General features: G+C 42.1%; 1 protein-coding gene across 2 annotated transcripts; it reads left to right on the top strand.

The window, feature by feature from the left end:
- The first annotated feature begins 54,563 nt into the window (after nt 1-54,563).
- LOC124721755 (tumor suppressor candidate 2-like) lies at nt 54,564-123,111 on the top strand. Of its 2 annotated transcripts, none has more exons than XM_047246858.1 (3): nt 54,564-55,120; nt 65,109-65,226; nt 122,332-123,111. In XM_047246858.1, exons 1-3 carry the CDS (start codon nt 54,990-54,992, stop codon nt 122,518-122,520), a joined length of 438 nt encoding a protein of 145 aa, XP_047102814.1. In that variant the 5' UTR covers nt 54,564-54,989; the 3' UTR covers nt 122,521-123,111. The 2 variants fall into 2 exon arrangements, with proteins under 2 accessions (XP_047102814.1, XP_047102815.1); XM_047246859.1 differs by lacking the exon at nt 122,332-123,111 and adding an exon at nt 65,335-66,287 and having other exon boundaries at nt 54,587-55,120.
- The last annotated feature ends 21,068 nt before the right edge of the window (nt 123,112-144,179 follow it).

The following is a 144,179-nucleotide window of genomic DNA, read 5'->3' as shown; positions in this document are numbered from 1 at the left end:
AAACAGGGCCAGTAGAGCCAGTCACCAGGAGCTTTAGTGTAAAGGATAATCTACTTTGGTCGATCCGAGGGACTGGGCCTTGCTAAAAAGGAGGGCAATGTAGCTTATCAACCGTATTCAGTCAAAAAATACGCCAGATCGGATGTGAGTTGCAACAGAGCCAGCCGCGGGGCGACGTGCATGTTATGCACTGCAAACAAAACACGGCTGACTGGCATTGCGAAGCAGAGCCAGATGGGCATGGTACAGCAACAGAATACGTTGCAATATGCTCGCTGAAGAACGGGAGCCTTTTCTCACTTGCCACCATGGAAGTATTTGGAGTACAACCCTTAACCCCTAAATGAAAATAGTCTGCAGCGTACAAGTACTCAGCCATTCGTGTAATAAATGATTCTCACCTCAGTATCACAGCCTATACCATGAGCCTCTGACACCTGGAGTGATATCACAGAATGAAGTGTGGAGTGCGCTCGCTGTTCGACGTCTCATTTCATTCAACCACTACACAGGACAGCCTGCCCTGAGTCACGTGGGAGTCACCTGCTCACTGGAGGAAGTTCACAGCCATCGTCACCTGCGCCGTGAATAATAACGTGACGACTGTGACATGATTCTGGGATTAAATTTCTCATATCGCTGGGCGAAGTTCACGCTGCTGCAGCGCTGTCATCACAGCCGCAACCAGAGATGTCGCTGACAATGGCATTCGAGTGATGCCACGCTCGGCCCCACTCTTTGCACTGTCAGCAAAGCCGGACGTCTATTGTTTCGCGTGAGAGGCAACTGAATACCTCCACCAATCTGTTCCTGATGTACTACGGCCAAGCGTCGGAGTAAAGAAATTAAATGAACAAATCTATTGTCATCCTGACGTCTCATTTCACTCTCCATGGGTGACAATCCGAGTGTCTTTTAATACTATGAAGATAAATGAAGGCGGAAATATTTAATAAAATTTTATGTCACCCTTATATGAGCAAAAATGAAAAAAAAATACAAAAACTATTGTCTTAAGCTGTTTTGATACATAAAAAATACCAAATTATTGCAAAAATGTGTTTTATTTTAGACAAAAAATTTAAATTTCATGAAATGTGTAGCATTCAAAATCTTTTTCCGAGTAACTTCTTTTGTGTAATTGTCAACACACAGCAACAAGCTCATAAGCCTTTTGTTAACGTTATAAGTACATTAAAAGAAAATAATCTGAAATTAGAATAAAATACTTTTAATATTCTAGTTCTTAATCTGTTGACAGCTATGTTTTTGCGAGTGTAGTTCATAAATAGATATATACTTATATTTTGAAAATCAAAACTGTAAAGAGTGCTGTTGTGACAGATCAGGAGGCTCTGCTAATATTTGGCGCCAACAATTCGAACAGGAGGGGGAGCACAAGTCACTGGTGCAGGTAGTACATTCCTTCGGGCACAGAAAGTACGATGGCTTGGGGAATATTCAGTTAAATGGCCGAATCCACTGGCCAAGAGTCTAAATTCGCGTGCTTAACTTTGGCTCAGATTACAAAAATTACCATTTCGTGTTAATTTAGTTCCAACTCACAGAGGTGGCGCTCGCCCCTTCCACCTCCCACCCTTTTTAATCCTCCCTTGTTGACTGGTACATTGCATCCTTCTTTGTAAAGTGATATATACTGCAAAACTCAGATGTATCTGAAACGTCCTTTTCACAGTTGTAATCCCACACAGGAGATTGTCAGCTAACAGGCGAAGTGTTTTGATGGGTGTGAGCAATATGATCAGAATGTCTACCATCAGATTCTTTGATGACAGTATTCCATACCAGTAGCAGAAAGCTCTTGGAATGTGGAGCTGATGCCTACCACAGTTGCCACTGCACCGCAAATAAACATGTTTCCCAGTCATCGTCAAATGGCTAGATATCAAGGAACCAACGCAGCAAGTTGGTTGTCTGCGATTTCCACATAGTTCACCATCCCATCAAAAACAAATAGTCGTTAAATAATATAATAAATCTACTGTTAAAAATTTTTGGCAAAGAAACAAAAGAGTGATTGTCAGTAAACCCATATATTAACTCTAGCATCCTAGATTTTTCCCGTTGCAAGGTGTATAGGGATTAAATAATATTTTGCCACTGTGTAGACATTTTGCTTGTGGCTATGCTTCGTACTTGGACTGTATAGCACGGTTAAATCTGCAGTTAACAAACCCTTAACCGAACTTTCTCCATCAGCACTGAAATAATCCACATTAACAACAAACACGCTATAACTGTATATGTACTGTATGCATACAATATCTCTATGTACAAAAGGCTGTGATGCATCCAACACCTAGTTCTCCTCCCATATTTCTAATAGACACAACATGTCAGCTGGTAGTGGTGCCCCACGTCTGCCTAAAGTAATTTATAGGCACCTTTTGGTACTTACCCACACGATACAAGCCTAAGTGACTTCACATACTATCGTCCTTCATGACGAACAAACCCTTGATATAAATTTCACAGTACTGCATAATATCTACCTCGTCTTTGTTAACAATCTCATCCTCCTAGATTATGGGTATAAATTTAAAAAACTATACACAGACAGAGAATTCCTCCCAGAAGGCAAAACTTCAAAACAACAGTAGTGTCACATATGTATCTTACTGAAGTGTTGGCAGAAGAGCCAACACCGTGTTGCTAGAGGAGGCCGAAATGCACGCTTTTAAGCTCACACAGATTAGCGTGAGGTCTGGAACAGGTCAGAGAAATAAAACTAGCAAAACAGGTGTACATCTCTCTTGACTGTACATAATTTCCATTTCAATATACACTGGTAATGGCACCTTGCTAGGTCGTAGCAAATGACGTAACTGAAGGCTATGCTAACTATCGTCTCGGCAAATGAGAGCGTAATTGTCAGTGATCCATCTCTGGCAAACTCTGCTGTACAACTGGGGCGAGTGCTAGTAAGTCTCTCTAGACCTGCCGTGTGGTGGCGCTCGGTCTGCAATCACTGACAGTGGCGACACGCGGGTCCGACGTATACTAACGGACCGCGGCCGATTTAAAGGCTACCACCTAGCAAGTGTGGTGTCTGGCGGTGACACCACACGTACACTCTAAATACCCAAGATGTCAGCACTTCTGATCACGTGATCTTCTGGTCGTACCTTTTAATTTTGATTGTACACACATCGAAAAAGTTTTACATCACCTCGGTTCCGAGAGTTCCGGAACCTGTACAGAATGTCTGAATAGAGATCAACATAAACATCATTTCCGCCCTTTTTATTGCTCATGAAAACCACACATTGAGTGTTGTACCATCATACAGCGAGACCTTCAGAGGTGGTGGTCCAGTTTGCTGTACACACCGGTACCTCTACTACCCAGTAACACGTCCTCTTGCATTGATGCATTCCTGTATTCGTCGTGGAATACTGTCCACAAGTTCATCAAGGCACTATTGATCCAGATTGTTCTACTCCTCAACGGTGATTCAGCGTAGATCCCACAGAGTGGTTGGTGGGTCACGTCGTCCTTGAACAGCCCGTTTCAATCTATCCCTGGCATGTTCGATAGGGTTCGTGTCTGGAGAACCACTCTAGTCGAGCGATGTCGTTATCCTGAAGGAAATCACTCATAAGATGTGCAGACGAATGCCTCGCCAATATGCTGCCGATATGGTTGCACTATCGGTCGGAGGATGGTATTCACGTATCGTACATGGTTGCAAAAATGGACCACGCCGTGGACGTCGGGAGTGAAGTTGTGGATAATGCAGCCTATTGCGCACAGTTTGAGTCGTAACACGACGTCCTGTGGCTGCACGAAACGCATTATTCAACATGGTTGCGTTGCTGTCAGGGTTCCTCCGAGCCATAAGCCGTAGGTAGTGGTCATCCACTGCAGTACTAGCCCTTGGGCGGCCTGAGCGAGGCCTGTCATCGACAGTTCCTGTCTCTGTGTATCTCCTCCATGTCCGAACAACATCGCTTTGGTTCACTCCGAGACGCCTGGACACTTCCCTTGTTGAGAGCCCTTCCTGGTACAAAGTAACAATGCGTACGCGATCGAACCGCGGTATTGCTCATGCACGGTTGTTTACACCTTTGGGCAGGTTTAGTGACATCTCTGAACAGTCAAAGGGACTGTGTCTGTGATACAATATCCACAATCAACGTCTATCTTCAGGATTTCTGGGAACCGGGGTGATACAAAACATTTTTTGTTGCGTGTATATCTGCAAAATCATAAGCAAACAAAAAATGTTTGTATATTTATTTCTCCATACACAGCGTAAGCGTACTGTGCAAATATATACAGGGTGAGGCATTTAAAACTGTTTGTAAGAATATTTGGCGAAATACACATCGGATTAAAAAAAGTGGTAATAAATGTTGTTCACCAGGAAGAGGGACATCCAATAACATAACGCTCGACCCCCCAGCACCACCCCCGAGTGCTGGTGGGTAGGTGACTTTGAAATCTTAAATAGAAACCCCTATTATTTATTGCAGATTTGGATTCTCCATGAAAAAGTATGTGACTTTTGTATGAAATATTTCTTTTGTTTCATAATAGAAGGCGCTGTAATCGGTAATCATGGAAATGAGGTGACAATTTTTGGAAAACGGAACTATCTCTAACAAATATGCATCCGATTAAGACAATCGAAGTACTTTTCTGATATTTTTGATACTGCTATCATGTGACACCTACCACAATCGAATGAAGTAAAGACCATGATCATGCGCTCAGTCTGCTGTTAGACTGTGCATGTTACTTCAATGATTTGGACTTGAATTGTTCCACGATGTTAACGATTGCAGGGAGGATCGATATTATTGACACGTACTTCGAGGCTCATAGAACTGTTGACATGCTACTCTGTTCCCCAGTAGGAACGTTCCGTCTGCAACGACCTTTCGCAGTATTATCCACCTGTTTAATGAAATGGGGAGTGTTAAGCGCAAAGAAAGAGTCCGACCGCGGCCTGTGACAAACGAAAATAACACAGTGAATGTTTAGGTGCGATTGTTGCAAATCCTCACATTAGTTCTCGGCAAACTGCTCAAGATTCAAGAATTTCCCAAAGAAGTGTTCTACGCATACTGCAACCACACAAATTACATCCATTTCATTTATCGGTGCATCAAGAACTGCATGGTGACGATTTTCACAATCGCCTGAATTTCTGCAACTAGATATAGGAATAACTGGCAGTCAATGACAATTTCAGTTCCCAGATACTTTTCTCCAATGAATCAAATTTTACGAACTGTGGTCAAGTGAATCGACATAATTTGCACTATTGATCAGTGGAGAATCCCCATTGGCTAAGACACGTTTAACATCAACGCCCATGGAGTGTCAACGTTTGGTGCGGTATTTTAGGTACGCAGGTAATTGGCCCATACTTGATAGAAGGTAATCTGACGGGTCAAATGTACAACGACATTGTGGATAATGTTTTACCTATTTTTACCAAGATGTCCCACTTCAAACGAGACTGGATATGTGGTTTCAACTCGATGGATGCCCTGAGCTTTATTCACGACTAGCTGGAGAAGTTTTGAATCGAAACAATCTGGGTCGATGGATTAGACGAGGAGGTCCTCAAATGTGGCACGTACGTTCCCCTGCTTCGACTTCCGCCGATTTTTTACTCTGGGAACGGCTAAAAGAGAGAGTTTGCATGGATGTACCAACAACCCCCGAAGATACGCTGCAGCGAATTCGCAATGAATGTGCAAACATAAGCGCAGAGACACTAATACATGTCGGATTGTCATTCAGATACAGTTGCAATGTGCATTAGAAACAAGGTACAACACTTCGAATATCTGCTGCACCGAAACACTTGTGAGAGGCAAGGGGATTCACAGTAATCAAACACCCAGAGATAGTGAGAGACAAGGGGACTCACAGCAATCAAGCACCCAAAGACAATGAGAGGCAAGGGGAGTCACAGTAACCAAGCAACCCGAGATAGTGAGAGGCAAGGTGTTCACAAAAATCAAGCACCCCGAAGGGAACTTATTACTACTATGTCCATGTTGTTGTCCCTGGGTAACGCTAAATGTAGTCTAAGAAAGCATCACGGCAGCGTAGGTGGTGTAGCATAATACCATTTTCCCAAATATCAAATAGTGTCCTTTGATTTTCCTAATCGAATGTGTATTTTTGTGAGATATTGCCGTTTTGCAACAATTATCACCCCATATTCATCTGCGCTGATTACAGCGCCATGTATCATGAAAGGAAGGAAATGTTTCAATCAAAAGTTACATATTGTTCATGAAGAACCAAATCTGCAATAAAAAATAGGGGTTCCTGTTTAAAATTTCAAAGTCATCTCCCCTCCCATCTCCGGGGGTGGTGCAGGGGGTCGAGCGTTATGTTAATGGATGTCCCTCTCCGAAGTGAACAACATTTATTGCCACTATTTTTGATCCGATGTGTATTTCGCCAAATATTCTGACAAAAAGTTTTAAATGCCTCACTCTGTATATCTATGCACCATGTACGTCATTAGTTTTTAAGTTTCACTTGCCGCTAGCTGTCCAAGACTGAGTTGCTTTGAAGCTTATATAGCTCACAGTCCATCAGAAACCTATTAGGACTGTGAAATTTAGTTGTAGTAAATAAATGATCTCCACATTAGTTTTTAGTGTGGATTAATAAAAAGTACTGTAGAAATTTTCTCATCCAGTGCTACTGGGAAAATTTATAAAAAAATATTCTCAACCTGTTTTACTCCTGTAGCACGTAAGTTAAAAGAATCTCTGCATTGAAATATCAGAATCAAATTGTAACTCAAGAACTGAACTGTACCTCAAGAACTGAACTGGTTCTCAAGAACTGAACTGTATCTCAAAAATGAAATTGTATCTGTGAGAATTGAACAACCGAAAAAGATTCGTTACCATATGTCTATATTGTTGTTATTTCAGATATCTCTACCCTCACAAATGTATACAAATGACGTGCATCACACAAATGGCATTACTTTTTCTAAAGATCAGTGCTATTAAGGAGGTGAAGTTAAAGATGAAAGAAAACAAAATATGTAGAATGATTGAATGGGATTACGGCTATAGTGCAGCACAATGAGTTAAAATTTCATAGAGTGGCTGAGATACTAGTTACAGCGCTCCTAGCGGCAACCAACGCTAACTCGGCCGCCATGTTCTCCTTAGTCAAAACATTAGGAAAGCGTTACTGTTGTTTGTGTTGGAAGTGTGTCAGCTGTTGTGATATTACTGCAATATTTAACTTTTCTAGTTGCCTTTTTTGTTACAAAATATAAAGTCAACATGCCTGCAGTGTGTTCAGCGTTCAACTGCACAAATCGCAGCGATAAAACAACAAATATTTCATATTATAAGTAAGTATATTAGTACCGAAATACGACACACGTTTTTTAATGTTTATTAAAGAGTCATTTGCATTGGAACTGTAATTATGCTTAAGACAAATGCAGGAAAGTAATTTATTTATTGTTGATTACAGATTTCCTTTAAAAGATAAGGAATTTACAAAAAGATGGGTTATAAATATGAAGCGAGAAAACTGGTTTCCTACTACAGCCAGTTACCTCTGTTCAGCTCATTTTGAAGAGAAATAATTGTACCACACAAATGTCCAGAGGCGCCTTTTGTCAAAAGCAGTACCTGCTCTCTTTAACTTTCCACCACATTTACAAAAGCAAGATAAAGTATTACGACCACAACCCAGAAAGCGATCTTTCGACAATTTGCAAGATAGTTCTGTTACAGTGACATCATTAGCACAAAGTAAGTCAATAATTTAATTTTACTCCGTGTTCTTATTACTTTGAATTACATACTTTCTATTATAATCTTATGGTGCAACTCTGTTATAAACTTATGATGTAACTGCATTCTTTCAGTGCCTGTCGGACCCACATCTATTTCTGCTGACCACAATTACTGTCTACCAAGCCCTAAGAAGTTGAAAACACAATATAACAGAGTACAAGCAGAGAATGTGAGACTAAAGAAGCGGATAAAGCAAATGAAGCAACTCAGTGTACGACACAAAAGAAGAATAGTGCAGTTACAGACTTTAGTTGCTGGTTTGAGAAGAAGGCTATAATCCTGAAATGTCAGAAAAACGTTTTGTTGAGGTTCCAGACAGAAGTGTTGCAATTGGTGAGAGGCTCCTTATTTATAAACAATGAACATCTTTTTACAGAAACTGAATTTGGTGAAGAAACCCATTATGTTAAACTGATAAAACTGCTGCTCAAACATTATTTTGTATGTCGAATAAATAACTTATGCAAATCAAAATCATCTGAGCAGAGAGGAAAAGTTGTGAGACAACTATACACGAAGCTTATTTTATTTAAAGGTCAGTGAAAAGACTGGAAAAATACGAATGTTAGTTAAAAAATTGTAAAAATTAAATGTAAATAAATTATTTTACTTTTCTTGTAGATTACTATTGAATCACTATGCTTGTGTTAACTACTTGTAACATATATTTCAAATAAATTCTCGTTCACAGTGTACTGGTTTTTGAGGCTTTGACTGTTTACTTTGAAATAGCGACAAAAATATCGCATTTCTGCGCCCGTTACTGTTTCTGATAGTTAACCACAGCATGTTTAGAAGTTTCACCGTAATATTCTGGTGGTACCTGCTCTAATTGCATTAATTTATGGGCAACAAGTAACGTTATAGTGGATGGACAGGCTTATTTGAGTTGTCTTGTAGTGTTATCTACATCGAAAAGTTTAGCCATATTTCGACAAAAACATCCCTTTTTGCTGTCAGTGTACACTAAAATCACTGCTGTCTATTGCTTGTTTTAGAAAAAATGAAGCTAGTATGGGCTATTTCAAGTAAGTCAAACGCAGTTACAAGGGGGCGGGACACAGCAGACGAATGCCTTGACTAAAGAAAACATGGCGGCCAGAACTTCAATTTGCTTCAAATATGGCGGACCTATAGCCACTCTATGAAATTTTAACTCGTTGGTGCAGCACGAATTGGCTTATGGGAGCAGGAGGCACGTGACCGTGTTCACTTTCAAAGACATATAGCAAACATGTCTAAAATTATACCTCCTATGCCTGAAGAAAACCGCAGATGTCGTATGTGAGCAACGCTGTATACTATCAAAGGGGGAAATGGCTGAAATCAGTAAAAAAATACACATATTCTGAGGTAAAAATTCATTTATTTCTCATCCAACCTAAGATTAATTTTACATTTTCATAAGCAGACACAGCAACATTATTTTCATACATCTCCTTCTTCTTCTTCAGTCGATGGAGAGTAGGACACCTGTAGAATTCTCGGTCTTGAATGGCAGCAAACTTGAAGATTCGACGGAACCATGTGATCTTCTCCTTCCCCTTCACTTAGAAAATGGTATCTGTGTGATCCAACGATCTAATCGACGTCATTATACCTTTATAGGGGATGCCATTATCACATGGAATGTTCTGTGTATGGCGCAGCACATGTTCGTTTATACAGCTCGTTACACGACACTAGTGAGCAGGCAGTAGTTAATAACACATCAGTAGCAGATATAGAAAAAACTCAACGAGGAGGCGCTAAAGATATCTTGAGCTACCTTTACTTCTACCATAATAAAAAATAATCAAGTCACATGCAAAGTTTAGGAAAGTTTTATTTAAACTGATTACGCATATATACAAGATAATGCCATTTTATGATATGAAAAGTTACAATCATGGTTCTCTTCCTTAAATGATGAATTACATGCTCCTGTTCTTCCTGGCAAATTGGTTAATTACATCGTCAATAGGGCAATCAATGTCAGGGTAAGTGTGCACTTGCTACAATTAGGACTTTTTATTTATTCATTCTTCAGTCTTAATATTTCTGCTTCTGAATGTAAACTAGCTTCCTAGCGTATTTATAACGCTACGTATCGAAGGTTCTCTGTACAACAGAACAGTAGCATATTCACGACTTTTCTAGAACAAATGCCAGACAGTGTAACGTATCGAGACCACTACAATGGCCGCAATTTTTCTCGTAGGTATGTGTTAGCCATCTATGTGTCAGACAGAAACGTGTAAAATACGATGACGGGGACGCGCGTGCTACATAGAAAAGTACATCAATTCGACAACGCAATTCAGTCGAGTCGACTGACGAAAGAGACGAACGAATAACGTGCTGGTTGGCTGGCGCGGGTGGCAATGCGGCACAGTCATGAAGAACTAGAGCATACGCTGCCGTGTGTTCTTGGAAATTTGCCGAAGATTCAAATTCAGTTCGAACATCTGTAGGTCCATATTTAATTATCACGTTCTGTTTTAAGCAGTCTATTACGACGACTGGCGTCAGAACCTTGAATTTCTGTGGACTGAGTAGACATCCCTCCTCTTCGTAGCAGGAAGCTCAGAACCTCGCACGCACGTCATACGCTAAACTGCATACATTTTATCCCATTGCAGTGTAAATTATCATATGAGTATAATTCAGAATTCAGTTAGACTCTGGCATTAGTTAACTTACAGTTATCAGGTTTGGTGGAATCGTTTGCTATATTCCCTCCTCTATTAGTCTGAAACGCAAGTACGATGAACTTGGGCGTCCTCAGCTGAGAGGAGGTTTTAATAGACCACGTTTGTCAGCATGCAGTAGATAGAAATACACCGGCATTCAGAACTTTTTAAAACTTCAAACCTTGCTCATGCGATACTGTGATGTGTCACATTTTCCGTATTATTTTATTGATGGTGATCTCGTTCTTCTCTTGAGTTCCTTGAATGTATGAGTTGTTATTCATTGTACTCTGTACCAGAATAAGTTCCTGTTCAGCATTCAGAGCAATTCGCCACATGTCCTCAAAGTACACCATAACCAATTTCAAAGGTATACATTCAGTAAATCTCTTGTACTCTTCCACTGTTGTGTATACTGGCTCGTCAGTGAACCATCCAGCATTTTCTAAATCGTTCAAATCTGTGGGAGAAGCGGAGACATACGTTTCAAGAGCTGATGTTATGCCTACATTGCATGTACAGCCAATCTCGACCCCATTAAGTTCATATCGTTTCGCATGAAACAGGAATTATAAAGCATTATATGTAAGATTCAGTGCTACTGTAGCAGTACCATCCGTTTTCATACATGATCCATCAAGATATATGGAACTCTTGGATGGGAGGGTTAAAGCGCCCTGGTGTTGGATGACAGTCCTAATTTAATCGTTCTTGTACAAGGCGGCTGATGCATAAAGTTTATGCAAGAAGTATTCCTGGCATATAATACTCTCGTTATTCTCCACCACGCTAGTTATATCGAACGAAGTCACTGCGACGTCTTCAGATCCACTGATTTAAGAAACTCATAGTTTGCACCTTGCTGTTCTGTTGAGAAGTGCCGTGCTGTGCATTGTGCACTTTGATTTAACACTTAGCACCCATCCTGTCTTTGCTGACAATACAGGGCTGCTGCAATCTCTGACTGGTTGAAGCTCGCCGCCATCACCTCTGGTCCTGAAAATTAAAGGTCATCGATTCTGCCTCCAACAGGTCCCGGCTTGTTGAAGGCTGCCACTGTTTCTGGGTCTCTGCACATTCGAGGTCACTGCTGGTTCCGCCTTAGAAGTAGCCATACAATGATTTCCTCGCCACGAAGATCGACAAGTTGATTATCTTGGTCCACAATATGCAGATCCAGATAGTCCAAAGCCTGAACTGTTACTGGAAGGTAAATAGCGTTGGTAGGGGTATCAACGATCTTATACCGTGTCCCCACTGATGGGAAGAATCCGTAAACTATATGAAACAATCTGTTGTTGACATAACAGTTTGTTGCGATGTTACACTCTACACGGATTGTACTGACAGGGAGTATACCCGCTGGATGGTCGCATCTGTAGAACTTATTAGGACCCTTCTTCAAAACACAGTAGCCGTCCTACTGATGCTTTCTGGTTAAAGTCAATCGTTGCACTCGTTGTCTTTATTTCGGATTTGAGTGTATTGATGTCTGCACATAGCGCAATCCCTTTTCCAGACCATTTTAAAACTTTGTTTAAATTGTCACTATCGTACTCACCAGTGCTTAAATCAATCAGTGGGAGGTAATTCGCGCGTTATACTGATGATCGATCTTTTAATGTCAGTGTATACGACATTGCATCTGAACCTCGACTGACGGGTGGATGCTTCATGCATCACTCAATATAGGTGCTTCTTCGTAAACATTAGGAGGAACGTGATCCACAGATGCCTGCATCAGTAGGCATCAAAGTCTTGGTAGCGATGAAAATTGTAGAACACACGTCTTCGGTCGGTGAAGCATCGTTGTAACTCTTCTGGCCACTGAAAGTCTCCACATGAATCGAAATAGTAGACGTTATTTGTATTTTTCTTAACATACAGTGACCAGTGGGTTCCTGGTGCCCCAGCAACATCTAAATTCACAATTCCACATTCTCCGGATTCCATATATTCTTCAGTAATGTATCCTGCATAAACAACCATAGAATCTTGGAATGCTGAATATTTTCCTTGAGTAGATCTCTATTGGTAAGCTATCTATGCGGTAGACTTGCTAATGGGCTATTTATAAAGAGACCTAGTCCTTTCTGGTATGGTTTCAGGTATAGTCCTTTCCAATGTCAGCTGCTTTTACCATGCAGTTATGTCTTCTTACTTCCTCTAGCTGCTCCTGGGAGTTCTATGAACTCTTCACTGTTCTGGCGATAGCCGCAGCACCACCAGCCAGTGAACCCATCGCTGAGAGTCCTGCGAGGGCTGGAATGAGGAAGGGGATAATTCCACCTGATGTGTTTGTTATTGGGAGAATCTTGGGTGCTTTAACAAGTCCTTTATGCTTCAGGGCACTTTGAGCTGCATACATCGCTGTCAGGATACGAGAAGCACATGTGATTCTGAGCTCTTCTGCTGTTCCTCAGTGGAAAAGCACCTCGAAATTTCAGTGCCACTGCTCTCTTTTAACACGTAAGTTCTGCGATCTGTTCTCTGCTCGTTGGATACTGTGAATGTCTCACTCGACCAGTTTGGGAGGTATGACTTCTGAAATGCTGTCTTCTGTTTTGAGACACATATCAAATCACCCACATTAAATTTCTGTTTGTGTGGATCCAACATTTTAATACGATGGTACACGGAGCCATGAGTATATTATCATGAACACTGATTTTTCTCGCTTTTGTTGTGCTGTGTTTGATTCGATTCTAGTGCGCCATTATTTCTGGGAGGACATATGTTCATCTGTATGAGGCACGAAGATTAAAATGCAGCCACATTTGACCTTTTATTTTTCTGTTCAGATGTTCCACGATACTCGCCTTCAGGTAGGTGAACGTTGAGTAGTGATGTATTCCACACTGCTGCATCATGGTCTTGAAATACCTATTGTAAAACTCTCCACCATTATCGGTGTGGTGGTTGTTTAGGCATCGAATCCTCCCTATTTGCAACAAAGACTCAGACACATCCACAACATTCCCCTCCCCCCTTTTTTTAACAGGTAATACCCACGCAAATTTGGAGCATCTATCAAAAACCATTAAAATATACTTGAATCCATTCTTCACATGCCAATATTCCCTCATGTCTACAAGATAGCCTGCCATAAGACATCCAAACTACAAGGGTATGTTTTGTGTGCTGATTTTGTGCAATTCTCTAACCACTGTCTCCGTAGTCATTCGATTATACATCTCTCTCTAAGCTCTGAAATTGTTGAGACAACCTCATTCGAATAAGCGGTATTTTCCACAGCAGCTGGTGCCATGATAAGTCTTAGTCGGTCTATTCGCTTAATGGGATCGACGTAGTATATATACTGAGGATACTGTCTGCTGACTCTTATACACCGAATGTCAATACCATCACCACTGCTATACCAACCATCTCATAACAATGGTTTCATAATGTCACTGTATTTCGCACTGAGTTGGTCTCCTGCTTTCCTATACGCACTGGTAAATTGTAGTATTTCACCATGCATCTCCAGATCTTTGGGTGAAAATTTTACTGTTTTGTGGGTTTTAGGAAGATAAGGTTCAGTAGACTTGGTGTTCTTTGAAATTCCCTGTCCACTATATGTGTTGTTTTTTCATTTAAAGTTATAGGCTGCGTGCCCATAATGTACAGATTTTCACCACTGACACCGAATGTTTTGTCTCTACTAGGGTCGCTGTGATGATTAATGAAACCAGGAATATCATAATCGTCACCATTGTGCAGTTTTGTCGAGAGTTCATTGAGAGATTCAGTAACTGGTTTCAACGTTTCTCGCAGTTTCTGCTCTCAATCCAAATGTCCTAACCTCAACATCTCTCGAACGGTCTTCCGTCTAGCGATTTCATTATGCTTAGTCGGCATCTTGCTATATACCAAGCGGGCTGCTTCGCAGACTGGACCTTATATACATTTCGCTCAACCTTTGCATTTACGTCATGTGCTTTCTTTTCAATTCCATTAACTTTTACAGTTAACTCATTTACTTTCTCTCTCAGAATGATGTGGGTGTACATCTCTAGTTCCTGAAACCTAGCATCCAATTCGTCGATCAGTCTCAGAAGGGTTCGAGAGACTGAAATTTTCCGTCTATGTACAGACACATTCTCTGTCTATGTACACATACCCTCTCGGGTTGAGTGCCTGACATATGTGCCAACTCATCCATGGTGTGATATATACTACCACATGTATTACTTTTTTTATAGCTGTATGTATAGAAACTCCTCGAAGATCCATCTATACCTACTGTCATTCAGTTTTCTTGATTTATCAGTAACAAGAAACCCATACTGTGTGTGTCCCAACAGTCGGCACATATCTTTACAAAATCATTGAGTGACATTTTGGTTCCTACATGCGCCTGGTAAATGTGTCTTAGATTCAAATTGTCTTGTCTGAAAGCTGTAATAAGATTTGCACTTTCCGTCACCAACTGTTTTAGGATTCTGTAATTCGTCTGATTCAAATAAAATACGTCAATATCCATATGACAACCAAACCAGAAATATCGTAGAATTTGCTCTTGGTTTTCCACAGAAACATTGTCTGGCTTTACATTTTCTGGTGGGGGAATTGGACTGCTTTGACCAAATATTGTGTGTGTTACACCATCAACACTCTGCAGTATCTTTTACATTAGATGGTACTTGGGTGAAACAGCGTTTTTGAAAATACTCATACAAGCTCAAAGTGGACTCCGTCCGGGTGTGTTAATAGTGACATGAGAAAATTTTTCTTGCCACAGTTGGATGACCCTACAATTATCGCTGTTATTTTGTAAGGTAGGAGTAGCCCATTCTTCTTCTTGTTCTTCCAGTCATCTTCCACACCATCACAGGACTAATCATTTACACCATAGTCCTGATGATTTACCTACCTGACCATGATACCGACTCTGTCAGGTTTTGGTATGCAATGGTCTTTTATAGAAAAATGAACGCTTGTTCTTATAATAATGATAATATATGTAGCCACTACAGTGCAATCATCTTACCAACTGAGCTACAATGGCTACACCTTACATTGTACAATGGTGGGATGGTTAAATAACAAAAACAACAAAGATTTGCAGTTACATATCTTTTTTGTTTATTTCAGCAATGACACATCAGCTGCATTACATCAACAACAAAATCAGATGATTCATTTTTACAGTATTTCCCGAATAACTATTTCTTGTATGCAGAAAATTCAACATGTATTTCTCTCAAACTGATGGGTGTTACTTTAGCTTCTTTTTTGATACTGTATTAAACCACTGTTCTAAACCATATACATGCACACTATAAGTACAGAGATAGTTCATGATGTCTTTATACACAGTTTAAACATATGGCAGCCCACTTTTCAGTCTTTGCAGCATGAGTGATAGCACTGTCTATAGCCTGAACAAGTTTGTAATGGTGGAGTGTTGCAGATAAATAGATCGACCTCCAGATCTGACCATGAGGATTACACCATTGTACAATGATGTTATAGATAGCGTAAGGCCAGCACAATAAATGTCCGGAGATGGAGAATACTTGGAGGTCATCTGCTGGTTGACGTAGTGTGCTGCATGACACAGTTCATTCCGTTCCAACTCTGTAAACCTCACTTTAACACATCATGAAGCATTTTCAATTTCTAACACAACATGCCAGTCACTGTCCACTGATGCTTCTAAACCGATATTTAAGTGCTTTGAACCACAAGCTGCTAAATTGTAAACTGAAGTGAAAAGCAGTAGAGCATTGGGAGAAACTGGCATCTTCTCATCCACTACATCAATATTCTGTCCTTGCAGTAACATCAGAATTTTCTGGGCTGGTGCATATGAAGGAGACCAGTACTGACCTGCACTGTGGTGCAGGGTCCCCAGAGAGTTGGGGGACTTGCTGGGTGTCTAAACCAATGAGCAGGAGGGATAATAGCAGCTCGTTGTCCTGCTCCAACATGCTAGTTAGGTGCGCTGTAGTATCCCATGGTGCTGCTACCGCTGCTGGTTCCAACAAGCCAGAGTTCGCTGCAGGTCCCAATGAGCCAATACTGGCCACTGCTTGTCCAAACATGCTGGATGTCGCTGCCAGTCCAGACACACCAAAAGCCACTGAACAAAGAAGAAGAAGAAGAAGAAACAATAAGCAGTCACAGACAATGACATGGAGTATAGAAATCAACAAAGAACATCTGGGTATTGTAAGAGTAGTAGAGTACTTACCCTCACGCTTCTTCTGCTATGGAGAAGCAGATGAGGATCTTGACTGTTACTGGCGATGCTTCATGGGTCTTCTTCTTCCAGAGACTGACAGCAACTGGGGCCGGTGAGGCATTTCGTCCTCCTTATATTCCCTACAACACATTCATGTGACCAGAAATTAATTAGTCAATCAATTTATTGACTTCAGCAGTATTTCTAAATTGATTCTCAGTCAGGCATTGGTTTTGAAAGTAGTTCTCATGTGCGCCGGTATCCCGCAGGGGAAGGTTGGGGTATTTTTTGCATGACAGGAAGTGCTTAGCCCAGCCCTGCGTTTGCTGTGTCTCGGACCCTGGCTGGTGCCATGAGCCCAGTGCATGGCTCCTTCCAGTGAACATGACGCCAGTTGATGGAGCATGTGTGATAAACTTTTTCAGATATGTTTAGTGTGATCTGTGACAGTGTATTTATGTGGTTCCTTTTGCCACTGGAATAAAAGAAAGTGATCGATTTAATTACATCTTTTCGAAGTATTTTACAAAATCTGCATCTCTCCAAACAGCAGAAAGTTATGATCAAGAGAGACCCAACCCCTGAAAATTGAATTTTATAAATAAGCGTTATATTCTTTGCTGTGTAACTGAATTTCCTGACATGAGCTCCCTCATCTCCAGCACAGACCCATCAATTTCCAGGTGATGGAGATGAGGGGGAGGATGTGGGGATTTCCCAAAGGGGGAGGAGGTTAATTGATTGATCAATTTTATTAATTAGTCAATCAAATTGATGGGGTGGGAGGGAACTATTCGACTAACTCAGACCTGAAAGTTTACTCATATCAGTGAGGGGGTCAGGGGAGTGGTGGAGGTTTCCAGAGCCAGTGCAGAGGTAGAAGGAGGGGAGGGGTGGGGATTTCTCAGAAGGACAGGTTATCCTCAGAGGGTCATAAATCAACCCCCAGGGGTCATAATCCACTTACAATAACAATAAGTTTGCCCCCAATGTATGCAACCTGCACTAACAAAACGCGCCGGAACATACATTGCCCCACTGCTCACATATGTTAGTTGAATTATTATAGGACTTTTGCGACCTCATTATGGAAATTTGTTACCAGTAGGTTCGAACAACATGTAGGTGTTGCAGAGATGCTTTCGGAACTGAAATGGGAGTCTCTGGAGGAAAGCAACGTGGTTTTCAAGAAACACTATTGAGAAAGTTTAGAGAACCGGAATCTGGAGCTGACTGCAGAACGATTTTACTACCGTCAACATACATTGCGCGTTAGGACCACGAAGAAAAGAAACGAGAAATTAGGGCTCATTCGGAGGTATACAGACAGTCATTTTTCCCCCTCTGTTTACAAGAGGAATAGGGAAGGAAATAACAAGTAGCGGTACAGGGTACACTCCGCCACGTACCATACTGTGGCTTTCGGAGTATCTGTGTAGATGTAGATGTAGACTTGTAAACTCTTCCTGAGGAAAGCAATGCAGATGCACTGGACAGTTTTCAAGTTAAAGGGATCTCTCTTAAAAACCGGAATTACCATGCAGATCAAATACATCCTCACATGCACCGCAGCACTTCCAACTGAAACCAGAAATGCCATCTAAAACAGCTCGAAAACAAAGACTGCCAGTGACCTCAAAAATTTTAGGAAAGTATACATGTATTTCTTTTAAGGTCACAATGAATTCATCAAACCTCATGTTTTCTTTAACACCAGTGAGATTATAAAACTGGACTGCGTTTGCCAGAATATGTGACTTAAAATGCGATTTTCTATTTAAATTCATTCCCATCAAACCAGAAAAAAGTAGTTTCTCACATTGCAAAGTCTTATTTTGGGCACTGTGCAGTCAATTACACTTAAAATTCCAGGTCTGCAGTCCATTCTGGTTGTTCTAATTTTCGTTCTTGCACTTCTTTTTCCTTCCCAAATTCATCAACGGCGAATTTAAAATCGAAAAATCTTTCCAGGCATGCCACTTGGCTTCAACATACTTTGCTTGTCCATACTCTTCATTAAGTTCCATCGAAAAGTGTTGCAACCGACAGCGGAATAATTGTATTGTTCTTATCGCCAATTTCCTCATGTGCTCCATGTCTGCAAGTTTAGCACAATGTGCTATGCACGGAACAATGAATGTCATCTGTCGACCATTGTAATAATTTTCTCTTTCATTGTCAACTAAAACTTTAATCCTCTTGTTGGCTTGCCTGCTGTTGTCACACGAGCAGACGCGCGTTGTAAAATTTACAACATGGTCATTTGACAGTAAAAACAAACTTGTCTTAAGCAAACTAGTATATTTATTGAAGAAAGCAGTTCATATTCACTATCTTCAACATTTATCACAAAAGCTTTTGCTCTTTTAGTTCTTTAAATAACAATTTAGGCAGTTTTTCTGACATATGTTAACTTTCATAACACCTTTCACAGACAATTTGTTTACGAATTAATTCCGGCAATGTTCAGAAAAATGAAAAAGTAGCAATGACGATCATCTTGTAATTATTGAAATGAAGTATCATTCACACATTGTAGCTACAATGTCAACTCAACCTTTTGTCATGTTGTACTCAATTACGATTTCAGGTTTGTGTGTTTCTTCATCCAATGTCACCATGTCATGCACAGCAGACAAAAGTATGACAGCACAGTTTTTACAACGACCATATGAAACTAAGGTCTTATCTTACTGAAATCCAAACATTGCACTTCGAATTTCTTTGCTTTGTTTGGGAGAAATTCTGGAAAAATTTCACGTCTGTTCTTCATCATTTTACGAATGCAAGTGACAGTCTTCTGTATCAAATAGTCAGAAAGGAGTTAGCTTGTGTACCAATTGTCAGTTGTAAGGTTCCTGTTAGAATTTTCTATAGGCACCACATATCTTTTCACTATGTCCTCAGGAGCATTTGATACCAGACATTGTCCTTTTGTTGCATGCCGCAATAAACCTCCAGTTTACTGCGAGAAAATGTTTTTCCTCACACTGAGCAACCATTTTTGTCCTGTATTTAGCTCGTTTGCTGGGTATGTACTGAATCCATCTACAGCGGTCTCCGTAGGCATGAAGTATTTCATCTATCGTGGTGAATTCACCAAGCTGTAAGAACATTGACAGTAAAAGTATCCAATACTGTACAGATTGCAAGCAACTTATCAGATTTTCGTCTGTCGTTTCACGTTTCCATATCAACAAATCGCCTACAGCTTAGAAAAAATAGAAACCTATCGTAACTCACTGCAGTCCTAACAAGGGAACCTCCCCATCGCACCCCCCTCAGATTTAGTTATAAGTTGGCACAGTGGATAGGCGTTGAAAAACTGAACACAGATTAATCGAGAAAACAGGAAGAAGTTGTGTGGAACTATGAAAAAATAAGCAAAATATACCAACTGAGTAGTCCATGCGTATGATAGGCAACATCAAGGCACAAGTGACCTCAGGAGCGGCGTGGTCCCGTGGTTAGCGTGAGCAGTTGCGGAACGAGAGGTCCTTGATTCAAACCTACCCTCTCGTGAAAAGTTTAACTTTTTATTTTCAGTTTATGTAACACACGCTTATGTTTTCATCAATTTTTGGGAGTGATTATCACATCCACAAGAAAACCTAAATCGGGCAAGGTAGAAGAATCTTTTTACCCATTCGCCAAGTGTACAAGTTAGGTGGGTAGACAACATATTCCTGTCATGTGACGCACATGCCGTCACCTGTGTCGTATAGAATATATCAGACGTGTTTTCCTGTGGAGGAATCGGTTGACCTATAACCTTGCGATCAAATGTTTTCGGTTCCCATTGGAGAGGCACGTCCTTTCGTCTACTAATCGCACGGTTTTGCGGTACGGTCGCAAAACACAGACACTAAACTTATTACAGTGAACAGAGACGTCAATGAACGAACTGACAGATCATAACTTTGCGAAAATAAAGATACTAAAATTTACAGTCGAGGGAAGACTTGAACCTATGACCTCTCATTTCGCAACTACTCACGCTAACCACGGGACCACAGTCTCATAGCCCTTGATGTTCCATATCTTCGCATGGACTACTCAGTTTGTATATTTTACTATTTTTTTTCATAGTTCCACACAACTTCTTCCTGTTTTCTCGATTGATCTGTGTTTAGTTTTTCAAGGCCTATCCACTGTGCCAACTTATAACTAAATCTGAGGTGGGTGCGATGGGCAGGTTCCCTTGTAAGCAGCAGCATTCCTGTTCCGTCTGTTGCCCAAAATTCCAGTACATCAGCATGATGGAATTTTCTCCTTCTTCTTCTTCTTCTTCTTCTTCTTCTTCTTAAAAAAAAAAATTCCCGAATACAGCCATTAATTCGTCACTTTATTACCTCTTTTGTGCGAGAATCGATGCCTGTCTCGCTGTTTATTTATGTAGATATTTGTATAGTTTAGATTTCATCAATAAACACATGGACAATTACTTTCAAAAAAACACTAAACCCTCGTACATCTGCTGTATCTTCAGGATCATTACCATCCTCACTTTCAAGTTCACGTTCACTGCCATGATCCTATTTAGTGTTTTCATCGCTCCAATCTACTTTACTTTCCTCCAAAACTGAAAAGTCTGTATGGATTTTATCATCACCTTTTACGAGCAGTTTGCGAACTTCTTCATTTGATACACCCTTTGAATTGGAACAAAACATCAAAGAAATGAAGTGAACAAGTACATTCAGATGTCGTTGTGACCAAAGTAACGTTTAATGTGCATCTAGAAAAACTTAAAAACAACGGACAAGTATAGTTAACTTTTAAGTACACTTTCCTCTGGTCGCTGACTGCTGGAACAAAAAGCTTGCAACTGTCACACCAGGAGGCGCGCGTTGTACTTTTTACAATATTCGACACGCCGTTGCTTACAAGTCTGAAAACAAACTGAGAAAGGTAACCAAATGAACTGAAGCTACTTTAACATTGTCGAGAAAACTTCAAGAATGGAATACATAGCAGCAATGGCGCAATACCGCAAGATTAAGGCGTCGGTTAGGCATAAAAACAGCTGTTGTACTTTTTACAACAGTGCGCCTCCTCGAGGGTTAAATTCTTTTTGTGTGTTATTGTAATGTCCTTCCATAGCAAATTTGCAGTACTTGTCGTTTATGCGACTACATAACATAGATTTAAAATTCTCATCGCTCTTTTCTGCCATTCCCATTCTTTTTGAAAGGTTTGTGACGAAAGATTGATAGACTGCCTCTTTTTGTGCAAACAGACAGTGGACCTATGAACGTCCCTCATACCATGAGCAAACAGGAGGGTGTAAACAGCGCGCCTGCCGTTGAGGCCGAGCGGTTCTAGGCGCTTCAGTCCGGAACCGCGCTGCTGCTGCGGTCGCAGGTTCGAATCCTGCCTCGGGCATGGGTGTGTTATGTCCTTAGGTTAGTTAGGTTTAAGTAGTTCTAAGCGTATGGGACTGATAACCTCAGATGTTAAGTCTCATAATGCTTAGAACCATTTGATCCATTTGTAAACAGCGCTGACACCACGGTTGTGCCTCACTGAAGAGAGGTGTGCCGACCGAAAAATAACGCACAAATCTGCTCAATGAAATGACACACTGTCCTGAGTATTTCCGAGAAGGATTGAGCAAAGCCAAGACACAATTGGTCTTGGCCTACTCGCAGCCCACACACCGTGCATGCGTGAAGTTTGGCACATCATGGGTCGCCCTGGGCTATTTCCATTATGAACCATTTTATTTCTTGGATAATATGGTGGCATCCATGTTGTATATATCTATGTAATTCACATTACCTTCATTATAAGAGGTTAACTGTCTCATTAATTTAATATTCCAGACACCAGCTTTTCAGTCAGTGATGTGTTCTTGTCCTCCCCCACACCCTCCAGTAAGTTGTCCAAATCTGCCCAACTATTGGTGATCGTGAATATGTGGAAGTGGTGCGTAAGGATTATCTGTGACTGGAGATGCTGACAAACTTATGTTGGCACAGAGGGGTGCTGGTGTCATAAAGCCTTTGTTATGATCAATTAGGATATACACTATGTAATCAAAAGTATCTGGGCATCTGGCTGAAAATGACTTACAAGTTCGTGGAGCCCTCCTCGCTAATGCTGGAATTCAATATAGTGTTGGCCCACCCTTAGCCTTGGTGACAGCTTCCACTCTCGCAGGCATATGTTTAATCAGGTGTTGGACGGTTTCTTGGAAAATGGCAGCCTATTCTTCACAGAGAACTGCATGGAGGAGAGGTAGCAATGTCGGTGGGTGAGGCCTGGCACGAAGTAGGCGTTCTAAAACATCCCAAAGGTGTTCTATAAGATTCAGGTCAGGACTCTGTGCAAGCCCGTAGATTACAGGAATGTTTATGTCATGTAACCACTCCGCCACAGGCCGTGCATTATGAACAGGTGCTCGATCGTGTTGAAAGATGCAATCGCCAACCCCGAATTGCTCTTCAACAGTGGGAAGCAAGAAGGTGCTTAATACATCAATGTACGCCTGTGCTGTGATAGTTCCACGCAAAACAACAAGGGGTGCAAGCCCCCTTCATGAAAAGCACGACCACACCATAATACCATCGCCTCCGAATTTTATTGTTGGCTCTACACATTCTGTAAGATGACGTTCACCGGGCATTCGCCATACCCACACCATGCCATCTGATCGCCACATTGTGTACCTCGAGTAGTCACTCCACACAACGTTTTTCCACTGTTCAATCGTCCAATGTTTACTCTTCCTTACAATAAGCGAGGCGTCGTTTGGCATTTGATGTGTGGCTTATGAACAACCGCTCGACCATGAAATCCAGGTTTTCTCCTGCTGCAGTTTGGAATTCCTGTGTGATGGTCTGGATAGATGTCTGCCTATTACACATTTCGACCCTCTTCAACTGCCGGCGGTCTCTGTCAACAGACGAGGTCGACCTGTATGCTTTTGTCTCCTTCACGTTTCCACTTCACTATCACATCGGAAGCTGTACACGTAGGGATCTTTTGAGTGTGAAAATCTCGCGCACAGACGTATGAAACAAGTGACACCCAATCACTTGACCACGTTCGAAGTCCGTAAGTTCTGCGGAGCGCCCCATTCTGCTCTCTCACGATGTCTAGTGACAAGTGACGTCGCTGATATGGAATTATATTGTGTATCCGTATTGTGTATTTTATGGGAGTGGGAAATTCCTTTTCCCAATGCAATTCACTCTTCCTATTTTTTCCTGTCACTGCAGTATATTATCTACAATTTACATAGTTCTCAGCTTCTTTGAATGAAATATTTAGGGTAGCTGGTGTTTTACTAACTTCCTGTTGTTTAAGGTTCATTTTACAAGTTTTATCCCTGTATGAATGATTTCCTTTACAGTGCATGCAACAGGTTGTTTGACTTGTACACTGTATTGCTTTGTGAATACCTTCACATGTATAATAACAAACCTCTGACTGGCACTGATTATTTAGGCAACCACATTGTAGGCAGAGAAAGCACTGTCAGATTAGTAGAATATATGACTGAAATGTACACCGCACATATTGTAACATAGACTGGCTGGAACTGAGATGAGACTTGACAATACATGTTGATCGACAGACCTTGCACATTATACTAGAATGTTGTGCTGGTATTTTTTTGATAAAAAAAAGTGGTTCAAATGGCTCTGAGCACTATGGGACTTAACATCTGAGGTCATCAGTCCCCTAGAACTTAGAACTACTTAAACCTAAGTAACCTAAGGACATCACACACATCCATGCCCGAGGCAGGATTCAAACCTGCAACGCAGCGGTCGCGCGTTTCCAGACTGTAGCTCCTAGAACCGCTCGGCCACCCTGACCGGCTTGTTTGATCATCCTGACTATATGCATAACAGGGATTACAGATTGAATAACTTCGTTGATTTATGGAGTAGTGCCACCCCACATTGCATTGTTGCCAATTTTACTCAAGATAGCGGATCCAAGATGGTGACCATAGATGTGGCAAGATTGTAATGATGACATGGTGGGAAGTTCAAATTTTGATGGGAAAAAAGGCCACCATCCAACCACCACCTCTTCATTGGAATTAGCTGGAAAAAGACTGTGCTGGATTGCTGGATAGGATGGACGTAAGTCTTCATTTTGCAGGCATTGTTTATTTAAACAATTTGAGTTGTCATAGGCAGTAGCTCCATCGTGTGTGTTCACCATGACATCCAGAATCCAACTGTTCTAGTACACAGTACCGCCACCGGAAGGTGCTATCGTCCCTCCCCCTCACCCCTTCCCATGACATAATCCAAGATGGCGGTTCAGGGAAACACAGGAAAAGGACTCAATCTATGTCCAGCTGCTGGAGAGGAAGGAGAGTTCTTTATTTATTTTCAGCGGGAAATTGGAACAATTTATTTAGGGATGGATTTCACATAGTTCATTTATTACACTGATACAAAACACTAGCCCTGACGTGCTTGGGGTTACAATACATAGGCTATAGAACAGCAGACTGCTCGTAAATTACCCAATTAATGCAGTACACTGATGCACAGACACGCAAACAACTCATAAACTATAAAAATAATGCATGTAAAACGATCTACAAACATGTTCACTAATTTTAAACTGTGAAAATATTGCATTGCACAGCCTACACATATGTTCAGAAGGCAATGCAGTACCCTGATGCACAGACACGTTCACTACTCGTATAATTGTCTAAATATAATATATATGTGACTCTCTGGAAACACACTCACAACGCTTAAACAGCCAAAACAATGCAGTGCACAAACACCCATTGCGTGTAAAAATGCATTCAAACTATTATTAAGAAATTCGACCGTTCGCTATAGAGATCCAAGGCGCACATGCTGCAGCGGCGTGAGCGTGCTGCTCCGGCTTCTCCCACATGCAAGACGCCTCTGCCTGATGCACCATCTCCATACCTGCGAGTCCAGCGCTGGCCTAAGCGCCATGTGAGCGAGATGTTTACCCAGCGACTCACCCTCGAAAGGTGTAGCTAAAAGGCTGTCAGTGCTATACCAATGTCTCGTGTCTATGTAAACAACAGCCAAGTCTCTCTCTGGATGTACTATAGAAATCTTTTGCAATGCTTTACGAAAATATCTCAGAATAACACAGTAGGCATTCTTCCTAGCTATCCTAAGGAAACAGCCCATCCCTTACGTATCAGTCCCTTCCCAGAAATTGTAAAGTGTCGCAGAAATAGTTTACGGTCACTTTTGATGTTGTAGGAGCTTTCGTGATGTCTCAGTTTGTCTGCATGCAAAATCTTGTCCTAACAGGACATGTTTACGAAAATAGCCCAGAATAACACCGAAAGCATTCTTCCTGGTGGTCCTAACGAGGCACTCCATCTATCACGTGTTACCCTTCCCAGAAACCGTAAGGTCCAACTTTCAACATAGGTCTCAGAAACGGTATATGTTGTCACTACTAAAAGCCTTCATAATGTTCGTGCATGCTTGTGAAAACACCATTAATCATAAAAGCATTTTTGTTATTTGGATAGAGAGATGATGGTTGCATCAAGCACTTCCAGGAAATAGTGAGGTTTCATAAAGGCTTCCCATTGGCTGTCCATTCATTGGTCACCTTGGTCTATATATAAACTACAACCAACCTCCATTGTCCTCAGTCCGCTGCTGTCCGTCTTGTTGTGTATAGTATTCGTAGTACTAGCTTTATTCATCTTTACATCTCTTTTTACAAATAAAGTATTTACAAATTTAGATCAATTTGAAATAGACTAATTCGTATAAACATATATTTACAGACTTCTAGTTAGAGACAATCATTAGATTTACTCCTGGTATACAACACTTATTTTTACAAATAACTTATTAAATAATGCAATGCCACAATGTTCACTCATATCTCACTATCAGTCACTGTCCACACTATACACACATTGTTTCATAACACTTCACTCACCACACACACACACACACACACACACACACACACACTGGTGATCTCTGGGCCATTTTCTGTACCGCAACTTCCCATTTGCTATCCTGACAAAAGAGTCAGCATCCCTCCATAATGAGTAAGATGTTGAGCTCAGAAAGAGGAAGAGGTCTTAGTACTGTGCCATGCATAGCTTGGGGGTAAGTATTTCTAGAAAGAAAAAAAAGAAGTAAAAAAAAACATAACGTGAAGGCGTTATGTGGAATGTTGGATATTTTATAATCATTATTATTATTATTAATTTGTATAACATTTTTTGTCAAACCCCTACTCTGTTTTAGCTAAGTAATCCTTCAATGTATAAAATGTATTGCATAACAGGTACTTTTTACCTACCTTTTTAAATAAGTGTATTTTTCAATTTCTTTAATCACTTTTGATAATTTGTTGTACAATTTTATTCCTTGGTAGAAAATGCAGTTTTGAGTTTTATATTTATTTTTTGTTGGTAAATGTAAGTTGAGTCTGTCTCTTGTTGCATGGTCATGGACAGAGCTGTTTGTGCTTTAATTACCAATGTTATTTTTGATGTGTGCAACTGACTGGTAAATGTATTCACATGGAGCAGTTAAAATCCCCAGTGTTCTGAACAGATGTTTACACTGAGCTGGACTAGTATTTTTGGTTATCATTCTTATGGCTCTTTTCTGGAGTTTGAAAACTGTATTCATATTTTGTGCATTTGTTCCCCAAAAAAGAATGCCACAGCTAAGAACTGAATGTACTATAAGACACTGCGTGTTACACACGGATGAGAGGATTCTAAGGGGATAACATGCTGATGACATTCTGTTTGCAAATACCTTTGTGTGTTCACATCACTTCAACTGAGAATCAATATTCATTCCTGGAAATTTTGCATTTCTTACACAGTCTATAGAAGTGCCATCTACATTTAATTTAACATTGTCATTTTTCCTATTCAAACTGAAATTCATGGCATTACTTTCCTTTATGTTCAGTGTCACTTTATTACTTATTGAGCAATCATAAACTTCCTTGAGAGTTTCATTTGCTTTCTCAGCAAAAAGTTCTCTTGTTTTCTCAGTGACTATGATATTGCTGTCATCAGCAAAGAGGACTTTTTCACTATGAGTAACACTATTGGGAAAGTCATTGATGTATATCAGGAACAGTATTGGTCCTAATGTGCTACCTTGCAGAACCCCTATATTAAAGTATTTTGGTTCTGATAAGTGTTTTACTAAGTGTTTAGATCTATTTGAAGTATGTGTTATCTGTACTCTTTGTACCCTATCTATTAGGTACGATCGAAAACAGTCATTAGCTACCCCTCTTATTACTAATGCTTCTAATTAATTTAATAGAATCTTGTGGTCGACTGTATAAAACGCCTTAGAAAGATCCGAAAATATGCCTGTGACACAGTCATCTTTGTCAAGAGCATCAAGTACAACTTTTTTGAGTTCTACTGTAGCTCATTCCGTATTTTTGCCACTTTGGAAACCAAACTGTGATTCGCTTAAAAGATTGTATTTATTCAGGTAATTCATTAATCTGTCTTTCATAATTGCTTCTATTATTTTTGAGAATGCTGACAGCAGGGAAATGGGCTGGTAATATTACATGTCTTCTGCATTACCTTCCTTAAGCAAAGGTACAACTCTTGCATGTTTTAACTGCTGTGGAAATGTCCCTGGTGTGAAGGATTCATTTATTATATTTGTTAATGCGCCCTGTATAATCCCTATGCATTGTTTCAGTACACATATTGGTACTTCATCTAAGCCCAGTTTTTGAATTGTTTTACTGACTTCATTCTCTGTGGTTGGAAGTAACATCATTGTATTTAGTGCAACATTATTTGCAGGTGTTATATTTGTTTGGGGGAATTTTTGCTGTAACTTCTCTGCAATACTTGAAAAATGCTCGTTTACATAGTTTGCTAAGTGCTGTGGATCACTTATTACTTTATCCCCTTCCCTTAGCAATACATTATTCTGCATTTTTTGGCCTCTCCCCATTTCCTTTTTTGTAACATCCCAGAGGTGTTTAAGTGTTTGGGAGGACTTCTTAATACCTGCTGTTATCCATCTGTTTTTGTGGGATGTTGATACAGACATGCATTCTTTTGGAAATGCCTTTTCAGAGTTCAATTTAAACAATGTGGAGAATTTAGAGAATTTCATATTGACATTGTTTTCCTCATACACTTGATCCTGGCTTTGTTTTTCTAGTTTCTTTGAAAAATCTTTTATTTAGATTTCTGATAGATGTCGTTTGTAGGCTTGTAGTTTAGTGAATGATTCGATGCCTGACTTACTGTTGTTATTTGACTGAGATGGTCTGATAGTCCGAGATCTTTTACACTTACATCACATTTTTTCCTGTCCATATTTGTGGTCACATGGTCAATTACTGATGAAGTCACTGTGGTAACCTTTGTTGCACTATTGGCCAATAGGGACATGCCAAAACTTTGAAAGATGTTTATGAAGGTGCTGCTGGATTCATTTACGATGTTAATGTCCCCAAAAAGAATTATGTTGACATTTGTACTTGAGACTTTATCTAGAACTTCTGTTAAATTATTGAAAAAATGTCTGAGAGATCTATACACACTCAAAATGATTAATTTCTTGGTGATATCAAGCCCTGTTAATTCAGTAGCTGATATTTCAAAGTGTTTGTCTTCACTTACGGTGCTGAGGTCATGCCTTGATTTGAATTGTGTTCCTTTTCTGATATAAATGCATGATCCTCTACCCCTTGAAGTAGTTCTGAAGTAAGAGTTTGACTTTTCAAACAATGATAATACTACATGTTGGATTTCTGTGTCTCTACACCAGTGCTCAGTAATACAAATTACTGTGCAGTTCAAAGATTGGAGCTCAACTTCTAATAGTTATGTTTAGTTTTTTATTGATTGCATGTTTTGATGGAGGATTGTTAAGTCTGTGAAATGCCCCACGTTACTCTTTCCAATGGTTTTTTTTCTTTGTGACATCTGGTATATGTGATATTTAAGGTGTTAAAATCTGTCTTGTGAGTGATTGTTTCAGAATTTTTTGAAGTGCTGGAGATGCTCTTTAGGCAGGGGAATCTGTTGTCTGGATTTTTTACTAAAAAAGACCTACTTTTCCTACCTATGACAACAGTTATTTAACCATATGTGGCCGGCCGGAGAGGCCGTGCGGTTCTAGGCGCTACAGTCTGGACCCGAGTGACCGCTCCGGTCGCAGGTTTGAATCCTGCCTCGGGCATGGATGTGTGTGATGTCCTTAGGTTAGTTAGGTTTAATTAGTTCTAAGTTCTAAGCGACTGATGACCTCAAAAGTTAAGTCGCATAGTGTTCAGAGCCATTTGAACCATATGTGGCCCGACATCCACCCCCTATACTTTCATGCATCAGTTGTACCAATCTTCCCCTCCCAGTCCTGTTTAGGTGTAGACCATGCCTAGTGAAACCCCATCTGTTGATAGTCCTGAGGGGCACCAGAGAAACATGAGCATAGTTGGCTGTCCTCAGAGCCATCCCTAACCCCACGTTGATTCGCCTCACAGCTCCATCAACGTGTGATCGATCATGATACCGAAACAGCTCAACAAATTGTACGTTGGTGCCATGAGTCAGGGAAGCTATCTTGTCCGGGTCACCACCTATATCATATGCCCCATCCCAGTCCAAACTGTTTCCTGCCCCACCCACTATAACTACATGGTGCTCTTTTGTAAAGCCCTTACATAAAGACCCTAGGTCCTCTATCACATGACTTAGCCCTGCATTTGGCTTGAAGTTACTGGTGGACTGGTACGCTTCCCCTAAACTATCCTGTAGCTGAGGGTCTACAACTCGCCCATGGCTACTACCTAGCGGCAGCACTTTCTTCTTCCTAACCCTTTGTACATTCCTAGGCTTATTGGCCTCGGTTGAAGTGTCCTGCACATTTCCTACTCCTCGTTTCACCTGAACCTCTTCTCCACTTAACTCTGGCAGTGGTAGATACCTGTTTTTCGTGTTGATGATAAAACTGTCAGATCGCATTCTCTTTCTTCCTATCCTCCTACCAGCTGCCAGTTCCCAACCACCCTCCTCCCCCCTATCTCCCTTGATCCTTATGAGTTCCTTCGCTGCTTCCTCCAACTGTACCTGAAAGGCACAGGTTTGCGTTTCCTGTTCCCCAATCAAAATGTTCCTACTGCGTACTCTGCAGTTCCAGGAGAGAGCCTCTTCTGTTCTCCCAACATTCTCCCCACAGTGTGTGTGTGTGTGTGTGTGTGTGTGTGTGTGTGTGTGTGTGTGTGTGTTTCTCCCCAAGATGAAGAGAGATAGTAGCAGCACCGATTCAGAGTATAGCGGCAAGTGGCGTAGAGTTCTGGAGGAAGGATTACCAAATGAGTAAATAATTTGTATTTTGAGGGTAAATTTTCGTGTGTATGTTAAAGTCGCCTTATTAATTCTGTTTCCTTGTTACAGGAAAACTCCAGGATTTTATCTTGGACTGTAAGGAGAGATGGGAAGTGGCTGTACTGTGCTGTGATGGGTTCACAGCCAGGATTGCCTTATGAGTATTGTCACGCAGAAGAAGGAGTAATTAGATGAATGACGAACACTAACTTCACTTAACAAAGGTTTATTTAGCACTTGCACATACAAGAGCGTGGAGCGAACTGCCTCCGGCCGGAACACATACGGTATATATACAGCTACAGAACATTCCAGTACAATGATTCTCGACATTTGTGGATACTTCTAGAATGTACTCGAACCAAATAGAGAAATTAAAATTGTACAGGCGAGGTGAGTCTTGTACTCACGACCCTCCATGCAACAGTTTAGTATCATAACCACTACACAACGGAGCTACTCAGATTCTTCTGCGACATTGCTGCCTCCTTAAGAGAACAGCGTCTCGGTGTTACGTCGTCCTAGTCCGGGAACGAGTCATAGATCCTGCATACTCCGACTCCCGATGACTGATGTTCACCCTGGCGGTGATCTTCTTAGAACTTCCTTAGCCACTACTTTCTTCGTCACCTTTCCGCTTGTGGCCTGTTGCTGGAGCTTCGAATTTACCCTGGGTTGCAGGATCCCTGTAGGGCTTCATTCGAAGGACATTGACTGATCTTTCGTCGTCTTGTGTCGGGGTTGAAATCTTAAACTTCATAAGTAACATCAGACAACTGTCTTACAACCGTATAAAGTCCAAAGTAGTGCCTGAGGAGTTTCTCAGAGAGACCAATCTTGCGAACAGGACAAGGTCACCAGGCTGGTAGACAACAGGGCGGTGGCTTACGTCATACCTTCGGCGATCGTTTTCTTGAGCCTGCAGCGTGCGGAGTGGAGCTAACTGTCGAGCTTCCTCAGCTCTGGTTAACACCTGGCCAACGTAGTCGTCGTCCACGTCATCAGGATGTAACGGGAACACAATGTCCATCGTCGTAGTCGCCTCACGCCCACGCAGCGGGAAAAATGGCGTAAATCCTGTGGTGTATTGTTTGGCGGTGTTGTAGGCAAACGTCACGAAAGGTAGCACCTCATCCCAGTGTCCGCCCCCGGTAGCAGAGTGGTCAGCGAGACAGAATGTCAGTCCTGAGGGCCAGGGTTCGATTCCCGGCTGGGTCGGAGATTTTCTCCGCTCAGGGACTGGGTGTTGTGTTGTCCTAATCACCTTTCTCGACAATAGCGCACCACATGTCCCGGTCGTCTGCAGTGGAAACATACTGGTTGGTTATCCTGGGTCCTCTAGACGTCAATCTTCCTTGGTGTCCAAACAGGTTCCTCATGCGGCATTGTAGGAACGTAACTCCACCTGGGTCTCGAAGTTTTCACCGTTTTAAAGGGAAATGAAGGTCGAGAGATTGGGTTCAATGTCTGTTCCACTTCCTCCTTTATGACCTCTTGAAGCGTCTTGGTTTTTTGCTCACCTTGCAATCCAAGTGCCTTCTGAACTTCCTCTATCACTATCTGACAAAGAACACTTGTGAAATCCGTTGCATCCTCCATTACAGACATCGGTACGACGTTTGGAAGCCGTTCAAACTTCTTGTGTGTAATTCTCTTTTGATGCATTGTCTCGACATACTGGCACCATTTTATGAAGTCGTCTGCAGTCGGAACTTCCTTCAGGAGTAGGGCTTGATACATGTCCTCGGCAACACCCTTCATAAGATGTGAAACCTAGTTTTCCTCCTTCATTGTAGGATCCACTATTTTACACAGCTCCAAGACGTCTTGAATGTAGGATGCTGTAGTTTCACCTGGACGCTGTGCCCTGCACTTTAATTTATCTTCAGCCTTGCACTTCTGTCGTCGTGTATCGCCGAAATATTTGCGCAGTTCGGCCTGGAATACTTCTCCTCTCGTTCTCATACCATTGCTTGGCAGTGCCCTCCAAGTAGAAAAATACGTTAGCCAAACACACGGTGTCATCCCATTTGTTAAATTTGGCTACACGCTTATATACCTTCAGCCACTTGTTTGGATCTTGGCCATCGTCACCAGAGGACCCAGAAGGATGCCTCATATGGTGGCACACCGTTGCTGTCATCGTAAGTTCTTCTTCTTATGTCTCCGGTGATTGCGATCTATTGAATATGGCTCGAACTCGGGTTTCTCGCCACGTAAACGGCGGCTCTGTCGTGGCTGGATGGGAGCCACTGTGTCGTCGATAATGTGCGGTGTGGCAAGTTCCAATACCGAGCGCCTCCACCAGACTAATGACACGTAGTAGAAGGTGTAGTTAGATGAATGACGAACACCAGCTTCATTTAACGAAGGTTTATTCAGTACTTGCACATTCAAGAGCGTAGAGCGAACTGCCTCCAGTCAGAACACATACAGTATACATACAGCTACAGAACATTCCAGTACAATGATTCTTGACATTCATGGATACTTCTAGAATGCACTCGAACCGAATATAGAAATTAAAATTGTACAGTTCAGGTGAGTTTTGAACTCAAGACCCTCTATGCAACATTTTAGTATCACAACCACTACACCACGGTGCTAGAAAGCTTCTTTTGCGACGGTATAATTTTCATTGTAATTAGTTGTTGTACAGTAGCGATTCAAAATTTTCTTATTTCATACTTGTTTTTTCGGTTTATATATCATGTCTGTTGTTGTTCTAGGTGAGACAGAGCAATTGCCAGATGCCGATTTTGATGAGAACAATGACATGCCTGAATGGGTCAGACAAAGGGCCACTGAAGTAGAAGAGGAAAAGCGCCATGATCCGACCTTGTTAGATGACGATAATGATGATTTCTTTAAAGGCGTGGTGGAGTAGCCTGATGTAGTGTTAATGCCTTGGAGCCAGAGCGAAAAAAGTAATTACTCACTCTGCTTAACATTACGAATCACCTTCAATACGTAATCAGCATGGTTTCAGAAAACATCGTTCTTGTGCAACGCAGCTAGCTGTTTATTCGCACGAAGTAATGGCCGCTATCGACAGGGGATCTCAGGTTGATTCCGTATTTCTGGATTTCCGGAAAGCTTTTGACACCGTTGCTCACAAGCGACTTCTAATCAAGCTGCGGGCCTATGGGGTGTCGTCTCAGTTGTGCGACTGGATTCGTGATTTCCTGTCAGGAAGGTCGCAGTTCGTAGTAATAGACGGCAAATCATCGAGTAAAACTGAAGTGATATCAGGCGTTCCCCAGGGAAGCGTCCTGGGACCTCAGCTGTTCCTGATCTATATAAATGACCTGGGTGACAATCTGAGTAGTTCTCTTAGGTTATTCGCAGATGATGCTGTAATTTACCGTCTAGTAAGGTCATCCGAAGACCAGTATCAGTTGCAAAGCGATTTAGAAAAGTTTGCTGTATGGTGTGGCAGGTGGCAGTTGACGCTAAATAACGAAAAGTGTGAGATGATCCACATGAGTTCCAAAAGAAATCCGTTGGAATTCGATTACTCGATAAATAGTACAATTCTCAAGGCTGTCAATTCAACTAAGTACCTGGGTGTAAAAATTACGAACAACTTCAGTTGGAAAGACCACATAGATAATATTGTGGGGAAGGCGAGCCAAAGGTTGCGTTTCATTGGCAGGACACTTAGAAGATGCAACAAGTCCACTAAAGAGACAGCTTACACTACACTCGTTCGTCCTCTGTTAGAATATTGCTGCGCGGTGTGGGATCCTTACCAGGTGGGATTGACGGAGGACATCGAAAGGGTGCAAAAAAGGGCAGCTCGTTTTGTATTATCACGTAATAGGGGAGAGAGTGCGGCAGAAATGATACGCGAGTTGTGATGAAAGTCATTAAAGCAAAGACGTTTTTCGTCGCGGCGAGATCTTTTTACGAAATTTCAGTCACCAACTTTCTCTTCCGAACGCGAAAATATTTTGTTGAGCCCAACCTACATAGTTAGGAATGATCATCAAAATAAAATAAGAGAAATCAGAGCTCGAACAGAAAGGATTAGGTGTTCGTTTTTCCCGCGCGCTGTTCGGGAGTGGAATGGTAGAGAGATAGCATGATTGTGGTTCGATGAACCCTCTGCCAAGCACTTAAATGTGAATTGCAGAGTAGTCATGTAGCTGTAGATGTAGACGTAGATGTAGATGTGATTGTCAATATTCTTTCTTTCGCTGCGCCAGTAGCGGTATGCAATGTACTTAACTGTTATTTCTTTATCTCTTATTCTATAGCGGTCGCGTCTCCGCAGCCGCAACACAGTGCGGCGCACATATCAGGTGGCTAAACCTCCTCCCTCGTCAAAGCGGCACCCCCTTAAGGCACGCATCGCCTGTAAGGGCGCCGCTAGATGCCGCGCGGGAAGCCGCCACCGCAGCAGCCACCACCATTCCGGCACCGCCACTCTGGCGCCCGTGGGCCGAATAACAAGCTACCACTCCTCAGGTTACCAGTTTGGGTCTACAGCAGCAGCAACAACAGCATCGGGAACCATCATCGCGGCCTGGCTGTTCTCATTGGTCTGACCCAGTAGCACCGCTGCACTCTCCTCCATCATCACCATCATCATCATCATATCAGCCTTGTCAGAATCGGCGTAAACACAAGGCATGAGTGTCTCGGCACATACTAGTTTGCCCCTCCTCAGGAACTCATCAACCGGATGGACACAGAATAGCGTTAAGAGTAATAGAGAAGATCCTGTGGCTAGTGGTAATTCCCTCTCCCTTGCTTTTAGTGAAGGACATCACCGATACCATACCGCAGTTAGAATACTCGGTGATTGCAGACTCCTTTGAGAAGCAAATCTCGTTCACAAGGATCGAGAACCCGGCAGAAGGGTACCGCGATCCTGCTGGTTTTCTAAGGGCATGCCTTCCTGCTGTTGAAACGGAGCTTCTCAAAGTAGTCAATGATCCGTAGTATCCCGCCATGAAATGCAGTGCGGTGCTCTGCATCGAACTATCGCACCTCCCCAAAGTTGACTCTGGTGTGAAGAGACATCTCTTCATTATCTTTGGGGGGAAAATGGCGTGATAACTTGTAGCACATCAATCGACGAGTGGTTTCGTAAATCCACCTTGAGTGCTATATTGGCCTGGTTTCCCGAGATTGAGGTCAGTTAGCCGCATACTACACCTGGACATCCATGTGTATGTCAATGATCAGGCAAGTGGAGGGCCAAGCTATGTCAAGCTCTCTAAAGATATAGCTAATGAGCAGGCACCTATTAACGTCGAAAATAGAAAGGCTCAAGCTTGTTTTGCACGGTCAACCCCAGTTTGCGAGAGAAATTACAATTACAGAGATCATCTCGAGCATCCCAGTACATACCATGTAGGTGATAATATACGTGTGTATTATAACTTTGATAGTATCGAGTTTCCTGTCAAGATCCAGGACATACCTAAATTCGAGGTACGAATACCGGAATATCAGTTCATGTTCATGGCCTGGAGAGGAAAAGCAAGCCAGATGGGCAAGACAAGCATATTGCAGTCGGTCCCCTCCATTTCTCAAAATGGTGAGTGTGAGTAGCATGTAAACATGCTTCTCTTCTCTGAAGGTGATAATTATCACTACGTTTGGATCAAAGACATGTCCCAACTCCTTTCTGCACAACTGAATAGTCCTAATGGTAAACAGCATGTTTGCTTCAGGTGTCTCAGTGTCTTTTCCTCAGATAAGCTGTTAGTGGAGCATCTAGTAGGCTGTGCTTCCAAGGACATGGTACATGTTGTTATGCCTACTGAGGAAAACAAATTCATAAAGCTTAAGAAAGCTCACCACCAAGAGCGAATCCCGTTTGTAGTGTACGCCGACTTTGAATACCTCGTCATTCTTGTCACCTGCTATGAAGGTGACCCTACAGCCTCACATACCACCTTTAGAGAAAAACATTTACAATATGCGGCAGCGTACTAAATTGTATCATCCTATCATTCCTGTCTTAACCACTACAAATCTTATGTCAGGAATAATCCTGTGGTTTGGCTGCTCACTGAGCTCGAAAAACTTTCATGGGAGGTTGATAAACCTTACAACGACAACGTTCCCATGACCAAATCGAAGGAGAATGAAGATTTGTATAATAAAGTCCAGCTACCAAGACACATACCCGTTTTCTTCTATAATTTAAGTGAGTGTGACGCTCACGTTCTAACTGAGCACTTGGCTGATTTAGACATGGAGAAATATCAGGTCAGCGTCCTACCTGAGAGCATCGAGAAATACATTTCATTCTCCAAAAGAATGACGCCACAAATTACGCTTTGCTTCCTTGATAAGCTACATTTTATAACGGTGCCACTCCAGAAACTCGTTGAAACTCTACCTTGGGAGGATATGCATATCACTCAAGCTGCATTTCCCGATGAGGAAAAGTTTCAACTTGTGACTATGAAGGGGGTTTTCCTGTATGAGTATATGAATAATATGGCGAAACTCAACGGAACTGGGCTACCCGACATAATTGCATTCTCCAGCAACCTTACAAGCGATGCCATGATAGATGCAGAGTATGAGTATGTCGTGATTGTCTGGCAGGAATTCAGCATCAGAGCTTTAGGAGCGTACACACAGCTTTACATGGGCACAGAAGTGTACATGCTTGTTGACATTTTCGAGGAATTCCGGAGTCTCTGTATGGGGACTTATTCTCTGGATCCCGCCTTTTAGTACAAGGCACCTGGGTTGCCTTGGGACGCAATGCTCAAGAAAACGAAGTGCAGCATTGAATTATTGACTGATGGTAACATGCTTTTTTTATTTGAGTGTGGGGGTCTTTGCCAGTCAGTCCATAAGAACACGAAGGCAAATAACCGACAGATGAGTGACCGATTGAATGCATCCCTTGGTTCGAGTTACATAATGTACCTGGATGTAAATAACTTGTACAGGCACGCCATGCAGCAATAACTGTCAATTTGTGGGTCTCAATAGGTGCCCGAAGACAAATGCAAGGGATTTGGTGGAAAAATCATGGGGCTTGTGGAAGCTGATTCTGATGTAGGGTATGTGGGGGAGGCAAACCTCAGATACCCTACCAGTTTGCATGATGCGAACGCCGATTTGCAGCTGTGTCCAGAGCAACTAGTTCCATGTGGAGGCTCCACTCAAAAAATGATGACAACACTGGGGAATAAGTGGAGATACATTATTCAGTGTCTCAACTTGGTTATGGAGTTGGTTAGAATCACTAAGGCTATCTCCTTCAAGCAGTCCCCCCTGGTTGAAGGAGTAGAGCGTTATGGCGTCAGAAAATGCACTGCCAGACCAAATTTTAAGTGGGTCGCCATATTAAAAAAAAAATTGGTTGCTGTGGAGATGGCGAAAACTGCAGTATAGTTTATGAAACCTATTTATGTGGGGATGTGCATACTAGACCTATCCAAACTCCACATGTACTGCTATCATTATGAGTTTGAGAAAACTCATTTTGCAGATCCTAAATTACTTTATATGGATACAGATAGTGTCATCTATTGGGTGAAGAACTGTGATCCATATGAAGTAATGAGGTATACCACAGTGATGAATTCCACACGTCCTCATACAGGGTCGATAATCCTTATGGTATTGTTCCACAGAACAAGAATGTTATCAGTCTTATGAAGGACGAGGTGAAATGATTGCCGATTGTGGATTCTGTAGATCTATGCTCAAAAATGTATGTGTATCGCACATTGGAAGGTGGCACCCAGAGATGGGCTAAGGGTGTGCATCTTATGGCATCGGAAGACTTCTCTATCGAAGACTATTTGCAATGCCTGTACAGTGCTGTTCACAGTGCTGCACCACAGCTGCTGCATATGGTACGGCAAACCAGTATTCGATCGAGACGACACGAGGTGTACACTGAGCTGTAGTCTAAAATCGGGTGTCGCCTCTAGATGATAAAAAGGGTCAGTTGTGATGACAGGATTGAAACTCTCCTGTACCCACACTACTCACTTGTACTCATTTGCATCAAGAGAAGGTGTGGGGGACTCTGAGTTAGCATGAGAGAATGAGAGAGAGAGGGGGAGAGTGTGTCTGCAGAGTGATAGTATGAACCTTTTATCACAGCGTAAGTAATTTTGTGTGTGTGTGTGTGTGTGTGTGTGTGTGTGTGTGTGTGTGTGTCATGTAAATATTTATGTGTACTATGTATCCGTGTCTATACATACACACACATAGAGAATGTGTGGAAGAAGGATTTAAAAAAAAAGCAGACATATATGCACACCATGTCCATGAGAATGAAAAAGTTTTAAAAAAGCATAATAAAGAAATATTAAAAAAGCATAAACAGAAAAGAAATATATTTGTATATTTATTTATTTGTTCATACACAACGTAACTGTAGCCTCTAAATATATGCATATCTATGCACCACGTGTGTCTTGCAAATAGAATAGTTTTTAAGTTATTCACCTGCCACTAGCCAACCAAGTCAGAATAGTTTTTAGTGTATATATATCTGTATAGCTCACAGTCCATAAGAATTGTTATTGTAAAAACCTACACTATTGGGGCTGTGGAAATTAAATTTAGTCCATCAGAATTACTGTAAAACCTATGCTACTGGGATTGTGGAATTCAGTTGTAGTAAAGAACGTATCTCCACACTAGTTTTCAGCAAAGATGTATAAAATGGTTCAAATGGCTCTGAGCACTATGGGACTTAACTTCTATGGTCATCAGTCCCCTAGAACTTAGAACTACTTAAACCTAACTAACCTAAGGACATCACACAACACCCAGCCATCATGAGGCAGAGAATATCCCTGACCCCGCCGGGAATCGAACCCGGGAACCCGGGCGTGGGAAGCGAGAACGCTACCGCACGACCACGAGATGCGGGCAAACATGTATAAAAAAATTTCCAGTGCTACTAGGAAAAAATTGTAAGAAAGAAATATTCTCAACCAGTTTTGGCGCTGTGGCTTCTATGTTACAAATATCTCTGCATTGTAATATCAGAGTCAATTTGTACCTCAAGAATACTATATTGTACCTCAAGAATTAAACTGTAACTCAAAAACTATATTGTATTTGTGCGAACTCAATAAGCAAAGAAAAAAATTCGTCACCATACAACTTTGCAGTTTTTTTACAAAAAAAAACCTATCCTGTAGATACTTGTAGAACCTGTAGAACATGGTGAAGAATTATATATATATATATATATATATATATATACATATATATATATATATATATATATATATATATATATATATATATATGTTGTGTCTAGACAAGACAGCCTAGACACAATGAGAGGAAGCCGAAAGGCACGCACTTAAACTCACGCAGGCTGGCGTGAGGATACGTAATGAATGCTATAAAGAAAAGTACGTAGCTTCTGGAATACTTAACTTTAATCCATAATTGTATAACATCGCTCTTGATGATACATGCTTCATATAATAAATATCAATTGAATACGGCACCTTGCTAGGTCGTAGCAATTGACTTAGCTGAAGGCTATGCTAACTATCTTCTCGGCAAATGAGAGAGTCTTCGTCAGTGTAGCATCGCTAACAAAGTCGGCTGTACAACTGGGGCGAGTGCCAGTACGTCTCTCTAGACCTGCCGTGTGGTGGCGCTCGGTCTGCAATTACTGACAGTGGCGACACGCGGGTCCGATGTATACTACCGGACCGCGGCCGATTTAAAGGCTACCACCTAGCAAGTGTGGTGTCTGGCGGTGACACCACATTCCTCCCCAGCAAATTGGCGTACGGTTGTGTGATAAGGCTTCCGCCCGCCGTGGGGAGGACCCCATGTTGACGTATGCGACGAGGTGGGGAGCCTAACAACAGACGAGGCTGTGCCACCCGCACCCTGCCATTCGGTCAGAGGGGAGCTAGGAAACGCCTGAAAACCTAGTCCAGGGTGCACGCCAACATGCGGTGTATGCGCCCTAAGATAGTCAGGAGGGGCCGAATGGTCGACCTCCATCGAGTCGGAGCACCCGACTGGCGAAGACGACATCTGGTCCGGAGCGGGCCAGAGTGCCATGCCGGAGGACAGCTGGTCACGGGAAGCGATCGGCGGCGCGTGACCCAGGGAGGCGCCCGGCGGTTGCAGCGACGCGTCCACTGCGGGCGGCGCCGGCTGTGGCGGCGGCGGCGCGACGCCATGGGGCAAAATGGAAGGCATCGTCGGTAACACCTGGGGATGAGGCGAGCCAGTAGATGGGTCCCCAGGGTGCTGACCGGACGGCACCGTCGCTGAAAGCAGACGGGGAGCGGCGGAACCCGTGCGACGACAGAGGCGCAGCTGATTGAGATGCCGACGCACCTCACCAGAGGACCCCAAAACCAAATACATCGCGCGGCCGAGGCAGCGAAGAATGCGCCCTGCGAGCCAACGCTGTGAACCTCGATAGTTGCGATAGTATACAACGTCGCCTGGAGCAAAGGCAGGCGTCTGCCGCTGCACAGGAACCTGATGCGGCGGATGCAGCAAAGATATCAAGGTTCGATGAGGACGACCGTGGAGCAACTCAGTCGGCGAGCGACCATCTCGGGGCTGAGAGCGATACGAGGACAAAAAGAGCAACAACGCGTCCTCCCGAGAATGCGACTCTTTCAACTTCAACATCTGTGACTTGAAAGTCCGGACCAATCGTTCAGCGGCACCTTTTGACTGAGGCGGAAACGGCGCGGATGTCAGATGTTGAATACCATTGGCCTTGCAGAATGACTGAAATTCTGCGGACATGAATTGTAGGCCATTGTCGGAAACAATAGTCTGCGGAAGGCCTTCAATGCAAAAGATGGCGGATAATGGTTGGATGGTGGCAGATGACGTCGTGGAAGACATCCGGACAACAAAAGGAAAATTACTGAATGAATCCACCACAACCAACCATCGAGCATTCCAGAAAGGACCAGCAAAATCGATGTGTATGCGTTGCCAAGGGGAAGTGGCTTTCGGCCATACAAAGAATTTCCGCGGTGGTGCGGATTGTTGGTCGGCACACGCCATGCAAGAAGAGCACATATTCGTAATTGCAGCATCGATTCCGAACCAAGTACAGTGCTGACGAACAAGTTGTTTCGTTCGCACTATACCCCAATGTCCTTGGTGGAGAAGCTGTAAGACAGAGGACTGTAACGAACGTGGAACCACGACTCGGGACTGATCATTAGCAGAACGCAACAACAAAACACCACGTCGTACAAAAAGTCTCTCCTTGTGAGCAAAAAATCGGCGAGCCAACGGATCCTCGATCCGTGACTTTGACAAGGGCCATTGGGTAGCAACAAAACGCAAAACGGTAGCAAGGACAGGGTCAGCAGCTGTGGCTGTAGCTACACGACGAAAATCAATCGGAAACGATTCGACCACGTCATCGGTTTCCGCATCAATGAACATGTAAGCAAGTTCGGAAGAATCGAATGCTCTATCCTCAGCAACGGGCAAACGGGACAACGCATCGGCGTTTCCGTGCTTAGCAGTGGACCGATACAAGATATCGTAGCGGTACTGCGAGAGGAAAATAGACCAGCGAATGAATTTCTGCGCTGTACGTGGAGGTACAGGCTTGTTCGGATGAAAAAGCGATGTCAAAGGTTTGTGGTCTGTGATGATGGTAAAGTGACGACCATACAAGAAATCATGGAACTTAGTAACACCAAAGACGAGAGCCAAAGCTTCTTTCTCGATCTGTGAATAATTTCTTTGCGCAGACGAGAGCAATTTGGACGCAAAGGCAATAGGGCGATCATGCGATCCATCTTTGTGCGCAAGCACAGCACCGATCCCGAAATCCGATGCATCTACCATCAACAAAAGGGGTTTCTGGGGATCGAATGGCGTAAGGCAAGTATGTGAAAGCAACGCAGATTTCAACAGGCGAAAGGCGCGTTCGCATTCCGTCGTCCAGACAAACGGGACACCTTTACGGCGTAAGCGATTAAGCGGAGCTGAAATGGAAGAGGCATGTGGGATATATTTATTATAGTAATTTATTTGTCCCAAAACACTCTGTAGCTGCTTCAAATTCTGCGGCGAAGGCAAGTCCTGTATGACACGGAGGTGCTCGGGACTGGGATGTATGCCGTGGGCATTGATTACATGTCCCAAATATGGTAAGTCACGAGCAAAAAACACACATTTGTCCTTCCGCAAGCGAAGACCATTTTCTCGCAAGACCTGAAATAATGTTCTGAGATTGGCTAAATGTTCTTCTTCCGTCTTTCCGGAGATCACAATATCGTCCAGATAGTTTGCTGCAGTAGGGACCGACGCACAAACAGTCTGTAGATATTGCTGAAACAATGCAGGGGCGGATGCACACTCGAATGGCAGTCATTTGAACCGATACAAACCAAGATGCGTGTTAACCACCAAGACGCGCTGAGATTCGTCGTCCACAGGTATTTGGAAGTACGCATCTGCCAGGTCCAACTTCGAAAAATATTTACCCGGGCACAGTTTGTCAAAAAGATCTTCCGGGCGGGGTAAAGGATAAGTTGCAATCACTAGTTGTGGATTCACTGTTGCCTTGAAGTCCACACAAAGTCTCAGTTTTCCGGAAGGTTTTGGCAAAATTACTAAGGGTGAGGCCCAGAGAGAAGCCTGCACACGTTAAATCACACCTTGCGATTCCAAATCGTGTAATGTTCTTGCGACCTCATCACGCAATGCGTGGGGAACATTGCGCGCTCGGAAAAATTTCGGTTGCGCGTTTACGTTTAGTTCCAAATGTGCTTTATAGTTCTTAGCGCAACCAAGGCCCGGAGCAAAAATGTCTGCAAATTCTTCACATAGACGAGAAACACTGGCTGAAGGCACAGTCTGGTTCACTGATAGGACCTGATTGACTATAGACAAGTTAAACAACTGAAATAAATCTAAACCAAACAAGTTCACAGCAGAAGAAGAACGAAGGACGTAAAAAGACACAAGTTTTGTTTGTCCCTTGTATGTTGCAAGAAGGCTGCACTGTCCGAACACTGGGATATGCTGTCCTGAATAACTAGTTAGCTTAACATTTGCGGCACGCAAGGGAGGTGTGCCCAGTTGTTTGTACGTGTCTTTATTGATCAATGAAACTGCAGCTCCGGTATCGAGCTGGAATAGTATCACGTGGCCAAGAATGTCCAAGTCTACAAAAAGTTTATTGTCCTGCTGACGATAAGAGCGACTGTCTCGTGCAATTTGAACAGACACTGGTACAGAATCACTTGCTAATTGACGTGATTTCCGGCGACGTCGACGCACACTTTTTGTGGGACGCACACAGTCACTTTTAGAGAGAGTGGCACTGGGCGGAGTGGAATTAACTACATGAATTTCCATGGGCGAAGGTTCACGAGCCTGAGTATTCTTGGTTCGATTCCGGCGCGAAACAAAGGGCCTGGAATGGTTGTTAGTGTCCGATCTGAGCTTTCTCTGGCAAACACTCTGAACATGTCCTTTTTTAGTACAGAAAAAGCAAATAGCTTGGCGTGACGAGCAATTCTCACGCGAATGTCTGGTTGCACACCGCGGGCATGATTTTAGCACTGCATTTGCTTGCTGCCGCGGGACACGTGGTTGAGAGCTTGGCGACAGCTGCGCGGACGAGCGCGAGGGCTGTTTACTGTTCCGTGCAGCTCGCCCGGCGGGCTGGTTAACGTGACACACGGCTGGCGAAGGTTCAAACGATTCCTGAGCAAAGTCAAGTGTGTCTTGCCTATCCAATATGTCTATCACTTGTTGGAGGGAGGGATTGACTAGTTTCAAAATCTGTTCCCTGATACGAACATCAGAAACGTTCCATGCAATTGCATCACGCACCATAGTATCTGAATAAGGAAGTCCACATTCACACTCAAAAGCACAGTCCCTAGTAAGGCCTTGCAAAGTTGCAACCCACTCCCGATTAGTTTGACCGGCCGTACGTTTGGTACGAAAGAAAGTATACCTTTTTGCAACTACATTGACTGATTCCTTGAAATATGCATCCAATGCCGACAAAATTTCTTCATAGGACAGAGTAGCTACGTCATGTCGGGGAAACAATTTCACTATCACACGGTACGTGTGCACCCCGACACACGATAATAAGTGAGGCTGCCGCTCATTACCTTGAATTCTGTAGGCGGCGAGATAGAATCCAAATTGGCATGACCACTCCGTCCAGCTTTCCATTGTCGCATCAAATTGACGAAAAGGTGGTGCAACTGCGTGTTGTGGCTGCGGTAGCGGTGGAGCGGCGGCGGCCGCATCATTTTGCATTGCACGTTGACCCTGGACGAGCTGTCCAAGGGCATCCAATAATGCCTGCGTCTGCTGATTCTGCAAGCGATAAAAACCGGACAGTACATCTGGAGATTGTGAAGAAGCCATGACACAAGTAAATTAGGGCAATACGAACGCTAAATCCTCTTTTGAGACTCGTCGCCAAAAATTTTGTGTCTAGGCAAGACAGCCTAGACACAATGAGAGGAAGCTGAAAGGCACACGCTTAAACTCACGCAGGCTGGCATGAGGTCTGAAACAGGATACGTAATGAATGCTATAAAGAAAAGTACGTAGCTTCTGGAATACTTAACTTTAATCCATAATTGTATAACATCGCTCTTGATGATACATGCTTCATATAATAAATATCAATTGAATACGGCACCTTGCTAGGTCGTAGCAATTGACTTAGCTGAAGGCTATGCTAACTATCTTCTCGGCAAATGAGAGAGTCTTCGTCAGTGTAGCATCGCTAACAAAGTCGGCTGTACAACTGGGGCGAGTGCCAGTACGTCTCTCTAGACCTGCCGTGTGGTGGCGCTCGGTCTGCAATTACTGACAGTGGCGACACGCGGGTCCAATGTATACAACCGGACCGCGGCCGATTTAAAGGCTACCACCTAGCAAGTGTGGTGTCTGGCGGTGAGACCACTATATATATATATATATATATATATATATACCAGGCAATCAAAAAGTTAGTATAAATTTGAAAACTTAATAAACCACGGAATAATGTAGACAGAGAGGTAAAAATTGAAGCACATGCCTGGAATGACATGGAGTTTTATTAGAACCAAACAAAAAACAAAGTTCACAAAATGTCCGACAGATGGCGCTGGACAGCAAAACGTCAGTGACTGCGCATGACAATCGTGTATAAAAGGAGCTGTAGTGAGAGAGAGATTCAGATGTTCCAGCAGTCGCAGCATGTTGACGTTACCCGACAAGGCGCTTATAGTGAAGCTGTATAATCAAAATGGGGAATGTGCTAGTTCAGCGTTACGATCCTATCGCTATAGGAAGGGGACTCGAATGGGTAAAGGTCTGTTGACAAATGCCGCTGTGGCGAGAATGATTTCGAAGTTCGAAGCCACGGGTTGTTTAGACGATAGACCCCATAGTGACCGACCGAGCACAAGGTGTAATGCTGCTGAGACAGTTCACGAAGAAATGGAGACTGTAGCGGGTTCGTCTATGCAAGGGGAAATCAGCGCTCGAGCAGTCGCACGTCACACCAGCATTCCATACACTACTGTTTGGTTGGCACTGAGATGTACCCTCCGATGCTATCCATACAAAATCCATCATCATCATGAACTGTTACCTGGCGATTTAGTGAAGCGGAGGGCATTTGCGGTGTGGGCGTTTCAAAAGATGGCGGAAGATGACGATTGGTTGAGTAACGTGTTGTTGACTGACGAAGCTCATTTCACGCTCAGAGGTTCTGTCAACGCCCATAACTGCAGAAATTGGGCTACCGAAAATCCTAGAACTGTCGTGGAAACTCCATTGAACAAAGAGAAAGTCACAGTATGGGTTGGATTTACCACATCTACCGTTATCGGGCCTTTTTTCTTCGAGGAAATGCGTGATTCTGGTTTTGTAACTGCTACCGTGACAGGTGAGAGGTACGGCGATATGTTACAGAATCACATCATCCCCAGCCTGGCTGATAAACACCTTCTGAAACGTATGATGTTTATGCAGGATGGCACTCCACCCCATATTGCTAGACGTGTGAAAGATCTCTTGCGCGCGTCGTTTGGTGATGATCGTGTGCTCAGCCGCCACTTTCGTCATGCTTGGCCTCCCAGGTCCCCAGACAGTCCGTGCGATTATTGGCTTTGGGGTTACCTGAAGTCGCAAGTGTATCGTGATCGACCGACATCTCTAGGGATGCTGAAAGACAACATCCGACGCCAATGCCTCTCCATAACTCTGGACATGCTTTACAGTGCTGTTCACAACATTATTCCTCGACTACAGCTATTGTTGAGGAATGATGGTGGACATATTGAGCATTTCCTGTAAAGAACATCATCTTTGCTTTGTCTTACTTTGTTATGCTAATTATTGCTATTCTGATCAGATGAAGCGCCATCTGTCGGAAATTTTTGAACTTTAGTATTTTTTTGGTTCTAATAAAACCCCATGTCATTCCAAGCATGTGTACCAATTTGTACCTCTCTATCTACATTATTCAATGATTTATTCAGTTTTCAAATTTATACTGACTTTTTGATCACCCGGTATATATATAGGGTGGTCCATTGATCGTGACTGGGCCAAATATCTCACGAAATAAGCGTCAAACGAAAAAACTACAAAGAACGAAACTTGTCTAGCTTGAAGGGGGAAACCAGATGGCGCTATGTTTGCCCCACTAGATGGCGCTGCCATAGGTCAAACGGATATCAACTGCGTTTTTTTAAATTGGAACCCCCATTTTTTATTATATATTCGTGTAGTATGTAAGGAAATATGAATGTTTTAGTTGGACCACTTTTTTCGCTTTGTGATAGATGGCGCTGTAATAGTCACAAAGATATGGCTCACAATTTTATACGAACAGTTGGTAACAGGTAGGTACGTTTGAACATTTTATTTCGGTTGTTCCAATGTGATACATATACTTTTGGGAACTTATCATTTCTGAGAACGCATGTTGTTACAGCGTGATTACCCGTAAATGCCACATTAATGCCGTAAATGCTCAAAATGATGTCCGTTAACCTGAATGCATTTGTCAGTGCGTGTAACGACATTCCTCTTAACAGCGAGAAGTTCGCCTTCTGTAATGTTCGCACATGCATTGACAATGCGCTGACGCATGTTGTCAGGTGTTGTCGGTGGATCACGACAGCAAATATTCTTCAACTTTCCGCACAGAAAGAAATCCGGGGCATTAGATCAGATGAACGTGCGAGCCATGGTATGGTGCTTCAACGACCAATCCACCTGTCATGAAATATGCTATTCAATACCGCTTCAACCGCACGCGAGCTATGTGCCGGACATCCATCACGTTGGAAGTACATCGCCACTCTGTCATGCAGTTAAACATCTTGTAGTAACATCGGTAGAACATTACGTAGGAAATCAGCATACATTGCACCATTTAGATTGTCATCGATAAAATGGGGGCCAATTATCCTTCCTCCCATAATGCCGCACCATACATTAACCCACCAAGGTCGCTGATGTTCCACTTGTCACAGCCATCGTGGATTTTCCGTTGCCCAATAGTGCATATTATGCCTGTTTACGTTAGCGCTGTTGGTGAATGACGCTTCGTCGCTAAATAGAACGCGTGCAAAAAATCTGTCATCGTCCCGTAATTTCTCTTGTGCCCGGTAGCAGAACTGTACACAACGTTCAAAGTCGTCGCCATGCAATTCCTGGTGCATAGAAATATGGTACGTGTGCAATCGATGTTGATGTAGCATTCTCAACAGTGAGATTTTTGAGATCCCCGATTCTCGCCCAATTTGACTGCTACTGATGTCCGGATTAGCCGCGACAGCAGATAAAATACCTACTTGGGCATCATCATTTGTTGCAGGTCGTTGTTGACGTTTCACATGTGGCTGACAGTTGGATGATGTCGTCCAGCAGCATACATAGCACACATCCGTTGGGCATTTTGATCACAAAAGCCATACATAACACGATATCGACCTTTTCCGCAATTGGTAAACGGTCCATTTTAACACGGGTAGTGCATCACGAAGCGAATACCGTCTGCACTGGCGGAATGTTACGTGATACCACGTACTTATACGTTTGTGACTTTTACAGCGCCATGTATCACAAAGCGAAGAAAGTGGTCCAACTAAAACATTCATATTTCTTTATGTACTACACGAATATGTAATAAAAAATGTAGGTTCCTATTTTTAAAAACCCAGTTGATATCCGTTTGACCTATGGCAGCGCCATCTAGTGAGGCAACCATAGCGCCATCTGGTTTCCCTCTTCAATCTAGACAAGTTTCGTTCTTTGTAGTTTTTTCGTTTGACGCTCATTTCGTGAGATATTTGGCCCAGTCACGATCAATGGACCACCCTGTATACATATGAAGGCTGTGCAGGTCACAAATAACATTAGTTTCGTTGAAGATTAGTGGTGTGAAGGAGGTGAAGATTATCACATAGAATTACGCCTATCATGCAATTGGGTTATGGGAACAGGAGGCACCTAACCATGTTGACTTCCAAAGATATATAGCAGACACTAACTATATGTCCTGTGCTTGAAGAAAACCACAGACATAGCATCTGGTTAAAAGTGTACACTGTCAAACCGGGAATAGGGTTGGAAAAAAAAGAATACAGAGATTATGGGGTAAAAATTCATTGATTTCTCATTCAACTTAAAAGTAATTTTACGTTCTCGTAATCAGAGACAGCAACACTATTTTTACATATCTTCTTCTTCTTCTTGGGTCGATGAAGAGCAGGACACCTGTAAAATTCCAGGTCTTGAATAGCAGCAAACTTGAAGATTCGATGCATCCATGAGGTCTTCTCCCTCCCCTTCACGTAGATGATAGTACCTGTGTGGTCAAATAATTGAAGCCACGTCACCATATCTTTATAGGATATGCCAGGATCATCCCAGTGAATTCCATGGTAGAAATGTGTTAACCAGTTTGCAACTTCTATGTTCTAACACACTTCACATCGTTGAAAAACCTCGGTGATGGAATGTTTGCCAAAATGTCTCTATTATTCTTGTATCTTCTGTGTATGTTACGAATGCAAAATCTTTAAATATGAACTGTCTATGCACACCATCATAGAAACTCTGAGGGTCTACAATGACGTTAACACCTTGAGATGCCATTGTGGAATGCTCTAGCTATGGCACAGAACCTGTTCATTTATACAGCTCATTGCACAACACCGGTGAGTGGGCAGTAGTTGATCACATGATCATGTAGAACTAGAGAATACATTGCAGTGTGTTCTGGGAATTTGTCCAAGATTCAAATTCAATTCGCACATCTGTAGGCCCAGACTTAATTATCTCATTCTGTTTCAAGCAATCTATTACGATGATCAGCGATAACTCCTTGGACTTCCATGGACTGAGTAGACACTCTCCTCCTTCTTCTTCAGCACTCTCATATAAGTAAGAAAAGGGGTTCGCTATGCTTTCAGCTACCTAGTTTCAACTACTTTTCAAGGTCATACAGCCACCCACTTCCAGATTCGAAATACATGCACACAGATCGCTGTATATAGGAAATATCTTAGGATTTCTGGTAGTTTAGTGAATAAGACAGGTAAATATTCTTGTACAAAATATTTCTTTTTGCATATACATTTAAAGACAGAAAACAAATCTTTCCACATTTTTGTTAGGTGTAGTTTTAACAACTTCCAATTTAATTTTTAACTTATAACTTAAATCCATATCTGAAACATATAATTCTTTCTCCAACCAGTAATTTGACAAACACAAAGAAGGTATATTCTCGAAATCTATTACACATCTAATTTTCTTTCTGCGAAGTACCTGTTTTAAGGCTTTAACTATTAGTTCAATTCCTTCCTGCAGTTCTCCTAGGCGGCAGCATTTGGGGATTTTTAATTTTTCCTCGTATCTCATTCATGACACTATTGTTAAGGCGTTCCACATCTTCCTGTGTGTATGTCTGCAATCTTCTCCTCCATGTTCTTGAGGGATTTCTGCATAGAACTTAAAGATTACAACTTTTGCAAACGAGTGTCCATTAAATGTAGTTATTCCATCAGTTTTAAACTCGGTAAATGCCTGTTCTGTTGCTAAATGGTCAACTACCAGCTTGCCACACTTAGATATAATGTAATTATCATTTTTAAGCTGATCCAAACGGGAATAGAGCTTTATAAACAGATTTTTTGTGTATCTCCATCTTAATAAACAGATTTTTTGTGTATACCTTAATGCAGTAAACGTTTTCGATTCCATTGATTGCGGGCAGTACTCCAACATGTGACCAATTTCCATTGCTGTTTACTGTAAGTGTCAATACTTTGTATTCCCCCTTCATAATCAGATTTTTCCATACAGTGTGTACTTGCAAGGGGTGGTCGCCCTCACTCCCACGGACACCTTGCACACAAAATAGCGCAATTCATCTAAGAGTTTACAGTTGGATAGCACATATTTCAGAAGTGGAAGTGGGTGGTTGCGTGACATTGAAAAGTAGTTCAAACTAGGTAGTTGAAAGTGTAGCGATCCCCTTTTCTTACCTATATGAAGCGTAACATGTGATGGGATTCAGGGTTCCTATTGGTTTCCTCCATTTAATCCCTGACCGCCATCTTAGATTACATCATCGGAAGGGAAGTGCCGGAGGGATGACAGTGCCCTCTGGTGGCGGTACTGTGTACTAGGTCAGCTGGACTCCAGACTTAATGGTGAACACACTGGATGGAAATACTGCCTATAACAACTCAAATTGTTTAAATAAACAAGGTGTGTAAAATAAAGACTTACGTCCATACTATCCAGCAGGCCAGCACAGGATGAGTCCTTTTCCCGCCAATTCCAAGGAAGAGGTGATGGTTGGATGACTTAGGTTAGTGAATATAGCCCAAGTGACCTTTTTCCCCCATTTTTCCCGCTATTTTCTGGGGCGGCGGAGGGGTGAGGAGGGGAAGCGAAGGGGAGGGGTTAGCTTAGTGGAGGTAGCCTGATTGAACTATTTTCTTGCCAAAATTTTAACTTCCCGCCATTAAATCATTGCGATGTTGGCACATCTATGGCCGCCATCTTGAACAAATTTGGCAACAATGGAACGTCGTGTAGCGCTCTCTATGCCCCAATACTTTATATGTTTCCAACAGATGAATGTCTACATTTCTTATACCTCCTTGGTGGTGGGTCCTGTGGTTTGGTATATATGTTACCATCTGTTTGTGTGTTATGAGGATTTCCTCTGCAAATTTATTGGCTGCTTACCTCGTTGAAAGGTCAATTTGAACCCTATATCCTCCACCAACCTTGAGTCTGTGAATAACATTAAATTCGCAAAAGCCATAGCGTGGTTTTTACCAATGTTGCCATTAATTTTCTACAAAGCCAACTGCATCAATATGGCTATTATTGGTTTTATTTTGTTCTTAGGTTGAATTCACATTTGATTAGGTTTTAACTTGCCTATGTGTGGCTTGTAATCCTGGTAAATGTTGGTTGCTAGTCACAACAAATTCCAATGATGGTCCTGTATAATGAGTGGAAAGCATCAAGCCCGAGTCACACTATACATCCCCAAAGGAGGTTTAAGTCCTACGTCGGGCATGGGTCTGTGTGTGTGTGTGTGTGTGTGTGTGTTTGTGTGTGTGTGTGTGTGTGTGTGTGTGTGTGTGTGTGTGTGGGTGGGTGGGTGGGTGGGTGGGTGGGTGTGTGGGTGTGCGTGTGTTGGTCTTAGCATAAGTTAATTTAAGTAGTGTGTCAGTCTAGGGACCGATGACCTCAGCAGTTTGGTCCCTTAAGAATTTGTATGCATTTGAACATTTTCACACTATACATCAACAGACCATCACATTGCCTCACTATCACGTCAGGATGTATTCACACTAAGCTTCATGTAAATTCGCTTAAGCCCACTAATGAATGATGAAATACTATCCATGATACATAAAGTTGGAGTATAGTATCAGAATTAAGGGTGCAACAACGATAAAGTTTATTAATGGCCTAACCAAACTTTATAACGTATGTTTTTGATCAGTTTTGTGTGATAAATTGTTTAGAAGTAAAACAACATTTCAAAACATCAACATTTATTTACTGGTAAATATATGAGGGGTGCTCTGTAGCATCACAGCTATTCACAGACGTTTGTAGAACGTCTACAGAGACCAGGCAGTTAACAAAAGCCTGCTGAATCATTTGGGTGAGACGTCTGTCATAAGGTTGCACAAACCTGTCAAGTCTGACAAGTGCTGGCTGGCAGCACACAGCTGTGACTCTTGTAACGTTGGACTTTGGCGTATTTAATTCTTCATTTCTGTGGCCATATTGTCCGTAGCTGCTTTATAGTACCTGAGGATATTATCGTTCTGTCGATGCAACTACAAGAAAATGCGTGGTTTTTTCACCAGACGCGTTTCACATTATTGAGGTGAAGCGCCATCAGTGGTCTGTAATTAAAGATATTTATGATTTGATTTGTTTTTAAGATCGGACTGTTTTTTCTATCATAAAAACAAATCCAATTACAAATATCTCTAATAACAGAACACTGATGATGTTTTACCTCAATAAAGCGAAATGTGTCTGGTGAAAAAAAGCATGGGTTTCCTTGTAGTTGCAACGACAGAACGAAAATACCATCAAGAATTCTGTGTCTTTGTTGCCACAAAAATGTAAACGAACTTTTCCTTCTCCAAGACAATGCAAGGCCTCAGACAAGTCTGCACACCCAAGAGGATGTCACAAAACTTTATTAGACTGTTCTCCCTCATCCACCGTACAGCCCAGATATCGCACCCTCCAACTTGAATCTGTTTTGCCCAATGAAGGATGCACTCGAAAGGAAGCAGTACATGAATGATGGGAACGTTATAGATGCAGCAAGATGTTGGGTCTGATACCAACCAATAAGTGGAACCATGCAGGCATATACGCCTTCTGCAGTAAGATGGTGTAAGGCCGTCGCATTGAACAGAGATTATATTGAGAAATATGGTTTTGTAGCCAAAAGAGTGAGGAATAATATAGTGTACTGGAATCCTGATTAAAACCAACGCGTTTAGAAAGAAAAGTAAGTTGCGTTACTTATTGAACGCCCCTCAGACGTACATACATACAAATAAGTCAAACAATATTTATAAGAAAATAAACAGAGTCTGTTCACCCGACCTCTTATATTCTTTTTCTTACGTAACTAATAACATAATAAACTACTCTATTTTTCTCCTACGTTAGAGTTGGCTTTGTCAGTTAAAAATGTTATTAAATTAAAATCGCTTCATCAACTTGTGTTCTTATTTATACACAGTGTAGCTGTTGGGTCTGTCCTGTTTTGTAAAACCCAAATAATTTTTCGCTTTCGGATACCTGACCTCGCTTATGGAAAAAAATATCCATGGTGTTATCGAGCATTTGCAATTTTCCTCGAAAACAACGTAAAATCATTAAATAGAACTTACAAAGAGAAAAAAGCACAAAGTCCACGAACATAACCAGAGTTAGCGTGGCGAAATTGGGTTAACTTCTGATATTAGCAGACGGCAACACCGTCAAAACTCTGTTCCTAAGAAACTTTGACGGCGACGTGACGTAAAGGGCCGTTGATTGTCAGTGTGGACGCCGCCATTTGAAAAGCATTGTGGAATATTTTGACGTAATGGGACGTCTGTCCTTGAGACATATTTGCATTGTGCGCTATCTCGTGAACTACTTCCTGTCCACTGCACTAAAAGCTAATCAGATTATGTAATCTTCTGCGCTTGTTTTGTATGGTTTTTTTTAATTATTAACAAACTGGGAGTGTAGCTAGAACGATAGTGTTTATCCGGTTGCTAACCAAAGATGCGAATTTGTAATCTTTCACCAAAGCAGTTAAAATTTCAGAGTGTTTAGTGTGATTTGTTTGTTGTTAGGTATGCGAATTAATGCAGGTGTATGCTGTGACGCATTCGTTAATCGTTAAAGACAGTGCTTTTGCTTTGTTGGAATAGAAGATGTAGTTCGTGGCTGCTGCCGTGGCAGGACTGTTATTGTTGCTAATGGGTATTAACAGTTCGAAATCCACAAAGAAAGCCTCGAATTCTTTCAGTGGCATATCTCCGAACAACTCACTGAAGAGTGAAGAAAGTAACAAGTCCTACACAAATATTTTGGTACTATCAAGGATGGGGTTAGTAGAATTTGAGCTCCAGTAGTTGTCATTTATATTTTCCTTGTGTGTCACTCTGTAGATGTTTCTAAATTCGTTTGCCGCAATAGTACTTTTGGATATAGGTAAAAAAGTTTATTTTTGATGTTTGTAAATGAAGTGGAAAGGTAATTCCGTAATGTGTGTTAGTTAAGACAAATAGTATTTGCAAATAAACCGCTTTAGTGATTCGAGTAGGATTTTTAACTTTCCTGGAGTTGTTGTTGATGTTGTGAACAGCAGTACTGCAAGAGGTTTTTTAGTTATAATTTAGACACTAAATTGTTAAGTATGGAGACAGATCACACTAAGTACGTTCTTCACTGTCACAGAGGCATTGATCTTTCTTCTGTGTAGTAGAAACCCATCAATAGATATTTTGTAAATTATATGTGGAATTATGTTTGGGTATTGATGAATGACATTGTAAACTGCAGTTTTTAATTGGTGGACTGCAAGCAAGATGCGCAAATGTTTCACAAAATGCCTTGTGCTAGGTATCCCGTTTGTAACTTTTTACTGCCTTTACTCATTTTCTACAGTGTTTATACATATGCTATGGGAATGACCATATAATGAAGTAATGGTTAATGACTGAAATATTGGCAGAAAGGTACGATTTAGAAGAATAATTGTACATAAGAAATGTCAATTCTGTTGAACTAATCTTTTGACGTTGATAATTGTTGTGGAAGATTTCAATTGAAATGTGAAATCGTGAGCATCGGTAAGATGTAACTTCATTAATACCGGATGAAAATGAACAGAATCCTCAGTAAAGAAATTGAATTCAGTAATATTGCTCTGGACATATTTACAATTCATTATTATAATTGCAGTATGTTACTGACAGCTGAATGTAATGGACATGCTTCTTGAAATGCTTTGGTATCAGCAGTTGGCTTTCTGTGGTCATATGATGCTGTGGAAATGTATTTTTAACCAGAGCTAAATAGCTTCTGTTGAAGAGCTCATTTCCTGAGCAGCCATGAAACTTGCTGATGTGGCAGTATGAGCTTCAAGTCTCACAGATTAGTATGTTGCAGTGTTTGTATGATGTAAATGAAACATTTTGTTATTGTACACATTAATAATCTGGTGCTCTACATAGCTTTTACAACATTCTCGTGTCATAATGGCACAGTTTTATGCATGGTGAACTGCAAGTAATATGGAGTTTAATTTTACTTGCTCATCGTAAATTACGTAAATCTTCCAAAAGTTGGAATGTTTGTCTCTGAGACAGATAACAGTTGCTGATTTCTAAAGCCTAGTAAATTCCTGGTTGTGTGTGTTTGTCATTTTTAAACACTCCATTTCTGTGAATCTGTAGCTGAATCATCATTTACCCTGTCAGTGGCAGCAATTCATCAATTAAGAGGAATAATGTGACAAATGACAGGGACATTTCCATCCATGTCAGTAGTCATCTCCAATTGAATCAGTTGTAGATTACTTGTGAGTAAATGTAACATGAACCAGTGACACGCAGTGGATCACAGCATGTAACTTTGTATTAGTCTTCAGGTGTTGTGTTTTTTGCCTTTTTCATTCACCATTTTTTTTCTATCATCCAGCATTGCCTTCAGTAATAGTAATTGTAACTCAACCATGACATTGAATGAATAAAGGTCATCTTGGATTGTTAATGAGCGTAGGCTGATGTAATTTAATGGTTTTTGTCACAGTTTTCTGTAGTCTTATGATACCTTGATATTAGCTATTGTGTCTTTAGTGCTGCCTTAAAGATTGTTTTGGTAAGTTACATAGGTCCTCATGCACAGGTATGGAGGAATGTTTGATAAGAGTCATCAGCTTTGGGAAGTTACATGGAAAAAAAGGGGGGGGGGGTACAGATCAGTCTGTCATCACAACCAAGTTTTCTTAGTATCACATATGTTGGCTTCCCCAACTCACATCCAGACTGCCACCTTCCAACCTAATGTAGACCACGGGCAAAGCTACAGATCAGTGTGTCACCACAACCAGATTTTTTCCCTTTTTTTCCAAATTCAGTGCTTCACTAATTAGTAATGAGACTGTGAATATATGCATCAAAAGATGACGTGACAGCAGCCTTTAACATTATGTGACTGGCCAAAGTTGCTGACTTGTGTCAAACATTCCTCCTGTGCCCCATTGTTATGTACAATATTAGTACATGATATATACCACATGCTATTGGAGAGTTGTGTATTAAGTAAAATAGCCATTGTGAATTTACATTGCAGTACTAGTTTTTGTAGTGATAGGTGCATTAAATATGGTGTGCAAGTAGGCATCAGGATATGCTACAAATCACTCTATAATCACAACCTTGATTTTGCATTCACGTTTGTTTGCTACACCAGTGCATAGCTGAATTTGGCAACTTCCAAACTTACCTAGACTTCATGCTACACTAGATCAGTGTCACCACAACCAGGTTTGGGAGGGGCCCACTTTTGTAACCTTAAACAGTTGGCCTCTTGAAGCACAGCACAACATTATAGGGTTTGCTACAGAGTCCCCTGCTAAAGATAAACCAATGATGTTCAGTATTTCATATGCTGTGGAATCGGGTGAGCTTTTTGTTCCAGGCACTAATTATGCTAAGTTACAAAGTCAAAATTTAGATTATGGAGAGCACAGATGAAAGGCATCAGAAAAATAATACTTTTCATCAGTGTGTCAGAAAAAAATAAAACCTGGGTGAACAGTCTCATACTTGTTTCAGGGTGCCCTGCTTTTTGTTAAAACATATGGAGAGTGCTTGCAACAAGATAAGATTCCTCAAAACCAAGTATTTTGGTTCAGCCAATTTTTGGCTAGTTAGTGAAACATTAAGTAGATGCAATTAATCAGAACAATAAATCACTACATTTTTTATTTAAATTATGTTGAAGAGACAACGTTCAGAATGAGAAAACTTAAATGTTTTCAGTTGCTGATGTTAAACGACACTGCACCACAAGATGAAAAGCCAGCAGTAAGATTACACTCAAGTCCCTCCTTCTGCATGAACAGGTACTTGGAGGAATGTCATCCACACTTTTAAAGACTTTGGCATATATATTCCATATTTCCCTCAGGTAGCTGTGTACCTATTTAAAATTTTCTATCACACTGTTTCCAGAGGCCTGGTGAAAGCATCACTAATAAGAACATCTGGACTAAAGTGAGTTGGTAAATTGATCCTAGAAGAATTTCAGAACCTTATAGGTACCTGATGGGAGGAAAGATGTACAAATCAGCCTGCAAGTGTTGCCATACCAATCCAGTCATTTGAAATAAGACTATATTGAGACTCATGAGCAAGGGCATTTCATATTCAGAGTTTCTGAATACGTGCTCCTCTGCATATCACATAGGCAGGGAGAAAGTCATCAGCATCTGACTCAAAAATCATGGTACTTGTTGCTGACTCGGAGTAACTGCATAGCTTTTCAGGGTACTTTGTACCACATCTGTATTTCACAAGTAATTTTCCAGGTTCGTCACTGACTTTCATATAGTCATAATCGAACACCACCAAGGTTCTCTCTCAAATTATCAAAATATTTTGTCAGAACATGAGATACTTGGTCCAGATACTGTAATATTTGACACTAATCAAACCTGTGACACATTTTTATCACTGTAAAAACCCATGGATTGAGTCATTCCCAGGGAGATTATCTTTAAATCTGGCACAGTTTACACCTTGCTCACAGCAAGGGAAATTTATGATTGGATTGAGGATTTCTTGGTAGGGAGCATGCAGCATGTTAACTTTGACGGAGAGTCATTAGGAAATGTAAATCCAACATCAGGTGTGCCACAAGCAAGTGTTGAGACCCTTGTTGTTCAATAGTAGCCTCAGATTTTTGTAGATGAAGCAATGATCTATAGTGAATTACAGTGTGAAAAACTGAACAAATAGTCAGATCTTGATGAGTTTTCAGAGTGCTGCAAGTTTGGTGATTTGTTCTAAATTTTCAGAAACATAGACATGTGCATTTCACAAAATGAAAAAACTGTCTCCCATGACTACAGTACCAATGAGTCTCAGTTGGGAGCAGTCATCCTGTGCCAATATATGTGTATAACCATTCCAAGGCCTATGGAATGGAATGATCATATAGGCTCAGTTGGTAAAACATATGGCGGACTTCAGTTTGTCAGGATATTGGGGAAAATTTTATCAGTGCATAAAGAATATTGCTTATTTAACACTTGTGTTGCCCACCCTAGAGTACTGCTCCAGTGTATGGAACTCATACTAGATAGAACTAACAGGGGTGTTGAACGTATATAAAGATGAGCAGCATGAATGGTAGCAGCATTATGTCACCCATGGGAGAGTCTGCAAAACCTGACCTGTCACACACTTTAAATTGCCAATTGTTGTGTGAAAGCTTGTTTACAAAGATTCAAGTAATAATTTGAAGTCAGGAGTATTCTACTACACCTTACATTTCACTCCTGTAGGCACCACAAATAAATTAGACAAATTACGGCATGCACAGAGGCATAAAGGCAATCTTTTTCCCATGCCCCACATGCAAACAGGATGGGAAGGAGCCCTAATAAATGGTACAATGAGAAGTACCCAGTGGCTGGCAGATCATAGGTAAATCTGAATGTGAAGGATCTTGCACAGAACACACTATAAATTCTCTCTCCCTCTTGGTCCCTCTCCCCCCTTTGTGGCCCATTTATTTAATTTATTTCTCCATAGACCATGTAGCATTATGGTATCTGACATGTCAGAACATTACAGAAATAATACATTCATATAAAACATTAACAAAATGGGCTAGGATAGGGCAGAAAGTCAGCCCTTGTGACCTAATCAAAGGAACCATCCCAGCACTCAACTTAGTGACAAGGGAAACTATAGAAAACTCAAGTCAGAATGGCCATATGGGGAATTAAGCCCTGGTCCTCCCCTAAGTGAGTTTTATACATTAAGTCTGGAGTAGCCATCTTGATCACTACGTGATTGGAAGGGGACTCACAATGTACATTGTTTTCAATGTGAGTGCAATGTGTACAATAAGAAAATCAATGAAAAGAGATTTTGAAAATAAAAACTCTACTGGAAAGTGAAAACACATGAACAAATTGCACAACACTACTGAAAAGTACAAGATGCAGGACCAGTCACTCAGTGATGTCTGTAAATCATGAGACTTTGATTTAAAACCCCCCTCAGAAAATAAAACACATGAGCACATTGTGTAGCACTGCTGAAAAGAATAATGCACGGACACACAAAAACCTGCAAACACTATGTTGTTGTTGTTGTTGTTGTTGTGGTCTTCAGTCCTGAGACTGGTTTGATGCAGCTCTCCATGCTACTCTATCCTGTGCAAGCTTTTTCATCTCCCAGTACCTACTGCAACCTACATCCTTCTGAATCTGCTTAGTGTATTCATCTCTTGGTCTCCCTCTACGATTTTTACCCTCCACGCTGCCCTCCAATACTAAATTGGTGATCCCTTGATGCCTCAGAACATGTCCTACCAACCGATCCCTTCTTCTGGTCAAGTTGTGCCACAAACTTCTCTTCTCCCCAATCCTATTCAACACTTCCTCATTAGTTATGTGATCTACCCATCTAATCTTCAGCATTCTTCTGTAGCACCACATTTCGAAAGCTTCTATTCTCTTCTTGTCCAAACTATTTATCGTCCATGTTTCACTTCCATACATGGCTACACTCCATACGAATACTTTCAGAAATGACTTCCTGACACTTAAATCAATACTGGATGTTAACAAATTTCTCTTCTTCAGAAACACTTTCCTTGCCATTGCCAGCCTACATTTTATATCCTCTCTACTTCGACCATCATCAGTTATTTTGCTCCCCAAATAGCAAAACTCCTTTACTACTTTAAGTGCCTCATTTCCTAATCTGATTCCCTCAGCATCACCCGACTTAATTAGGCTACATTCCATTATCCTTGTTTTGCTTTTGTTGATGTTCATCTTATATCCTCCTTTCAAGACACTGTCCATTCCATTCAACTGCTCTTCCAAGTCCTTTGCTGTCTCTGACAGAATTACAATGTCATCGGCGAACCTCAAAGTTTTTATTTCTTCTCCATGAATTTTAATACCTACTCCGAATTTTTCTTTTGTTTCCTTTACTGCTTGCTCAATATACAGATTGAACAACATCGGGGAGAGGCTACAACCCTGTCTTACTCCCTTCCCAACCACTGCTTCCCTTTCATGTTCCTCGACTCTTATAACTGCCATCTGGTTTCTGTACAAATTGTAAATAGCCTTTCGCTCCCTGTATTTTACCCCTGCCACCTTTAGAATTTGAAAGAGAGTATTCCAGTCGACATTGTCAAAAGCTTTCTCTAAGTCTACAAATGCTAGAAACGTAGGTTTGCCTTTCCTTAATCTTTCTTCTAAGATAAGTCGTAAGGTCAGTATTGCCTCACGTGTTCCAGTGTTTCTACGGAATCCAAACTGATCTTCCCCGAGGTTGGCTTCTACTAGTTTTTCCATTCGTCTGTAAAGAATTCGTGTTAGTATTTTGCAGCTGTGACTTACTAAGCTGATAGTTCGGTAATTTTCACATCTGTCAACACCTGCTTTCTTTGGGATTGGAATTATTATATTCTTCTTGAAGTCTGAGGGTATTTCGCCTGTCTCATACATCTTCCTCACCAGATGGTAGAGTTTTGTCAGGACTGGCTCTCCCACGGCCGTCAGTAGTTCCAATGGAATATTGTCTACTCCGGGGGCTTTGTTTCGACTCAGGTCTTTCAGTGCTGTGTCAAACTCTTCACGCAGTATCATATCTCCCATTTCATCTTCATCTACATCCTCTTCCATTTCCATAATATTGTCCTCAAGTACATCGCCCTTGTATAGACCCTCTATATACTCCTTCCACCTTTCTGCTTTCCCTTCTTTGCTTAGAACTGGGTTTCCATCTGAGCTCTTGATATTCATACAAGTCGTTCTCTTATCTCCAAAGGTCTCTTTAATTTTCCTGTAGGCGGTATCTATCTTACCCCTAGTGAGATAGGCCTCTACATCCTTACATTTGTCCTCTAGCCATCCCTGCTTAGCCATTTTGCACTTCCTGTCGATCTCATTTTTGAGACGTTTGTATTCCTTTTTGCCTGTTTCACTTACTGCATTTTTATATTTTCTCCTTTCATCAATTAAATTCAATATTTCTTCTGTTACCCAAGGATTTCTACTAGCCCTCGTCTTTTTACCTACTTGATCCTCTGCTGCCTTCACTACTTCATCCCTCAAAGCTACCCATTCTTCTTCTACTGTATTTATTTCCCCCATTCCTGTCAATTGCTCCCTTATGCTCTCCCTGAATCTCTGTACAACCTCTGGTTCTTTCAGTTTATCCAGGTCCCATCTCCTTAAATTCCCACCTTTTTGCAGTTTCTTCAGTTTTAATCTACAGGTCATAGCCAATAGATTGTGGTCAGAGTCCACATCTGCCCCTGGAAATGTCTTACAATTTAAAACCTGGTTCCTAAATCTCTGTCTTACCATTATATAATCTATCTGATACCTTTTAGTATCTCCAGGGTTCTTCCATGTATACAACCTTCTTTCATGATTCTTAAACCAAGTGTTAGTTATGATTATGTTGTGCTCTGTGCAAAATTCTACCAGGCGGCTTCCTCTTTCATTTCTGTCCCCCAATCCATATTCACCTACTATGTTTCCTTCTCTCCCTTTTCCTACACTCGAATTCCAGTCACCCATGACTATTAAATTTTCGTCTCCCTCCACAATCTGAATAATTTCTTTTATTTCATCATACATTTCTTCAATTTCTTCGTCATCTGCAGAGCTAGTTGGCATATAAACTTGTACTACTGTAGTAGGTGTGGGCTTTGTATCTATCTTGGCCACAATAATGCGTTCACTATGCTGTTTGTAGTAGCTTACCCGCATTCCTATTTTCCTATTCATTATTAAACCTACTCCTGCATTACCCCTATTTGATTTTGTGTTTATAACCCTGTAGTCACCTGACCAGAAGTCTTGTTCCTCCTGCCACCGAACTTCACTAATTCCCACAATATCTAACTTCAACCTATCCATTTCCCTTTTTAAATTTTCTAACCTACCTGCCCGATTAAGGGATCTGACATTCCACGCTCCGATCCGTAGAACACCAGTTTTCTTTCTCCTGATAACGACATCCTCTTGAGTAGTCCCCGCCTGGAGATCCGAATGGGGGACTATTTTACCTCCGGAATATTTTACCCAAGAGGACGCCATCATCATGTAATCATACAGTAAAGCTGCATGCCCTCGGGAAAAATTACGGCTGTAGTTTCCCCTTGCTTTCAGCCGTTCGCAGTACCGGCACGGCAAGGCCGTTTCGGTTATTGTTACAAGGCCAGATCAGTCAATCATCCAGACTGTTGCCCTTGCAACTACTGAAAAGGCTGCTGCCCCTCTTCAGGAACCACACGTTTGTCTGGCCTCTCAACAGATACCCCTCCGTTGTGGTTGCACCTACGGTACGGCTATCTGTATCGCTGAGGCACGCAAGCCTCCCCACCAACGGCAAGGTCCATGGTTCATGGGGGGGGCAAACACTATAACATATCATAATTAGGCTAGCACCAGATTCCTTCTCAGTGGTTGTGTATTACACTGCATCTGAAACAGAGGAAATAGAAAAGCAACTGCAGAAACTTCCTTGAAAAGACAAACACATCATAGATGGTATGTTAGTTAACAGAATCAAAAGAACCCTACAATGTATGAGGGCCTAGTAATCTTATACACTAACATATACATTCAGTTACACCTCAACAAGAAATGATTTTAACTCTGATCTAAAAGCCATTTCAGTCTCTAACCTTTTTATGTATGTAGGTGGTGCATTATAAAGAATGCCACCAAAGTCGCTGTCGTGTCTTTTGTGTACAGGTTGTTCTGTATCTAGGGACCCACAGTTACGAGTATTATAATGGTGGTAATTGGAGTTGCTTAGCAACCACCAAGTTTGGTTCTTGTCATCAGCATAACAACGTGGTAAAGGCACCTGAGTCAATGAGCATCTCAGTGACACTGTCATGCTTAAAAAAACAGGGACTAGTGTAGCAGGGGATACAACCCGTCAGCTTTGGACAATGACGTCACAAGTCGCCAAACGAGAAGCGATTCTTCTCAGTGTTATAGCTCCCTTCAGTAGCTGATAAGTGTTTTTTGGCTTTTTTAAAAAAAAATCTCACGAGATAGAATAAACAGATCCCCTTTATTAAGCAATCAGTAAAAAAAAAAAACGAAACTGAAACAGCAAAAGCGAAAATGGTAAACTGCTCTCTGGCAACTTGTGACGTCATTGTCCAAAGCCGACGGGTTGTATCCCCTGCTACACTAGACCCAAAAAACAAGCTCATCCTATCTATTACCTTTACCTGATGAAGATCACAGATTGACAAGCAATACCAAATAATCGATTATATGAGTTGTGCAAAGTAATTTCTTCTTTGGTAAATTAGACTTCCTTCTTGTAGAGGTACTTGGGTAAATCTTTCATAAAATCTAGGACCATGCTGTTACATTTATGAAAGATAGGATAAAAGTACCCTAGTATATTGTCAAAGAGTCTGTAACACATCTCTATAAAAGATGTTTGAAAAAGCTCTAAAGCTCTTTTACGGTGTAATATAGGTCTTGGTTTTTTTCTATGGGCCTGTCAGTCCTCTGACTAATGATTTTTGTATGCGTTAATAAAGGAAATAAAATCCCTATAATTGTTTGCAATCATAATGACCTTTATGAAAATTTTTGTCTATATTGCTTAAGATTTTTTGTCCATTTAAGATATTTGCCCTCTGACCATTTATGAACATAAACTTAATGATTCAGAAATGTAGTGTTGATATATAATAAATCATAAGACAAAGGAAGATATCAAGAATAGACATTGTTGGTTTTTAAGAGGCTTGAAATCTGTTCATTCTGATAACTGACATCTTGGTTCTGATTTCAGTTCTATGTTTTTTGATGAAGATGGAGATCTAGCTCATGAATTCTATATAGAAGTGCCACCACCCAAAAAAGGTTGTAAAGCTACCATGAAGAGAGTGCTTCACAATCTGATTCCTCAGGTACCTCTAATCAGCATAATTTATATGTATTCTCACATTTATGTATAAAAGTTATGCCACATATTTTTCCTTTTCAGTTAGTCATGTTTACTTCTTTTATTCTTGCAGGGTGAAGTCCCGTATAAATTTCCTAGACTGCATTGTGACTTCCCAGTAATCCTTCATCATGTATGACATTAAGTGTTTTTCTTCAATGCCCTTGGTGAAATTAGTTAAAACATTTTTGGCCTAATGTTAATTGTGTTTGACAAGTATTGGCCAAAAATGTCGCCTTTATATTAGATGATATGCTTCTGAATATTAAATCATATCAACGAGGTGTAATGCAATTAGTAAGTTATTTGGATGTTTACATGATGACAGAATCTTTAGTTGATTTCATTGTAAATCACTGCAAAAGCACCTGCAGCTTTCAAAATAATTCAACATTTAACTGTAATGTGGAAGATTTTGTGTACATTCTGCAGAGATTACTATGCTATTTAAAACTATGTAATTTCCAATTTACATTCTACAGTTGTTACACAATTTAAGTCTTAAGTCAAATTGTGTAATGATTGAGTTCTGTTGGATTGTAGCCTTGTAATTTTTTGTAGTACTGAAGAAACTCCAGTACTTCGGTTTAATAGAGTATTTGTGAAAGACATATTGTATTGCTTTCCGTATAGCACAGTTTTAGTGTAGAAACATGATTTTGCTACTGTGATTGTACATATGTATATACATATAGTTTGTGTGTGTGTGTGTGGGGGGGGGGGGGGGGGCGCCCGCACACTCAATGAGCATCTCAGTGACACTGTCATGCTTAAAAAAACAAGCTCATCCTATCTATTACCTTTACCTGATAAAGGTCACAGATTGACAAGCAATACAGTAGTGCGTGCGCGCCACTACTGCTCTCCCCTTTCTGCTCCTCAGAATTAGACGAGTCATTTGCTGAAGCTTCCTAAGTTTTCCGAATTAATTATGGAAACCATAGAGCTTGGACAATATAGGTACATTCCTTGTTTCTATTTCTGATCTCTCTTTCGTGAGAAAAATCTGAGTCATAAAAATGTCTTAAAAAATTAATGCCATTGTATGCATTGTGTTCAGAGTTTTGAAGTCATATAGTTGGATTATTATGTTTTCTTAATTATAAGATACTAGAGTGGACACTTGCTATTTGTGTCTATTTTTAGGCTGTGGTGCTTTTAATAATAAAAAATTGTCTTTTAAAACTGTGTGGGCAAAAAATTGAAAACGATAAAAAAACTGAACTTTAAAGGTAGCAGGCTTTTAGCAATCAGTAAGTAAATTGCTTTTACAGGAAGTTCCCACACAGCTGCTTTCACTTTACGCTGCAGCTCTGAAGAGCACAGTTTCAACTTTTTGAATTGCTACAGTGAAATTTTTACTGTGTAATTCTTACCTGTAAAACTAAAGGCCTTATTAGTACTGGCAATAATTCAGTAAAATTATGCTGGTTGTTAATATTCTTATTTAGCTGTGCATAAGGATTATAATGCTATACCTTGTCAGTTGATACTGAAATGCTGAACTTGAGTATTTTTGAGACTTCTGTGTGCTTAGTTGGGGAAGAACTGTTGTATTTCTTTCCACAATGTCAAAATTTTGTGTGTGAATTCACAACAGTAATTTTGTGTGTGTGTGTGTGTGTGTGTGTGTGTGTGTGTGTGTGTGTGTGTTTTTTTCTATGTTTCTACAATAGCATTTGCAGGTACAGCTACTGCTGTGAACCACACACACAATCTCACATCTTAAATTTGCTATATAGCACATGAGATTAACATAAAACTGAAAGTTGCTTAACTTGACAACAAGACTTAAAAAAATGTCCTTCACGTCATCGTTCAGATTTGAAATTCTGACTGTTTGAAATAATCCTCAAGGCTTTAAACATGCAAATCTTATATTTGCCAGTGTTGCTTATGTCACATTTGTCTATGAACCAGTTTTAGCAGAAGTTTTCTTTTGTTCCTCTTCTAGCCCACAATTTATGTAAACAATACATTTGTTAATCTGAGTCATCACTTTGGAAACAGTGACTATTTAAATATACATTATATGTATAATACAGAAAATATTTGTACAAAAATCCACTTGACCCTCCTAGTTGATACATTTGTATTAGGTTTGAGGGTTGCTATATCTGAGGTATAAGATCTATTTGCTAATGTGAAGCATGAAAAGGACTATAAATAGTCTGCTAGTCTGTACAGTAGAGAAAGAGATTTGTATTGTTATAGTAAGTTGTTAAATGTGTTTGAACAACTATGTTGAATTGGTTGTGGTCAATAAAATGGATATGTAAGGAAACCTTAATCATGTTGAGCCATTATTGCCCATAACTTTTTTGTATGTGATTTCAAAATTTTTATTAGTGATGTTTATAGACAAGTGTTTGCTTGCACGAAAGAAGAAAGAATTTTCCTGTGTGTGCTTGCACTTCAGTATTATATTAATGCAACAATTGTTAAAACAGATTTTGATTAAGTGCCACAAGTTGAAGAAATGGTTTATGACTGGACAAATTGCTCATTGCCAATGAATCTCTGAACTCCATTATGTTGTAACAAATTTATATAATTAAACACAGCATCATATTTTGTGATGTTCAAGCTATAGCTGCTCACAGAGGAGTTAACTAACATATGATATCAGAGGCACAAGGTTTGTTTCAGCATTTAAAAATGTGTATTTCAGGAGCATTTAAACTGTGTATTTATACAGGGTTATTACAAATGATTGAAGCGATTTCACAGCTCTACAATAACTTTATTATTTGAGATATTTTCACAATGCTTTGCACACACATACAAAAACTCAAAAAGTTTTTTTAGGCATTCACAAATGTTCGATATGTGCACCTTTAGTGATTCGGCAGACATCAAGCCGATAATCAAGTTCCTCCCACACTCGGCGCAGCATGTCCCCATCAATGAGTTCGAAAGCATCGTTGATGCGAGCTTGCAGTTCTGGCACGTTTCTTAGTAGAGGAGGTTTAAACACTGAATCTTTCACATAACCCCACAGAAAGAAATCGCATGGGGTTAAGTCGGGAGAGTGTGGAGGCCATGACATGAATTGCTGATCATGATCTCCACCACGACCGATCCATCAGTTTTCCAATCTCCTGTTTAAGAAATGCTGAACATCACGATGGACGTGCTGTGGAGCACCATCCTGTTGAAAGATGAAGTCGGCGCTGTCGGTCTCCAGTTGTGGAATGAGCCAATTTTCCAGCATGTGCAGATACACGTGTCCTGTAACGTTTTTTTCGCAGAAGAAAAAGGGGCCGTAATAAACTTTGAACCGTGAGATTGCACAAAACACGTTAACTTTTGGTGAATTGCGAATTCGCTGCATGAATGCATGAGGATTCTCTACCGCCCAGATTCGCACATTGTGTCTGTTCACTTCACCATTAAGAAAAAATGTTGCTTAATCACTGAAAACAAGTTTCGCACTGAACGCATCCTCTTCCATGAGCTGTTGCAACCGCGCCGAAAATTCAAAGCGTTTGACTTTGTCATCGGGTGTCAGGGCTTGTAGCAATTGTAAATGGTAAGGCTTCTGCTTCAGCCTTTTCCGTAAGATTTTCCAAACCGTCGGCTGTGGTACGTTAAGCTTCCTGCTTGCTTTATTCGTCGACTTCCGCGGGCTACGCGTGACACTTGCCCACACGCATTCAACCGTTTCTTCGCTTACTGCAGGCCGACCCGTTGATTTCCCCTTAAGAGGCATCCAGAAGCTTTAAACTGCGCATACCGTCGCCGAATGGAGTTAGCAGTTGGTGGATCTTTGTTGAACTTCGTTCTGAAGTGTCGTTGCACTGTTATGACTGACTGATGTGAGTGCATTTCAAGCACGACATACGCTTTCTCGTCTCCTGTCGCCATTTTGTCTCACTGCGCTCTGGCAGCAGAAACCTGAAGTGCGGCTTCAGCCGAGCAAAACTTTATGAGTTTTTCTACGTATCTGTAGTGTTTCGTGACCATATGTCAATGAATGGAGCTACAGTGAATTTATGAAATCACTTCAATCATTTGTAATAGCCCTGTACATATCACGGTACCCTTTGATAAATGATTAGTAGGTGGGTGCAAAAGGCAAGGTATAATCATGAAATATGCTAGAAATATCACTGATAAGAACTGAAGAATGGTGATCATTTTTAGCAGTTTCACAGACTGTGCCTGTTACTTGATTCTGATTCTTGTCCTTCAGTGAGAAGTTCAAGTCTGTCACAGTTAAAGGAACTGCAGTCCAATGGCAATAGCAGTGCTAAATTAAAAGTAGTAAATTTTGGTGCGTAGCTTTCACATATCTTCCCAGCCTGTGTTCACTTAAATTACACCATCCTTGCATCAAAAGGTATGGTACGTAGAATCTGCAGAAAATAAATACATTTGGCAAAATCATTTAAACACACACACCTCTTACAAATTAATGACCATCAGTAATTCCCCCCCCCCCCCCCCCCCCCCCAAAAAAAAAAAACCTAAAACGTTTCAATTCTGAACTGTACTTAGTCAATAAACAAAAGATCAACCACTACTTGACTGGGAATGACAAAAATCATTAGAAACTGGCACAATTTTGATGTTTTGTTTAACATTCAGCTATGCAGAATTGTGATTATAAACATTCCTCATTAAATGGAAAAAAAGGTCTGGTTGGAACCCTGATCCTGGCATGTGGTTTACATTAGCTGATTTCCATAAATCCAGGAGTATTGGAATGGTTCATTCAGCCAAAATGAATTTTCATCCTATACCAGGTGTCAGAAATGTCTTTTGCATTTACAATTTTTTCTTTTGTGACATTAGTCACAATGTAGTTTATCTATTTTCTGCATTATCACAAGCCATTCTTTCATTAGTTCCCCTGACAGCATTGTTTGAAGTGATTTCATGTGAAATATCAGTTACAGCAGCCCGTTTGTATTTGCAGTATTTTGTTACTGTTCACATCATTATTGAGTTCGATTTTTGCACATATGTTAGTAATGTTTAAGAGAGATGGAACTGTGCCTGCTTAGTGTCTGAAGCTCTGTACATGCTTCAGCAGCTGTTAGAAGAGATGGTGCAATGTTGTTTGTATTTGTGTAATGGAGAACATGAAACTATTACATACAGTAAGCTAGAAGTGACATAGGAACTGTGGCTGCAAACCATAGTTTATTAGTAAATAATGAGTAAGTTACAAATTTTGCAAAGGAACAGTGACAGACTTTTAATAAGCAAATGTTTACTAAAAGTTACTAGATGTCCGAAAGTACAGTAAAAAGTAAGGTTCCTAATTTGCCTATTACATAACAAAGGATAGTGATTTATGTAGATGGAAAAACAAACAAATGTATTAACTGTATTAACAGTAATTTACAATGCACCTGAAAGTACAAAAGATAAAGAGTGCAAAAGAAACACAGGTAAGATCAGAAGGCTTTCCAAAGTGTGGTCAGCAGTTCTCTCTCCATATGCTGTGAGCACAGCACAAGCAGGACAGGCAGTTATTCAGATTACAGAGTACCAGGAACTACTGGCTATTGTTCATATTGGTGCACTCTGCAGACATTTCTGCTGGCAGCCACTTGTAGAATGATAGTAACAATCATAATTTTGGCCATGGTACATTGTCATGCATGAGTCAGTCAGTTTGTGGAATATGTGATGAATATACTTGTACAGGGTGATTCTTATTAATGTCTAAAAAAACTCAAAAGTGACATAGGCAACACAGACACAAGTAATTTAACACAAGACTCATGGGGCTGCAAATGTCGGGAAATAACCCAAAAGTGGATGACAAATATTATATTTATGACATCACCTGATGATATACCTCACCACATGTGCAGCAGCTGGGTTTGTTGACCCTATTCTCACCAGCATGAAGCAGTGCTGCACAATACTCTGCTAGGTGCCTTTTGTAAATGTGATCTCTTGTAAATATAGAAGTTACTGAATTATTGTTCTTTGTGTAGTAGAGCAAAAATTGTTATTTTGTGTTTCTTTCCTTTTGCCCCTTCTTTGTTTGTTTACCGACTTTATATAGTAAAGAAAACATAGATCATTTGCAATTGGGAAGCTTATACTCATTGACTTGCGACACGATATGTTGTACTGTACCTTGCACTAAATCAGTGGAGATTGAGATATTGGTAAATAAAATAGTAAATCTTAGCTCAATATAAACACATAGTTGCCTAACACAATGCAAAAAAAATCCAGCCTGCCTCACAAGACTCGAACTGTGAGCCCCACATGCTAAATTCGCACACATAGGCCCAGAGCCACAACGCCATGAATACTTGCCTTGGGTTGGGATGATGAAGTGCAACAGAATGATAGGCTCAGCGCTGCACATGCGGTGAGGTGTGTCATTGGGTGATATCACATGTTCAACATTTGTTGTCCATGTCTGGGGTATTTGCCAACTTTCGCAGTCCCGTGTGTCTTTCATTAAATCACTTGTCTCATCGACATCTATGTCATTTCAGGGGATTTTAAATGTTAATACGAATCACCATGTATATTATACTCAATTTCCTGCCCCCCCCCCCCCTCCCATGTGTATTAAATTTGTACTGTAATCTGAGCGGACTGCCCATTATTCCTTGGGGAGGAGCAGGAGATGGTGAAGAAATGGATGACAAGATGAACACCCTATTTTAAAGAAAATGAGTCTTTACATTCAGTGCATTGGATTCTGCTCATAACTTCTATAATAAGTTAGTGCATTAATGCAAACGCAAGCAAGTAAAGGAGTAACACCAAAATTGTAACTGTAAGCTTGAGGGTTTCCACTGCAAGGACAAGATCAATGATACAACACTCACTGGTGCAGATAGTAGAAAGCGGGTGTAGGTCCACTGGCAAATGTTTCCTCACCTCCCGGAGTGACTAATATTCTGTACAGCTCGACTGTATTGTACGAGGTGGTTATAATTAAAGTGCAGCTACTCACACAGGTCCAACTGTAGGTATCATATGACAGTGAAACTTGGTAGGTATTCTAATGTGTTAATGTGGAACTGATTTATGCTGAAAAAAAGGTTCCAGTTTTGGCCACCATTTTCTAATCTGCAACTGTGCATGCAAGAAAGACATATAAACATGTTTCCATATGTAATGGATTAGGGACAGGACATGGGCAGAAAAGGTCAGACAAGTCCAAGGCGTAATGTTGTTGTTGTTGTTGTTGTTGTTGTTGACCACCACTTACACAATTTGGTCAGTTTGAGCACTGGAAACAATGAGATGTCATACAGTGCACATTAATGCTTAACAATATCTACCAGGTTCCACTGCCATATGATAATTACAGCCAATACTGGACCTCTGTGAGTAGCTGCACTTTAATTATAATCACCTGGTATGTCATATTGTGTGGTCCACACATTCTTGAGGGAAACTCCTTTAACTTAATTTTTTTCTTCGTGTTTCATGAATTATATCATGAAGTAACATTTAACAAACTATGTTGGGAGGAAGGAAGCAACAGGAATGAAGAAAACGGCAAAAAGAAGTATTCTGGAATTTTTTTTTTTTTTTTTTTTTTTTTTTTTTTTTTTTTTTTTTTTGCTACTTGTGTACTGCATTGTGTGTTAAAAAACAGTGGCAGAAAACTATAAATAGTGTCTGTAGTACTGAAAAGGCTTTCTCTGAAAGATTCATAGTGATTCATATTTTCATTAGATTCCTGTACAGTAGTTAGTTTCTCCACTGTGGAAGCCATAAGTTTGAAGTCGTCTGTTTTAACTTCGAGTGGCTGATGCTGGTTGTGTGGGGGACCTGTTTACACTATTCCAAAAGATGTCATGAAATTTATCTTGATGCTGAGTGTTCTCAGATAATCGCAGCCCAACTATATTTAACACTTACAATGCTACATTGCCGCACAAAGTACTTCCTTACCTTTTTTAATTTTCTATGCTTTAAATAAGGAAAAACTCCAAGGTCAATAGTTAATTTAACATGCTATTGATATATTTTATTTCATCATACTCACAATTTCTGTAGTTAAATGTGAACTCGCATTCAGTCCACTGCATTTTGTGACATTGCTGTGCCTTTACTGTGAGTTTGTCATCTAAGTGTCTTCCTGTATTTGTCATTGTTACACAACTCTGTTAGTGAGCATAAGCTCAGGAAAAGTTTGAGACATAAAGTTATCTTAAAGAAATCTGTAAATTTTATCCCAGTTTTTTCTCTCATTATAACACAAATAACAGATATAAAGGTCTTCAGTAACTCGTGTCTTGTAGCTCTCAGATATTGAAGAAAAGACATTTTTAAATGTTTGACACCAAAGCTTTGGTTTTTAACATTTAAAAATGTCTTTTCTTCAACAAATAACAGATCGTGAAGGGAACTTGTAGCATAACAGAACCTGAAACTACAATAGAATAAGTGAGGCTAATTTAAAGTTCTTTGTTTAGTGTCCATATAAACATTACACTAGTCAGAACACATCCCCAATGTCAGTCTTGTTCTCAGGCAAAGGATGAGTTAGTTGATATTTGTAAGCATCTGGAAATCTTGACTGCTGTCAAGCAGTCGGTAGCTGCTTTGAATGGGTGTTGGCCAAATTACTGAGTGTCATTTACTATAAAAACCAAAGGCACCTAATGTAGTATCCTCTCCCATGGGTACCGCCACCACTGCTGGAAGAGCAGGCTCTATCACCACTCTTCCATTTGACTGTGAGTGGTGTGTCAGTGGTAGGTCTAGGGGACACACAAAGGGGAGGCAAGGATCAGGGAGAACTCAGAAATTACACCCATGAGATAATCAAGTTTTGGTTACTGTCTACAACTGAAACTGAGTGAGACACACTCCATCTGTTGGAGGATGTTTTATGCTCTGCATCAGAGGGAAGCAAGTGAACAAAGGTAGAGGTATGTTAATTGTAATCACTTCAAGCCTACTGAAGAAGAAGAAGAAAATTAATAAAATGAAAGTGATGTGGTAAAGGAGGGAGGGAGAGATTCAAACAGGAAAGAAAGTTACTTGTACTGTCTAGCTACAAACAAAGCATTAGAAATAAGGAAATGAGATTAGCTATAATGGCAAAAAAGTAAAGAGGTTATAAAATAAACCTAGATGGTAATATTTTATCTGCAGCTGATGGAAAGGCAAGCTGTCATGCACAGTCCAGAGAAGCTGCAGTATCTGTGACACACTGTGTTGGACTTTGAAAATGTAGTCCCCTCCGTCATGGTAAATGTTTACACTGATTTACATGTTTTCGGTGCATTGGGGGGGGGGGGGGGGGGGGTTCATCCACCAGGTATGACTGAGGTCCTCTACTTCAATATTGCAGACTCTGTTGATGTAACATACTGCTGAGATTCTTCAGGGATTCAGCAGTTGAAACTCATGTTACATGCTGAAATGTCAGATGCTCTGCGCCAAGTGCTGATGTCAGTCAACATTTCTTTGTGCTCTCCTCTGACACTGGGTCTACAGTGAAGCAGCGTTGTTAGCTTCTTGCTCTCTTCCTCTCTGAAGGTTAAAATACTTGTGTAGTTCACGATTGAAATATGTGCCAGATAGTCTGTCCAGAACAACACGTGCTTCTCTGTTGTGTGTAATACCACAGGAACTACGAACTGTTATACTGCCTTTGCAGCAACTGGGAGCCTTTTATTGACACACCTTATAACTAAATATTTGTGTGTTCCCATTACTCTACAAATACATCTTTCATTTTTTTGTATAGTGAATCTTTGTAGATAATTTGGGTATGGTTCTTGTCCTACCAGCATGTGGGTAAAGCCCTTTGAAGGAATTAGGTGATTATTTTTCACACTTTCCTTAACATCCGGTAGAATACTACTTACTCTTCTTCGTGTGCTGATAGTTTCCAGGATTTGTTGCCGTTCGTGCCATACATCTTTGAAGCTAATTGTTGTCAGTTACTAATTTGTTAGTTCCTTCCCTTTTTTTTAATTGATTTTTCTGTGGCAATATTCAGCACCTGTTCTGATCTGTACTTCGATTGGATATGTTCTAAATAGCACTAAGATCTTTTCATTAATGTTGTCTGGTAGGCACCAGAGGTCCTTATAAGGACATCACATTTGTATTTTGAAGAATTTGAACAGGTCTCACTTCCCAGAGCTTGTATGCCCACACACGTGCACCAACACTGACTGTTGTGGCGTGCATGATATCATGATAAATTTTAACGAGATCTGGTGGTAATCTAAAATTTTTTGTTGCAATTGTGGCTTTTTTGTTCATGAGTGCGTTCATAAACTTTTTCACAGACTTGAGAAACATAAGCATTGAATTACCTACTTTTATCCAGATATATCCCCAAATATTAGTTCTTCATTTTCCCACTAATGAGCTAAAACATGTTCCAATATTATTAGTTCTTCACAGCTTGCCTTTTGGCAGTATGTAGAAATTCTTGTTTGAGGCAGTACTCAATTTGTTTTCTTTGTACCATAACTTAATCATGGATAGAACTGCATTATATTTTTTTCTCTTTCCAAGCTCTAGAGTTTCCATTAACTACTATGAGGATATCAGCTGCATGTTCAAGGACCCTTGTGACAACTGCACTCTCCTGTATCATTTCCAGCTGTAGCTCTTTTACCCATGGTCTAGGGGTAGCGTCTTTGATTCATAATCAAAACGTCTTTCGTCCCGGGTTCGATTCCCGCCACTGCCTAAATTTTGATAAATAATAAGCATTGGTGGCCGAAGATTTCCGGCATAAGAAGTCAGCCTCATTCTGCCAACGGCCTTGTCAAAGAGGGCGGAGGAGCGGATAGAGGTTCAGGGCACTCTCTTGTCCTATGGGTGGGAAATTGCCCCTAAAGGCGGAAGAATCAGCAATGATCAACGGCATGAGGATGCAGAAGGCAATGGAAACCACTGCATTAAAGACACGTAACGTGTAACCACAGGACATGTGGCCTGTAATTGAAGAAGTGTCATGATGATGTCTCCATTGGCAAAAGATTCCGGAATAGTCCCCCATTCGGATCTCCGGGAGGGGACTGCCAAGGGGCAGGTTACCATGAGAAAAAGATTGAATAATTAACGAAAGGATAACGTTCTACGAGTCGGGGCGTGGAATGTCAGAAGCGTGAACGTGGTAGAGAAACTAGAAAATCTGAAAAGGGCAATGCAAAGGCTCAATCTAGATATAGTAGGGGTCAGTGAAGTGAAATGGAAGGAAGACAAGGATTTCTGGTCAGATGAGTATCGGGTAATATCAACAGCAGCAGAAAATGGTACAACAGTTGTAGGATTCGTTATGAATAGGAAGGTAGGGCAGAGGGTGTATTACTGTGAACAGTTCAGTGACCGGGTTGTTCTAATCAGAATCGACAGCAGACCAACACCGACAACGATAGTTTAGGTATACATGCCGACGTCGCAAGCTGAAGATGAACAGATAGAGAAAGTGTATGAGGATATTGAAAGGGTAATGCAGTATGTAAAGGGGGACGAAAATCTAATAGTCACGAGCGACTGGAATGCAGTTGTAGAGGAAGGAGTAGAAGAAAATGTTACAGGAGAATATGGGCTTGGGACATGGAATGAAAGAGGAGAAAGACTAATTGAGTTCTGTAACAAGTTTCAGCTAGTAATAGCGAATACCTGTTCAAGAATCACAAGAGGAGGAGGTATACTTGGAAAAGGCCGGGAGATACGGGAAGATTTCAACTACATTACATCATGGTCAGACAGAGATTCCGAAATCAGATACTGGATTGTAAGGCGTACCCAGGAGCAGATATAGACTCAGATCACAATATAGTAGTGATGAAGAGTAGGCTGAGGTTCAAGACATTAGTCAGGAAGAATCAATACGCAAAGAAGTGGGATACGGAAGTACTAAGGAATGACGAGATACGTTTGAAGTTCTCTAACGCTATAGATACAGCAATAAGGAATAGCGCAGTAGGCAGTACAGTTGAAGAGGAATGGACATCTCTAAAAAGGGCCATCACAGAAGTTGGGAAGGAAAACATATGTACAAAGAAGATAGCTGCGAGGAAACCATGGGTAACAGAAGAAATACTTCAGTTGATTGATGAAAGAAGGAAGTACAAACATGTTCCAGGAAAATCAGGAATACAGAAATACAAGTCGCTGAGGATTGAAATAAATTGGAAGTGCAGGGAAGCTAAGACGAAATGGCTGCAGGAAACATGTGAAGACATCGAAAAAGATATGATTGTCGGAAGGACAGACTCAGCATACAAGAAAGTCAAAACATCCTTTGGTGACATTAAAAGCAACGGTGGTAACATTAAGAGTGCAACGGGAATTCCACTGTTAAATGCAGAGGAGAGAGCAGATAGGTGGAAAGAATACATTGAAAGCCTCTATGAGGGTGAAGATTTGTCTGATGTGATAGAAGAAGAAACAGGGGTCGATTTAGAAGAGATAGGGGATCCAGTATTAGAATCGGAATTTAAAAGAGCTTTGGAGGACTTACGGTCAAATAAGGCAGAAGGGATAGATAACATTCCATCAGAATTTCTAAAATCATTGGGGGAAGTGGCAACAAAACGGCTATTCACGTTGGTGTGTAGAATATATGAGTCTGGCGATATACCATCTGACTTTCGGAAAAGCATCATCCACACAATTCCGAAGACGGCAAGAGCTGACAAGTGCGAGAATTATCGCACAATCAGCTTAACAGCTCATGCATCGAAGCTGCTTACAAGAATAATATACACAAGAATGGAAAAGAAAATTGGGAATGCGCTAGGGGACGATCAGTTTGGCTTTAGGAAAAGTAAAGGGACGAGAGAGGCAATTCTGACGTTACGGCTAATGATGGAAGCAAGGCTAAAGAAAAATCAAGACACTTTCATAGGATTTGTCGAGCTGGAAAAAGCGTTAGACAGTATAAAATGGTGCAAGCTGTTCGAGATTTTGAAAAAAGTAGAGGTAAGCTATAGGGAGAGACGGGTCATATACAATATGTACAACAACCAAGAGGGAATAATAAGAGTGGACGATCAAGAACGAAGTGCTCGTATTAAGAAGGGTGTAAGACAAGGCTGTAGCCTTTCGCCCCTACTCTTCAATCTGTACATCGAGGAAGCTATGATGGAAATAAAAGAAAGGTTCAGGAGTGGAATTAAAATACAAGGTGAAAGGATATCAATGATACGATTCGCTGATGACATTGCTATCCTGAGTGAAAGTGAAGAAGAATTAAATGATCTGCTGAACAGAGGAATGAACAGTCTAATGAGTACACAGTATGGTTTGAGAGGAAATCGGAGAAAGACGAAGGTAATGAGAAGTAGTAGAAATGAGAACAGCGAGAAACTTAACATCAGGAGTGATGGTCACGAAGTCAATGAAGTTAAGGAATTCTGCTACCTAGGCAGTAAAATAACCAATGACGGACGGAGCAAGGAGGATATCAAAAGCAGACTCACTATGGCAAAAAAGGCATTTCTGGCCAAGAGAAGTCTACTAATATCAAATACCGGCCTTAATCTGAGGAAGAAATTTCTGAGGATGTACGTCTGGAGTACAGCATTGTATGATAGTGAAACATGGACTGTGGGAAAAGTGGAACAGAAGAGAATCGAAGCATTTGAGATGTGGTGCTACAGACAAATGTTGAAAATTAGGTGGACTGATAAGGTAAGGAACGAGGTGGTTCTACGCAGAATCGGAGAGGAAAGGAATATGTGGAAAACACTGATAAGGAGAAGGGACAGGATGATAGGACATCTGCTAAGACATGAGGGAATGACTTCCATGGTACTAGAGGGAGCTGTAGAGGGCAAAAACTGTAGAGGAAGACAGAGATTGGAATACGTCAAGCAAATAATTGAGGACGTAGGTTGCAAGTGCTACTCTGAAATGAAGAGGTTAGCACAGGAAAGGAATTCGTGGCGGGCCGCATCAAACCAGTCAGTAGACTGATGACAAAAAAAAAGCTGAGTTATGACATTCCAGAAGATATAAAGACTCCTGAGGGCATCTTCTGGTTATTTATCATTTTAAATGTCATATCAGGAGATATCCATTTCACTACTCTGTACCGCAACACTAGTATCTGAAAGAGCAATACAAAAAGTTGGGTAACTTCAGCTGTCTAAATCTCTCAAACACTAACAGCGACCAAGCATTGTTGCGTGTTTTAGCAATGCCTATCGTGATGGCTACAGCATATTTCTTGTTTCTACTGTCAGTGATTGCAATCGCCTGATTGGTGGCATTGTTACTAGATTTCACATTCCTGGAACCATATTGTGTTCAAGACCAATAAGTTCATTGTGTGCCAGTAGCTGATCCCATAAGAGTTGTTCCAGTATTTTGTCTAGTGTGTTCAGTAGACAAATAAGTATGTGCAATTTAGTGACTGTAGGATCTCTGTCTTCACCTTTCTTAATACTGCTCACCTCAGCTTCCTCCTGCATCAAACATTCATTCAACAGATGGGTCAAGTAGGACACTGGCCATTAATTCCGTGGAGCAGTTCAGGATAGACCATCAGGATGAGAAGCTTTTGTCTTCCTATGTTTCGTAATTGCTATAGAAAAATTCCTCTTCAGAAAATAGAAAACTATCCAATCACTATTGGATGGCCCATTCACCTCCCTTCTTAATTGTCCCTGTAAGCAGTTATGTTTCTCCTTTTCATCATCTGGCAGTAGGGAGCCCATCAGGTAGTTGGTCGAGCTCTCCCTCCCATGCTGTTATCATTGTGCCGTCATCTCTTTGTATGGCTGACAATAGAGTAAGAGGCCTGATCTTTTCCAGCTCAATCTTATGCAGTATTCTGCACATATTTCTATTTAGTTGCTGATTCATGTACCTGTCTGCTTGAATGTAGCGTGCAGTAATTTTCTTTGCTTGCATTTTTCATATCTCTGTTGGTTTGAAGACGTCTGATTCTGTGTATCGTATCAAGCACTCTCTGATATGATCTTCGTGCTGAGTGAACCCTTTGTCTTAAAGTTGCGCTTAGGACTGCAGAATTTAACAGGCATATTTTTTGTTTCTTGGATGACCTTAATGACTTTCTGTATGAAGATGGTATCTGTTTTTTCGGACATGTCCGAAAGAATAGATACCATTGATGATCTTGCAGCTATCGAAGATGAAATTACAATGAAATCCAGACCTTTAGCTGCTTACAAGCGTTGATAAATATCAATGGGGACAATTGAAATGTGTGCCCTGACCAGGACTCGAACCCGGGATCTCCTGCTTACATGGCATGGGGACAGTTGAAAATGTTGCCCCGACCGGGACTCGAACCCGAGATTTCCTGCGTACAAGGTAGACATTTTCAACTTTCCCCGTTGATATTTATCAATGCCTGTAAGCAGCTAAAGGTCTGGATTTCACTGTAATTTCATTAATGACTTTGTCACTCCGTGTCTCTTTCGTTTCATTTGTAAACCATACTTCCAAGCATCTCTACATTGAAATTCGCTCTGAAAAAGTTTCAGTTCGTTTTCGTGATGTCATAAATTATTTTCTGGGAGCATGGGTCACTGATTTCTGTACTTACAACCTTCAGGAGAAAAAGCATCAGGTTCGCTCAGAACAAATTCCAGTTCGTTTTCGTGATATCGTAAATTAGTTTCTAGGAGCATGGGTCACTCATTTCTGCGCTTCCAAACTTCAGGAGAAAGAGTATTAGGTTGTGGTCGCTTGCTGTCATGTTCCTTGTGATAGTCCACGAAGACATTCGATAACGGATGGCCATTGACCACGTTTGGTTTTGCTCCTGGTGTGTTGTGATACGCTGACGTCCAACCTAGCCTGTTTCGATCTTGGAGATGCAGTTCATCAATAGTGTACACCAGTTCTGCACATCAGTCACCAGGTGCACGTCGCTGCCACAGTTCATATTTGGCATTATCATCTACCATAGAAAGGTGCATTCAGTTTCTTCCTACTTGCAGTCATTGACCGCGCAAGGTAGGTTATCTCAAGTACAAGATGTTCAGTCAGGCCAGTATCCCAAAATAATAGCAGCTAAACTGTCATAAACTGTTTCAACGTTCAGAACTGCAACACAAGTTGTATCTACTGAAAATTCTGATATAAATGAATGGAAATGATGGCACTGCAGTATAAAAATTACGATGCTTATTGATGTTGTAAATTGCAAGTACTTAGCGCCTTTAGACTGCATGTTATGCGACAATCCATTTCAAAGTCTTTCTTTCTCAGCATAGTTACTAATATATTGTTTAATATTTCAAATCCGTGAGCATCGTTCAAGTTTTTTCTGTCAACAAAGGGAGAAACTTAACGAAATCATACCTATCCTCTGAACTGACTATATCAGACTGTGAACAACAAGTAAAACTAGAACTATTTTCCTGCATTTTTAACATCTTCAGCACTTTCCTTAGGGTCTTCATTGTTGATCTCAGTTTTGCTACCATACTTTGAAAAAGTGATTTAATTTGTACTTGCTAAGTTTCTTTTTGAGTCGTTGGCTACGTGGTAGTTCACGGCTAAAATAATCATAAATGCTGTGTGTTAAGGAAAGAATGAAAGTAGTGCAAAAATGGTTCAAATGGCTCTGAGCAGTATGGGACTTAACTTCTATGGTCATCAGTCCTCTAGAGCTTAGAACTACTTAAACCTAACTAACCTAAGGACATCACACAACACGCAGTCATCACGAGGCAGAGAAAATCCCTGATCCCGCCGGGAATCGAACCCGGGAACCCAGGCGTGGGAACCGAGAACGCTACCGCACGACCACGAGCTAGAATACGTGTTTTATAATGCGTAATCTGAAAAGTGAGAAATTACATAGAATCAAATGTTTAAAAATTCCACAGACTTTTTGCCACTGTGTACCACATGACATTTTTAGAAATTTGGGTGTACCATTTTATCTTGTTCACTTAATAACGAACTCTGGGTTAGGGAAGGAGATGGTGGTGCGGAAGGTTGAGCGACGACTACCGAAAGGGTGTGGAACGGTACGGAAGTAATACTGGCGCTTGTGTTCGGTTTGTTATACTGTTGAGAAAATGGCGTCAACATACGCCTTGATAGTTGTTTTTTATTCGGCGAAACAAGTATCATCACAATATATTTATTTTGGACAAGTTACCTGATAAGATGTCAGCAAAATTATAACCTCCAAGTACAGAATAAATTTCTGTTATCTTTTATTTCTTTCATCGTCGTATAACAAGAGGCGATAATAAAGTTGAAATAGCACAGCTGACGAACACATGAAAATCGTCTTTTATTATGTGAAAAAAAGTTTTCAAAACTATCTCGTTTGGATAGCTTTATTTGAAGCTCTGTTGAAGTATCGTCCTGTCTGATAAGTGCCATGTATGCAACGCTCTATTTCTATTGCCTGGTGTTCATCGACGCTAAGGGATCCTTCTAGGTCAATGGCAGTGTTGTGGAGAACAAGTACGTTCCACAGTAACATTAGCAAGTTCGGGTGAAATTTGTATTGCCTTCCACAATATACTCCACTTAGCTCTCATTATTCCTAAAGCACATTCAGTTAAACGTTGTGGTCTGCAAAAGCGTTTGTCCGTCGGAATGCACAATGGATATGAATTGATGCAGGTGGTCAGACAGGGTGCTTACAAACGTGTCACCTGTCAGAGACGTATCAGACGAGGTCCCATATCACTCCAACTGCACGCGCCCCACACCATTACAGAGCCTCCACCGGCTTGAACAGTCCCCTGCGGACATGTTGGATCCATGGATTCATGCGTTTGTCTCCATACCCGTACACGTCCATCCGCTCGATACATATTTGAAACGAGACTCGTCCGACCAGGTAACATGTTCCCAGTGCCGGCCGCGGTGGTCTCGCGGTTAAGGCGCTCAGTCCGGAAGCGCGCGACTGCTACGGTCGCAGGTTCGAATCCTGCCTCGGGCATGGATGTGTGTGATGTCCTTAGGTTAGTTAGGTTTAAGTAGTTCTAAGTTCTAGGGGACTGATGACCACTGCAGTTAAGTCCCATAGTGCTCAGAGCCAGTTGAACCAGTTGTTCCCAGTCATCAACAGTCCAATGCCGATGTTGACGGACCCAGACGAGGCGTAAAGCTTTGTGTCCTGCAGTCATTCAAGGGTACACGACTGAACCTTCGGCTCCGAAAGCCTATATCGATGACGTTTTGTTGAATGGTTCGCACGCTGACATTTGTCGATGGCCCAGCATTGAAATCTGCAGCAATTTGCGCAAGGGTTGCATTTCTGTCACACTGAACGATTCTCTTCAGTCGTCGTTGGCCCGTTCTTGCAGTATCTTTTTCCGGTCGCAGCGATGTCGGAGATTTGATGTTTTACCGTATTCCTGATATTCACAGTACACTCGTGAAATGGTCGTACGGGGAAATCCCCACTTCATCGCTATCTCGGAGATGCTGTGTTCCATTGCTGGTGCGCCGACTATAACACCACGTTCAAACTCACTTAAATCTCGATAACCTGCCATTGCAGCAGCAGTAACCGATGTAACAACTGCGCCAGACGCTTGTCGTCTCTTATAGGCGTTGCCGACCGCAGCGCCGTATTCTGCCTGTTTTTCACATTTGAATACGCATGCCTATACCAGTTTCTTTGGCGCTTCAGTGTATTTAACTTATACGTCACAAATAATATAAACCAGTTGTGCAAGAGAGTACGAAACTAAACATCGAGTAAAGTAAGTTAGAGTCCAAAAAGCAAAATCAGGGTCAAACCAAACTTCGACGCTAAATCAGACTTCAGAATCAGTAATTAGACAGCTTTCAAATTTAGATTCTGATGGAAGAACATATACCTATTTCATTTGGAACAATGTTGCTGTTTATCTTTAATCAGCGTTTGGAAGTCCGGCTCGATTGAGCTCAATCAACTTCACTCCCAAGTCTTCTTCAGCACTAATGCTGTTTCTTATTCATTTTTAATGTGGAACAACCCAGGAAACCCACTTTCGCACATGTAATTAGTAACAAACGGCACCAAAAATCGGATTTCTTGTTTCGAAAGAGAGCGGTACCGTATTCGAGTTTCGTTCCCAACCAACGAGAAAGCAGAGGGCGAGGATATTTTTTTTTTTTTTTTTTTTTTTTTTTGTGAAAACACCTTTCACAGAACTGTCGCTAATAACGTCGATGAAAGTTTCTTTTGTGATTACTTCTTCTGGTATTTTTCCTGAAAATGGATTTCTTACCCAGTCCTATTTCGTGTAATTTTCGCGGAAGTACTTTTTGTAACTTTCATGAAGGTCCCAAACCGATCTTCCATGGGAGCTAGTTCATTGTCTTCCGAAAATGAGTAGGTAATGCGAAAAAGCTATCGTTCAGCGCTTGTGAACTAAAAAGAGTCAACTTTCTTTTGAAAGACGATGTTTTCTTATATGCTAACAAAGGTATTGGTGCCTCCTCCTTGTAGACCCATATACAAAAGATATCAGCGAAATAGGCCGATGTAGATAACAACTGATCATCAACGAAAAAAAATCGTTCTAATATACCAGAGTTTTGGCACTGAGAAACATAAAAAATCGGAAGTCAGTTCAGTTGTTCTGTTTAAAAACGTTCCTCGAGAGAGCCATCTTACTTAGGCGCAAACTTTCAAATTTACCGCCCATGTCTTCAAAAAATAGCGTGAATACCGTGAGTTTAGAGGGCTTTCCTTGATGAAGTTTATAACCTTAACAGCATCTATCAAAATAATAGGAAGAGCTTCGGGCTTCAGTCATATATTGTACTTAGAAGCCAATGATTCTCGGCGTATTATACAGTGTGTGCTTCTACAATCATGTGCAACTTTCTTCACTTTTACTGTCAGCCCTATTAAGTGACTATATATTCCCTTGGTCCCGCCTGTACGAATACCAACACGTTTTTGCAAGGAGTACGTGCTTTAAGCAAATAAAGATCAATCATATTGAAAATGTCTTCTGCTGTGGCGTTTGACAAGCGGTTTGAGAATAAAACTCGTCTCGTATATCTTCATGATGGTCAAAACGAACAAACTTGAAGAGCGAAATAAATGCACTATTGCAGTTGTAATAATGTTTCTACAATATTATAAGACATGTCTTCAGTTTACCTTATTGATGCATAACGGAAACGTTTGTATTTCTTTGGCAGCTTTGTCCCCAAAACTGTCTGGACCACGTCTCTAGCTGTGGGCAGTAAGATAGACCAGTTGTCTGAGGTTTTTCTTCCTTTGTAATTCTAAAACTATCCAGGTATAAGGTTCTTATCATCTTTCTTATTAGTGTTTACGATATTTACCATGCATTTGGAGTCTTTTATTTTTATTTTTTTTACAGGACACTGATTTTCTTTAAAAATGTCAATAGGTCAGATAACTCAGAGAGCTTACAACTTTGATGATGTTTTTGTGAAGAAGGTTTCATGCTTCGATTTAAAGGCGTCTCTAAGCATACAACGCGTTGGCGAATTGGGTTATCAATGGTTTCTGTAGCAGCCTTATTTTTAATGCCAAATTGTAAGCAGCTTTCATCATACTTGCGGTTAGGTGTTGTTTCAGGTTTTTTAACTGCAGCCTTGGAGGTAGAAGGAGCTTAAAACTCGGTTCATGGTTAACTTAAGCAGAATGACGTATAAGTCACACAATCAAGTTAAAATTTACATCACAATTATAGTAGTCAAGAATCAGCTAGTTGTAATACACATACTCCGGTTCCAGACGTAAGCTTTCTTCATGTCATTATACCATTCAACGTAACACCCAACAAAGCGACAATAACAACAATAGACCGTCCACTGCCTAATGACTACTGCAGCGCCACATGGTACACAGCATAAGTTGGCAGCAGTTGCAAAGTGACATGAAAACTTTCTTATAACTACTGACAAGATTCTATCGAATTATCGCCAATGTCAAAACAAGATGAATCATTCCCGGCCAAGGTAGCGACGACTAATGAAGGGAGGTGTGGGGAGGTGTGTGCTCTACATACAATCCGAAACAGTCTGCGGTAAATCGATTTCCTTTAACGTTGCACAGATGCTACTTTTATCAGTAAACTTCCTACTATCAAATTAAGCAACTTAAGCTAATACTTTTAGTTACAGCAGTACGTGTTTTGTTTACTTGTACTCGAACCACCTGAAATGTCTTTGCGTATCACCAGTGTTACGCGTACTACCGTCTGGGAATCCTTGCTCCAGAAGATACACCCGTTCAAAAAAAGCACGTCACTGTTTTAAGGTAGTAATATGGCAACCAGTAGATGATTTTTTCATTGACCGGGTAGCTCCGTTGGGTAAACTAGTTGTAATAATATACAGGGTTATTACAAATGATTGAAGCGATTTCACAGCTCTACAATAACTTTATTATTTGAGATATTTTCACAATGCTTTGCACACACATACAAAAACTCAAAAAGTTTTTTTAGGCATTCACAAATGTTCGATATATGCCCCTTTTGTGATTCGGCAGACATCAAGCCAATAATCAAGTTCCTCCCACACTCGGCGCAGCATGTCACCATCAATGAGTTCGAAAGCATCGTTGATGCGAGCTCGCAGTTCTGGCACGTTTCTTGGTAGAGGAGGTTTAAACACTGAATCTTTCACATAACCCCACAGAAAGAAATCGCATGGGGTTAAGTCGGGAGAGCGTGGAGGCCATGACATGAATTGCTGATCATGATCTCCACCACGACCGATCCATCGGTTTTCCAATCTCCTGTTTAAGAAACGCCGAACATCATGATGGAAGTGCGGTGGAGCGCCATCCTGTTGAAAGATGAAGTCGACGCTGTCGGTCTCCAGTTGTGGCATGAGCCAATTTTCCAGCATGTCCAGATACACATGTCCTGTAACGTTTTTTTCACAGAAGAAAAAGGGGCCGTAAACTTTAAACCGTGAGATTGCACAAAACACGTTAACTTTTGGTGAATTGCGAATTTGCTGCACTAATGCGTGAGGATTCTCTACCGCCCAGATTCGCACATTGTGTCTGTTCACTTCACCATTAAGAAAAAATGTTGCTTAATCACTGAAAACAAGTTTCACACTGAACGCATCCTCTTCCATGAGCTGTTGCAACCGCGCCGAAAATTCAAAGCGTTTGACTTTGTCATCGAGTGTCAGGGCTTGTAGCAATTGTAAACGGTAAGGCTTCTGCTTTAGCCTTTTCCGTAAGATTTTCCAAACTGTCGGCTGTGGTACGTTTAGCTCCCTGCTTGCTTTATTCGTCGACTTCCGCGGGCTACGCGTGAAACTTGCCCGCACGCGTTCAATCGTTTCTTCGCTCACTGCAGGCCGACCCGTTGATTTCCCCTTACAGAGGCATCCAGAAGCTTTAAACTGCGCATACCATCGCCGAATGGAGTTAGCAGTTGGTGGATCTTTGTTGAACTTCGTCCTGGAGTGTTGTTGCACTGTTATGACTGACTGATGTGAGTGCATTTCAAGCACGACATACGCTTTCTCGGCTCCTGTCGCCATTTTGTCTCACTGCGCTCTCGAGCGCTCTGGCGGCAGAAACCTGAAGTGCGGCTTCAGCCGAACAAAACTTTATGAGTTTTTCTACGTATCTGTAGTGTGTCGTGACCATATGTCAATGAATGGAACTACAGTGAATTTATGAAATCGCTTCAATCATTTGTGATAGCCCTGTATATGAAGACAGTAACTGTTCTCGAAAGAACAGAATACTGTTGATGACCGTGCAGCTTTTCCCTGGAATAAAGGATGACTAACTGAAACCCTCAGCTGCCGACAGGTGTTGTTGATATACCTCGATGTAGACAGCTGAAAATGTGTGCCCCAACCAGGACTCGAACCTGGGATCTCCTGCTTACATGGCAGACGCTCTATCCATCTTTTTTTTCTGTCCGGAATCGAACCAGGGACCTTCTGCGTGTTTTTTTTCATTTTTTCTTTTTTTCGCTTTTTTCTTTTTTGTTTTTTTTTTTTTTTAAAAATCTTTTTTTATTATTTTGGAACTAAAAATCCCTAAGTGCCACCGCCACTTTTCATCCTAAAACAAAAAAAATCTGGTCCACTTCAGGCTCCCTGCCGCCGTTGGATAAGCAGCTGCAGCAGCAAGTCGTATACTCCTAGCTCACTCATTTCTTACATAGTTTCATTCTTAATTTCTTCGCGTGTTTTTGGTACTTGCATTGTTTAATTCATAAATTTCGGGCGTATTATAGTATTTGAGAATTGTAGCATCGCGTTTTAGTACCTGAAAGTGTAAATTCGCGTAGGCGTTTGTCTTCTGTTTTTGTTTTAAACGGCCAGTGTCGGTTGGTCAGTCAGTGTGCTCCCTGCCGCCATTGGATAAGCAGCTGCAGCAGCAAGTCGTATACTCCCAGCTCACTCATTTGTTACATAGTTTAATTCTTAATTTCTTTGCGTGTTTTTGGTACTTGTATTGTTTAATTCATAAATTTCGGGCGTATTATAGTATTTGAGAGTCGTAGCATCGCGTTTTAGTACCTGAATAGTGTAAAATCGCGTAGTCTCCTTCCGCCGCCGAGCAATGTGTCAGCAGTGCGCAAGTAGCAGCATTACTGCATTTACTAGGCAATCTTGTATTTTAATAACCGTTTAAATTTTGTGTCGATTTGTTTGCGCTCTCTGTAGATTAGTTCAGATGTTCTTTGCACAACAGTTTTTAGCATGGATAGGGACTGCAACTGCTGTGTTCGGATGCAGACTGAGTTGGCATCCCTTCGCTCCCAGCTTCAGGCAGTGTTGGCTTCGGTCACACAGCTTGAGGCTGTTGCCAATGGGCATCACTGTGGGGGTCCGGATGGGGGTTTGTCGGGGATGACCAGCTCGTCCCACGCATCCCCCGATCGGACTACGACTCTGGTTGCCCGGGATACTGCCCGCATTGAGGCTGATCCCTCACCTGTGGTAGAGTGGGAGGTCGTCTCAAGGTGTGGCAGGGGGCGAAAGACATTCCGGAGGGTTGAACGGAAGGCCTCTCCAGTTTGTCTGATGAACCGGTTTCAGGCTCTGTCTCAGGCTGATACTGATCTTCGGCCTGACATGACTGCTTGTCCTGTTCCAGAGGTTGCCCCTAAGTCTGCAGGATCTGGGCGGTCGCAGAGGGTGGGCTTACTGGTAGTTGGTAGCTCCAACGTCAGGCGCAAAATGGGGCCCCTTAGGGATATGGCAGCAAGAGAGGGGAAGAAAACCAATGTGCACTCCGTGTGCATACCGGGGGGAGTCATTCCAGATGTGGAAAGGGTCCTTCCGGATGCCATGAAGGGTACAGGGTGCGCCTATCTGCAGGTGGTCGCTCATGTCGGCACCAATGATGTGTGTCGCTATGGATCGGAGGAAATCCTCTCTGGCTTCTGGCGGCTATCTGATTTGGTGAAGACTGCCAGTCTCGCTAGCGGGATGAAAGCAGAGCTCACCATCTGCAGCATCGTCGACAGGACTGACTGCGGACCTTTGGTGCAGAGCCGAGTGGAGGGTCTGAATCAGAGGCTGAGACGGTTCTGCGACCGTGTGGGCTGCAGATTCCTTGACTTGTGGCATAGGGTGGTGGGGTTTCGGGTTCTGCTGGATAGGTCAGGAGTCCACTACACGCAACAAGTGGCTACACGGGTAGCAGGGGTTGTGTGGCGTGGGCTGGGCGGTTTTTTAGGTTAGACGGCCTTGGGCAAGTACAGAAAGGGCAACAGCCTCAACAGGTGCGGGGCAAAGTCAGGACATGCGGTGACCAAGCAGCAATCGGTATTGTAATTGTAAACTGTCGAAGCTGCGTTGGTAAAGTACCGGAACTTTAAGCGCTGATAGAAAGCACCGAAGCTGAAATCGTTATAGGTACAGAAAGCTGGCTGAAGCCAGAGATAAATTCTGCCGAAATTTTTACAAAGGTACAGACGGTGTTTAGAAAGGATAGATTGCATGCAACCGGTGGTGGAGTGTTCGTCGCTGTTAGTAGTAGTTTATCCTGTAGTGAAGTAGAAGTGGATAGTTCCTGTGAATTATTATGGGTGGAGGTTACACTCAACAACCGAGCTGGGTTAATAATTGGCTCCTTTTACCGACCTCCTGACTCAGCAACATTAGTGGCAGAACAACTGAGAGAAAACTTGGAATACATTTCACATAAATTTTCTCAGCATGTTATAGTCTTAGGTGGAGATTTCAATTTACCAGATATAGACTAGGACACTCAGATGTTTAGGACGGGTGGTAGGGACAGAGCATCGAGTGATATTATACTGAGTGCACTATCCGAAAATTATCTCGAGCAATTAAACAGAGAACCGACTCGTGGTGATAACATCTTGGACCTCCTGATAACAAACAGACCCGAACTTTTCCACTCTGTAAGTGCAGAACAGGGAATCAGTGATCATAAGGCCGTTGCAGCATCCCTGAATACGGAAGTTAATAGGAATATAAAAAAAAGGGAGGAAGGTTTATCTGTTTAGCAAGAGTAATAGAAGGCAGATTTCAGACTACCTAACAGATCAAAACGAAAATTTCTGTTCCGACACTGACAATGTTGAGTGTTTATGGAAAAAGTTCAAGGCAATCGTAAAATGCGTTTTAGACAGGTACGTGCCGAGTAAAACTGTGAGGGACGGGAAAAACCCACCGTGGTACAACAACAAAGTTAGGAAACTACTGCGAAAGCAAAGAGAGCTTCACTCCAAGTTTAAACGCAGTCAAAACCTCTCAGACAAACAGAAGCTATACGATGTCAAAGTTAGCGTAAGGAGCGCTATGCGTGAAGCGTTCAGTGAATTCGAAAGTAAAATTCTATGTACCGACTTGACAGAAAATCCTAGGAAGTTCTGGTCTTACGTTAAATCAGTAAGTGGCTCGAAACAGCATATCCAGACACTCCGGGATGATGATGGCATTGAAACAGAGAATGACACGCGTAAAGCTGAAATACTAAACACATTTTTCCAAATCTGTTTCACAGAGGAAGACCGCACTGCAGTTCCTTCTCTAAATCCTCGCACAAACGAAAAAATGGCTGACATCGAAATAAGTGTCCAAGGAATAGAAAAGCAACTGGAATCACTCAATAGAGGAAAGTCCACTGGACCTGACGGGATACCAATTCGATTCTACACAGAGTACGCAAAAGAACTTGCCCCCCTTCTAACAGCCGTGTACCGCAAGTCTCTAGAGGAGCGGAAGGTTCCAAATGATTGGAAAAGAGCACAGGTAGTCCCAGTCTTCAAGAATGGTCGTCGAGCAGATGCGCAAAACTATAGACCTATATCTCTGACGTCGATCTGTTGTAGAATTTTAGAACATGTTTTTTGCTCGAGTATCATGTCGTTTTTGGAAACCCAGAATCTACTATGTAGGAATCAACATGGATTCCGGAAACAGCGATCGTGTGAGACCCAACTCGCTTTATTTGTTCATGAGACCCAGAAAATATTAGATACAGGCTCCCAGGTAGATGCTATTTTTCTTGACTTCCGGAAGGCGTTCGATACAGTTCCGCACTGTCGCCTGATAAACAAAGTAAGAGCCTACGGAATATCAGACCAGCTATATGGCTAGATTGAAGAGTTTTTAGCAAACAGAACACAGCATGTTGTTATCAATGGAGAGACGTCTACAGACGTTAAAGTAACCTCTGGCGTGCCACAGGGGAGTGATATGGGACCATTGCTTTTCACAATATATATAAATGACCTAGTAGATAGTGTCGGAAGTTCCATGCGGCTTTTCGCGGATGATGCTGTAGTATACAGAGAAGTTGCAGCATTAGAAAATTGTAGCGAAATGCAGGAAGATCTGCAGCGGATAGGCACTTGGTGCAGGGAGTGGCAACTGACCCTTAACATAGACAAATGTAATGTATTGCGAATACATAGAAAGAAGGATCCTTTATTGTATGATTACATGATAGAACAAACACTGGTAGCAGTTACTTCTGTAAAATATCTGGGAGTATGCGTGCGGAACGATTTGAAGTGGAATGATCATATAAAATTAATTGTTGGTAAGGCGGGTACCAGGTTGAGATTCATTGGGAGAGTCCTTAGAAAATGTAGTCCATCGACAAAGGAGGTGGCTTACAAAACACTCGTTCGACCTATACTTGAGTATTGCTCATCAGTGTGGGATCCGTACCAGATCGGGTTGACGGAGGAGATAGAGAAGATCCAAAGAAGAGCGGCGCGTTTCGTCACAGGGTTATCTGGTAACCGTGATAGCGTTACGGAGATGTTTAACAAACTCAAGTGGCAGACTCTGCAAGAGAGGCGCTCTGCATCGCGGTGTAGCTTGCTCGCCAGGTTTCGAGAGGGTGCGTTTCTGGATGAGGTATCGAATATATTGCTTCTCCCTACTTATACCTCCCGAGGAGATCACGAATGTAAAATTAGAGAGATTAGAGCGCGCACGGAGGCTTTCAGACAGTCGCTCTTCCCGCGAACCATACGCGACTGGAACAGGAAAGGGAGGTAATGACAGTGGCACGTAAAGTGCCCTCCGCCACACACCGTTGGGTGGCTTGCGGAGTCTAAATGTAGATGTAGATGTAGGCGTTGGCTCCTGACTAAACCTACTCCAGAGAGCTAACTATATACCAGGGGAAAGATAGGAAATCAAGATTAGGGCTATCCTTACAAACAAAACAAAATCTTCCTTTTTATGAATTTTATTTTTATTTTTATTGTTTTTATTTTTATTTATATATATATATATATATATATATATATATATATATATATTTACTTTTGTTGTGTAATTGATCACAGGCCTTCTGCGCCCCGCTGGTAATATGTTGAGTCACGTCTTCTCGAAATTGATGTGTTCCGTTCAATTGTTCAGAAATGTTCGTTGGTTCAAACAGGAAACCTTCTCCTCTCTTGGCTTAACACATTCCAACTGCGAAGCGGGTCTTGGAAAGCACTCCCAAGGTAGTTCGAGAAAAATTGTCTGTATTTTGGCTGACGGACAACGACATAATAACGGTCATTGAGGTATGTCCAAAAATCGAGTACAGAGTCTACAATTTCTCCAAATAGGTAGTGAATGGCATGTCCGCGAATCCAATTCACAGCATTGGTTTTTGTCCGAGGAAAATAGTCACGTTCCGGAAATAATAATGAAAGGGGAGTAATCCGATCCGGAATGTCCCGCGTTAGAAAAGCCACAATACGACGAACCACGTTCCAAACCTCCGCCGCTGGTCCGCAAACAAACCGATGTTCATCATTGTCTGGCACTCCACACGTGGAATATAGAGGTGATTGGGCGAGGTGGATACGATGAAGGCGAAATTGGTTGATTTGCTTACCATTGACAGTTAGGTACCAGACAGATTGAACATTCGTGTCAAGGTAACAGGTGAACACCGCGCGCCATACATGACGCCAGTCAACCTGGGGGAACTTTTGTTCAATCGGGTTAGGTGGACGACCTAATTGGCGGACATTGTATACTGCCTTTGTCTTGAGTAAAAGCTGTCTTGGTAAGGTGAGGCGTAGATAACTGAGTTCAAGAAAGAAGTATCGTATACACTCCTGGAAATGGAAAAAAGAACACATTGACACCGGTGTGTCAGACCCACCATACTTGCTCCGGACACTGCGAGAGGGCTGTACAAGCAATGATCACACGCACGGCACAGCGGACACACCAGGAACCGCGGTGTTGGCCGTCGAATGGCGCTAGTTGCGCAGCATTTGTGCACCGCCGCCGTCAGCGTCAGCCAGTTTGCCGTGGCATACGGAGCTCCATCGCAGTCTTTAACACTGGTAGCATGCCGCGACAGCGTGGACGTGAACCGTATGTGCAGTTGACGGACTTTGAGCGAGGGCGTATAGTGGGCATGCGGGAGGCCGGGTGGACGTACCGCCGAATTGCTCAACACGTGGGGCGTGAGGTCTCCACAGTACATCGATGTTGTCGCCAGTGGTCGGCGGAAGGTGCACGTGCCCGTCGACCTGGTACCGGACCGCAGCGACGCACGGATGCACGCCAAGACCGTAGGATCCTACGCAGTGCCGTAGGGGACCGCACCGCCACTTCCCAGCAAATTAGGGACACTGTTGCTCCTGGGGTATCGGCGAGGACCATTCGCAACCATCTCCATGAAGCTGGGCTACGGTCCCGCACACCGTTAAGCCGCTTCCGCTCACGCCCCAACATCGTGCAGCCCGCCTCCAGTGGTGTCGCGACAGGCGTGAATGGAGGGACGAATGGAGACGTGTTGTCTTCAGCGATGAGAGTCGCTTCTGCCTTGGTGCCAATGATGGTCGTATGCGTGTTTGGCACTGTGCAGGTGAGAGCCACAATCAGGACTGCATACGACTGAGGCACACAGGGCCAACACCCGGCATCATGGTGTGGGGAGCGATCTCCTACACTGGCCGTACACCACTGGTGATCGTCGAGGGGACACTGAATAGTGCACGGTACATCCAAACCGTCATCGAACCCATCGTTCTACCATTCCTAGACCGGCAAGGGAACTTGCTGTTCCAACAGGACAATGCACGTCCGCATGTATCCCGTGCCACCCAACGTGCTCTAGAAGGTGTAAGTCAACTACCCTGGCCAGCAAGATCTCCGGATCTGTCCCCCATTGAGCATGTTTGGGACTGGATGAAGCGTCGTCTCACGCGGTCTGCACGTCCAGCACGAACGCTGGTCCAACTGAGGCGCCAGGTGGAAATGGCATGGCAAGCCGTTCCACAGGACTACATCCAGCATCTCTACGATCGTCTCCATGGGAGAATAGCAGCCTGCATTGCTGCGAAAGGTGGATATACACTGTACTAGTGCCGACATTGTGCATGCTCTGTTGCCTGTGTCTATGTGCCTGTGGTTCTGTCAGTGTGATCATGTGATGTATCTGACCCCAGGAATGTGTCAATAAAGTTTCCCCTTCCTGGGACAATGAATTCACGGTGTTCTTATTTCAATTTCCAGGAGTGTATAATGGAACTGGGCCGGAACATCCGAGATCATCACTGGGGCTGACAGTGAGACCGGCGAATATGCCGACAGGAGGAGACCACTGAGGCTCGTTGGGCAACTTGTCCATACCGTCATCTGGGAGCTGACAAATAGGGCGCGAGCTCTATCCGGCACGTGAAACAGACCTATCCCACCTCGTTCACGGGGAAGAGTAAGGGTTGCATAGTTAACTTTGAACAACAGCCCAGAGCTGACGAAAGATGCCATCGCTGCCAACATGCGACGTGCCACAGTAAGCGGGAAAAGTAGAACTTGTGCTACATGGGGAACTCGGGATGCGATATAGATATTGACATATCGAGCTCGTTGGAGAATATCTAGGGATCGAAGGCGATGGTCCATAAGACCTGCTCTGATCATTAAAAGGAGGCGTCGGCAGTTGATGGTGGCTGAACGCCGGAGATCAGATGAAAAATCTATTTCCAAACAGCGAATGGTATCAACGGTGGTGAGAGGTGTAACTCACTCCATGGGAAGTCCCGTGCCAATGAACATAACTTGTGACTTACGTACGTTTAAAGAGCTACCCGATGCCTCACCATAAGTCGCTACCCAGGTCAAAACAGCTCTAACCTCGTCGGCATTACGTAAACAGATGACTACATCGTCAGCATAGGCCGTGCAACAGAATCGGTAGCGATCTATGGACAACCCTACCAAACGTTGTCTTAGTCCACATAGCATGGATTCCAAGGAAAAGGCATACAAAATCGTTGATAGAGGGCAACCTTGACGTACGGATCGACCTATTTTTATCGGAGGAGTGAGTCTGCCATTGTACATAATCCTGGATGAGGGACCACGCAGAAAGCGCATCACTACCGTGATAACGGGGACTGGGAAACCCATATGGTGGAGAACGGCCGTAAGGAACGAATGGTCAACTCTATCAAAAGCTTGACTAAAGTCCAAAGACGCAAGTGCCCCAGAGAGGCGTCGTGCCTGGGTAACGGCGATCATATCCCTATAGCGGCATAAAGCCATGCGGATATTATTATCCCCTCCCAAAGATGCTTGGTCTGGCGCCACAACATATCGGGCAACGTTTTTAAGTCGTGCCGCCAAAAGGCGAGTGAAGATTTTCATATCACTGTTAAGGAGGGCGATGGGCCGATAATCACTGATATTGTTGCCACCATGCGGTTTATGTACAGGAAAAATAATTCCTTCCATGAAAGCGTCCGGCACAGGTACTTCCGGAGACATCAGTTCCCGACAGATGGAGGTGTAGGTGGACTCTAACAAATCACGGAAGGTGCGATAAAATTCGAGGGGAAGACCGTCGGGTCCTGGGGAGCGATTGATGGTTCCTGCCCGGATCGCATCGCGGACTTCATTATCAGTCACCTCTGACATCAAGTCAATCGCCGCATCTCGTGGGATACCACCGAAGTTTAGCTGTGAGACTTCCTCGATCAACTCTGGGGAATGTGGAATTGCGGCGTAGAGCTGCTGGTAGTGGGCGTGAAGCACATTCCCTATTGCAGATTGGTTTACGTAGCGACGCCCTTCTTGGTCTGTTAGGACGTGAATCAATTTTCGGCGTCGATTTTGGCGTTCTTGGATGATATGGTACATCGACGGATGTTCATGAGGCATGCGATCAGCAGTACGAGATCGTACTATCGCTCCTTCCAAATGCCTTCGCATGAGATTGGAGATTTGGGCCTTAGCATGGTTCATCCTTGTATGGCGCTCAGGGGAGGCCGGCATCGTGGAGCTTTCTCGTAGGATCCTATAGTAAAAGTCCATAGTGCTCTTCCTCCAGGCGACAACATCTTTGCCATACCGTATCAAAGTTTTTCGAAGAGCAGGTTTTGCACACTGGATCCACCAGGATATGGTAGACGGATACGTGGGACGGCGTCTATTACATGTGATCCAAGTATCTTCTATTAAAAGTCGACAGTCAGGTGAATTAAGAAGTGCCGTGTTCAGTTTCCATAAACCACGTCCGTGCCATACTGCCTGTCTTGTGAGAACAACATCACAGAAGTAAGCCTCATGATCTGAGAAAGCAACAGGCCAGATTTCAGCCTGTCGAGTGTGTTGAATTAGGGATCGCGAGATGTAGATGCGATACAGTCGGCTAGAGGAGTGCGCAGTGTAGTACGTAAAGCCCATAAGATCACCGTGAACATGTCTCCACGTGTCGACAAATTGTAGCCGCGTGACGACTGTTTCCAGAGCCGCGCATGGTGAGTGACGCGGCAATTGATCCTGAGGTCGCTGGGTGCAGTTGAAGTCTCCACCCATGACCCAGTCATCGTGTGGTCCCATAAAAAGGGGTGTAACTTCATTCGCGAAGAAGGCATTGCGTTCACGGCGGTAGCTGGAGCCCGACGGCGCATAAATGTTGACGATGCGTACACCAAAGAGAGTAAGGGCCATTCCTTTGCCGTTGGGGAGGTATAGGACATCGTCGGCAGGAAGACCTTCTCGTAAGATGATGGCAACACCAGTACCGGTGTCCGAAGCGGGAGAAAGATGCGCCGTGAAGCCATGTGGTGGTGAAAAATCGGCGACATGCACTTCCTGAAAAAGCGCAATATCTATGTCCGCATCATAAATCATATCACGGAGCAGCGCTAGTTTCTGGGGCGCACGAATGGTCGCGAGGTTAATCGTTGCGACACAATAATGCTGGTGTTGAAGTCCCACAGGCACAGGTGGGGCTCCTTCTTCAGGAGCGCGAGGTCGTCGATCTTGCCGGTCCGCTGGAGAGGTCGCTATTGTGGAGAGTTTGCGGGCGCGGGCGCAACCGATGGGGGCGCCCCATCAGCACCGTCCACCCCAGTCCCTTCGATCTCCACGTCGTCTGCCCAGGAGACTGATACTGCGGTAGGGCATCGGCTGTGCACATCATCCACGTGGAGAGGAGACGTAGTTTTCGGCTCAGCGGATAGGCTTTCAACTTCGACCTGTGGGGGCGACAGCGCCAGTAAGGAGGGGTGTTCGTTGCCAGTGGTCGCTGTGGCGGGTCGTTCGCATCAGCCTTTTGGTCATCAAAGAGCGGTTTGTCGTCCATCTTCGGGTCTGCATCCCTGGTATCCATCTGTAGAATGGATTCATCAGCGGGCGTACGGCTGCGTTTCTTTCTCTTTCGTGTCGACCCTTGTTTTCGAACATGTCGTTCAGAGTCTGATTGCGGGTGGCTTTCGTCTGACTCCGGACCAGTCTGAAGGAAAGCAGAAGTAGGTACCACTCCCGCCCGAATCAACGTCCATCTCAGTAGCATTTTCAGTCACAGTGCTGCGAGGATTCGGCAGGTCAGGATCTGGCGTCTGTGGCACCTCAGAAGGAATCTCAGTAACGGTTGCATCTACCTGATCAGACGACGTCAACGGAGCAGGAAGACCCTGTGTACAGGTGCTACCTTCCTTGGCAACCTTGGCATATGTGACAGGGATCTGAGTGATCACCGCTGGGGACGCTTCCTCGCCGACCGGCGTCTGGATCAGGCGGCGTCGCGTGCAGGCGGATCTGACGTGGCCTTCTTGTCCACAACCCGCACATGTTCGGGGTTGGCCGTCGTACATGACAATGGCTCGCACCCCGCCAATTGTCAGGTATGACGCTATATGTTTTTTCAGTTCAATTTTGACCTGACGCACACCATTAAGGACATGGTAGGTCGTGAAGGTTTGTCATTTTTCCTCCACGTAACCGATGACGTTACCGTATGGTTATAACGCAGAGACAACTTCGTCCTTCGGCACTTCAAAAGGTAGTTCAAACACCCTAATCGTGCGTTGACCGTACTCTGCGAGTTCAAGTGTTACAGCTCCGACGTGACCATCAGAGTATTTGAACTTAAGTCCATTGGCATGGCGGCGAATAACATCTTCACACACCTCAGTGTTTGTCATTTTAATATAAACGACACTACTCGTGATCGAAAAATGGATTCTGACAACGTGGTTAGGATCTAAACGAACTTCTTCACGTATGAACGTTTCAACTTCATGTGCACGAGGTCGCGCATGTTCAGCTGGTAAGGAAACTTTAAGGGTCGCACGGCGGTAAGCGCTCGACATGTTGTTCACAGTGGACGGACACAAGCCTTAAAGCTACGACGCGGAAGTAAACAACGCCTGCAGCGGAGCACTGGCCGGCGCGCGGGGCCGTCCGCACGCTGCCACGGCTGAAAGCCGACTCTTACCTGAACTCGAACCCGGGATCTCCTGCTTACATGGCAGACGCTCTATCCATCTGAGCCACCGAGGACACAGATGAATAGTGCGACTGCAGGGACTTATCCCTTGCACGCTTCCCGTGAGACTCACATTCCCAACTGTCCACAATTCTACATATGTAATGTACCTTATAGACATTTGCCCATCCACTCATTACTCGCGCACGCTTTGGCGATTTCCGCAAGAGTTTGGGCAACCTGTGCGCGTTCGCACAGACGAAGGTCAATGGCTGGGTAGCTTTTAACTATATATATGAACACAGTAACTGTTCTCGAAAGAACAACTGTCCACGAAGTGTATATTTAACCGGGAAATCCGGGAAAAATCCGGGAATTTTTTTTTTCCTCGTCCATGTATACACCCTGTTGTGGTAAGATCTTATGGGACCAAACTGCTGAGGTCATCGGTCCCTAAGCTTACACACTACTTAATCTAACTTAAACTAACTTACGCTCAGGACGACACACACACACCCGTACCCAAGGGAGGATTCGAATCTCCTACGGGGGAAGCCGCGCGGAAAGTGACAAGGCGCCCAAGACCTCTCGGCTGCCCCGCGCGGCGTCCCATTTCTTTCACACTCACGTAGCGGCAATCCAAGTAATTGCCCCCCCCCCCCCCCCATATATAAATGTTTGCGTCAAGTAACCTAGAAGCTTCTTACTTTGGACGCACCTGCATTTTTGTAATGTGACCACACTTTAGAGCATGCCAGAATGTGCAACTAGGGCAACTAAGAATTCGGAAGTTTTCGTGACGCTTGCCATCGTGCTTGCCAATCTATACGACCTGACACTGATTGTAAGTGGCACTGCACTAGTCATTACGCAGTGAACTGTTTGAACACCATCTGTTTCATTAATTTAACTTTATAGACAGCAGCCTTGCCACGTTGGTAATACTTACTCCCAACTGATTACTGTCCCAGCTGATTACTGAAGTTAAGCAACGTTGGGCCCTGCTAGTACTTGAATGGTACACGAAAGTCGCCAAGTGGCGTCCCATTGAAAGACTTGCGCCAGGCCGTGGCGCCACACAACACTTATTTGTTATTTCTTTTTATATTCATAGCTACAAATAAGTACCAGATGTGAAAACGAGGATAGTCCTAACGGCTTTCACGAAACTTTTTTACTTCCTTTCGTCATTTCCATCACACCAAGTGATAAGTTCGTAAAGCGAGCTGAAAATGCCAGTGAACAAGCTATACTACTATTGGCTTATGGCAGAAAAACATGTACACCGTACTGGATTTACGTGGTTTCGCCGTGTTCAACAGTTTTCAGTTTGCTTCACCGTGTTATCAAGTTCTGCTGTTTGAAAATACTCTCAAAATTGCGTATTTTAAGGCATAATTTGTGAATGTGAGATACCAGGAAAGAATCGGCAGTCCTTTAGAACTATTACCGCAATTAAATATGAATCAAAAGCAAAATTATATATTTATGTATACAAAACTAAAGGATGGTTTCTTTGTGGTTTCCCACTTTCCCTTTATAGTAGGCCTTGTGGCCATGGTTATTACATCCCTATAACTGGGTAATGAAACGTTTTCCTTTCGTTTACGAGTATTGTCCTATACATTTCTGTACATATAGTCACATTTCCACTCTTAAAGTGGTGTTCCCCAATGGGTCTTCTGGAGCATTACCCGTATTTTAATGCAATTAAAAGGAAACCAGAAACAGAGTACTTACAGTTTATTTAAATGGTAACCCCCTGAACTTAATGTTGAATGGATGACACAAACGTTACCGTTATTGTCGTGTAATTTTAACACGATTAAATTAAAACAATTATTTAGTAACACTTCACTCTTCCAAAGTACAAATAAAAAATCTTACCGTGAAATATCACCTCAGGTGAACTGGCCAAACAACACAATCTGTCACACTAAGTACTAAAACTACCTTCTTGCTATCAGTGTGACAAAATGTTTCAAGAGTTCCACAGATTGAAGTCGTATTTGTTGCTTAACCGTCAAGTAAACAAACACCTGCTTGGTGACTGGTCAGTGACCCTAGGACACTGCCACCCTATACTGTTATGCCTTTGGAAATAGGTCCAACTTATGCATTAAGTATAAAGTATAATCTTGGGCGTCCATAGAAATTTTTCCGGGAGGGGGGGCGGGAAGTATTAAGAATCCCTATTTTTTATATAAATAAGTAGCAAAGTTTCGAGACATGTCACGCCATTACAGCTAACTTGAATAGGTGGCACAAAAACGTATTATATCACAGAGAATTGACGGTTAGTCACTCAACATAGAGGGTGTTTCCGTAAGAGCGTGCAAAAATTTAACAGGAAATAGAGGATGCTCCACTGAACAATCTGAGGTAGGAAACATGGGGTCGGAGAAGCCAATTTAAGGAGATAATAGGAATAAAATCGTATTACTGTGTACTTTTTTATTTTGATTAGTCACAGTTAACTGCAAATGCCATGATTGACACAATGAACATACCATTTGTACTGTATGTTGCAAAATATGCTGAAGCTGACGGTCATCAACATCAATGCAAGCATGACATCGGCGAATAAGATTCTTACGCACCCTGACAAATATCTCTAGTGTGTTCCGAATCACATTCCAGGCAGCTAAAATTCTTGACTAATTCCATTTCCGTATCTGGGGTCTCATACAGAAGTGACTTTAGATATCCCTATAGGAAATAATCAAGGAGATTCAGGTCAGGTGAACTCGCAGGCAATGGAATAGGACCTCCCAATCCAGCGATCATTGAGATGGTTGCAGACATCCACACTGAAGTGAGGCGGTACACCGTCACGTTGTATCCACATCCTTTCACGAACATCCAAGTGTACAGTCTTAGACAAAAAAACTGACCGCCGCCCGGCCGCCACAGAGATTAAGTCCAAGTCGTTCACTTAAGGTGGCCAATAAAACTGACCGCCACTGTCAGCCGCCTGAAATCCGGCGCTGGCCAGGTGAACGCGGCACCACGCTGTCAGTGTATGTATCAACTGTCATTTTCGAATTTGAAGTTCTAGTTACCATCTTGCAGTTAAGCATTGGATTTTGCGAACTTGAAAATCATGAACTACAGTTAAGTATTGTAAAATTGAGTCGCAAGTGGAAAAAGGTGTAACATCTGCAACACGGCGTTTACTTTTGGTATAACAGAGGGGTGAATGCAGAGGAGGCAGCTAGAAAGATTTGAACTGTGTGTGGAGCGAGTGCTTTTGGGAAAATTAAGCCAGAAAAAGAAATTCTTGTTTCAACAAAGATCGTTCTTGCATGAATGATTTTCCACATTGAGGAAGTCTCGACTACTGATATATGTGATAGATTACCATTTTGCCCTCATGCGACATTTGCATTCAATAGGCAAAGTTCAGAAGTCTCGTATAGGAGTACTGCATGCTATAATTCGAAACAGCAAAAATCAACGGAGTGACTATTATTGAACGTCATCAGGTCGCTCATTGAGCATTCCTATGCAGTACCGTTACTGGTGACGTGTTATAATGCCTTTATCATTAACTTCCTAAGAAGAAATGAAAGGCTGAGCCCCACCAAAAGAACAAAGAGTAGTGTGATCATAATATTTTACATCTGATAGCTCCAAAAGTGTGTTTTGGGCTACGAATTCTGCCCCAAGGGGTGTGTGCAGCACAGCTGGAATTTGTTGCCAACGGCTGAGACACCGTTCGGTCGCAGTGTAAGAAAATCGAGCAACAAAACTACATCACCTGTGCTACTGCATGATAACGCACTCTGTTGATTTGAGAAACAAAACTATCCATGAGATTGATAGGAAAGTCGTCTCTCAGGCACTTGTATTGATAGGGAAGACCTCTCTCGACCACATGTCCCTCTCGTCATATATTCGTAAAATTTTACCTTTCCCGCTCTTGATCGATCAACCGTCAAGGCAATTCATTTCTAGACGAAAATACTCTTAAAACTACACTGGTTTAATGACATCGTTAGCACCACTAGGTTTCTACTGGCGTAAAATTTGTAAACAACTTTAGCATTGTCGGATAGTTTTAGATATCGTGAAAGAAAATTCTGCTGCTGACTAATTTCTCTTTGATGATTACTGTTGCGTTTAGTAAACTAATGGAAAATGCAATTAAAATATTCACTGTACTAATACAAATTAAATGCAGCTTACTACAGAAACATCACGACGGCAGTCTATCTTAAGGGGATACGGAATCGGATTTTGGGTTAAAAAATCGAATTTTTTTTATTGGCGTATTATATTCTGCCATGTTTCCTCTTTAAAATGACGTATCATACATAGCTCTACTACAATTATAACTATTTTATTTTTATATATTTGTGAAATCGGGTATTGCGCTTTAGTTATACACGTCTCTCGTGGCTGACCATGAACTTTTTGGCAGTACCTTTAAAGTGACATGAATTCAAATATCCCGGTTTCCAGCGACTATTTATACACTAGTTGCCCGAAAATGTTTCTCTCTGGTTTCCTCAAGTTACTCTTTGACTTTGTGGCGGGACTGTTTTGTAAACAGTGTGATATAAGAAAGTAGTTGTTGTTGAGTTATTTCGTATTTAGTGCTTCATTTTTCGCAGTGAAAATGCCTAGAGCTAAAGCAAAAGTATTTAAAAAGCGTGTGAACTGGCAAAAGAAAAGAAATAATGATTCATTAGCAAAGCAAAGCAGTTCATCATCACTGTTGGAAAATGTGAATCCACTTATTACTGATTTGCCAAACGAACTTACACCAAATGAAAACAGTGCTTCTCATAAAAAACTAAGAGATTTGGAAGAGAAATATAATTTACTTGATAGAGGGAATGAAGTTTTTGAACTCATTGATACGAATATATTGTGTGAAGCTCTTGAAAACAGTTTGTGCTGCAAAAAATGTCATGGAAACGTTTCTCTGAAAGTAGAATCCCATGTTGGCCTGGCTGCCCAGTTTAATTTAATATGCAGTGTTTGTAAATACAGCTGTAAGTTTCCAAGTTCGGTTTCAGTAACTGTAAATAATGGATACAAGAAAACTGAACTTTATAGTGTAAATATTAGGTTAGTTTATGGATTGCGAGCAATTGGTAAGGGCAAAGCAGCTGGTGATATGCTATGTGGTGTTCTAAATCTTCCAAGTGCACCTTCAAAGTTTGAAGCTTACAATTATGTACTAGGATCTGCAGTTGAAGATGTAGCACAGAAGTCAATGCAGGTTGCTGTGGAAGAAGCAGTGGAAGAAAATGACGGCAGTCGTGACCTCACAGTGGCGTTTGATGGCACGTGGCAGAAAAGGGGCCACACCTCCAACAATGGTGTTGTAACAGCAACTAGTGTTGATACTGGCAAGGTTATTGATGTTGCAATAATGTCTAAATACTGTAGGTGCACAGGCAGGCTGAAAAATGAACACAGTGATGACTGTATTGCTAATTATTATGGTAGTAGTGGTGGCATGGAGGTTGCTGGGGTGAAGAAAATTTTTCATCGCTCTTCACAGTGGTATAATGTTCGCTATGTCAAATATCTGGGAGATGGTGACTCTAAAGCATTCAAAGAAGTTTTGGAAAGCAAACCATATGGGAACAGTGTAAATATAAGCAAACTTGAATGTATAGGACATGTGCAGAAGAGAATGGGTGCCAGGCTGAGAAGGTTAAAATCAGTTATGAAAGGGAAAAAACTAGATGATGGGAAAACCTTGGATGGCAGAGGAAGATTGACTGATTCCATAATAGACCACATTCAGAACTGCTATGGCCTTGCAATCAGGTAAAATACAGGCAATCTTGAAGAAATGAGGAGAGCTGTATGGGCTTTATATTTCCACACCGCATCCACGGATGAGCATCCACAACATGGTTTGTGCCCCAAAGGTGAAAACAGCTGGTGTAAATACAATAGGGGACTAACAACAGGAGAGAAATACATTCACCACCACAGTCTACCATCAGCCATCATGGCAGAAATAAAGCCCATTTTCAGAGATCTGGCTGACAGAAGTCTTCTGATGAAATGTCTTCACGGAAAAACGCAGAACCCCAACGAGTGCTTGAATAGTGTGATATGGCATCGTCTCCCAAAAACAGTGTTTGTCGGAATTAATACACTACATTTTGGTGTGTATGATGCTGTGGCAACCTTCAATCTTGGAAATATAACTAAATGCCAGGTCCTTCAAAAGTTGGGTATGTGTGTTGGTTCCCGTACGGTACGTGCTATGTTCTTTTTAGATCAGCACAGACTAAGGCATGCTGATAATATAATCAAGACATTAGTGAAAAAAGCAAGACAGGTGCAGAGGGGTGCCAAAAGAAGACTTGAAGATGATTATGAAGACTGTGAAGGGGGTATTAGCTACGGATCAGGAATGTTTTAATCTTCTTTCTCTGTTTCCCGTAAGTTTACTTTTTACTTCATCTAGGAACATTATCTCAGGTACTGGTCAACCTAGAAGTCTGAAATTTTTATGACGTAGTGACATAGGTCCCTATTACATACTGAAACAACGATTTTTTAATTACTTGATTTACAAAAGACTTAGGGGTGATAGTCTAGTAAAAACCGATGGAAAAAATTTACTTAAAAATAAATGTACAATATCTCTGTAAGAAAATACTTTGACAATAAACTGTTGTTTCAGTATTGTTGTAACATATGAATGCACATACAGTAAAATTTTTACCTCTCTGTCTCCAGTAGTTTGTGAGAAAATGTTCCCTATAGTAGGCATATATTAACATTGCGGGGATAGGTGATTCCGTATCCCCTTAATAAAGCATTAAGTGTCTGTAAGACGATTGAGCCTATTTAAACGCGAATTAGTAGTATATTACCGACTTTTGACTTCGAAAAGATCTGTATTTACTTCATTTCCTGTATCATTCGCAAGTATTATTTCCAACAAAAAATATGTCGGCAGAAAACAAAAGTGGCATTATGAATTTGGCAATACCGTAAGGTTTTCGCTCTGACACTAAGGGTTACTGAAAGTAGGAAGACGAATTTTGCTCGAGCGTTGTTTTACGATTCCCTTATTGAGTTTGTATCTGCCTGCTTGTAGCTCTGCTACAAAAGAATTAAAAATCTGGCTTTCAGCGAGTCTCGAAAGGCGAACGAAAGCAGCTTTCACCTGGTAGCCAAGCATGTTACCTGGGAACTGGCTTTTTCCTAAAGTGGGAAGACATCGTTTTGTGGTTGAATTGTTGGCAAATGTCAGTCAGACGTGTGCCGTTGGTCTAAGCGTTTCGGTGTGTTGAATTTGTACCAATGATTTTTCTACAGGTTTTTTTCTGTCCGAAATAGAGAGTTGAAGTCTCCCATTAGTATTTTCACGTCATCTTGGTGAATTTTGCTCATAATATTTTCGCGTGTGTTCCAGACTTTTTCGACATTTTCGGTGTTTTTCTTATTTTCGATGTTGGTGGGAACATGTGCATTGATAAGTGTATATTTTTTACTGGGGCTCTGAGTGAGCATAGTCATAAGTCGATTGTTGATGGACCGTCCGCGGTGGCCGAGCGTTTCTAGGCGCTTCAGTCGGGACCGCGCGACTGATACGGTCGCAGGTTCGAATACTGCCTCGCGCATGGATGTGTGTGATGTCCTTAGGTTAGTTAGGTTTAAGTAGTTCTAAATACTAGGGAACTGATGACCTCCGCTGTTAAAACCCATAGTGCTCAGAGCCATTTGAACCTTTTGATTGTTGATGGGTGTGATTTCTTTGACAGAGTTGATGATACATCTGTGTTCGAGAAATACAATGCCGAAGACTGGTACGCCTTTCGCTACCTTTTGTTGTATTTTGCTCTTGAAGATGCAAGGTTTCCGTAATGCAAGGTTTCATAGTCAATTAGTCATGGTTCTTGAAGAGCAAGGATGAGAACTTTTTGTCAGTCGATTTCCTTTGTGCGATTATTTAGTTTTCGAGTTTGGACCAATACATCGATGTTTAGTTTTCAAATGCATGTTTTCTGCTTGTAGTGAAATTTACCAGAGATCTTCGGTATTCTCTGCCGTGCTAACCTGGACTCCCCAGAATCCGAAAATCCAACTGCCGCCTGTCGACAGCCGGGTTGTGTACCACCTGGGGTAAAATTGACTTTGCTTGCACAGTTTGTGTTTGCTTGTGTTTCATTGGTTTGGCTTGGGTGATACCAGGACCGGACAGGACCAGAGGGTGTTGAAGCCTTTGGAAGCATATATTTTCAGCCAAGCTCATTGAGCTAACAGATGGTGACCAGAGTAGCGGTGATTTTCAGTCTGACGTGTCTGGATTTTGGGTTCAACGGATTGAGAAGCCGTTCAGGATTGTGTTAGTATTTGGTTCACCCCAAGTATTTGATTTCCTCGGCACCACCCATATGGGGAGGGTTTCCCCTATCCGCCACACGGGATTATTATTATTATTATTGTTATTATGTCATCAGCAAATCCGAAATGGGTTATCTTCCCACCACTGAAATAGATGTGTATTGTTCGATTCAGTATATCCATCACATAAATATGGGTTATAATTACGTTACATTGCTGCTAGTAGACATATTTCTCACTTTTTCTTAGACAGTTGCTGCCTGTTCCTCCATCATAGGAATTTATGTGCGCAGCGTTGTTGCAATACGGACGTTCAAATTATCCGATTTCTGTAATTTCATTTCGATACCAGATCGTTCTAATCGGATTCAGCCGGTCAGTCTTAATGTGGATATCCGACTACGACTTTCATCATATGATAGACTGGGTAAACCACATTCTTAATCGGATTGTTGAATCTAGATCTCTTATCTATGACAAGGCCTGAATTCTTAAACACTGTGGAAAATAATAATCCAATGTGCTTATTACAAATACGTTATTTAAATATAAATAAATGAACTAACGAGATAACAGTTTATTTACAGGGGCAGAGCCCCATCCATCATAGCAGAGCACCGCGAGATTGGTTTCAGGGCCAAGAGAGAATAAAGCTGTTGCCGTTTGTTCCACGATCACCGAACATCAACCAGATAGAGAATATGTGGGCAGAGGTAACAAGGTCATTGCCATGTGGACCTACAAATGCAAGCGACCTTTGGACGAATGTAGAAAACGTATGGTGGGAAGTAAACCATCACGCTACACTGTCGACGACTTAATGAAATCAATTCCCCTACGCCTTCGAGAAATCTTACGTAATGATCGTGGGTGGGTTGGTTACTAAAAGTATACTCGTCCACAAAACCCATGTGGACAATTATCTGATAATCGGTCAAGCTTTGCTCTGTCGCAGCTCTTTAGCATACAAGTCCATTTACTTTCAGTCTCTTCCTTACAATTCTTGCAATGCAAGGTAATTGAAAAATATCATCCACTCGACGCCAACTGAGGAATTGACTGGTGCATGTGTTGTTCAACACACAGTAGTTGTCACCCTCACTGGAATCAGTGACTGTGTGTGTGTGTGTGTGTGTGTGTGTGTGTGTGTGTGTGTGTGTGTGTGTGTTTTCGTGTTCTCGCACAATCTGAATCAATACTATTAACATTAGAGAGACAACCAACAATAAATATTGCATCAAATAGGACTGTAAAGTATTTTGGTTCAAATTGCTCTGAGCACTATGGGACTCAACTGCTGTAGTCATAAGTCCCCTAGAACTTAGAACTACTTAAACCTAACTAACCTAAGGACATCACACACATCCATGCCCGAGGCAGGATTCGAACCTGCGACCGTAGCGGTCGTGCGGTTCCAGACTGTAGCGCCTTTAACCGCTCGGCCACTCCGGCCGGCTGTAAAGTATTTTAATGCGATGAGAAGTTACAAACTGAATTTTTACTCAACCCACGTCCTGCATATTACGTCAAGTAAGATGTATTAAATCCATATAGAGCCAGTGCGCTCTTGCTGTTGAGGCTCGCGACAAGTGCAGCGATTAGCAGTGCCCAATGCCGCCGCGATTTGTTTATGTTAGCTGAGCGTGGACACTGCAGCAGACGCTTCGCCATAAATACACTCCTGGAAATTGAAATAAGAACACCGTGAATTCATTGTCCCAGGAAGGGGAAACTTTATTGACACATTCCTGGGGTCAGATACATCACATGATCACACTGACAGAACCACAGGCACATAGACACAGGCAACAGAGCATGCACAATGTCGGCACTAGTACAGTGTATATCCACCTTTCGCAGCAATGCAGGCTGCTATTCTCCCATGGAGACGATCGTAGAGATGCTGGATGTAGTCCTGTGGAACGGCTTGCCATGCCATTTCCACCTGGCGCCTCAGTTGGACCAGCGTTCGTGCTGGACGTGCAGTCCGCGTGAGACGACGCTTCATCCAGTCCCAAACATGCTCAATGGGGGACAGATCCGGAGATCTTGCTGGCCAGGGTAGTTGACTTACACCTTCTAGAGCACGTTGGGTGGCACGGGATACATGCGGACGTGCATTGTCCTGTTGGAACAGCAAGTTCCCTTGCCGGTCTAGGAATGGTAGAACGATGGGTTCGATGACGGTTTGGATGTACCGTGCACTATTCAGTGTCCCCTCGACGATCACCAGTGGTGTACGGCCAGTGTAGGAGATCGCTCCCCACACCATGATGCCGGGTGTTGGCCCTGTGTGCCTCGGTCGTATGCAGTCCTGATTGTGGTGCTCACCTGCACGGCGCCAAACACGCATACGACCATCATTGGCACCAAGGCAGAAGCGACTCTCATCGCTGAAGACGACACGTCTCCATTCGTCCCTCCATTCACGCCTGTCGCGACACCACTGGAGGCGGGCTGCACGATGTTGGGGCGTGAGCGGAAGACGGCCTAACGGTGTGCGGGACCGTAGCCCAGCTTCATGGAGACGGTTGCGAATGGCCCTCGCCGATACCCCAGGAGCAACAGTGTCCCTAATTTGCTGGGAAGTGGCGGTGCGGTCCCCTACGGCACTGCGTAGGATCCTACGGTCTTGGCGTGCATCCGTGCGTCGCTGCGGTCCGGTCCCAGGTCGACGGGCACGTGCACCTTCCGCCGACCACTGGCGACAACATCGATGTACTGTGGAGACCTCACGCCCCACGTGTTGAGCAATTCGGCGGTACGTCCACCCGGCCTCCCGCATGCCCACTATACGCCCTCGCTCAAAGTCCGTCAACTGCACATACGGTTCACGTCCACGCTGTCGCGGCATGCTACCAGTGTTAAAGACTGCGATGGAGCTCCGTATGCCACGGCAAACTGGCTGACACTGACGGCGGCGGTGCACAAATGCTGCGCAGCTAGCGCCATTCGACGGCCAACACCGCGGTTCCTGGTGTGTCCGCTGTGCCGTGCGTGTGATCATTGCTTGTACAGCCCTCTCGCAGTGTCTGGAGCAAGTATGGTGGGTCTGACACACCGCTGTCAATGTGTTCTTTTTTCCATTTCCAGGAGTGTAGAAAGAAATCACCTTGGCTCAGACTGCAGTGAGCGTATATCACTGCCTGCGTGTTCTTATAGTAACCAACGTGAGACTCTGATCACAGGTGCCATGGAGCAATTGCAATGGGTATCATGTCATTAGTCATCAGAATATTAACTAGTGATGAAATGTCCACTCTATTTGAATCCCAAGAAAATAGGAACCTTCTCACAAAGGAATGTGAGGTGATAGCAAAATTTATCCAACATACAAAAATTAAGTGCAGGGCTTTCATGTATGCAGTAGTAGCACACAAGGAAATATTATGTCTTGGAAGCGTATATTTAATTTCCTCTTCTCATATTGACGACCTTGTTTTAGTATGAAGTGAGGAAATAAATAGTTTAGGGTTCTGAAGCATAATATGACACCAGATTCTTATCGTAGGCGCTATCGGAAACACAAAAAGCAGGGAGCTGTCCATTCTTTTGTCCAACAGTCTGTTTCCTTTCATGCATTACTCCCGCTAGGAAATTCTTATTTAAGGACTTGTGGGCATCAAGTTCTTCAGCAGAACAAGCCTTATGTTATTGTGCTAATTACGGTATGGAAAAAATGCAATAAAGACGAGTTCTCCTAGAGCAGTGAGGATATTTGCACATGTCTGTATTCAGCAATGACTGCCAGCTGCCACAGCACTTCACAGAATCCTTGCGGCAGGCAACACAACTGTGCGTGCACTTCAGACTTCATTCAGTAAGACGTCAGGAGATGAATGGAAACGTCAAATTAACGTCGTTTTCCGAGTCGTATTCAATCCAGAATGAGGTGTTATTAAGGTAGTTGAGCGTTCTAGCAATTACACTTTTATAATTCCCATATGCGTATTCCGATAGCCAAAAGAACCCGTTAGTGTGAAACCATCGGGAACTGCATTAATATCAAACTGCAAGAACTTGAGACAATACGTGGACTCTTCTCTTCGCTGGGTGACCTATTACTGTTATGTAGGATTCTCTCCGTCCTAGGCATAATGCAAATGGAACTTCAGAGGCGCTTTCCGCTATTCTTGAAAAACATCAGCAACTTGTAATCACTGCACGTTACAACTGTGTGATGATAACGGTTCAGGTTGTCAGTAGTTGTAGTGGTGTTATGCTGTCAAACTGCTTACTGTAACGTTAATGGTGGCGCACATAATTTGGCGCTGACTACCTACTTAAGTAAAGATAGTGTTGTGGCGTCGTCGCTTGTCTTTATTTGGCCTCAGCTTGAGTAATCCGATTTAACGAACATAGTACTACTTTCGCGGGCTTTTAATGATGACTACAGAGCTCATCGTGCGGGTATTACATTAATTCTGCAATGAATTGCTTAAAAAATATTACCCTCAGCTATGCAGCTGGAATGACTCATAACACAGGTACTCTATTTTGCACTTGGGTAAGTGATCAGTTCGCTGCAATCCTGCTTCTACTGTTCGTAAATACTTGTATACTTCAAAAATGGTTCAAATGTCTCTGAGCACTATGAGACTTAACTTCTGAGGTCATCAGTCCGCTATACCTTAGAACTACTTAAACCCAACTAACCTAAGGACATCAGACACATCCGTGCCCGAGACAGGATTCGAACCTGCGACCGTAGAGGTCGCGCGGTTCCAGACTGTAGCGCCTAGAACCGCTCGGCCACCGCGGCCGGCATACATGTATACCGACCATTCGATATTCGACTAAATATGAACTACAATCTGATTCGCATATATGTGACATGGGTTAGCGCCGGCACAAAGGAATGACTAAGGGTTGGATGCCGTTGAAGTCCCGTTACATTGATGGCAAGACAAATGTTCGCAAATCACCTCTATTGCCTCAAAAAACAATTGCATCTTAAATATCGAAGGACCGACGTCCACACTGTCACAGCGCGTTGAAACACAGCAACGACGGCAGATGAAAATTTGTGACCGACCGGGCTTCGAACCTAGACCTCCTGCTTACTTGAATGACGTGCAGATCACTGCACTATTACTATTTTTTTTAAGTTTGAGAAGACTCTCAGCACCAGGTAGGCGGAGGCAAAGAGGGCAGGGGTCGAAGATCCGAGGCCCGGCCACAATGCCTCCCCCTACCTGTCACTGAGCAGCTGCATTATTCCCATGTATTCCATGTTTGCACCCATATTTTCCTTTAAATTGTAGAACAAAATTGAAGTAGTAATTAAGGTAAAATAAATTACAGATTGCCGCCTCCAATGGCGTGCGTTCCTTGTAGAACATAACTTATAACAGTGAAAAGGGTGACGGAAAAATACATAACAAACATTCATTCAGAAATATATTCACAATTTAAGTTATTATGCACTGGATGCATATGTGGTCTGTAAGGAAGCCATATATTTTTCAACAAATGAAAGAAATTACGGAGCCGGAGGGGTTATGACAAATTAGAACAGTTCTGATTTTAGAACCAACGTAAAAGAATATTCCAGGAATAAAAAAAAGTGAAAGAATAGTATTCTGCTTCTAATCAATAAAACTGTCCACCTCTTTGTAGCCCACATAAAGCAATAGATAAAAATTTTAAACCATTCCTTATATTTGTTATTCTTCTTCAGCTTAAAATGTTGTTCTGCAATATAGAACATGTACTCTTCTAAGTTTTGTTTGTTACGACGTAAAACACAAACTGTCCCAGAAGCCACGAATAACTGTTATTCTTTGTGGACGGGTAACATTTCCAGACGGGTTGTAAAGCTTCAGTTATCGGTATATGACTATCTACGGTTCTGTTGATAGTGCTAATTTCTTCCTAGTCCAGTTCCAAATTCTGATTCTATTTTCACATAAGAAGATGTGCGCTACAGTTTCTACAAGCCGACATTTGTCGCAGTATGGAGATGGTCTCAATTTGATTTTCCATAATCGTTCCGCTGTGGGTATGGTTTTGTTTACAACGTCGCACCATACGGCACTGACTGTAGTTGATATAATTCTATTGTTGATATTTTTCCAGACGTTCCTCCAGTTTTTTGTTGGTTAATTTACCGGAATTGGTTTGTGAAGACGATGTCTAGCAATATAATCATAAACGGTTCTAGTGTTGCTTTGTGTTGGTGGAAGTCTTATACAGCTCCAATCGCCATTGTACTTTCGGACGTAATCAATGCTGGCGTGCTACATTAACAGGAGCATTCCTATCCCCAGGATCTAACGAGAGAAACAGAAGTTTCGTGATGCCTGTCTTAGTGGCAAGTATTAGTTTAAAAGCATGTCTTTAAAACCAAGTCCTCCGTTTTGCCTCTCCAAAGTATGCTAAAGAGCTGCGACAAAGCAAAGCTTGACCGATTATCAGATAATTGTCCACATGGGTTTTGTGGACGAGTATACTTTTAGTAACCAACCCACCCACGATCATTACGTAAGATTTCTCGAAGGCGTAGGGGAATTGATTTCATTAAGTCGTCGACAGTGTAGCGTGATGGTTTACTTCCCACCATACATTTTCTACATTCGTCCAAAGTCGCTTGCATTTGTAGGTCCACATGGCAATGACCTTGTTACCTCTGCCCACATATTCTCTATCTGGTTGATGTTCGGTGACCGTGGAACAAACGGCAACAGCTTTATCCTCTCTTGGCCCTGAAACCAATCTCGCACTGCTCTGCTATGATGGATGGGGCTCTGCCCCTGTAAATAAACTGTTATCTCGTTAGTTCATTTACTTATATTTAAATAACGTATTTGTAATAAGCACATTGGATTATTATTTTCCACAGTGTTTAAGAATTCATGCCCTGTCATAGATAAGAGATCTAGATTCAACAGTCCGATTAAGAATGTGATTTACCCAGTCTATCATATGATGAGAGTCGTAGTCGGATATCCACATTAAGACTGACCGGCTGAATCAGATTAGAACGATCTGGTATCGAAATGAAATTACAGAAATCGGATAATTTGAACGTCCGTATTGCAACAACGCTGCGCACATAAATTCCTATGATGGAGGAACAGGCAGCAACTGTCTAAGAAAAAGTGAGAAATATGTCTACTAGCAGCAATGTAACGTAATTATAACCCATATTTATGTGATGGATATACTGAATCGAACAATACACATCTATTTCAGTGGTGGGAAGATAACCCATTTCGGATTTGCTGATGACATAATAACAATAATAATAATAATAATCCCGTGTGGCGGATAGGGGAAACCCTCCCCCATATGGGTGGTGCCGAGGAAATCAAATACTTGGGGTGAACCAAATACTAACACAATCCTGAACGGCTTCTCAATCCGTTGAACCCAAAATCCAGACACGTCAGACTGAAAATTACCGCTACTCTGGTCACCATCTGTTAGCTCAATGAGCTTGGCTGAAAATATATGCTTCCAAAGGCTTCAACACCCTCTGGTCCTGTCCGGTCCTGGTATCACCCAAGCCAAACCAATGAAACACAAGCAAACACAAACTGTGCAAGCAAAGTCAACTTTACCCCAGGTGGTACACAACCCGGCTGTCGACAGGCGGCAGTTGGATTTTCGGATTCTGGGGAGTCCAGGTTAGCACGGCAGAGAATACCGAAGATCTCTGGTAAATTTCACTACAAGCAGAAAACATGCATTTGAAAACTAAACATCGATGTATTGGTCCAAACTCGAAAACTAAATAATCGCACAAAGGAAATCGACTGACAAAAAGTTCTCATCCTTGCTCTTCAAGAACCACGACTAATTGACTATGAAACCTTGCATTACGGAAACCTTGCATCTTCAAGAGCAAAATACAACAAAAGGTAGCGAAAGGCGTACCAGTCTTCGGCATTGTATTTCTCGAACACAGATGTATCATCAACTCTGTCAAAGAAATCACACCCATCAACAATCAAAAGGTTCAAATGGCTCTGAGCACTATGGGTTTTAACAGCGGAGGTCATCAGTTCCCTAGTATTTAGAACTACTTAAACCTAACTAACCTAAGGACATCACACACATCCATGCGCGAGGCAGTATTCGAACCTGCGACCGTATCAGTCGCGCGGTCCCGACTGAAGCGCCTAGAACCGCTCGGCCACCGCGGACGGTCCATCAACAATCGACTTATGACTATGCTCACTCAGAGCCCCAGTAAAAAATATACACTTATCAATGCACGTGTTCCCACCAACATCGAAAATAAGAAAAACACCGAAAATGTCGAAAAAGTCTGGAACACACGCGAAAATATTATGAGCAAAATTCACCAAGATGACGTGAAAATACTAATGGGAGACTTCAACTCTCTATTTCGGACAGAAAAAAACCTGTAGAAAAATCATTGGTACAAATTCAACACACCGAAACGCTTAGACCAACGGCACACGTCTGACTGACATTTGCCAACAATTCAACCACAAAACGATGTCTTCCCACTTTAGGAAAAAGCCAGTTCCCAGGTAACATGCTTGGCTACCAGGTGAAAGCTGCTTTCGTTCGCCTTTCGAGACTCGCTGAAAGCCAGATTTTTAATTCTTTTGTAGCAGAGCTACAAGCAGGCAGATACAAACTCAATAAGGGAATCGTAAAACAACGCTCGAGCAAAATTCGTCTTCCTACTTTCAGTAACCCTTAGTGTCAGAGCGAAAACCTTACGGTATTGCCAAATTCATAATGCCACTTTTGTTTTCTGCCGACATATTTTTTGTTGGAAATAATACTTGCGAATGATACAGGAAATGAAGTAAATACAGATCTTTTCGAAGTCAAAAGTCGGTAATATACTACTAATTCGCGTTTAAATAGGCTCAATCGTCTTACAGACACTTAATGCTTTATTAAGATAGACTGCCGTCGTGATGTTTCTGTAGTAAGCTGCATTTAATTTGTATTAGTACAGTGAATATTTTAATTGCATTTTCCATTAGTTTACTAAACGCAACAGTAATCATCAAAGAGAAATTAGTCAGCAGCAGAATTTTCTTTCACGATATCTAAAACTATCCGACAATGCTAAAGTTGTTTACAAATTTTACGCCAGTAGAAACCTAGTGGTGCTAACGATGTCATTAAACCAGTGTAGTTTTAAGAGTATTTTCGTCTAGAAATGAATTGCCTTGACGGTTGATCGATCAAGAGCGGGAAAGGTAAAATTTTACGAATATATGACGAGAGGGACATGTGGTCGAGAGAGGTCTTCCCTATCAATACAAGTGCCTGAGAGACGACTTTCCTATCAATCTCATGGATAGTTTTGTTTCTCAAATCAACAGAGTGCGTTATCATGCAGTAGCACAGGTGATGTAGTTTTGTTGCTCGATTTTCTTACACTGCGACCGAACGGTGTCTCAGCCGTTGGCAACAAATTCCAGCTGTGCTGCACACACCCCTTGGGGCAGAATTCGTAGCCCAAAACACACTTTTAGAGCTATCAGATGTAAAATATTATGATCACACTACTCTTTGTTCTTTTGGTGGGGCTCAGCCTTTCATTTCTTCTTAGGAAGTTAATGATAAAGGCATCATAACACGTCACCAGTAACGGTACTGCATAGGAATGCTCAATGAGCGACCTGATGACGTTCAATAATAGTCACTCCGTTGATTTTTGCTGTTTCGAATTAGAGCATGCAGTACTCCTATACGAGACTTCTGAACTTTGCCTATTGAATGCAAATGTCGCATGAGGGCAAAATGGTAATCTATCACATATATCAGTAGTCGAGACTTCCTCAATGTGGAAAATCATTCATGCCAGAACGATCTTTGTTGAAACAAGAATTTCTTTTTCTGGCTTAATTTTCCCCAAAGCACTCGCTCCACACACAGTTCAAATCTTTCTAGCTGCCTCCTCTGCATTCACCCCTCTGCTATACCAAAAGTAAACGCTGTGTTGCAGATGTTACACCTTTTTCCACTTGCGACTCAATTTTACAATGCTTAACTGTAGTTCATGATTTTCAAGTTCGCAAAATCCAATGCTTAACTGCAAGATGGTAACTAGAACTTCAAATTCGAAAATGACAGTTGATACATACACTGACAGCGTGGTGCCGCGTTCACCTGGGCGGCGCCGGATTTGAGGCGGCGGGTGGCGTCTGGCCGGTGGCCGGTAGCCGGTGGAGCGCGAGGAAACGCTCGAACGTAAGCTGTTATGATCGCGACGCAGCCACGAGCTGTCGTGCGGAATTGTTTCTGGAATACTTGTTATATCTGGTGGGTAGAATGTTAAGCGAATTATCTTCGATGTTCAATCAGACTCACAACTTTAGACCGAAATGTGGTTTTTAAAAATAGTAATAATAATACAGCTGGACACAAACAGGCGACTATGAGCTTACAATGCACGACGATTACCACTAGACCACGGGCTCACACAGCCCGACAACATCTCGGAAGTAGACAACACTTCCTACTAACACTTCCGCGTCTTACAGTGTTGCCAGATTGTGCAGATGGCCGGACTTAGAGTTGTCAGGGGCGGTCAGTTTTATTGGCCACCTTAAGTGAACGACTTGGACTTAATCTCTGTTGCGGCCGGCCGGCGGTCAGTTTTTATTTCTAAGACTGTACGTTCTTCAAACAATTGAGGTAGATCTCTTTGTACGAACCTTAAATACTGGTGGCCATTCAGACGGTCAGGAAGGAGATATGGTCCAATGAGATTGTCGCCTTCTGTGCCGGCCCACATATTCACAGCAAAACGTAATTGATGGTGTGACTACTACGACGTGAGGGTTTTCCTCATCCCACACACGCTTATTCCTGCTGTTCGATGTACCATCACTATCAAATAAGGCCTCGTCAGTAAACAGCATGATTTGGAGGAAATCTAATCGATCAATCCATTGTTGGAGCAACCACTGATACAATGCGACCCTTGGTGTAAAGTCAGACGCCCATTTCATGTGTAGTACGACGAGTACTTGTAGTGGGGACCGCTGCAACACGTTCCAGCACCTTTCCAAAATTGGGTGTGCGAGTGGTCCTCATGGTACCAGGTCTTTCCAATGAATCAGTCTCCTGCATTCGTCAATCGAGAGAAATAAACACTTGTCGTAACGGATGATGTCTGTTAGGAAATCGTTGCCTGTACAGCCTTTCAGCAGCGTGAGCGTTGCAACTTACTTACCCATACACGAGGTACATGTCAGCGTGTTCTGCGAAACTGTACCGGTACTACTCCATCGTATAGTACTGTACACCTCTGAATAGCACTGAGTAATTAATGGATCTCTCGTTTATTAATAGCACGTTCTGTCACTGGACAATGTAAATACGACACAGCAGAGCCACCTTATGGACAAGTAAAGTAAACAAAACCTGCGTCATGACTTCCTAGTAATCAGGCTCGTCCTACTTGTTTTCTTGCAGGAAATAATGAATGTATATGTAAGTAAACTTGTACGCATGTTAGTTGTAAATAAGCTGGAAAACAGTAATGCTAGACAACGCGGTAGACAAGTTTACTTCAATATCTCCTTAAGCTGGCTTCTCCGACCCAGGTTCTCTACCTCAAATTGTTCAATGGAGCATTCTCTATGTCCCGTTGCATTGTTGCCCACTCTTACGGAAGCACCCTGTATGAATAAAAGCTCTGTACCTCAGTTTCCGGGAGGGGGGAGGATTAAGTGCCCCATATTGATTCCCCTTGCGGATGCCTATTGGTCTACTGTTGTTACATCACTACAAATTAAACTCCGAGACGCCGTAAAGTCTAAAATACAAGTATTTAAAGCGTTCAATTTTTTGGTAATCACTATCGTGTTTAAAACATGGTTTTTTATTTCAAGTTTTAGAGATCTCGGACGCTATAGTTCCACTCCCTAGATATCGACAGAATTGGATATAAGTCGTCATTGGTAAGTTAAACTCTGTGGTGAGAGAGGTGCGGAGAGAGCAGGAAGGAGAATTTTGTCCCCACGTTTAGGAGGGAGTAAGAGGAGGAATATTATCTGTCTGCCACACCGTGTTGCCGCTTTAGGCATACATAGCGGCTATGGTCTAAATTACACACGGAATTAACATGGTTATGTGAAAGCATATCATAGAGTTGTTTGCGTTCAATCACACTCGTTACGCTATTTATTTTTCAGTTGACATATATGACACAAGTTTGTCACGCTACTGTAGTGCTACCGCTGTTAGACCACTAAAGGTGGCAGCAGTCGAAAGACAGTCGCCACGAAATGTACCAACAAGTGGAGAGTCGAAGATCAACTTAGCATTGCAGCGTAATAGACATCATGGACCTTCTCGCTACTGCCAAACTTTACAGTCTAACACTCATTGCAAGTGTTCAACAGCCAAAATTTAATCTAATATTCATTAAAATTAGTAATTGCCATATTATAAAGCGAGCAACTTTAACATACGTACAAAAGTGAATAATTTTTTTTAAAAAAAAGACGAACTTCCTGGCTCTGGAGGCAGGGGGAGTTTGGACTCCCCGTCGTCATCGTTGTTGTTGTCGTCGTCGTTGTCGTCGTCGTAGTCGTGCGTTGGGGAATGCAAGGAGCGGAGAAAGAATGGCAAAGCCAACGCATCTAGAGGCGTCGTGAGAAGGGGAACCTTTACTTGTTTCTCCGTTAGTACTGGCAAACCCTAGATTATAAACATTATCTACTTTTCAACTGACTCACACTTAATGTGAGCTATGCAAGCGTGACTTCAACATCGCTCATAGGGTAATACCGACTCCAGACGTTCATAATAGGAACGAAAGAGACGTGAAGGCATCCTCATATATATTCAGATTTTTGGTTATGGCGACAAGGACATTAAAAACGTTGCACGTGAGCTAGCAATAATTTTTCCTACTGTCAAATATAATATCATCTACACAAGTATGGATTGTGGAAATAAATTATCGAAGGATATTATACATGATTTTAATATGGCTAATATGGCGTGTGGTCGAACTAAGGCAGAAGCAATTGTGAAAAGGTCTGGACTCCAAAAAAGAGTTCAGAACTTCACTGACATCTTGAAAAATACAGCTAACTCAAGCAACTTTTCCTTTATTGGAACCGATGTCTTCGAACACAAAAACAGAAAGATGTTCCCTCCATTTGTACGGTATTTTCACCCTGAAAAGGTAAAAAGAAATAGGCTTGTGGACTTCATTGAACGGGCTGATGACATAGCTAATTGTGTTCACAGTCAGATCAAGTCTTCACTGAAGTTTCGCAATGTAGATGTAAAGAACTTCACTGCATACTGTGTAAGATAATACAAATGTAAATTACGAGAAGCATAAGTCTGTGTTTAAACTGTTTCGGGAAGACAACAAGCATTTTGTTAAACCAAGTGCTCAAATCATATACTGCCTTATGCAACAGAACATGGATGAGATGTAAATATTGAAATGCTTGTCAAATATATGTACATTTCTCTGTATCACCCATTGCAAGAAAATGTGATGTAGTTGTGCAGTTGAAATTTTGCGATTAAATTTCCCTTACACCTCTCTTAAAATCATGGTCAGATTTTGGTCATCTCCCTTAAAGCCGTGGTAATATGTAGGTCGCCCTACACTGCGCCATCAGTGTACACTTCAGTTTCGTCCTTTTGTGAATGCAGTATATTCTTGTGTAAAATGAAAGTTTTAACAGCTGTACGATTTGTGGCGAAGTTAATGCTTCTTTGCGTGAAATCGCTGCATACGACAAAAGATTTAAAAAATGGGGACGTGTTGGCGTTCGTGACTGGATGAAGAAAAGACGCCTGCTCGGTTTCTCAGCTACCTTGCTGAAAGAAATTGTAGTGGAAGACCCTTGAAATTATTTTAATCATCTTAGACTGTCACCTAACAAGTTCACGTATCTTCTAAATACAGTTAATAATGCAATAAGCGGAAAAGGTACTGCATGCGTGAAGCATTGTCGCGAGAGCTAAAATTATAAATCACATTGCGTTTTGTGACAAGTGAGGATTCATATTCTTCTCTGCAATACCTGTTTCGTTTTCCTAAATCTATGATTATTGCGAAATTTGTTCCAATCAAAAATATACATCTGCAGCAAGAACGTACCATTACAATTTAACTTAATTCATTGTGGCTTCGTAGTGTAAGGTGATGGTTTCCCACTGTGACAGCCTTTCTTCCCCACCTAGTATTTCCTCGGCAACAGCTAACTGTCCTGGGGGTCACGTTCTTTCTTTTGCCTTTTAGACCAAGAAATGCTTCCGCTTATAGATAATTAAGCACTGAATTTCCTCCATTAGTTCTATGATATATTCTTCTGGTAATCTTCGCATTTGCTTCATAATATTCTTGCAAAAACTGGCAATTTCGTCCCCCTCCTCAGGCTGATTTGAAACTGACCTCAGCGCATCGACAGCATTTTCGACATGCTGGAAAAAGGTCTTCGACGTACCTTTTCTTGATATTGTGTTTTGATGCTGTGTGCAAGCAGCTGCTGCAAGATTGAATACTCATTCTGTCACTGATTTTGTTAATGCTCGGTGTGGGTGGAGACTGTGATTCACTTATAGTGCGTTCTCCAATGCATGCTGATTTTCATCTTCTTCTTTTTCTTTATCATCCTGGAAGGGAGAGAATGACGTGGTTGTAACTTGACTTGTAGATTACCATATCATAATTTGGTATCGTTCTATTGAACTGCAATGTTGGGATCAGTAATCCAGATTACTTTTTTACAGGTACCCCAGACTGAAGATGTATGGAAGGATATAATAAAGGACTTTGAAAATAGATGGAATTTCTCATGCTTTCGTGGAGTAGAAGGGAAACCTGTAGTTAATAAATGCCCACCAAAACGTGTTTCTGAGTTCCACAATTGTAACGGCACCTTCAACATTGTTCTCTTTGCTGTTGCAGACAGTAATTAATGTTTCACTTATATTGATGCAGGTGAAGCAGGAAGGTTATCTCGTGGTGGTTTTCTTGCAAGCTGCACACTAGAATCGGGAATAGAATCCAGAACTCTCGGCCTGCCAGAAGATGCAGTTTTATTTGATTATGATGTTCTTATTAACACCGAATTTATTGAAACTTTTTGCAAAACATGGCCCACTGAGTAAAAAAAAATGTGGGAAATATGTTTGGAATTCTGGTGACAAAATATCGTGTATTTGAAAAGCCAATACCACTTCGCCAACAAATAGCGGACAAAATTATCAGAGCTACGTGTGCTACTCATAACTGACAGAGAAAAATACCGCTCCAGCAGCAATATGTAGAACCACAATTGACAGATCATGAGAATGTGGATAGTGGAGTTCGATAACCAGGGACATGGAGAAGCATGAATGTTGGGGCTCTGATAGAGGCAAAGCTGCAAGCCGGCAGTAATAATTATTGGACATAGGCCGCATTAAGAATAGAATGGTTTTCGAACTACTTTCTTAGAGATGGATATATACCTTGGCAAAATTTAAGAATTTAAAAATATGTACCAGTACTACAAACTGTGAACACGAAGCGCTGATGTTACTTTTTAAATAAATGAATACTGAATAAAGGATTAAACTTACCAAATTTGTGTATCCTTTTCTCTTGTGCACCATTTTCCTTAAAAACAAATCAGCCTACTCGAACCATGGGATTTTCGTCTTGTAGACGGAGGCTGTTCCATAGCCAGATGTTTTTCTTACCTGAATCGTTATTAGTTCGTTTTTATGTGTACTCCTAACTGAATGTATTTTGCCCTGTAGCTAAGACGTCGTCAGTCCTTCAATGTTTAGATTGAGTAGGACGGACTCAAGTGCAGCAACACGTCGGTGTTTGTTCCTGTTGTCAACATCACTGAAATACTACAACACCTATGAATAGCATAGAAGTCCCAAAAGCAAAGCATTTCATTCGTTCCCGACTTCATATTTGAGTTTGTTAACGCTATATGCCCCCCCCCCCCCCCCCCCCCCCCTCTGATACATGGACCTTGCCGTTGGTGGGGAGGCTTGCGTGCCTCAGCGATATAGATGGCCGTATCATAGGTGCAACCACAACGGAGGGATATCTGTTGAGAGGCCAGACAAACGTGTGGCTCCTGAGGAGGGGCAGCAGCCTTTTCAGTAGTTGCAGGGGCAACAGTCTGGAGACTGACTGATCTGGCCTTGTAACACTAACCAAAACGGCCTTGCTGTGCTGGTACTGCGAACGGCTGAAAGCAAGGGGAAACTACAGCCGTAATTTTTCCCGAGGGCATGCAGCGTTACTGTATGGTTAAATGATGATGGCGTCCTCTTGGGTAAAATATTCCGGAGGTAAAATAGTCACCATTCGGATCTCCGGGCGGAGACTACTCAAGAGGACGTCGTATCAGGAGAACGAAAACTGGCATTCCACGGATAGGAGCGTGGAATGTCAGATCCCTTAATCGGGCAGGTAGGTTAGAAAATTTAAAAAGGGAAATGGATGGGTTAAAGTTAGATATAGTGGGAATTAGTGAAGTTCGGTGGCAGGAGGAACAAGACATTTGGTCAGATGAATACAGGGCTATAAATACAAAATCAAATAGGGGTAATGCAGGAGTAGGTTTAATAATGAATAAAAAATAGGAGTGCGGCTAAGCTACTACAAACAGCATAGTGAACGCATTATTGTGGCCAAGATAGACACGAAGCCCACGCCTACTACAGTAGCACAAGTTTATATGCCAACTAGCTCTGCAGATGATGAAGAAATTGATGAAATGTATAATGAGATAAAAGAAAATTATTCAAGTGGTGAAGGGAGACGAAAATTTAAAAGTCATGGGTGACTGGAATTCGAGAGTAGGAAAAGGGAGAGAAGGGAACATAATAGGTGAATATGGATTGAGGGTAAGAAATGAAAGAGGACGCCGTCTGGTAGTATTATGCACAGAGCATAACTTCATCATAGCTAACACTTGGTTCAAGAATCATAAAAGAAGGTTGTATACATGGAAGAGTCCTGGAGATACTAGAAGGTATCAGACAGATTATATAATGGTAAGACAGAGATTTAGGAACCAGGTTTTAAATTGTAAGACATTTCCAGGGGCAGATGTGGACTCTGACCAAAATCTGTTGGTTATGAACTGTAGATTAAAACTGAAGAAACTGCAAAAAGGTGGGAATTTAAGGAGATGGGACTTGGATAAACTGACTAAGCCAGAGGTTGTAGAGAGTTGCAGGGAGAGCATAAGGGAACATTTGACAGGAATGGGGGAAAGAACTACAGTAGAAGAAGAATGAGTAGCTCTGAGGGATGAAGTAGTGAAGGCAGCAGAGGATCAAGTAAGTAAAAAGACGAGGGCTAGTAGAAATCCTTGGATAACAGAAGAAATATTGAATTTAATTGATGAAAGGAGAAAATATAAAAATGCAGTAAATGAAGCAGGCAGAAAGGAATACAAACGTCTCAAAAATGAATCGACAGAAAGAGGAAAATGGCTAAGCAGGGATGGCTACAGGACAAATGTAAGGATGTAGAGGCTTATCTCACGAGGGGTAAGATAGATATTGCCTACAGGAAAATTAAAGAGACCTTTAGAGAAAAGAGAACCACTTGTATGAATATCAAGTGCTCAGATGGAAACCCAGTTCTAAGCAAAGAAGGGAAAGCAGAAAGGTGGAAGGAGTTTATAGAGGGCCTATCCAAGGGCGATGTACTTGAGGACAATATTATGGAAATGGAAGAGGATGTAGATGAAGATGAAATGGGAGATACGATACTGCGTGAAGAGTTTGACAGAGCACTGAAAGACCTGAGTCGAAACAAGGCCCTGGGAGTAGGCAACATTCCATTAGAACTACTGACGGCCTTGGGAGAGACAGTCATGACAAAACTCTACCATCTGCTGAGCAAGATGTATGAGACAGGCGAAATACCCCCAGACTTCAAGAAGAATATAATAATTCCAATCCCAAAGAAAGCAGGTGTTGACAGATGTGAAAATTACCGAACTATCAGTTTAATAAGTCACAGCTGCAAAATACTAACACGAATTCTTTACAGATGAATGGAAAAACTGGTAGAAGCCAACCTCAGGGAAGATCAGTTTGGATTCCATAGAAATGTTGGAGCACGTGAGGCAATACTAACCTTACGACTTATCTTAGAAGAAAGATTAAGAAAAGGCAAACCTACGTTTCTAGCATTTGTAGACTTAGAGAAAGCTTTTGACAATGTTGACTGGAATACTCTCTTTCAAATTCTAAAGGTGGCAGGGATTAAATACAGGGAGCGAAAGGCTATTTACAATTTGTACAGAAACCAGATGGCGGTAATAAGAGTCGAGGGGCATGAAAGGGAAGCAGTGGTTGGGAAGGGAGTGAGAGAGGGTTGTAGCTTCTCCCCAATGTTATTCAATCTGTATATTGAGCAAGTAGTAGAGCAAACAAAAGAAAAATTCGAATTAGGTATTAAAATCCATGGAGAAGAAATAAAAACTTTGAGGTTCGCCGATGACATTGTAATTCTGTCAGAGACAGCAAAGGACTTGGAAGAGCAGTTGAACGGAATGGACAGTGTCTTGAAAGGAGGATATAAGATGAACATCAACAAAAGCAAAATGAGGATAATGTAGTGTAGTCGAATTAAGTCTGGTGATGCTGAGGGAATTAGATTAGGAAATGAGACACTTAAAGTAGTAAAGGAGTTTTGCTATTTGGGAAGCAAAATAACTGATGATGCTCGAAGTAGAGAGATGTAAAATGTAGACTGGCAATGGCAAGGAAAGCGTTTCTGAAGAAGAGAAATTTGTTAACATCGAGTATAGATTTAAGTGTCAGGAAGTCGTTTCTGAAAGTATTTGTATGGAGTGTAGCCATGTATGGAAGTGAAACATGGACGATAAATAGTTTGGACAAGAAGAGAATAGAAGCTTTCGAAATGTGGTGCTACAGAAGAATGCTGAAGATTAGATGGGTAGATCACATAACTAATGAGGAGGTATTGAATAGAATTGGGGAGAAGAGGAGTTTTGGCACAACTTGACAAGAAGAAGGGACCGGTTGGTAGGACATGTTCTGAGGCATCAAGGGATCACAAATTTAGCATTGGAGGGTAGCTTGGAGGGCATAATCGTAGAGGGAGACCAATGGATGAATACACTAAGCAGATTCAGAAGGATGTAGGTTGCAGTAAGTACTGGGATATGAAGAAGCTTGCACAGGATAGAGTAGCATGGAAAGCTGCATCAAACCAGTCTGAGGAGTGCAGACCACAACAATAACAACGCTATACGGATGCATCTAACCTCAAAACTAGTGCAAGTAGTTTCGCCAAAGCTGGAAAGAGCCAAAAGTGCTTATTTCCACCAACGACTTGCCCAACACACGCCGCGCATGTGCAGTGGCCTGTCCGCAGCTCGTGGTCGTGCGGTAGCGTTCTCGCTTCCCACGCCCGGGTTTCCGGGTTCGATTCCCGGCGGGGTCAGTGAATTTCTCTACCTCGTGATGACTGGGTGTTGTGTGGTGTCCTTAGGTTAGTTAGGTTTAAGTAGTTCTAAGTTCTAGGGGACTGATGACCATAGATGTTAAGTCCCATAGTGCTCAGAGCCATTTGCAGTGGCCGGGTAGTGCAGGTGCATGCAACCTAGAGTCGTCGTGTAAACTAGGCTTAACTGTCACTGCCATCAGGTGCTTCTCTGCTAATACTGACTGCACTGTGGATGGCAATTATAGTATTTTCCCTTTTTGGTGTATATTTCCTGTATGCATGGTATATCTATCCTATTTTTCAGATATCCTAAGATCTCTGTCATCATCATCTCACGGCATTACATTTTCCGACTTTTATCTCTGGGTTTTTGTTATCCATTGCGGGGAAATACTCTACTGGCCATTAAAATTGCTACACCAATAAGAAATGCAGATGATAAATGGGTATTCATTGCGCAAATATATTATACTAGAACTGACATGTTATTACATTTTCACGCAATTTGGGTGCATAGATCCTGAGAAATCACTACCCAGAACAACCACCTCTGGCCGTAATAACAGCCTTGAAACGCCTGGGCATTGAGTCAAACAGAGCTTGGATGGCGTGTACAGATACAGCTGCCCATGCAGCTTCAACACGATACCACAGTTCATCAAGAGTCGTGATGGGCATATTGTGACGAGCCAGTTGCTCGGCCACCATTGACCAGACGTTTTCAATTGGTGAGAGATCTGGAGAATGTGGTGGCCAGGGCGGCAGTCGAACATTTTCTGTAACCGTAAAGGCCCGTACAGGACCTGCAACATGCGGTCGTGTATTATCCTGCTGAAACGTAGGGTTTCGCAGCGATCGAATGAAGGGTAGAGCCAAGAGTCGTAACACATCTGAAATGTAACGTTCACTGTTCAAAGTGCCGTCAATGGGAACAAGAGGTGACCGAGACGCGTAACCAATGGCACCCCATACCATCACGCTGGGTGATATGCCAGTATGGCGATGACTAATACACGCTTCCAATTTGTGTTCACCGCAATGTTGCCAGACACGGATGCGACCATCATGATCCTATAAACAGAACCTGGATTCATCCGAAAAAATGACGTTTTGCCATTCGTGCACCCAGGTTCGTCGTTGAGTACACCATCGCAGGCCCTCCTGTCTGTGATGCAGCATCAAGGGTAACCACACCCATGGTCTCCGAGCTGAAAGTCTATGCTGCTGCAAACGTCGTCGAACTGTTCGTGCAGATGGTTGTTGTCTTGCAAACGTCCCCATCTGTTGACTCAGGGATCGAGACGTGGCTGCACGATCCGTTACAGCCGTATTACCCTCCTGAACCCACCGATTCCATATTCTGCTAACAGTCATTGGATCTTGACCAACGCAAGCAGCAGTGTCGCGATACGATAAACCGCAACCGCGATAGGCTACTATCCGACCTTTATCAAAGTCTGAAACATGATGGTACGCATTTCTCCTCCTTACACGAGGCATCACAACAACGTTTCACCAGGCAACGCCGGTCAACTGCTGTTTGTGTATGAGAAATCGGTTGGAAACTTTCCTCATGTCAGTACGTTGTAGGTGTCATCTTCGTGGTGTAGCAATTTTAATGGCCAGTAGTGTAGCTTGAATGTGACATCTCGGTAAAGGCTGGGCACGTTCAAAAGCTGTTCTCCCGTGGTATCTTTAACACATCACGGTACACCTGTCCCAAATCCAATGTCTCTTGTCTTCGTGTGAAAATTTGCCGCAGTTTACCACAGATATCCCTCTTTGGTAGTAAGACTACTTACTCGTAGGACGATTCTATCGGCTTCTTCTGGAGTACAATAGGTAACTGTGTGGTCTTTTGGATATGCATCTTTGAAGTGGGGTAGGGTGGAATGTTGCGCAGGTGGGACAGGAGCAGTTCACATTGAAGTAGCGCTGTCAGGGAGATACGGTGTGGTCGTGCTACGCCTTCTTCACCAGACGAAGATATTGATTCACTGGATCTTTTGTAACTCTTAAATGTGGAGCAACGAGGAAGATATAGGGGACATCCATTATGGTTGCAAAAGGGACGAAATGTGGCATATTCGACGTAATGAAAGCACTGAACATGTATCCCGAACGTTTCAAGCAATTTTACAGAATGTCTCAGAAGTGTTTCTATGCTGCGCTAGACATAGTGAAGGGCAGGCAGTATTCAGACAAAAGCAACGAAACTGGAATGTTTTGATTCCTATTTTTCATATAATTGTCATTTGAATATAAGCCTAAATATTGCAGATATTGCGAGAGATTTTCAAAATATTAGGACACTTTTCCATTTGATGATCCATAAATATTTTACTTTTGTACACCAGAAATTCCTCCTTACAGGGCATAGTTTTCTATCATGTGACAGATATTTTGCCCCTATACGGTGGAAAAAAATATCCTTTCACCCAGATAACTGGATTCCAGTTATTGCTAACGCCTAGGACAATGGATTCTTTCTGAGCAAGATGACTCGAGAGGATTTCAGGGATCTTGGGCCACTAGACCAAGTGTTGCACAGAGGCTCATTCAAAAAATCTGAATATGTGGAAGGAAAAGCCATAACATTCAGCAACCGTGGATTTGTCAAAGCATTGCAAAGACGCAAACATAACTAGGACAATAAATCTGCCGCTAGATAATATTAAAGTTTTCTCTGCCTTGTGTGATAAAATCATGCCAGTAAGAAGTACTAAACAGAAAGCCTTACTTAATATGCGATAGTATATCCCAGCTAAAAAACAGAATTTCTATGAGCAATTACCAAGTGAATAGTGGATTTGCACGTCAGACCGGCAAAACCTACTGAAGAGTACAGAAAATGTGATGCTGACTGTACATGTTTCATGTAATTACAACAGGAATTGTGTTAATTATTTCCATATCTTCTGCTGCTCCTTGTACAGATTTGTATTGCAATAAACATTATGTGTTTCGATCTGTGTTATTGTATGTCTGCATCAAGAATGCCCAAATCGGTAAGCATAAAATAGATAAGAACAAAACATCCAGAACAAAGTGTAATTTAGTTACCTCAGTAGCAAAATACCATTTCACAGTCATTGCTCGCTCGAACATACGCCATTTGTTCGACAATATGTAAACAAAAACATTTATGCAATGGTTCGGAAATGGAAAACTGTTGGCGTAGAAAAGGAAGATTGATGTGCACGGTATGTAGCTAACTCTGCTGCTGGATATGCGATTGTCTATTTCTAGTTTTAAAATGAAAATAACTCTTAACGCAATGTTAACTTAAAATGTGACTGTAACAGACTTCATAAACCGTGTATGAGAGACACGAGCAACAAATTCACTTCCCCCCAGTGGGTCCACAAGTCTTTTGTGGATACGTGCCTGGTGAGCACGGGACCCTGATCTAGTGCAGCTCTCTTTCCTTTCTGGGCTGCATACCTTCCCTTTCCACATCCTGCCCTGTCCACGATCCTCCCCCCCCCCCCCCCCCCCGCCGGCCGCTTCCCTTCCCCTTCTCCCTCTCTTTCGGCGTATGTTTTGTGCCTGCGTACGGAGATGGACACTTTTGAATGTAAGACTTGGTTTCTCTTCTTTTATCTGTATACTGAAAAGCCTTACTTTGTCCCTCTCCTTTCCTTAATTCTTCTCTTTACCTTCTTCTCCACTGTAGCGTTTGTAATTCTCCTCTTCTTTCATTTTCTTTGTTCCTCCCTTTCTCTTTCTTTCCTCCCTGAGCACGTCTGAAGGTCAACCTGCACGTTCCAACGCATAGCTGGTGACAGGATAACGTGTAATTCCATGCCCCGGGTAGACATGTAGGACACATATACACTCTTGGTAAAGGCCAGGCCCAGGGAGGGGTAATTACCTGTACTGTTACCTTCCGAACGTGCCGAATTGTCCCTCAGTTCATTTCTCAGGCGGTGTGAGCTGAGGTGTGGACTATCAGCTAAGGCGGGAATGCCCTCAGAGAGAGCTCCCACTAGGAAGGAGCGTGCCATCGGAGTCGCCGGTAATCATGGGGGATATTTCCAGAATGGTTTCTTCTACTTCTACAACTTCTGCCCACAAGAGAAAGATAGATGAGTCTCAGCCACGGACAATTCCTCCATCAGTGCCAAAGTTCCTAGTTGTTTCTCAGTTTGATGAAGGCCAAGATTTCTCCACTGTTAACCCTTTCATTGTACAGAAAGGTGTCAATGCAATTGCAGGTTCTGTAAAGTCTTGTTCCTGGTTATGAAATGGTACCTTGTTGTTAGAAACAGACAGTGGGTGCCCTCCAGGCACATAAATTGCTTCGAACTACAGTGCTACACACCTTCCCTGTCCAGGTGGAAGCACACTGTACTTTAAATTCATCATGTGGGATGTTTTACAAAAGATCAATTGATGGCTTATCCAATGAGGACATTCAAAATTACATTGAGTCATGGAAAGAGTTGAAAAGGAATTGGTACCGACCTGCACTCTCTTCTTGATGTTTGACAGAGTTCAATTTGCATCTAACATTAAAGTGGGGTATTAGATAATTTCAGTTTGCCCTTACATCCCAAACCCTACGCATTGCTATCAGTGTCAGAGGTTTAATCACACCAGCCAGTCATGTTCCAATACGGCCAAATGTGTTACCTTGTAAGTAGGTTGTTTATGTTTTCTCTATGTAAGTAGGCTGTTTAGGTTTTTTTATTGGTAATGCCACCTCTGTATGAAAATCACTGGCTGTGCTGTGTGCAGTCTGTGGCTGCTTTGCATTGTTGTAATACTCGCCATTGTAGTGTTAGGCAGCTGGCTGTGAACAGCGCGTAGCGTTGAGCAGTTGGAGGTGAGCCGCCAGCAGTGGTGGATGTGGGGAGAGAGATGGCGGAGGTTTGTAATTTGTCATGAACTGATATATATATTATGACTTGTGATGATATCAAGGTAAATACATTGTTCGTTCTCTATTAATATCTTTCATTTGCTAACTATCCCTATCAGTAGTTAGTGCCTTCCATAGTTTGAATCTTTTATTTAGCTGGCAGTAGTGGCGCTCGCTGTATTGCAGTAGCTTGAGCAGCGAAGATTTTTGTGAGGTAAGTGATTTGTGAAAGGTATAGTTTAATGTTTGTCAGGGCCATTCTTTAGTAGGGAATTTTGAAAGTCAGATTGCGTTGCGCTAAAAATATTGTGTGTCAGGTTAAGGACAGTCCTGTATAATTGTTCAAAGGGGACGTTTCATATGTCGACCCTTAGCCTAGGATACCTCACTGGAATCTTCTGATTTTTTCTTGTAGTTTGTGTATTTAGTGTAGCTTTTGTTTATTGCTAGCGCGTAATTGTAGAGAGAATTTCCTTTGTAGTTGCAGTCTTTCATTGTTGTATAGTAAAACAGTTGTGGCATGCATGTAGATTTGCACCAAGTATTTCGCAGCTGCGCTTGCAATTAACTAGATATTATTTTCAGTGCTATGTTAATGTGTTCTCTTATTTTTGATCTTCAAATTGTGTTTTTCTGTGTTGTCGTGTGAAATACTGTGACAATAATGGCGTGTGAAAAACGTAACACTAGGCTCCAAACTAAACTGAGAAATAATAGTGATGACGAGCGTAGCTTATCAGCGCCGCCGAGTAATGAATTTACTAATGTTCAAAGTAGTAATTTGGTAACTGTGCACAGGGAAATGGAGCGGGCGTCAAACAATGGCGTGGACAGTGAAACAATTAGTGAAGAGGGAAGCATTATCGATCGACCGGTCGGCAATAGCTCGCCTCAGGAAGCCGAAATGACACGACACGATCTCGCAAATACTGTAGATTCAGGTTTTGGATCCTCACCGTTTTCTCGAATAAGTCAAGACACATTTTCTGCTTGTCAAAATGTGAATGTTTCCGGTGTAAATTCACTGCCGAAAAGCACTGAGGAACATGTTTCAGACACCAATGCATTGTTATTACAATTAATACAACAAATGGGACAGACACAGCAAAAGCTTCAAAAGTTAGACACAGTGGAACAAAAACTTAAAAAGTTAGACACAATGGAACAACACCAGAGACAAACACAGCAACAGTTAGACACAGTGGAACAAAATCTCAAAAAGTTAGACTCATTGGAACAAACTCTCGAACAAACACGTGAGGATTTAACTGCTGAGTTACATAACATTGAATCGAAATGTCAAAAAGTCTGTAATGACGTAAAAACTCAAATTTGTGAGCATTTTCAACCTATTTTTTCGCGTCATGAAAATGCATTACAGAATCACGAAGCAGCCATAAAAGAACTGCAAACTATTGTTCATGAAAATCACAACACCTTGCAAGCTAAAATTGACGCAGTTGCATCTACCGATTCGGTTATGCAACTTGCAAAAAGTCAAGAAAACTTAAAAGACACAGTAGATACGATTTCAACACAAATGGACACTCTGAAACTTGGTTCAGAAAAACACACTGAGGAAATAAGTACACTATCGGATAAAGTAGCCGAACTTTCAGATCAGTTCACTAACTTATCTACAAAGGTAGATGATAATCTGAATGACGCAAAACCGGTAGTCTTTAATGACACAGAACAGAGCGAACAAATTAGGAAACTGAAACAAAATCTGAATCAAATTGATACGCAACACCAAAGAGAAATCCGGGAAGTGCAAGATCAGTTGGCACAAGTAGTACAAGAATTACGTATTTCAGAGGACACTCGCGCCCCAATACGGGAAGAGGGACATAGAAATACGGAACAGCCACAAAATAATAACACAGCGCATTTCGGAAATTATGAAAGAAATTGGCAATATGCACCGAATTTTGAGATGGAACGGCGCGCGCCAACAAAGAAACAGACAATGACTCGCACCGGAGGCAGCCACCTGCGCCGGCTGGCTCAGAGAAAAATAGCATACACGGTAACCTTGAGAAAATTTTTAGCATTCCTTACCGACGTATACCGCATGACAATTGCATTCAAGTTAAAACTCTGAGTACTATGAAGAGTAAAGGTTTACACCACATTTCTCATGTAAAACCATTTATTGACAGATAATCTGCCTTTTAACTTTGTCTTTGCCATAAAACGTTTCACTTCACGTTACTAGTATGCTTTAGAAACTGTTACCATGCAACAATGTTTGAAGTTAAATATCCAGCCAAGAACCAAGAGAAATTATTTAAACAGAAATTACGAATGCATTGTTATTGCGAACAGACGACACAGTGTAATTGTGTGTGTACATTCTTGCTTGTTAGTTGCACGATTAGAACATTTACCAGTACTGCTAATGAGATTTTAATGCAACATTTTGGTTTACTTGAAAATACATTCCGGATTTAAAGTACTTTCTGTGAGATACCAGATGAGACAATAGTTAGTTTATGTGACAGCTACACGATTTTATCACGACGCTACTAATGAGTGACAATTTACAATGATGCTTTTGCGGTGTATCTGTTTTATATCTGCACAGTTTTCTAAATTCTTCTGGAAAGAAAAACATGTTTTAGTAGTAACTTTTGTGGTATAGCAACAATGAGACAGCCTTTTTCGTGGCACAACATTACGTTACTGTACAGTACTTTCTTCATCACGCCAATAAGCATTATAACTACGATATCTATACGCAAAGCATTTCACTTTTGTTTATCATGAGGTAAGTACATTGGCTTCTGCAGAACTTAGCTTTCGGAGGACGATAACTACGACACTTCCACACAGATTATGTTGCAACAAGACGCACATTTAGCGCTACAGGACACGCATTTCAGTGATTAATTTTGTACTTAAAACACTTATTTTTAAAGATTTTTGAATTACAAAGAAAGTTTTCCGTGATATATTTCATTCCATTGGTGTAATCTGTAACACCTGAGGGTATAATTACATTAATCCTCAGGGGGGTACATGCCTACTTTGTGTACCATGTGTGTGGCAACCACAAGGAACCCTAGCTAATATGGTATTTGCTTATACAACTTTACACATCGGTACCATATTTCTCTAACACACAAATTACACAGCTATCTGATTATTTAACTGAGAGAGACAAACATTTATTTTACTACATCAGTGACACATGTTTACGCAATTATACAGTTGGATAACTTCACACTTATGAAACTGTATTTTGTCTGTACTTTGTAAACTGTTCATATTTTTTCGGAATCATTGTGATACTATGAGAGCTTTGAATGATGTATTTGGTAAAGGGATTATGATTTTTAAAGTACGTTTGAGGCAGATGACACTTTTGACATGAGCAGAGAATTTTTTTTAATTATTGGAGGAAGTTACGACGATTTTAAGATTTGACTGAAGTGTTATGATGTTATTATTACGACGACGATGTGTACTATGCTGTTGAGGTATGTTTATGATAAATAAGCTGATGCTATATGAGGAATCTGATTATGCTATGTAGCTATTATGATGAAATATTGAAGACGTGTTGATGAATATGAATATGTATATGTGTAATAAGGTAAGGAATAAGGAGTAGGGGTTAGGGACTCTGATTTATGAAAAGGTTGTTGGAAACCAAGAATCGTACTTTAAGAGTTATGAAATGTGTGTGTATATGCATGAATGTATCACAATGCCACTGAAAATTTTTTTGGACACTGTTATATTTATAGGGTTTTGTTTCTACAGATTTGCAACGCTAATTCTTGACCTGTGAAATATTTTTATATGAGACTACCACGGTAGCAGAATCTCCTGTCGTAAATATTTCCGTACGAAAGTTAAGTGACCACCTGCACGTAATGCGTCGCGGGCACCCAGCTGTGTCAGACGCCTGGAGAAAAAGTCATTAGTGCGTGCCTTTCAGAGCACAGGAAGATAGAACAAAAAAAAAAGGGGAGGCCATTATCCTTGGAAATATTTTTACATCTGCACACCTGATTATGACAAGCGTCTTTCTACGAGAGTTGAGAGAATTTCTACTAACTTATGAAATGTCACATGACTATTGAATGATATTTTTATGCTTTGGTTTGCGTAATTGCTTATTTCATTTGATACCTGTTTTTCAGCTGTGTTGCAGCATTGCTTTTATAAAATAAAATGCATTTGCTAATGTGAACACTTTCTGTCAACAGATCTATTACATAATTATTTTATGATCCACATTCTTTAAAAAAGGAGCACTTGGAAAGGAAAGAACAGTAAGAAGGAACTAGTAACTGCATTCATAATTTTCTTTTCAAGTAATTGGTAACATTTTGGTAGAATAACTTCTTGTGGTGCACCACTTTAATTACATAGACATTAAGATGTGAATATACATTTCCCTTATCTGCATTGTTGTTTAGTGTAATATTTTTTCTGCTTGCGCTATGTCATGTTTAGGTATAAGTTGCTGCTGTTTGCCAGGCATAGTGTTATTGAATTTGACTTTTGCTCATTTATGCTGCTAGCTTTGCCAATTTGCATTTTTTGCATTGCTGTTTATATTAATTGTTATGTGATGCTGCATTGCCTCGTCCCTTAGTTTAGCATCTGAGCTCAGTAGATTTAAGTTAGCTTAAGAGGGGGTAGCCTCTAAGAGAATGAGTTGCGATGAATTGGAAGAAATGCATTGAGAAAACAGGTTTAGGTAGGATTTTCTTGGAAATAAATGATGAGGTAAGATAATGGAAAATAAAAATGAGGTACGAAATGTGTGAACATATAAACACAGAAAGCATGCTTAGTTAGAATTTTTTTTGGTGGAAACAAAGGATGAAATAAGAGGAAAGATATATGAAGTTTTGGGTTGGACTGCAGTACCAAATGTTACACTGAAAACGAACCCTGTCCTTTCCTATTGGTGTTATCCCACTATGTGTTTGTGTACCCTTGAGTATTTGTTTTCTTCCTGTCTCTGTGTACTGTTTCATAGAATTTTTTTTCTCTTCTAATACTAAGCTATATTCACTATGAGGAGGAATACTGTTATCCTCAAATATAAGTTGCATTAATAATATGTTATTTTCTTTGTAAAGTTGTTTACAATTCTGTTCTGTTTCAATGTTCATGTGTGAAATTAATGTTTCGAAAACTATTCTCATTATTTTATGTATGTACTTATGTCACTATTTTTGTAACACTGATGTATATGTTTATTTCTATTCTTTTGTAACGCCTGTTTTACTACAAATGTTATCTGTATTGTTATGTTTTTAATGATGTATTTTGTACCTTTGTAATTGTATTCTTATGTTATAAAATTGTAATTGTCACCAGTTCATGACATTATTAACTTGGTAGTTACATTTCACTGCACACGTTTCTGTTGGTCATAGTATGTGGACAATATGTGAGAAGTAGGGACTGTTAGTGTTTGCACGTGTGTTAATAACTCAGCAAGGGACTGGATAACAGCATTGCTGGTTCTAAGGACAATTTCAAAAACTTTGTGAGTGCACAAGTGGTGGTTTATGGACTTGCTATATTATCCGCAAGACTCTTCAATGGTGATTGTGCACCTGCACAGTCACAACAGATGGCTGCTGGCCATCTCTTCAAGGACTACAGTGGGTCTACATCCTTGATGATCCATCAATACCATTATTTCTACAAGGACTGCAGTGGGTCTGCACCTCTGGTGGCCCACCAATACCGTAATCTCTACCAGGACTACAGTGGGTCTGCTCTGTGATGACCTACCTACCAATACTCTTCAAAATTTCGACTGACTCTGCTGTGGGTTTGCTCTGTTGTGGCCCATTACCTGTATGCATATCAAGAGTCAGCACTGTCTTTCCATTGGAAGGACAACACTACTTCTTCAAGACTGCATGGAAATCCACTACTTCCGTGTGCATTTTCTTTTACTGCTCAGACTTTGAGAAAAACACTGCTATTCTACTGTTATGTATGATTAGGACTGTCTTTATGGACTGTGAGAAAATTTGAGCTTTTGACCAACGTTGTATCAATAAGTGTGTGCATTTGATATCTTTGTTATTGTAATTATGAAAAATTTTTTTCAATTCTGTATTGGCCACTGCCCAATCCTATTTGTAAAAATTTTTTGTGGGGAGCATGGGGGCTATGTAAGTAGGTTGTTTATGTTTTCTCTATGTAAGTAGGCTGTTTAGGTTTTTTTATTGGTAATGCCACCTCTGTATGAAAATCACTGGCTGTGCTGTGTGCAGTCTGTGGCTGCTTTGCATTGTTGTAATACTCGCCATTGTAGTGTTAGGCAGCTGGCTGTGAACAGCGCGTAGCGTTGAGCAGTTGGAGGTGAGCCGCCAGCAGTGGTGGATGTGGGGAGAGAGATGGCGGAGGTTTGTAATTTGTCATGAACTGATATATATATTATGACTTGTGATGATATCAAGGTAAATACATTGTTCGTTCTCTATTAATATCTTTCATTTGCTAACTATCCCTATCAGTAGTTAGTGCCTTCCATAGTTTGAATCTTTTATTTAGCTGGCAGTAGTGGCGCTCGCTGTATTGCAGTAGCTTGAGCAGCGAAGATTTTTGTGAGGTAAGTGATTTGTGAAAGGTATAGTTTAATGTTTGTCAGGGCCATTCTTTAGTAGGGAATTTTGAAAGTCAGATTGCGTTGCGCTAAAAATATTGTGTGTCAGGTTAAGGACAGTCCTGTATAATTGTTCAAAGGGGACGTTTCAACCTGTGGCAGAGATGCCCATGAGTGTGATTGTCCACCCCCATCCCCTCGTTGCGTCAACTCTATGGGCGACCACGATGCTTCCTCTAGAGATTGCCCAATGTTTAAAGATGAACGAATTATTCAAGAAACCCATGTGAGGGAAAAGGTGTCTACCTTATTCGTCAGTAGAAAGCCCACTGTGCTCGCAGAGGGTAAATACAGCACATTCCTCGCCTCTCCTCGACCTAATAAGGAGGTAGCCACAAAGACTTGCAATCTCACCTTTAGCGCCACGGTCGTTCAACCGGCCAGCCCAAAGATTGTCCGTTCAACCTCCCCACTATCATCAGCTCACTCTAAGGCTCAATCTTCATTGGCTCCAGCTAACTCACGGGCCCCAAAATCGGATGCCCGGACTTCTAAATAAGAGCCTTCTCATGAAGATTTTTTTACATACCCAGACCTCACAACCATCGACTCCTCCCCCATCTCAATGTCCTGCTTCCAAGAAGGCTCATAAGAAACAAAGTTCCTCTCCTTCTCCACTATGGCGTGTCTCTTCTACAGCGCCACCCAGTGGTACCCACCCTCAGCTGCCTTCCATGTTGCCGAGTTGCACCGCTGGCAGCCGATCACTGGCGGCAGGAGCTGCCCCAAACAACCTATCCTATATTCTGCCCCTGGCTGAATGTCGTTCCACACCATCAGCCGCCAGCTCTCAGCGGTCGTTGTGTTGACAGCAACTGTGGTGAAATGTTTCCCTTTTCTGTCCACCCTATGCCAATTATCCATTGGAATATCTGCGGAATTAGCTCCAATCGTGATGAATTGCCGATCCTCTTACGATCCTACTCCCCGGTCATCTTCTGTCTTCAGGAAACAAAGCTACATCCCCATGATTGCTTTCTCTTCCCTCATTTCCAATCAGTCCAGTTTGATCTGCCTGATGTTGATAGTGCTCCGGCACATGGGGGACTTTTGATTCTTCTCCATGATACCTTCCATTACCACCCAATCCGCTTACACAGTTCCTTCCAAGCTGTTGCTGTACGCGTTTCCTTTTCTAGATACACCTTCTCTCTTTTTACTGTATACATTTCATCGTTCACACTAATGGCAAGAGCCAATCTCCTTGACCTCCTTGGTCAGCTCCCACTCCCCTACTTGCTGGTTGGGGACTTCAGCGCCCACCACCCGCTTTGGGGATCTCCGCATCATTGTTTGACAGGCTCCCTATTGACTGACTTCTTCCACCAAGCGGATCTTGATTGCCTCAACACTGGAGAACCTATTTTTTGTCTGCCTCCATGTCAACCTACTCTCATTTGGACCTCTTGGTCAATACTGTTCATCTAGCTCGGTGATTTGAATGGTTTGCTCTTGCTGATACACACTCAAGTGACTATTTTCCCTGTGTCCTTCGATTAAAGCCACAACTGCCATTTATGCACCCAAGACGCTGGCATTTTTCCCAAGCCGATTGGGCACTTTTCTCCTCTCTAGCAACATTTTGTGAGCATCAATTTCCTAGCATTGACGATCAGGTCACTCATGTTACAGAAGTTATTCTTACAACCACGGAATGTTCAATACCTGGTACCTCCCCTTTGCCCTTGTGCCCCCCAGTTCCTTGGTGGAACGAGGTGTGCCATGATGCAATACATACATTGCCCAATTGTATCCGCTTTAAGCAGTTATGCGCGCGATGCCGTTGCATCATACGTGATAGCAAGAAGGCAAGCTGGGACTTCTTTACCAGCTCCTTTAACACCTTCACACCCTTAGACTGCCGTCTAATTCGACGGTTCTGCGGCATGTCTTGTTTCTCCCCGATCTCTGCGCTAACTGTCATGCAAGATACCCTAGGGGACCCAGTCGCAATTTCTGACTCATTGGGTCAACGCTTTGCTGAGATTTCGAGCTCTTCGAATTACCCACCAGCCTTTCTGCAGAAGAAACGAGCAGCATAAGTGCGACCTCTTGCTTTCTCCTCTCAAAATCGCGAAAGCTATAATACTGTTTTTTCTATGTGAGAACTCAAACACGCACTCTCTTCCTCTCGCTCTCTCGCCGCAGGACCAAATGGCATCCATGTTCAGATGTTGCTGCATTTATCATACCATAGTCTGCGTTACCTCCTTCGCCTTAATAATAGAATTTGGACCGACAGTACCTTTCCCAGAAGATGGCGGGAAGCTATCATCTTCCTGTTCTGAAACCTGGAGAGGACAAACATCCCCCCTCTAGCTATCGCCCAATGTCTCTCATGAGTAGTGTATGTAAGGTTTTGGAGCATATGGTAAATTGCCATTTAGGCTGGTGGCTGGAGTTCCGAAACTTTTTAACACCTGCCCAATGCGGTTTCCGAAAGCATTGTTCCACAGTTGACCATCTTGTTGCTCTCTCCACTTATATCATGATCAACTTCCTCAGGAAACGCTAAACAGTAACTATATTTTTTGATCTGGAGAGGGCATACGATGCCTGTTGGAGGTCAGGCATACTCCGCACACTGTTCTCTTGGGGCTTTCGAGGACAGCTATCCATTTTCATCCATGCATTTATAACAGAGCGCACATTTAAAGTACGGGTGAACACTACTCCCTCCTATACTTTCTCCCAAAAAATGGGATGCCCCAGAGCTCCGTGCTCAGTATTGTACTGTTTGCCATCGCCATTACTCCAATTATGGATTGTCTCCTTCCTGATGTCTCGGGCTCCCTCTTTGTCAACAATTTTACAATCTAATATAGCTCTCAACGCACCAGCCTTCTTGAACGACGTCTTCAAGGATGTCTCGATCGTCTCCACTCATGGAGCATCGAAGCCGGCTTCCGATTTTCTCCTAGAAAGACCATCTGTGTAAAATTTTGGCGTTGTAACGAGTTTTATCCGCCTTCCCTACATCTAGGCCCTTTTGACCTTCTGTTCGCAGACGTCGCCAAATATTTGGCACTTATGTTTGACAGAAAACTGTGCTCGTCTTCCCATGTTTCATACCTTTTGGCTCGCAACACCCTCCATGTTCTGAGTCGTACCTCCTGGGCAGCAGACCGAGTGGTCCTCCTCTGCCTATAATACGCCTAAGTGCCCTCGAAATTGGACTATGGAAGCATAGTTTACTCCTCTGCAAGGCAGTCTATTATTCGGCGTCTCGACTCTGTCCACCACCGTGGATTGTGTTTAGCGTCTGGAGCTTTTTACACGAGCCCCGTGGAGAGCCTTTACGCTGAGACTGCTGAACCTCCACTGTCCAATTGGCGAGCTGTCCTTCTGAGGCCGGCCGAAGTGGCCGTGCGGTTAAAGGCGCTGCAGTCTGGAACTGCAAGACCGCTACGGTCGCAGGTTCGAATCCTGCCTCGGGCATGGATGTTTGTGATGTCCTTAGGTTAGTTAGGTTTAACTAGTTCTAAGTTCTAGGGGACTAATGACCTCAGCAGTTGAGTCCCATAGTGCTCAGAGCCATTTTGTTTGTCCTTCTGAGTCATTATGCTAGTCATCTGTCTTCCATGCCTGCTCATCCAACCCATGCCTTTTTTTTCCACGCCTCCTTGGATTTAGGGTATGCAGGCCGCCCTTCCTCTCTATTACCACCGGTAATCCGCTTCTGTCAACTGCTACATTCACTTTCCTTCCGATTTCCTAAAACTTTCTTGACAAATGGGGGTACAGCGCCACCTTGGCTTCGCCAATGGACATGCATTCTCTGTGACCTTCGTCAGTTTCCCAAGGATAGTACCCCCTCCCCCCCCCCCTAGTTTATTTATCGACAGGCATTTGCTGCTCTATGCGCACAAATGGAGGTTGCCACATTTATTTACACTGACGGCTCAAACACCATCTCTGGTGTTGGGAGCGCCTACACTGTTGGCGACACCCCTATTAGATTTCGGCTTCCCAACCAGTGTTTGGTTTTTACTGCGGAGCTTTACTCTGTTCTCCAGGCTGTCCAATACATCCGTCGCCATAAGCGGATGCAGTATATTATATGCTCAGATTCGCTCAGCGATCTTCTCAACCTCCAAGCTCGTTATCCCGTCCACCCTCTGGTCCACCGGATTCAGGACTGCCTCCGCATGCTCCACTTGGCGGCATCTCTGTGGCATTCCTCTGGATTCCAGGGCATGTTGGTATCCGCGGAAACGAGGCAGCCGATATAGCGGCGAAGGCTGCAGTCTCTCTTCCTCGGTCCGCTGTTCGCATGGTCCCCTTTGCCAATCTACAGAGCGTTTTGTGTCGTCGTGTTGCTCTTTTATAGCACACACATTGGTCTGCACTTCCCGATAATAAATTATGGGACATAAAACCTCTTCCCTGTGCTTGGAGCTCTTCCTCCCGGCCTCGTCGCCGGGAGGACGTAATTTTAACTAGACTCCGGATTGGGCACTGTCTTTTTGGCTATCGACATCTTTTAGGTGGCGATCCTCCCCCGCGTTGTCCTTTCTGCTCTCAACTGTGGATGGTGAGACACCTTTTACTTCAGTGCCCCTATTTTAATTCGCTACACGCCCGTTTACAGCTGTCGCCTGATATATCTTCCCTTTTAGCAGATGACACGCGCTCAGCCGATCGCGTCCTTGCTTATATCAGTGTTCGTGAGATGACATCCGTCATTTGAAGCTCTTTTCGGGGAAAACAAGCCCCCTTCAATAGCACTTTTCTAAGGTTTCCTTCCGTTTTCAGTTTCTCTCCTTCTTGAATTTATCTCCCATTGCTGCTGATTTAAATTTCGGTTTTTTACCCTTCACTAAGCCACAGAATGGGCGCTTACGACTGTAGCAGCTTTGCGCCCCAAAACAAAAAAACAAAAAAAATTCGCATAGAGTGCGGCCATAACGTAGTGTGCGGCGCGTCGTAACTCGCTGTGGACAATCATCAAAATATATCACTTATTTACTTGCTACTTGGAAGAGGTACTGCTCTTCTTCCACCGTTAAAAACAATTACGTTATGTTAGTTATATTTCGTACGCAGCACTCTATGGCATAAAATCCACCAAACGTAAACTGTCCAGCAACAACATCTTCACTGCAAATTTTTCAAAACATACTCGGCGGGTCATACAGGGTGAACATTGATAAAACAGACAAACTGCAGGGATGGATTCTTGTCTGAAAATAGAGGAAAAAAGTTTCTATGAACATGTGTCCGGAAATGGACGTTGTGCGTGCAACGACGACAGATCGTCCCTGAACACAGTACGGAGCTGCTTCGTATCCACGTCACAACAGATGTTCGAAGTGGCCTCCATGGGATTACAGACGATTGTCACGGTTGTCACGCAGGATACACACAATCGCACTTTGGCTTGCCTTACACCGTATTGGTGGGTCACTTGCCTAGAGCTTGTACTAGGGTTCAAACCGAGCGAGGTGGCGTAGTGGTTAGACACTGGACTCGCATTCGGGAGGACGACGGTTCAATACCGCGTCCAGCCATCCTGATTTAGGTTTTCCGTGATTTCCCTAAATCGCTCCAGGCAAATGCCGGGATGGTTCCTTTGAAAGGGCACGGCCGACTTCCTTCCCTAATCCGATGAGACCGATGACCTCGCT

The sequence above is a fragment of the Schistocerca piceifrons genome, chromosome X, assembly GCF_021461385.2.
Source record: "Schistocerca piceifrons isolate TAMUIC-IGC-003096 chromosome X, iqSchPice1.1, whole genome shotgun sequence".
In the NCBI taxonomy this organism is placed as follows: Eukaryota; Metazoa; Arthropoda; class Insecta; order Orthoptera; family Acrididae; genus Schistocerca; species Schistocerca piceifrons.
This window is presented reverse-complemented; position numbering and strand designations above follow the sequence as displayed.

What these genes read in the sequence shown, in the direction of transcription:
- LOC124721755 (XM_047246858.1), top strand. Translation starts at nt 54,990, where the DNA reads ATGGGTATTAACAGTTCGAAATCCACAAAGAAAGCCTCGAATTCTTTC. An exon ending in TTGGTACTATCAAGGATGGG is followed by an intron (nt 55,121 to 65,108) that starts GTTAGTAGAATT and finishes TTCTGATTTCAG; the next exon opens with TTCTATGTTTTTTGATGAAG. An exon ending in TTCACAATCTGATTCCTCAG is followed by an intron (nt 65,227 to 122,331) that starts GTACCTCTAATC and finishes ACTTTTTTACAG; the next exon opens with GTACCCCAGACTGAAGATGT.